Consider the following 144,179-nt stretch of genomic DNA (forward strand, 5'->3'; position numbering starts at 1 on the left):
AGTTTATCAATCAGCTGTGTTATTTGGTTTTACTGCACCAACTGAATCAGAGCAAAGGACAAAACTTCTGTTGCAGGTAAAAGTTTCACAAGCAAGTCTGGACCTTTTCCCACAGGTGAATCAAGTTCCTGTTTGCACTTGGAAGTCAAGTCATGCTCCTAAGAGTCTGACTGAAATGAAAATGTTCAGACAACAAGCATGACAACCTTCGTTTTCACTTCAGTCCTGTCCTTACCAAACAAAAATTTAAAAAGCCTGCACACAGACAATACACCATTTGTATTTGGTTTACCTCCACTAAAAAGGACAAGGGGGAACAAATTAAATAGTTACAGATATACCCAAGGGCTGCCTGGTACAAAATTAGATTTTAAATAAGGGAGAATAAACAAGTCACTTGAAAGCCTTAAATAACCTGTGATGCTATCCAGAATCAGCTGAGCTGTAGGCATCATCTGCCCCAACCATGAGTCAGCTTCAGCCAGTTCAGTGTACTTTTATGGTGTTATCATAGCCAGAAAATACAACTCAGCAGCACAAAAGAAGTTTCTGAAATACGGAACAAGTATTTGGTGGGAAGACATTCTCTACTATAATCTGGTAATGAAATTAGTGAAATAAATAAAATGCCAGCATACTTAACATTTCTGTCTCTTTATTTTTAGCTCAAACAGGGGTCTGAAATCAAGGCATAAAACAAAACGCAAAACACGTGCTCTTAAGGCCAAACAATTTGAAACTCTTTGTGAACTGTTCCTTCTGCACAGCAATTCTCCATCTGTGCAAAGAAGCACTATGGCAATATGGATTCAGTAAACAGGGAATGCTTCCAGCTGTTTGCGTCCCTCCCCCTCCCAGTATGCATAACATCCTGGCTGATAGAACTTTCATTTGTGTTTAAACATGATAAGACTGATTTATATTAGAGGAATGTTTCTGATCAATCATTTGTGCTGAATAGTCAGTGACTAAGTGGAAATGCTTCACTGAGAGCACTGCTGATTAAGAACTGAGTAAGAAGTTTATAAAACTTCAGGACATGGCCAACAGTCTCTAATCTGCTTAGTAGACAGCACGTAACTTCCTGTAACCACCTATACTGGGCACATACACATCTCTTCCAGCAATCAGAAGAGCCCCACTGTTCGTAATTATGAAACATAAAAGGTAGGGAGGGTTTGTAATGCTTAACTTTGAAAAGTTAGCTGCCAAGTACAAACCGATTATTACAGTCAATGTAGAGAGATATGAGACTTTTCAGGCACTTATCTTCAGGCAGCATGAATCACTCAGTCCACTGAGTATTGTATCAGCCTGGAAACTAATCAGCTGCCTTTGGCTGAGATATATACCCACCGAAAGTTTGGTGCCGTCTGCTTGTGGGATGGATCATCGGCTGATGTTCTTTGTCAACCTGTCAATAGCTATGGGTCCAGTGCAGCTATGGAAGCCAGCAAAGGCGAAGATCTGCTCCTAGATCTTTGCCAAGTTTACAATCCAGTGGCCTGAGTACAAAAGATCTGCTCTTGAGAACTCCTTGCAGAATAGTTTTATAGTGCACAAATAAATATTTACACCAGTAAAACATTTCTCCTTTGATATTTGAAAAATAATAAAAGAAACTGATTGAATTTAAAATAAAGTGTTAGTCTTTTATGATGCTTTCATAAAGACAAGTTTAAACAGAGGAGTATAGGGAAAAAAGGTTACACTGTATTTTTTAAAAGATCTGTGTTGCCAGTAACGTCAGAAGATGTTAAAATTATCAAAATGGATATGTTTCAAAGCTAGTTTAAGATCTACTATTAATCATGGCTTTTAAACTTATTATGTTGGATCTGCTTAGACAATGAAATTACATAGGCCAATTTTAATTTAGGCTCACATGTTATCTCAGTGCGATAGCAGCTGAGAGAATTATTTAAATTGCATAGCATCTTCTTATAGTTTTACAGCTTTTTATAATGTTAGCATTGCAGTATTTTATTTTGAGGCACGAGGAAATTTATTAATGCCACCTCAGCAACATCCCCGTAAACCTACAATACTAATGTGTAAGTATTACTGCCTTCAGTCAAGGCCAAATTTCTTTTATAATCCCCTTTTATCTATTATACAGCTTTGCTATATTTATGCATCAGGCTGAAGGCATCTAAGAAAATCATCTTCCCGAAGTTGTATGTTTTCCTTTGGAGAGCATAAATGGACCTGCCATTTCCAACAGTGATACAAAAAATGAAAGTAAAGTAATTCCTGCAACCTCCTACCCTTGGGGCAAAGGCCTTTGGGCCATTAGAGGTATCCTTGGCCAGCTAGTAAATCAGACTAGTTTATGAGACTGGACTACATATATTCACATATATTTGATAGAAACTTACCAGCATTTCACATTTTCCAAAACTTTGTCTATAGCAAGCAAACTCCAATCTGGAAAGGCAGCACCTGGGCAGAGTTTTCTTGGAACCTGCAGGTCCATCTTCAGAGGTCATTGTGTGACTCAACTGCTCTCAAAACCCAATTTTCCTGAAAGGGAATCAGCAACATACCAGTGTAGCTAGAATGCATAAGCATGAAGGCGTAGGTACCACTGGTGAAAGAGACAGCTCAGAGCCCACACCATGGACCAGAACAAGGGGACTATTCAAAGCAGGTGAGGAAATCTGGGGGGGGTGTCACAAGTTAAAATGGGGAAGTGGAAAAGGAAGGGCAGGGTAAGACGGAAGATGGATGATACAGGGAACAAGTTTTTCTGTGATACAAGTACTAGCTGAGCAAAGAGAATTCAGATTCACATTTACTAGTTTGAAGACAATATAATTTTAGCTAAACCTCAGCTACAGGAGAAAGGCAATGCCACATATTCAAGTATGTGGTTACAGAAAATACCACAGATCCTGTGTGAACTGAGAGACAAAAGGCTGAAAGCCAAATGCCTTTCCAGCACTTGAGCAATGGGACATGCAGCATGGCCTACATGTTCGTTATCCTCATAGTAACTTTAAAATAGTTTTTTAACACAAACTAGACCAATAAATTCACCTCCTTGCTATTTACCACCTTGTTCTTTTTGAGCTTTTCTAAAAATTGCTTGTGAATCTTTCCATTATATATTAGGTCACTGCTAACTATATTTTCATTTTCATTTCTTGCTGGTTCATTACACCTAGATGAAATCAGAATGGAACTTTGTAGCAGTTATAATGTTGGTTGAGGCCAGAATAGCTTACTGCCAAGAATACTAGTGAACTACAATACTTCTTACTGTAGTTTCACACCTAGGATTTAATTAATGCTGTATTTCATTTAAGAGTCTACACCTGCAGACTGAGAAACCAAAATCTTCTCTTGATGTGTCCTGTGAGTTATACAGTTTACTGTTGCAAAATACCACAATCATTAGCAGAGTCGTAAAGAAAGAAGATAAAAGGGGTGAATAGCACAACAGAAAGTTGTAATTGCTTTGTATTAGCCTCTGCTTAGATGACAAGGCACTGGGATAAATCAATACTTGGTCAAAACTGCTATTAACATCCAGCTGTAACATCTTAAGAATAAGAAAATTTATGATACTTGTGCTAGAGAGTTAATATATAGGGATCATTGAGATTCTGCAAGCAAGAGATTTGGCTGTAAATCACTGGCATCTTCATCCAAACATCATGACTATCAAAAGCATTTTAGATATGTGTCTAGGAAATAGAAATAAAACTAAAAAAGAGTCAGTGAAACTATTTATTTGAAGAAACAAAATCATGAGAGCAAGTCCAGATGTGTAGGAATGGGGAAGATAAATTGAGGGGTTCTGAACAAGCTCAATATAAGACTCTTTTCTACTTGACAGAAATAGTATTATAAAAATATTATGTTCTGCCTTTTTTGCCATTGTTTTTTATTAGAACAGCCAATCGCCTTATACAGAAGTGATTCTATTTGCCCAAATCTCCTTTTTCAGAGGTACCATTTCTATTTATTTCCCCCAGACTTTATTTGCCCAAATCTCCTTTTTCAGAGGTACCATTTCTATTTATTTCCCCCAGACTTTATTTGTCCTGTTTCATGCCTTCTAGTCTTGTGCAAAATATGCTGGTTTCCACATAGCTCCTCTTTCCCCTATATACCAACGAACATAAAATCTGTCCTTACTCCTGCTCTCACAACACAGACTCTCACTGCTAGTAGGTTGTTCCCCTCTCCTACTTTTTCTGCAGCAGATGACATCAAAATCTGCCTTTCTCATTCCTAGCCCTCCTCTCCTCTATAAAAGTCTAAATTTCAGTAATTTCATGCAGTAATAACTACTGCATTGAGCCTAAAATGTTGCGGCATGCCCCTCATGGCAAAACTAAGGCAGAAAACTCTGCGAAGGGAAGCTCTCAGAACAGCCCCCACCCCGTCCCGCACACTTCTTTTGGGGGGTGTGAAATTCATTTTTTCCCAAATGAACATGAGCTGCTCATCTAAGTAGTGGGAATCCCCTGAGAAGGAGTGAATGGAATATGTAGGCACGTGATCTCTGAGCCTCACAGAATAAAACAGCACATGGTAAGAATTAACTAACTGCTGAATCTCAGAAAGTTATTGTACATTCAGAATTATCATCCTTTGGGGATATTTCTAATCTCCCATAGGCATCTTTTCTTGGGTAATTAAACATTACAGTATCTTCAAGCCTGAAGTTTTAAAATCAAGGTGTCTAGAAAACATGCTTTAGTTCAAGCAACATAAGTAGCTGATGCAGAAGTTCTCTGCTCTGTGTTATCGTGATCATAAGTGTTTCCTTTGAACATAAAACTCAAAGACATTATGCTCCTCACTTAACTCCTGCTCACTTCCCTACTTTGGAACACAGGAAGAACCTGTGCTTCATGACTAAGGATGAGAAAGGATTCTTGCCTTGCTTACTTGTCAAGAGTCAAGTAAGTCAAAATATCTTATAGATATTTTGAGAGTCAAAATATCTTATAGAATTTCTGTATAAAACAAATGATCTTCACAATGACATAGGAGTCCCACAGAACAGCTTTGGAAAAAATACAACCATGTGACAAACAGGAAGGGATGTGTATGCCAGCGGCAGCAGGGAAAACATGGGACTGTAACAGCAACAACTTAGCTTATCCAAACAGATGCACAGAATGAGGAGAGGGCAGCTTTTCAGGTGAAGTAAATGCAGAAAAAGAGCCAGAGGAAGACCAAGGGAGCACAAGGCACAGCACAGCTGTAACATAATTTGCCCTTTCGCCCCCCCACCCTAACAGCCTGCTCCGTTCCTGTGCAATGGATGGCATGGGCCAGTCCCACCAGAGGGGCCATGTCCTCTGGCTGACCTCTCCTTTCTCCTTGCCTGACAACAAACGGGGACAAGCTGCTTTTTAAACACCAGAAAGCTAAAGGAAGGGCTTGGTGGACTCTGACCTTTTTAGGATCATGCTAGATACAGGACTGTTGATTGAACAAAGCAGAGCTCTAAGCATAATGATTGCAGCTAAGTGCTGAATGTTGCTACCGTGAACAGGATGCAAGCCTAGCAAGTCATTCAGTGTCTTACAGGCAGACAATCTTGCAGAGCAAACCTTTGCCCGCAGACTACAATCTACCGCAATGTTCCAGCTGGACGTATCTGTGACTCACTTCACTTGCCAGCAAAGTGTGCGGCATGAGAACCTCACTTCACATAAACGTGGTAAACGTACCACTCCATATAACTGGCACATTGTACGTGGCTGACAAGCTGCCAGGTTTGCTCACTGCCTGCCTCCAGAGAAGTGTTCCTCATTGTGAGGAGACAAATAGAGGCTGTTATCAAAAGCAATTACCACAACTGTTTAGCACCATCGCTTCCTGTACTGACCCTATCTCCTAATAATACTTTCTGTATTAATGTTGTGTCCATGTCTAACATCTCCTTCATTCTCTATACTGGAAGGCACAGCCTAGTGATGACAAGCTGCCAGTGAGGCCTGACCACTTGCTGTGCCCCTCAGTGACTGCACAGTTGGTGCTGGAATAAAACAGCAGAGGCAGCTGCTGCTGCTCTGCTGTGACAGCAGACCAGGAGAGCCCGGTGCTCCCAAAGCCAGCATAGCCCAGGTGGCTGCAGCCTGGTGTGTTCCCAGGAGACCCACCTTCTGTTTCCAGCTCCATTGCCATCCTTGGGAAAATGACATTGGCTTTCTGTTTTCTCTCCCACCCTTTATCTGTCTTTTGTATTTAGATTATTGTTTTTCACCTCAGGTTTATGACTTGGTTTTCTTTAGTTTGCAAAGAAAAACTAACTCAGGTAGGGCAGGAGCATTTTGAAGAGGCAGAGAAAGAAAAGAAGAGGGCAAGAAAGAGAAATAAACTGCTCTCTGTTACAAAGCATGTTGGGAAAAAGCAGTACATATAAATTAACACTCCCCGAAGCAGAGGTGGGAGAGACATCTGGTACTGTATGAAGAAGTAAAGGGGAAAACACTTGTGTTAGTGGGCAGTGAGATGACAAAGCTGCCCAGTGGGGTGCTTTGATGGGAGGCATTTGGGCGTTAATGTGCAAACCATGGCACCCCTCGCTGTAGCTCCAGCTGCAAAGTATCTCTCTTTAAACTCCTTGCAAGCTTCAGGAGTGGAGTAGGAGCTGGTGGGAACAGGGTAATAGTCCTCCCTCAGTGTGGGCTGAAGTAATTCAGAGCTCAGTGGCTTAGCAGCAACAGGGAAACCGCAGCCAAGGAAATACCCTCATAACTGGGTAGGAGCTGCTGCTGCAGCTTCTCCTGCTTTGCAGGAGGCTATGGTCCCCAAGGCACACAAGTGACCGCTCACCCTGAAGGTTGGCAGCCCAGCACAAGGAGGAATCACAGCATGGTTGCCTGGCACGAGGATGCTCACCCCCAGCCCTCCGTGCAGCTGAGCATCCCTGATTTACAACACAATCAGCCTCTGCACATGTGCAACACTGGACACTCCAAAACCTGTTTTGGGATTCCTGGGTGCTTCTGTAAAAGTTATAATAAAACCTGCATCCATAAGGCAAGCTGTAGTTGCAGACTGATTTCTCCACAACACAAGCTGGTCATGCTGATAATATATATTTCTATGTATAAAATGGCTCACTGACAATAGGTCAAAGACTCTCAGCTTACTACCTACACACCACCGGTAGTAATCCACCAACCATTTATCTTACATGATACTGGGGCCTTCTTTTGCCAATGGCTTAGATTAAAAGATAACTAGACAGAACAAAAATACATTCTTCAATGGGCTTTTAAAGGAAAACTCTAGTAGGTATAAAAGATAATCACATGTAATCATATCAGCTTTACCTACTAAGTAACATAATTTGCCAAATATAATGTAAATACTTTGAAAGCAATAACTAAAATACTAAATGCTTATTTTTCTGATTACTTGTGTGAATTTTTCAATGATATGATACACAAATAATCATAAGCCAAAGTATTTTACTGTTTCTTCCATCTGCAGACATCACTTAGCTGGCTGTCCTGTGACAGTACATTTTAGAGCACAGAAATACACTTCTTACATTGTCCACAGAAAATGAACATATGTTACACATAAAACAAAAGGCATCACTACCAAATTACAGTCCTTATTGTTTTCTAAATATAACCTGAATATTAAACACATTAAAAAATCAGGGAAAATGGCGTGCTAATTCAATGTAATTAAGCCAATTAAACAAAATTAAGCTAAACTAACTGAAGTATTACAATTCTGATATTTTCCAATTCCTATATGGGTTTGACACATGCAAGTACTTGGAGAAAGGAGAGTTGAAAACTTATATCAAAACCTGTAACAAAGAGCCACAATCTCTCAAAATCACAGAAAAAAAAGCAATCATTAACACAGCAGCAAATCCAGCAGTATCAAACAAATCAGTCTATATACCAAGTGAATATATATCATGCACACTCCTGTCTCCAGTGTGTCAACATTTTCTCACCTATTTTCTGCAAGATGTAAGGATGTGGATTTCCAGAAGTGGTACCCAAGCCTAAAAGTGACCCACACACTTCCTAGCTACCCACTAAAGCCATGAAAATGTGTATTTTCTTGAGCCTTTCCATGCAAAAATGTTCACTCACTCTCCCAGATGTCATGTTAACTGCAATATGGAGACACTACATTAAATATTTTGACATCATCTGCAATTGTGTCTGCTGGCTCAGACATCTCCAGCACTTTTTTCTGACATTTTTAGTACTACAGAAGTGTTTGAAAATAACAAATGGCATTCATACACATCTGTGCTCTCCAAAGGAGTCCAGAAAGCAGCCAAATAATTCAGTGATTTTTTTCAGCCTTTTAGGAGACTTTTTCCTGCCAATTTCCTACTGCACACCACAGCCCGCCACTGGCAACCTGACATATGAATGTCTGAACTGAGCATTGGCTAATGCTTGAAGCACCAGTTTGTTAAGCAGTTTTATTTACTCCTTGTAGCCCCATCAGTCTGAGGGACATTTTTGCCACCGCTTGTTTGCCGTACACCATAGTGGACTTCTGCTCACCATTTGCGTATTCTGACAAAATGTGCTTTTTTCGTCTACAATAAGGAAGCAGAGAAGAATACCTTGGCTAAAAGTCATTTTTCTCCCCCAGTACTTAAAATTTCTTACTTTTTTGGCAGATCACTACCCATCCAGCATTTGCTTTTATTTTGCATGGCATATTTTTATAGCGTTTTAAAACACTGGGTTTATGGCAGTATCATATACTAATTTACCTGTAGAAACATATGGTCTCTGGATTCCTCTGGATTGTCAAAGGTATTTCTCTTCCACTTTATTTAAGCAGTACTTGGTTTTGATGAAGCTGCTTGGAGCAGCAGCCTATCATTTCAATCTAATTTTCCAACACCACTAAAACAGTTTTACAATGACAGTTGTACCAGCATTAAAAGCTTCTGCTAATGCAGCTATGTTAATAGACTACATCCTGAACAGCTGCACTGCCCGAACAGAACACGGGGTTGAATCACAGGCTGTGCTCTAGTAAGGCAGAAACAGCATTCATTTCTTAAGTGCAGCTAGAAACAAGACTGCAGAAAAGCATTAAAATGATCAGTTTGCAGCACCGCTCATTTAGTCAATTACCACAGAACCAGAACTGACACCAGCTTACAGAAAGGTGAGCTGAGAGCCCATAGCTTGTGTTTTCCATCACTCCATACCTCCAAGTGTTGCATGCCTATTTTGTTTTAATTATATTTTATTTATCAGTAGATCCTCCAAGCACCTACTCTCACGAGCTCTTAGAAACGCTAAGGGCATGTGCCAAACAGCAGCAGGTTCTGGCCAAGGGACTTGGGGAGTTCCACTTAGCTTGGACAGTGCACCAGCGTCACGCCCAGCTCATCCATCACTTACTGCCTTCACCGCGTTTGGAAACAGCTGCCAGCAAGACGGACGAGCAGTGCCCCCCCCCTTCCCCAGCCAGCCCTCTGCCCACACGCGTGTCCGCGGGCACCGACGGGGCGAGCCGGGAGGAACCAGGCAGCGAAGGGAGCAGGGGAAGAAAGGCGCACCCCTGATAAAGAAGCTCTGGGGTCCAGCAGCCTTCCGACGCCGCAGCGAAGACGGAAGCGCCACCAGCCGCGGAGCAGCCCCGTCCCCGCGGCCCGTCCGGGGGACTGCGGGGCGGGGGACGGGCAGCCGGGTGCTAATAAACCCCACCAAATAAGGCGCTGGCAGCCGCCACAGAGGGATGTGGGGGGTAAGCGGGGAGCGGGCCCCGCCTCGGGCCGGGAGAGCCCTGCCCGCCTACCCTGCCCCGCTGCTGCTGCTGCTGCTGCCGCCGCGGCGGCGGAGACCGCCTCCCCACCCCCGGGCTTGACGGCAGCGGGGAGGAATGTGTTTCCGGGGCGGGGAAAGCGCGGCGGAGCGCGGACCTTCCCCTCCCCCGCCGCGCCGGGCTCCCCCTCAGCAGCAAGGAGGCGAGGCGGCGGCGGGCAGCCGGACGGGGAGCGAGAAGCGAGGCCGGCCGTCCCGCCGTGCCGTGCTGCGCGCAGCCCAGCCCGCTCCCGGGGCGCCAGTCAGCCAGGCGGGCCGGGGCCGGAGTGCGCCCCCTGCCAGGAACCGGCCGCGCCGCGGACATGGCCGAGGTAGCGGGAGGACGGGGCGGGGGTTGGAGCTGGTCGGTAGCGGGCTGAGCGGTGCCCGCCCGGCCCGGGGCGCCGGTATCTGGGCGGGCTCCGGCGGGTGGTGCGGGGCAGAGGGCGGCGAGCGTGGCTTCCCGCCGCCCGCTCTCTCTCCTTCCCTCTCTCCCGCGCGGGGAGCCGCTGGCAGCACCCGGGAGGAGCCGTCGCCACGGGGCGCGGGTCCCTCGGCGCCCGTCCCGGGCGGAGGATGGGGCGTCTCTCCGCCCGCCGTGCCCGCCCCGGCGCCGGGAAGGTGTGCTAGTGCGGGGTCAGCGCTGCGGGCGGGCGGGAAGGTGTCGGGCCCAGCCTGCGGCTTCCTGTGGCGGCGGGACGGCGGCCTCGGGCCTCCCGTGCCGGCGGGGGCCAGCAAGGCCTTTGTCCGCCCGGGGCCCAGCCCTGCCCTGCGCGGGCAGCGCCCGCGGCCGGGCCGCTCCGACCCTTCCCTGGCTGCGAAGGCGGGAGCCTGTGCCAGTGCCCCGCTCGCAGCTGCCCTGTGCCGTCCGCGGCCGCCCGCCGGGGTGCCCCCGGAAGGGGCAGCACTAGGCTCGGTAAAGTTTCGGGCAGCTGCCCCGGGAAGGCGGGCGTCCGCTCACCGCCCGGTCCGACGGCGGCAGAGGAGAGGGAGATGCTTGCCTTCCGCGGGAAGCAGAGAAGTTTCAGGGATGGGATCGTAAGGAGTGAGCCAGTGTAGGAACTTGAGTATCTAGGGTTTTTGACCTGCACATGTCTGCTAAAAGTAACTATTCATAGCGGGGTGCGTGCACTGTTGGAATGACGGCGTGATTGTAGTGCCGCGTTTTGACTGCTCGATGCGTTCAGTCTGTGCGGTTTTTGCTCGAAGCTGGCCCTGAGCCTCTAAAGCTTACTATAAGCTTGTGTCGAGGTGGACGTGGGAATGCGAGGCCTCTGTATGTGGTCTGTTTCACATGGAGATTTCTAAAATAACTGGCATCAGTAGAACACGGTATTACTATCTTCCTATAGCGATGGTTGGAAGGAAACATGGAGCGATAGGAAATTCTTTCTGACTCACTGTTTAGCCCATGTCAGATGTCTTTATCTTATGGAATAAGTGTCTGACTGCCTGTTAGACTCATTAGGTAGTCTCTGTGACTATTTTTCTGTATGGGAAAAAGTTGAACAGTGGTTTTGGTTCCTTCTGCGTTTGTCCTTGGAATAATACAACAGTCCATTCATGCCACCACATGCGCACATACCCATTGGGTGAAAATGTGTTTTCTGTTGATTTCTGGTAGATTTGCCATTGGTGCTACAGTCCTGCTCATGCCAAGACACACAAACCTTCAGGAGTAAAGATTGTCTCCATTCAGATCATTGGAACTGCTCATGGCTAATGCTCTGTGTGTGCTGAAGTGTTGAAATGGAGCAGGACTTTATGTATGTGAGAACAGGTTTAGATAATCTGCATTCCTGACACAACTATTTGTTAGGTGATGGTGGTATTGTGAGAAAAAGCAGTTTTTATTATGAAATGAGATTATTTGGTAGCAGCTTTTTTTTCTTTTTAGAAGTATTATGCTACTAGAAAGACGTAAATGAGACTAAAATGAACAAGGCTCTAAAAGTAGCGAAGACATTTGTTGTTCACATACATCCCGGTGATGAAACTGATGATTCATTCTCCTGTCACAAAAAATGTTACCTGGCTCTGGCAAATGATTAAGTAGCATTTTGCAAGCCTGCCTAAGGCTATATTTATAAGGGTTGCAAAAACAGTGAGCCATTGGCAATAGGCAGGCAAGACGAGGCAAGTTTAGGATGGGAACACCTTCAACTTTTGTCCTTTTCAAAGGTGTTTTAGCTGAAAAGTGCAAACCTGACAGGCATGCAGAAATCCTACCTTAATCAAAGTTGGAGCTGGTAAATGCTGTATCTCTTTGCCAGCCACATGATAAATGAACCAGACTTATTTCAAAATGAAATGTCAGCAGTTAAACCTGGTATTCTTTGTGTGCGGGGCCAGGGAGTTCATTCTGCTCTGTACATTCGGTCATCCAGTCTACATCGTATCCCTACTTATGTCTACCCTTGTGAAAGACTGATTCAGAGGGATGCGAGTTTCTCTAGAATGTGCGTGCATTTCTGATGTGAGGGCAGAATTTTGGTGTTTCGTCTTGTGTTTTAAGTGACTCAAGTGGTTAATCTTCTACCACTTCCTTTGGGAAGTGATTCCCACAGCTGAAAACAAACTGTCCGGAAACTTTTCCTGCTGTTCTTTCTTCCTGTTTCATGATTTCATTCCTCTGCTCTTAACCATCCTCCCTATACCTCTCTTAGGGTAGCTCTTCTGTGGTGCAGTTTTGAAAAGAGCTTGCTCTAGCGAGCGGCTCAGGAAGTAGGTAACATGGGTAGCAGAAAGGCAGGCTTGGGGAGAGCGATGCAAACATGGGGAGGACATGTGTTCTCCCTTGCTCTGAATATAATTCCCTTGCCACCACTGGTATGACTGCTCTTCAGTTGTTTGTAAATAGTTGTCATGCCTACTTTTCCACCCAGTCTTGATTTAGTTGAGTGATGTGATGCACACTTAGCTGGTGGTTCTTCCAGCCCTCTGACCAGCATGCCACAGGCTGTCCATGGCTCTTGGTGATATGGCCTTCAGAAACAGTTCTGACTGCAGTTGTGCAGGGCTACTGTTAAACAGGCTGTCGAAGTACCTCCTCTTGATGGGACCCTTTCTGTAAGCCATCATCAAAGGTTGTAGTTCTGGAACGGGCTCCATCCCTTCTCCCTTTCCTTATTGTGGACAGACATGCAGAGTTCCTGCTGTTTCTCACCTGCCTGTGGCTGGGGGCTTGGGCTTCCTCAGTGCAGACCTGCCTGTGATGCGTGGTGCAGCCTTCACTTATGTCACCATTGCATGTAGGAAGTGAATATGTGAGCTGTGCTGCCGTCTGTTCTCTGTTAGTTGCACCCACTGCATGGCGTGTTGAGTGGTTTTTGAGGGGGGGAAGAGTGGAGGCTGGATGGGGCTTTGCTGGCAGTTGGGATATCTGACATCCTCTTCCTCCCCGTTCCTTTGCAAATACAGTTTGTACCCCTTGCATTTGAGAGAGGCTATTATCATCAGTGAGACATGGCAAAACTGAAGTTAACAGGCAGGGATTGTCTTAATCCATATTAACTGTGGCAAGCTAGCTAGCTTTAAGATTGCTCATGCCTCCTCACATGGCACTTGGGAGAGATATTAGTTAGATCCAGAAAAGGGGGAATCCAGGCTCGGCAGTAGCTGAGCCTATTCTGCCCTTATTTGCTTTTCTAGGACTTCAAGTAATTTATATTATCCAACTCTTTTTTTTCTTTTTTTGGGATGGCCAGTCCACTTGGCATCCTTTTAATTCTTAGGAGCTGCAGTCAGCCCTCTGAGAGGGAATCCTTGTTGGGAGTGACTTTTCTTTTTTAAGCTTCTCGGGATCTATTGGTGGAGCTTGTATAAAGCAATTACATAAATTAAATAATTCTTAAAAATGTAATATGTAGTTAGATTTGTTAAAAATATCATTAAAAAGTACTTGCCAGCATGTGTGCTGTTCTCCTATGACTAGATTTTTAAGTCATCAGCTATATTCTGTGTCCTTTAGAAAATATGCTGTCTCTCAGAAGCAGAAAACTTGGAGCAAAGTCCATGTTTTCCTATCTCCTCTTGTCTTTATACTGCCTATCCTACAAATTGTTCCCACGTGCTCAACTTGCCATGCTTTGAAGGTACTTACTGTTGGTAGCGTTCTCATTAGCAGCTTTCGCGCTGCTGGTTAGATGACTCGAGATTTTTCAGGCTTCAGTTCTGGTGTGTGTGTGCGCAGGGTTTTGGGGTTTTTTATACCAACACATGTATCTCAAAGCTTTACAGGAAAATGAGTTTTTGGGAGAATTAGGTGTTATTTCTGAAGGCGATGTTTGCTTGTTTTTCAAGAGGGAGTGTGACAGAGTCTGACAGATGAACAAATTCTGTGGCTCTGTCTCCTGGACAGACACTGGCAATATCTCTGTCTGATTTAAGGTTCTTTTTGTCTCAATTGAAATTTGTTGGTTAGTTCTGGTACTGGATAACATCATCTATGGTGGCCGATGCCATCTCCTTTTTCCTGTGTAGTTCTTCCTCACTCTGTGCTGCTCTGTTCTGCTGTGTATTCTGTTTCCAGCTTTCTGAAAGGGGTGATGTTACTTGCCATGCAGTAACCGCAGTGGACCACAACATTGACGGGTATCTTGTCAGTTGTTGTGGTTACGGAGCCTCTCGGGTGGCCTACAAAGTCAGTTTTGTGTTTACCCACAAAAGGGAAGACAAATTCTGCTGCTGCTTTCTTTTTTTCCTTTTTTCCCTAATTTGACCTGCATAGGCACGGCCTGGTAACCTAAACTGTTAAAACTGTGTGTCAGGATAAATTTGTGATGAGTCCTTTCACTAAGCTTTCTTTTCTCCCACCATGTGGATGAGTAATTTAAGTACCAGTTGCAAGTACATACAACTTCATCGTAAGAAGTTGTCATGTGCTTTAGATGTGTTCTTAACAGGCAGTATGAGCTTCTATCCCAATTTAAGATGTGTGTGGGCTTGCCAAAGAGCTTCTATTGGGAATGACATGTAGACAAAATGAAAATTCTGACTTCAGTGTGACATTCTGCATTCACAGAGCACCTTATTATATATCACTAAATAGCACAGCTTTCTCATTCAGTTCTAAGGGTGCTCTCTTTAGCAGAATGTTGCTATTAAACATCCTGTATTTTTGTAATGACCTCCTTCTCTTTTCTTTTCTTAGACTCATTAGGGTGGTTAATACACTTGCTATGCTATTGTACTCTCCTATTAGCAGATTGAAGATGTTTACAGAGATGGTAAAGTTGCTAATTTAGTATAAAATTTGCACGTAACCAAGCACATGGTAGGGAAAGCAGCCTGATGATAGTAGAATTTAATGTTTTCTTTGGGGAAAGGTAGTAGGATTCCTAGCTGACCTGTAATCCTCTTTGGGGTGTCACTGAGTAAAGACTGTTCAATATATGAGTGTTTTTTGTTTATATCTTTCTCAATTTCTCTTTACAATCAGCTGCAAAAATGGTTATGAAACATGATTTCTGTCTTAAAAGCACTTTCATGTGCTTGCTTTCTTTTCCAGCAGCAGTAAAAATATTGTTAGTATTCTTGTGGTTTTCATTAGAGAGGGAAGCTTTGAGTAACAAAATTGAAGCTGGAATCTTAACTTTGTTACAGCTAGTAAGAGCGAGAAGATATTGGTGTCTTCTTACCATCCTTTTAATTCTTTTCCTTCTCCCACAGAGAAACATCTTGTGTAGCTTTGATAAATTAATGCAGTTCTCATGTTCTGCCAACAAGTCATTAGTTTTCTGTTTATAGTAGTTTTCTCTGACTTTCTAATTTGTAAGACCATGTTTAAGTGCAGATTCTTCTTAAAATGCTCATGAACTATAACACGCAATATCTAATGCCGGTATTTTATATACACACACACATACCCCACACACCCCCCAAAGATCAACATAATATTTGCTGTTCATTTATTTCTGATTCATGGTTTATACAAGATCACTAATGGTTAACTTAGTCCCAGTTTTTACTTAGCTTAGTTTTAACTTCTGCTTTTGGTACATTCTAGTGTATAAGCAGGAAGAAGAGCCGTTGTTTATATGGATTCTTATTGTATAAAACTATAATTTTTGGTGTAGTATAATTAACTACATGTGAATACTTAATGTATTTAGTTAATTATATGTTATGGCTATTTACAAATAAATTTTTAACCTCTAGAGCTGTGCAAGTAGATGCACTTTTGATGTGGAAGCTGAAGAGAAAAAGTGAAAGCTTTCTTCTTTTCTTGAGCTTTGTGGTAGAATGAAAAGCAATAATTATATATTGGGCTGAACTGAAACACTGAACTTAGCCTCATGCGAAGATGACTGATTTGTGGTTATTTAAAGGAGTAGGAAAATAATTGTATTAGAAAGAGTCAGTATTTCAGTTAAGAAATGGTGATACTGTGAGTCAAAGGTAATATCTTGGATATTAGTGCATTCTTTGTCCCTGAGATCCATGTTTTGGAAAACATGGATTGGGCTATCTGGTTTGGCATAACCTTGACCTAGAAGTAAGTATTGAGCTAAGGATGTGGGGCCATTCCTTTCTGCAAAGGAAAAAAAGAGGAAGGTTGAAGCATCGAGGGTTGAAAAAAAGCTGTCATTCTAGGGTTTGTTAATTTTCTTTGGTGAAATTGTAGTTCAGTGTGTCTTAACACAGTGCTAACCTCAGGCAATGGCACCAAGAGTCCTGTCTGTGTCTTGCGCAGCTAGCTACTCTGTGAAACTGTTTGATCTGTCCTCATCTGCTCTGTATCTTTGTAGGCTGGCAGGACCCTTGGGGAGTGATCTACCAGTGTTCTTGTGCTGCCGTAAAGCAGAGGGTCACAGGATGCTCTCCCAGTGAGTTGTGGGGTAACCTGAGTGTTAGGAGTTTATTGGGCACTGTAGGAGGTCATTTGAAGGACCTGGCATTCTAGTAGCTTGACCAGTATCCTCTGCAGATTCAGTTGCTCAAGTATTAAATTAGGCAACATCCAAGCTCTGTCTAGACCCTCAGCTGTCTGGCTTTCCAGATCTTAGGTAAAAGAGTTTTGTGTGAAGATGAATACAGCTAAAAGGAAAGCCTGTTTCTGAAGTGGAGATCTTTTGGATGTTAAACAAAAAGCGCTCTCCTGGGGGTCAAAAGATGACACATTTTAGTAGTTGATTAGCGTTAAATTTTGCATTGAGGCGACTTCTCATATTATTAGCACATCTTTGCTAGCTGAGCGGGTCAAGTCTTGGTGCTTGTCCAGTCAGCAAGTGAAATGCTCCCTCTTCTGATAATAAAAAGGAGAAATGAGGCAATCCGCTATCATCATCCACAAGATTGACTAGGATAAGCAAGGTCGATTATGTGCTGCCAGTGTGTTCTGGCTGGGGTTTTTTCTCATTACACTGATGCTTTATTTTCTCGTGTATTAAGAAATTAGTTTTGGTGGGCAGAGGATAAAGTCAATAATTACCTTCTCTGAGGTTCATTTTGTGTTTTTTGCATGGTTGTATTTAGTGTATATTAATGTGTTCACTTTCTGGTATTAACTAAAGATTGTCCTAATGCTGAAAGGCATACTATAGCTCATCTGCATAAAATAAAAGGCTTGACAGTTTCTGAAAGGTCAATTTGCTGCTTTTGTGTCAGAGTAGATTAAAAATCTGTCTTTTGGTTTTGCATGAACGTAACCTGTGTGCATTTTCAAAAAGTCTCTAACTAACATTTTGGGAGATAACATTTATTCTTTGCTTTTACTGTACAGCTCAAAATAGGGAATAATTTTTTGTGGTGTTTTTATAACTTCTATGCAAATACCGATCTGTATGAGAAATTAGGGTACAAGAATTTCAGTGTAATTTTTCCTGGGTGTGGACTTGAGTGTAAAAAAGGAAACAGCAAATTTCCTTTTTTTCAGAAGAACATGCTATACTTATTGGCTATAGGCTGTTTAAAAGGCATCATAAAATTGATAAACAGTATTTTTTTGCTATGTATGTGTTACTTCCCTCTACTACAGATGTTGTTTACATAACTTTTCAAAGGCTAGACCAAAATGTTACATAGCCATGTTGTTGATATCACTAGTTTCAGTGAAAAACTCAACTTTAGCATTAAAGAGTAACTATAGTGTGCAAGATTGCTGCCAGCGTTTTTATCATTGCCAGCTGACCAATCTGGAGAGTGTTTAGATAGTAATAAAAGAGCTTGCACAGATATTGGCTCTTTTTGATGCTTAATTCACAATGCAATTTCGCTTTCTAAATGAATGATGTCTGTATTTAATATAATTAACATTTGCTTGTAGCTGGAAGCAATTTTAATACTATGTGTCTGCAGAATTAAGAAGAAAAAAAGAGCTCACTCACTAGCGGTAACTCAAAACTCCACAGCAGGCAAGTGGTTTTCAAATCTACCTGAATTTCATACTATGTAAAATGTTCCGGTGGCCCTGGAACCATGAATTCAAATAAAAATGTGTTTTATTTTTGTAGGAACATGACTCTGCAGTCATTTATACCAATGTATAAGGTATACAATGTAAGATCTTAACTGCCCCTCCTGCCTGTGGCTGTGCAGTCTGGCCGTTCTCCTTGCATCAGGAGTGGAAGTCATAAGGCTGTACAGTAAGTCATTGAAGTAGCTGATCTGGTTGAAAAATAGCTTTGCAAAAAAATTACTTTCACAAGTAGGTCAGTCATTTCAACTGGGTGACCACATTTTACTAGCGACATGCTTCATACCAAGGGGAGAAATAGGAAAAAGTGCAGCTCATAGCGAGAGGAGCACAGGACTGTGGTAATCCAGAGATAAGCTGGCATAAACTGCTGTGGGACCTCACAGCATCTACTTGTGCATGCTTCAGTGCTCTTCTGATTTGAGTAATCCATTTTAAGATTGCTACATCAGGTGAGAAATAACTCAGCAAGGAGTTACTGCTTAGCTTGTTCCACTGTCTCAGTTAAGAGGTGAAAGTATCGTCCACAGTTGGCACCAGATAGATGAAGGGTGCAAAGTGGGGAATTTTAGGGCCCTGAGTAGTTGAGCTGACTCTGTTCAGTGGTGGCAAACTGGTAGATCTGCTTGGCTACTTTGAGAAACCTTATCTTTTATTATCTTTTGCAGTCCTTGCAGAAGCAGCCTGTGGACTCCAGGCTTAAAATCCTCCTGTGGAAAGCAGCAGATGTGTAATAGGCAGGTTGTTGTTCAGGCAAGGACTGCTTTTTTATCATGTACTTCAATGGGTCTGTTGTTTAAAAAAAAAAAAATATATATTTTCAAGGTTGAAGTAGCCTTTTTTTCCTGAGATGGGTGAACTTTTTGCAAGTGCTCAAACTTCAGGATTAAAACTTCAGGATGAAGTCCACTGTTTGATCACTGTGTGCTCATGTCTAGCCATGTATCACAGCCATTGAATTAATAATGATCTTTAAAATATACATATACACAAAATATATGTAACATACATGTATCGAATTAAATATATATTAAAAAATCTCATAGATAGATACAGGTTCATAAAGCTGTTTGTAGTTCTGTGGGATGACCAGTCTTTTATTATTGCTGGATGTTCATTTTCCTGACCACTTAGCTAATGTTGAAAGTCTGTTGAGATGGGAGTTGTTAAGCAGTACAAGTCTCATGCTAAATTGTGTTGCAATAATGAATCTTTTAAAAGAAACTTGCAATTAAATATGTGGATACTGTCTGTAAACATTAATCTATGTATTTGCCATTCAAATCCTAAATTAAAATTCCCTTCCCTCAACTGCCCAAAAATGGACACAATTAAACAAAAACCAAATGAAAAACTTTCAGTTTTATTCTTTGCCTGTCTTAATGTTTTTTACTAACTGATTTATTAGAATAACCTATTGGAAAAAATAAAATCAGACAAGTTCCTTGGCTTGGCTGGCTGTGTTACAGAGCATTTGTAAGCAATTCACCTGAGGCTGGCAGAGAAGGCAGGAGGCCTGTGGCAGCCTGGATTTAGGCTGGTCTACAGCACTGAAAGAGCCTGGTGTAATTTCGGAGGTCCATCAGTCTGAGCGCCACCTGCCACTTTGTAGAAGTTGTTTCCTCAGCACTCCTCTGTCTGCCTGGAGGTCTGGTTCAGTTTGATGAGGCTTAGAGAAAGTGGGTTTTGATGTGGAGGGAAAAGGGATAACTCAAGCTACCGCTCTGCCAGCCCGGCAAGCAGAGCTGGCTTGGTGCGGTGTGGTGTGTGTGGGAGATCCATGAGCGCAAGCAGAGGGGCAGAGGTTGCTTTTTTGGAGGTGGGGATGCTGCAGCACTGCCGTTACTTTCAGCAGCAGTTAGTTTTCGACTTGGTTTTGGTTGCTGAAACCATACCCTGGGCGTTAATGATAGCTGCTGGTGGGTGAGCAGTGCCACGTAAAGACAGCGTTTCCGCTGAGTTTGCCCTTTGTGGTGTGCCAGCTTCTGGCTTCCTGCAGTACCTGCAGCAATAGCCAGCAAGACATTTGCAACTGTTTTCTCTTAAAGAAATAGGTGAGCGAGACACTATATTAACTGAAATTCTCTGCTTTTTACTTACAAATGCACGTCTCTCTTCTGCTTTTCCTTTAAAAGGAAAGCTTGGATTGAAGTAAGTTTAGCCAGACGTTGTGACGGATGTTACTAAGGCAGTACAGCCTTAGAGGCATCAGTTACAGTCAGCTGTATAAAAGCTATATTTATAAGTTTAGTTAAACTTTTAGTTTCCCCGTGTGGATGAATGTGAGGTTTAGGTTGCACAAAATTAAATACTCCCTTTATGGGAGTAGTAAGTGGTGCAGAGTGTGTGGGGAATGTAATACTACCACAAGGAACAAACACCCATGTTTTCTACTAGAATGGCTTAAATCATTACATGGCATTCCTAATTGTAGTCATGTAATTGTAATCTGTCTGAGATGAAAATGCTAAACTTAGCCAACCAGTCTTGTAGACTAGCAAGACTCATATAAATAAGCTAAATATTCAGTTCACACTCTCCCTGGCCAAAAAAAGTTGTCTCATTTAAGCAAGAGGAAAAATTAAACTACTATGGCAAAAATGATTGATGGGTCTAAAAACATTTGAAAAGTGATGAAACAACAGATTTATCTTCCCCCCCCCCCCCCCCCCCGTTTTAATCACAATTGTAGAAAGAGGTCCTTGTAATAATGAAAACCCTGAAATATTTATTATGGAAAAATGCCTTCTGAAAACAGTGAGATTGGGTACAGTGAGAATTCTTACAAATTCATGGAAACAGTGTGTTTTGAATCATCAAGGCTGTGATGGATTTGAACTGCTGGAAACTTCTGTTGGCAAGAGTATAGAAAAATGGGTATGTTTGACATAAACACTTTCAGGAAGGAAAATTAAGTATTTGGGTTCTTAATACCTGTACGTCCTCAAGAGGAAGCTTTCAAGGTGTGCATGTATAGAAGCTGCTGTAGATACAGAAAATAGCAGTTTCAACCACAGTATTGTTACCCGTGGGCTTGGTGTGTTAGCCTTAGAGAGGTGCTATCTTTGTGGTGTGCTTGTATGTTAGCCTGAGAGTGGTGCTGTCTTTGTGGTCTCCTTGTCTGTTAGCATAAGCAGCATATTAATAGGCTTTATTAGCTTGTCCTTGCTTAAAATTCAAGGAGCTTCATAATGTCCTTGTAGGAATCCCAGCTTTCTGTGGGCAGGATGCACTGCCATGGTATTTCCTAGCAAGAGACAGGAGTGCAGATGTGTGGTGATGTGCTGTTCTGCTTTCTTATTCTGTACTTCAGTAAGCACAATAGTTTGAGAGGTGCAGAGTAGTAACAAGTAGTTACAAACTGGCTTTCCAGAAAAAGATGCAGATATTTTAGTTGAAAATAGGTATAAGACATAGGTAATAAACAGGAAAAGCATATTGCTGGTGTTTTAATTAGACTTAGCTGCAGGCCTCTGCCTGCTCTGCTTGAGAATATGCAGAGTTTTATTTCTCTCCTACTCCAATGTTGAATATTAAGCACAATACATCTGTTTGTTAATCTAGTTTTCCAAAATACACTAGTCAGTTTACCCTATAAATTGCAGTCTGTGGATAATTGCCTGGTAAAAAGTACCTAAATAAACCTGTGTGGAAAAAATAATATTCTCATGAGAAAGAGCACCTCACTTGGCTTTTAAATAGTTTCCTGTACGTGGTGATCATACACAGGTTGTTTGTTTGCATGAGCTGTGTGTAAGTACTACTTACCTTTCAAGAATCAAGATGCTTTCCAAAGCAACTCCTAAACTGTGGAATCTTGGCTTCAAATTGGGATTCAACAGGTCAAGAAAGCATTGTACAAATAGTCTCTTTGTCCATGTTGTGACCCAGCTAGGGACAAAGATTGTTAGTACAGCAAAGTAGTGTTCTTATTGGTGGTGTGGTAGTGGTAAGGAGGTCTAGTGATGAACTACAAACCTGTTCATGGCAGTGTGTACATATGCTAGTTGAAAAATGGTCCCTCCTTCAAAAGTGGTGCTGACTAACCAGTGTTAGCTCTGCCTGCACCGCAGTGCTCTTTGAAAGGCATTAGAAAAAAGAGATCAAGGTTGCACTTGGATTTTGCTGACTTGACAGCTGAAAGCTCTTTGTCAGTGGCAGCATCTTCTGTTATCCGTGAGCATCTTTTCTCATTCTTTTACTTTCTGTCACCATCACCAACATGAAATCTGAACTTGTGTGACTTAAATAGAAGTATGTTATAACGAAACAAATTGAGTGGGCTTTAGCAACACTGGTATTCTTTGTAGTTTACTATGCAACTTGGTTTTGCTGGTGGTGAATATTAATTTAGGTTTGCAGCCTGTTGCAGGAGTTTGCTTGTCATTGCGTGAAATTATCAATCGATGTTCCTAACGAAAATGTGTACAGAAACACAGTGCCATGAAATAAAACACGGTATGTAACCTATCCTGCCTAAATAAGTTTGCTATGTTCCATGGAAGTCTAAATGCAGTAAGTGTCTCCTTGCTTACCAGAAGCTCCCTGGCTACCTTTAGTTGCTTGTTGGAAGGTAAGTATTCATTAACTTCAAGTCCATATAGTTCAGACTGGTCAGGTGTGCAACTAGAGAGGGATTTCAGCTCAGTGTGCACTACTCAGAGTGGCCATGCATGATACACAAAGCTTGCAGTTGAGGCTCTCTTCTGGGTCTGAGTGTGAATATAAATCTGTTTCCCTTCACTTTCCTACAGGTTAGGGCATTCAATGGAAAAGAAATAAAGCTCACACTCTGAATCATGGTCCAAAGACTCTTTGCTTTTATCCACTGACAACATGCTGTAAAATCTGCATATATATTACAGGGAACAGGATCTGGAACTCCGCTTAACATCTTTCTTCTACCTCCCGCCATCTGTGCACCACCTTGTTTTCTGTCTCCATGCTTTTTCATTCTTGATTGCATAGCAGCTTTGGTTTAATGAGAGCGGTGCTCTTACTAGTATATCCTGTAGGATGATAGTGCATTCCCAGGAAATGTGAATTCAAACCCTTTGGGGCTGAGGAGGGCCTGGAGCCCAGTTATCATACTTCCTGATACGCCTCAGTGCTGTAAAATATCTGGGAACTGAGGTGCGAACTGTATCATAATGGGATCTACCACATTTTATCTTTCTCGAGGTGAAGAGATATCAAATATCAGAAAATTTTATCGTCTACAGTTGTTCTGAAATTGGTACCTCTTTTCTTCTGATTATAGAGGAAATGTATGTGTTCTCTAAAGAAAAATGTCCTTCCCCACCCCTTTCCCATCAGCCAGGCACCTAACTTGGGTGGATTAGTTTCCACTCAGTAATTCAAATAAAGACCAGAAAATACTTTGAAGAAAAATACCTAATTGCTTTTCATTACACTATTTAAAATTGTCGGTAAGTTGAGGGCTCCTGTGAAATCCAGGAACAAGTATTAATAAATTCTCTATAAAAGGAATAATATGGTCAAACCATGTGAGTGCTTGTGAAGTTAGCTGTTCTGTCTTGAAGCAGCTGCATTGTGTATAAACTAACAAACCCCCGTACTCTGGGGACATAGGCCGATACCATGAACAGCCTTCCAGATCTGCTCTCATGGGCTGTGGCCTCAGCCTCCTGGTACTTTCAGATGAACGTTTTCATGTATTTAGCTAAAAAGGCAGTGTGATGCAGGTGCCCGTGCTGGGTTTTCAGTAGCGGTTTCAGACCCACAACTCTATTTTAGAACCTAACGCTTATTGATTATTTTTTTCCCATTGAATCCAGTCCTTTTTGGTGAATTTTAAGCAACTTGATCTGTTGAGAAACTTTTTAAATGTATGAGTATGAATAAACTATGGGTAGTAACGTGGTATAACTGAGAGTCTTAGCAAACCAGTTGTGTTACTGTTTATGTTTGTCTACTTCCCTGTGGTTCTGGCATGCAGAAATCCGCTTCCTGTACGTTTTAAGTCATTGTAATTAAAATTTAAGTCCTAATTGGTTTATTATATATTATTTTAACTTACGATGCCCTACTTAAACAGTGGTTATGGAAGTGCTTATCATGAGTATTTGGTGACTATGCTTGTTTTAGTCCCTTAACTTACAGAAGATAACTGGCAGAGAAATGAAGTCTGATGTGGAACGCTGCCGATTCTTTTATCCTGTAGCATCACAGTAGCTGAAGTGGTTATGCTTTAAAGCTTTTTCAGGATGCAGTTTGAGTAAGCAGTCTCGATGTGATGAGTTTTTTGTGTAAAGCTGTTTCAGTGCTAAAGAATTTGTTACTTTGCACGTTAATCTGGGTTAATATCCCATTCTTTCCATATTACTGCAAGCAGTTCAAAACCTGCTCCATTAACATCTGTAAAGTTGCCAGGGAGTGAAAGAACATTGTGGTCTTGATGAGCCATGCTGTTGGTAGGCTCGTAGATAGGCTGTTGAAGACAGGCTTACTTCTAGCATTTCCATGTGGATCAGGTGTTGCAAAGTCCTGCTCTTGAGACTGCGCTTACATTGTCCATCTTGACTGGTCCATCAAGTTCACTTCCCCTGCATGGGGATATTCCATTAGCTAATTGCAGGTGGTGCATGGCCGAGAGCTGGGCCTCTCTGTGAAGGGCAGCCATCACAGGGCTGGTCCACATCCAGGGTACAAACGGTTTTGTGCAGGGTGAGTTAGGGTTTTAGTTCTTTGTTTAAAATGTCTTGCTTTTTGACTATCAGTGTTTACCCCAAATCTTCACTTCCATGAAGAAGAATGCATCATGTAGTTTCTTGATCTGGTCGTCCTGGAATTTACTGTGCAAGCAGTGCATTCCAGCTATAATTAAGTATTGCAGTAACATTTACATTAATTAAATGAGATAGCTGTGAAGGTCACAAATGAAGAATTACCTATTTAAGATTTGTTGGAAAATTTGCACTACAAACTTGGAAACTTTAATCAAAAGTAACTCCTTCATGTGAAACACTAACTTCGTACCCGTGCCTTTCTTTGCAAAATACTTCGGTCAAGGCAGAACAGCAAGATACCATTTTACTTCTTTCTTTTATAGTGAATTCCTGCTTTGCAGTGAATTGTTGTAGAAGCAGATATGCTTAGAGTCGTTGCATGTCCAGGAAAATTTGGGTCTATAATTAATGATGTTTGTTGTAGGAGTTCTGGCCATCAGTAGTTAGAGAGGTGTGGGTCCTTGCTTAGAAGTCTGTAATGCCTGTGTAATTGCTCTCCCATGTCACTGGGGTTGTTTTGTCCCTTCCAGTTAAGAAAATGGCTGTGTCCTTTTTTTTCTTTTCCTTTCTCTTCTCTCCAGAAATGTGGATGGAGTCCTCCTGTCAGCCCATAAAATTCATGCTGAAAAGTGTGGCCCTCAGCTAAAGCCAGTAAACCTTCTGGAGTGAGGGAAAAAGGAACTTTTTTAGCAGAGTAGCCATCAGGTCCTGAAACAGGCGTCTCCAGAGACTATTTAATTCTGCTTATTTTAGAAACATGTCTCTTCCTGCTCTTTCTATAAGCAGAGTCTTGATGACTGGGGGTGGGGTTGACTCTGTGACCAGTGCAGTCCAGCATACAGCCATGGACAGTGGCCGAACAGCAGTGTCCTTTGCCTTTTTTTCCCCTCAGTTCTCTTCTCCATCCCCATCTCACCACCTTCACCATGCCAGCACAAGCATTTTTGGACCCAGACAGCTGAAATTAGCCACTTTCTTTGTTGGATTAGTGTTTCAGCCAGATCTTTTCCTTGCTCTGGTGCTACTCAGTGGCTGCACTAGCTAGCACTGCTCGGAAAGGAAAGCAGTAAGAAGAATCAACCAGGAGGTTGATTAAAGAGGATGAATAATCAACAAGAAGGATGAGGCAGTTCTCTTCGGTGACATTCCATCCTTAAGCTGGATGAAAGGGGCTGTAAATGTAATCTCAGTTCTAGGAGGGATCAATTCCATACAGCATTTCTGAATTGAGCTTCGAACATGTGAAAACGCAGCTGATGCAAAGAGGTGTCAGTCTGCAGGAAACTCAAACGCTGCTCCAAAAGTGTGAGTTGCTTATTCTTTCTGGGTTTATAAGTGAGTGGCGTGTGGGGCTGTGAAGTAAGTAGGCTGTTGGGTTATTGCCTCAAAAAGGTAAAGGTGGCTTCTGCACAACTCCTCAACTCCCTCCTGCATATTTAAACATTTCCCCTGTGGCATGAAGCATGGTTCTGTATTTCAATGGAAAGCTTCGCAGGAAGGCACACTTCAGTATGCAGTAGGGGCAGATGCCTTGTAGTGCTTTCTTTTGCTTGGCGTTGGCTTGGTGGATGCTGGAGTACTGGGTCACATGAGTTGCTGCTTGGCTGAGTGGAATAACACAGCAATGGCCTAGTGGCTCATTTTTAATGTTGTCTTAACATAGGTGTAAACTATGAATTGCATCAGGTGGGGTGAAGTGTTGAGCTGAAGAGTGGCGAGAGGAGAGCAGGATAGCCGCTGATACTTCCTTTCAAAGGAATTGATGTTCCTGTAACTCTCACCCTTTTTTCTTGATCCCATTTGCCCAGTTAATTTTCTGCAGCGATCGTATTGGTGTACTAATAAATCAATTTAAAAAGCTGCCAATGCTTCAGTTCTGTGGAGTAGTAAACATAATTTGTAAATATCTTGATGATTAGCAGAATACAAAGGTGCTAAGTATTTAATTTGCAAATACAAAATTAATCTCACTATAGAGAAATAATCCTTCTTTTATCCTGTTGTCACTTAATGAGGCTTTAATTTCAAATTATAGAAGCTCCAGAGATTTCCATCAAAGCTGGTTTTATAAAGAAAAAAATCTCTTCAAGCATTGCTCTTTGTAGAGACAGCAAAAAAATAAAACCTTGGAAAGCAACGAGTCCAAACATTTGAGGTTGTGTTCGTGTTTGTCTTCCTAAAATATTTAACAAAAATAGAGTACGGCTCACAAATGTGCAGAAATAATTTTAAAATCAGTTTTCCAACAGCACACCATTTGCAGCCTTTGAAAAAGGATCCAACTGGTGATATCGTTAAAGACATTTCAGTTCTTGGCAAGCTTGCTTTTTGTAAGCTTTCAGCTGCCTTTTTCTTTGGGGGGAAATCACTTTTTCAAGGACTCTGGGATATTTTTCAAGGATTTAATTAAAGGGGGAGAACAAGTATAATAGAAAATATGTAAACGTTGCACAAAAAAATCATTTATTTCTTGTAACAATGGGTTCTTTTCTGTTCCAGTCATCTGTGGTTGCATACTGTTCAGTTCCAGCTCCATCAAGGGTTTCCAAAGGCTTCCTTTGGCTGTCTAGTGTAGTTAGGCGTTATTTGTTTTGATTTATTCCCTTAACAGCAGAATCTACAGAGGGCAATCCACAGTCCTAACCAGTGACTTGCAGGAGAATGTGTCTGACACTGTTGGCACCAGGCTGCTGCAGCGGCTCAGAGGCGGCTGAGGCTGCGCATCACTTTGCTTGCGCTAACCGTCAGAGTCAAACCCAAATTAGCAAATCTGTACCTGGGTTTTTCCAACGCTCAGCAGATGGAAAAGCCATTAGGCACTGGAGGTAAAGGAAGCGCACTCACGTGTGTTGGGGGGCTGGCCCTGTGCTGGGAGAGGCGCTGGCTCAGCCTTATATGGAAGAGGACATTTTCCTTGTTAACTTTATGGGGAATCTGTGCCCAGAGCTGCGTTCATCATGCAGATGCATTTCCACAGGAACATTTCTCTTCCAAATGGTCTTAATCATAGTTTTAGCACTGTGTCACATCTTTGCTGACTTATATAAATAAGTCTGCATGGGCTTGCTGCGCATCTGCTGCTAGTCTGCCCTAAAAAGGTGAACTGTTTATAATTTTCTCGTTTTGGCTAACAGAAAAGATGATTCTAAACTGATGCCTGCAGCTTAGTTTTTTTCTTACTGAAGAGCCCACCCCGTTCTGGGCTGTACTTTAAAGCAAAACTGCTTCTTGAGTAACAAAATATCCTTTCATTTGAGGGAAGTAAGGCTTGCTAAACCCAGAACATACCTACCATGAAAACAGAAAGAAGGGAACCTTAAAGTTGAGCAGCCTGGTAAGGCTTTCTCTTCCCAACTCCTAGCCTGACAGATGTGCTCCTACACCATGTAGCCACTGTCTTTCTCTAACCTTGATTCAGTCCCTTCATCTATCTTACACCTACTTGTGTTTGTTGGGTCTTGGTTGCCTTCTGATTCAGGTTCATGTTTATACAGGTTTGATCCAAGTGATTGCTTATAGGGGAGACTTCATGAAAGAGAGTTTTTGTGAATGAAGGACTGATTACCTCTGCAGAAATGGGCAGAGGGAAAAAATCAAGTAAGTTATGTGCAATAAGTAATGCTCAAAAGTTAAGTAAGGTATAATTCACTGTTCTTTTTTTAATCGGTAATTTGTTATGTGGGTATGCATAACATCTAGCAAAGTCATTCAATGACAAGTCTCTTAATTCTCCAATGTCTAAACACCCCACTTCCCTCTGGCTACAGTATCCACTGAGGAGTAGGCCAGAATGATTTGTTGGAAATATATGAACCATCTAATACTGTTGTTGGATACAGTTTGTTAGCAAAGGGTTGGCCTCTGTTTGAAACCTTCTCCACCAGATTTTAGAGCAGCTATCCTTTCTCCGTTAGGTCTGGCTGGATGTGCAAAGTAACAATTATCAATGCCACTAAATCAGGGAAAACCAAAGCTCAACTGCTTTCCTACTTAAAGTATTGCTCACTTTGCTGATGATTTATATGCATAATAGTACATCTTCTAGAGAATGTCAGGTTCATTTTAAAAGACTTTGCCAAATTTGCTTTTCCTTGTTCTATTGCAATATATTTTATAGAACAAAAAGGTATTAAGAATATTGATGTTTCCAGGATGACTGGAAAGGCTTTAATTCACAATAACACTTTAGGATGACCAAGAAAAGTGGCAGCCACAGTCCAAGTTCTCAGAATTCTTATAATGAATAAAAGAGAAATGGAATTTAAAATAGTACCATAAATTCAAAGACGTGACAGCTCTCCCTGGCCAACTACCTGCTATAAAAGTAGAATAAAATTTAGGAAAAAATGGTCTATTTGAAACCAATTTTTAGAATGTACAAGTTAGTCCAGAGGAGGGCCATGAAGATGATCAGAGGGCTGGTGCACCTCTCCTATGAAGACAGGCTGAGGGAGTTGGGGTTGTTCAGCCTGGAGAAGAGAAGGCTTTGGGGAGACCTTAGAGCAGCTTCAGTACCTAAAAAGGGCCTACAGGAAACCTGTGGAGGAATTATTTGTAAGGACTTGTAGGGATAGGACAAGGGGGGATGGCTTTAAACTGAAAGAAGGTAGATTTAGATTAGATATAACGAAGAAATTCTCACTATGAGGGTGGTGAGACACAAACAGGTTGCCCAGAGAAGCTGTGGCTGCCCCATCCCTGGCAGTGTTCAAGGCCAAGTTGGATGGGGCTTTGAGCAACCTGGTCTAGTGGAAGGTGTCCCTGCCCGTGGCAGGGGGGTTGGAACTAGATGAGCTTTGAGGTCCCTTCCAACTCAAGCTATTCTGTGAGTGTTCAGAGAAGTAATCCTAGCTCTGTAGTAATTAGGGAAAATTATAGTAACCCTAAGTCATAGTTCATAAACATTCAAATTTTGTCCTGTAAAGCATATAGATAATATAGCTCGTATGTATTTATTTTTTTCTACCAGGCTTTCATTAAGATTTATAGCCCTGAACAAAGGGTAGAGTGTTGGGTTTTTTCTTTAATAAGGATGGTACCCATTAATTCTCTGTTGTCCACAGAATTAGAAAAGGGGCTGAGTTTATATCAAGGATGCTTTATGTTGCATACTGTAAGAAGAAAGTTCTAGTTTGGAGTTGTCTTGGTTTCAGTTTTAACAGTTAATTTTTATTTTTTATTTTTCATAGTAGCTGAGTTACCGGCTGGGTTTAAACCATATCAGGAGTGTAAGATGTGCAAAGTTAGGCTGTCAAATGCCCTTTGAAGATTCCAAATAAAATACTTTTGGAAGGGCCTTGACGTTTATCTTGAAACAGAGACTTGAACAGAGAAGCTCCATTTCCTTCTTGTATTTCTGTGGTATCTTTGTTTAGAAGTGTCTCTCTGATAACATTCAGAGCATAAATTTTTTTTTTATAAGATGTTAGCAGATTGGTTTGGGTTCTTTCCTTTCCCATCCCCCAACCGAATAGTGTTTTCAGACTTCTCGTTGCTTGCTGGTTTATACAATGCCTTAACAAGATTTCAAAATAATTTTTTGAAGCTACCCTGTTTGATGTCTTTTAACTACAGTTTATCCACAAACATGGCTGTATTGGAGCAAAGCTGTCCAGCTGAGACAACTACGTTCATTTGATTTGCATCTGCTCCATGTTCCTTGTCTCCTCTGAAACACAGTGGTCTTCTGCTTTTGTATTTCAGACTAATCTAAAATTGCTCACGTGGGCTGGCGTCCTCTGTTGCTTGATATGGAATGGATTTGCTCAGCAAGGTAAGTCACTTGATTTCATTGCAGTAGTTTCACATTGCTTTAAAACTATATGTATTTAGCAGTTATTTATGTAGATAAATATGTCATTGTTAGATGAGTGCTAATGGCTATGTCAGCCATATCTCGTGTTAATAACCTGTTTGTAGTTAGAACTTAGTTTCAAAAAACCAGAATGGAACGAACTAAAATTCTGTTGTTGTTGGCACCTTTTTATAAATGGAGTGACTGATTTGTGTTCTTTGCTAGGTGGGAGTGACTGCATAAAAGCTAATGCAAAATCATGTGGTGAATGTATACAAGCAGGACCAAACTGTGGTTGGTGTAAAAAAACAGTAAGTGTTGCAAAATTCCTTGTATGGTTTGTTTCTTCCCCTTGGCTTCAGATTTTAGTAAATACTTGAAATGTATGGAAATGTTTATTTTCATTAGTAATAGTTTCCTGTAAGTCTTCAATTTGATACTTAAAAGTTCAGATACTGTGATTTCCCTGATGTCCTGATTTGAGTATGATTGGTTTTCACAATGTGTTTACTTCTCCTTTTGTAAACCTTAAGTGTATACAGACCCTACAGGCTGTCTCGCAGCTATTTAAAATCATTCCAGCATGGAATCTGTCTGGGTATGCTTAGTTATATTCTGCCACTGATATTAGAGTAAGAGGTAATTTTAGACAGACATAGGTGGAGTAGGGGAAGAGACTGAAGGTTTTCTTTTATAAAAGAAAGATGTTCAAATTTTATTTTTCTGTTGTTGGTAGACTGGGGGTATAGGAGGTTGGTTTGGGTTTGCTTCAGTCTGAAACAAAAAGAGTGCTTTCCTATGTAATTAAAAATCAAATTCAGGAAATACAGAATGTAAGACAATCTTAAATTGTGTGATTTAGCCTATATATACTGAAGTGTCTTCTTCAGGCTAGAAACAGTAGAAAATTATTTCTACAGGTGGTCTTTAGTTTGTTACTGAAAACTGAGAAATTTTCTTATTTCTTGCTAGAAGATGATAATGTATATTTAACTCCATATGGTACCTATTTACTGTCCCCCAAACCAGCTTATAAACTTCAGACATTTAATTAAGCAGACTAACTTTAAAATTTGGCCTTGAGCTATCGGATTCATTGTAGGTCCTAGTCATCAAGAATTGACAAGCTTTAAAGATATATTTATTTGTATACATATTTTTGAGGGGTGGGAATCAGAATTGCCAAGTTTCTCAATCAGAAGCCTTATTTATATTTGAGATTAGAGGGGGTTTTTTTTAGATTTGAGGTAATGGTAGTTTGTTGTTCAGTACAAAGTTACATGTTGATTTTGCTCATGTATGTTACTTTTGGATTCAATTTCCCCCAAATAAGAGTTGTCTGTCTTTCCCCTGCTCTGTCAGCATATTGCCATTATTTTGTTGTGAAGTACCAAGGTATACTTACATAATCTTTAATAAAGTCTTTCAAAAAAAAAGAAGGTTAAAAGGGAGGGTAGTTGCCAAGTAGGCTGTACATGTAGGTTCCCTCTATGGATTACTACCTGCAGATGAAAGCTTTTTCCACCTGCTATCACTTTTAGAGTAGCTGATTTAAAAGGATGTCCTGGTTCTGTCAGGGGTGATGTTGCGCATTTTGTTTCTTTCATCTTGCTTACACAGTTAAGTATAAATAGATGAAAACTCCTGGACTAAGTAGTAGTCACTGATGTGTTTAGTATAATTTGAATATATTTCAGGACTGTGTGTTTTATTAATGAACTTAAAAAAAAAAAGGAAGAAGAAATGGAGTTGTTGTAAGAAGTGTTACTGTGCATAGTGTGTAACAAATAGCAGGTAGCTGTAAACTTGATCCTTTTTGCCTGTGTTTTTTAGGACTTTTTGCAAGAAGGAGAGCCAACGTCTGCCCGATGTGATGACTTGGCAGCACTAAAGAGTAAAGGCTGTCCCATGGAAGATATAGAAAATCCCAGAGGTAGCAAACAGGTGCTTGAAGATAGAGAAGTAACAAATCGTAAGATAGGTGCTGCAGAGAAGCTGAAACCAGAAGCTATTACACAGATCCAGCCACAAAAATTAGTACTGAAACTAAGAGTCGGTAAGGAAAATTTCATTCTAGTGTTCGGATGATTTTTCCGTCACCACCACATCTGTGATTTTTGTTTTGAATGTGTAACCTTTTTGTTACAGAAGCTACTGTTGTTTAGATAACCTGAGTGATAGCACAGCCATTCAGGTCAGCCCCAGGTGTTTAGGTTCTCCAAATACTGTTTCATTTTTATGAAAGGTTAGATATTATCACTTCTTTCCCAATAGAACTTAGGAGAAAATAGATACAGAATGGATTGAATATATGTCAGAAAGGTAAAATTTTGTTCTCCGTATTTTGTAGTTGATTTTCTACAGTGCGGCTTCTTAGAATGAAAGTAGAGGAGTGAGCAAAAACTTAGAGCATTTCCTTTTCATTGAAGTACTACTGTTGCCTAAAGCATGCGTGCCCGAAATGAATGGTTTTGTAGTTATGCAGGCTTTTTGGATTGCTATTTAAAATACTTTCCAAAGGCTAAAGATGTGGACACAAGACTACAGTAAAGAGAACAAAGTAGCTGTGTACCATTTCCAGCCCCTAAAGAGAACTTTATTTCATTCAAGTTGGGGAGAAGGGTGGAACAGGGCTAGTAGCTCATGCAGTACTTGAGCATAATGGAGATTGTCCTTAAGGAGAGTTCCTAGGTACTGCAGAAATATTGAACAGCTACGTTGTTTATACCTGGAATAAGAGCCTGTAGTCAGGGTCAGCTGCTTGGTGGTGATTGCCTTAATAAGTGTAAGATCATTTGAAGAAGTTTAGCATTATCAGGAGAGGAAAGGAAAAGACAGGAAAGTTACTTGGCAATTTTGGTATTGCCCCTATTTATTTCTAATGTGACCTTTTCAGCTTCAAAACAAATCACTGTTCCTCTGTTCATACAAAAGTCTCTTCATCAGAACATATGAGGGACCTGGGCAACCAGAGCCTAATTACTCAAACGATTATTACTGTTTTTAAGCACTTTTCTTATACCATGTTTCTTGGTGAGGGACTGTGTGCTTGAAGAGGGGGATATTTGCTTTCTGTTCAGGCTCTTTTAAACAGTAGCTAAGGAAAATTTAAAGCTTTTAAGTTTTGGTTGTTGGAGATTTTTTTTGTTCGGGTTTTTTTTTTCCTTTTTGCATGTGTTTGTGTGAAAATAGTGTTGCATAGCTGCATGATCCATATGCTGTTCACTTTGCCTGTCTAATGGTTTCCCCAGTTTGCTAATTTTGCTCATACTAAGCAAATGCTTGATAATTATTAAGCAAACTTCAGCAGCAGTAACGTCACCATTTAACGTCAGTGACTGAGGGGAGTGGAGGACAAAATTTCTAATTCTATTCCTTATTTCATATATAATTAGGAAAAAGAATACTTTTCTGTTGGGGGTGGGGTGTAATTTTCTGCACTGTCTTTCAACATCAGAGTGAAACTACATACTTCTGTTGGCAAAACTCAGGATCTAGGCTTACAAGTGCAACAAATAGTAACTTGCCATCTCACTGCCATTTCTATGCTTTCAACCTATATTTGATGCCAAGTAACTGGAAATATTCCATCCAGAACTGATTTTTCTTTTATAAGCCTATTTAGATGGGGGGGGGGAGGGGGAGGAAGGTTGTTGGTTTGATTGGGTTTTATTTTGGTTTTGAAATAAACATGAGAAGTTTTGGAGTCATCTTGGATGCAAATAGATACTGAAAATTTATGCTATCAGATCCTATTGGAACCTTGTTAAAAGTATTGCAAGTGTGAAGGCTTGAAATTGCAGCGACTACGAGAAGCTTGATTTTTTTGGCAGGCTAGTATTTTCTGTGGGGAGATAAAATACCTTGGAAATGTGAAGTTGGACATGTGAAAGAAATGCTTCTTGAATTTACTCTTTTTATCATTATTAAGCATTTCCGTTAACAGGAGAAAAAAAAAATCACTTGCCTCTTGTTCAAAGCCTCTACTGATATTTCAAAGCCTTTCCTTAAAAAAGCATTTTTTTTGCCTGTGCAGACGTGGAATTTTTAATGATTTTATTTTTGCTTGATCTCTGAAACAGGGGAACCCCAAACATTTTCATTAAAATTCAAGAGAGCTGAAGACTACCCCATCGACCTTTATTATCTTATGGACCTCTCCTATTCTATGAAAGATGATTTAGAGAATGTGAAAAGTCTTGGAACGGCTCTGATGTTAGAAATGGAAAAAATAACCTCAGACTTCCGAATTGGTAAGAAAGATTTGTCTATTCTAATAAAAAAAAAAAAAAAGAATACTAAGGAAATCAAATTTCCTTCCTGATGTTTTTCACATGATTACATACGAAGAGTAACTTTTTTTAAGTTTTCAGTATTATGGCAGGTATTTCTAATACATAGAACCTGTTGAGGAACATAAGAGTACTTGGTGTGGATGCCAAAAGTGGAACGTAAACCATTATGAGAACTATTTCTGACACCAGTTCAACTACAATGCATTTGCATTCTGTTATGTCGTAATATAAATAAGAGACTTCCATTCTTCAGCTTACAGGGTTCTTATTGTTCTGTCTTAGGCTTTGGCTCTTTTGTGGAGAAAACTGTGATGCCGTATATAAGTACAACACCAGCCAAACTCAGAAATCCTTGTACAGGTGACCAGAACTGTACAAGTCCATTTAGCTATAAAAATGTGCTCAGCCTTACCAGTGAAGGAAATAAATTCAATGAACTTGTAGGTAAACAGCACATTTCTGGGAATTTAGATTCTCCTGAAGGTGGATTTGATGCAATAATGCAGGTTGCAGTTTGTGGGGTAAGTGTGTATTGGTTTTCTTTACTGCTTTATTAGATTAAATTGTTTGAATATAGCCACAGCATTCTATAGTGATGTTTAAACATGTCATCTCATGCCAGCAAGGCAAGAGAGACTAGGCAGACTGCATGGATTTGTTTTCTGTGGAGACCTCTAGTGATTGAATGAAACCAGGAAGTACAATGCCGATTAGAGGTCATGTTCATAGCAGATAGCTGCGTTCCAAAGTACAAAGTTTTTAAAGTTTGCTGTAGAAGAAGAGTCAAGTTCTGCTCAAAAGTGTATGAAATCCTGAGTAAGCAACTATTCTCAAATTATTTCAAAGCTTTATCTGCTGCTCGTAGTTGTTGTTTCAGAATAGTTTGGTGGAAGCTGGAGAGGGACTTTAACAAGGGAATGTAGTTGATAGGACAAGGGGGAATGGCTTTAAACTGAAAGAAGGAAGATTTAGATTAGATATTAAGAAGAAATTTTTCACTGTGAGGGCAGTGAGACACTGGCACAGGTTGCCCAGAGGAGCTGTGGCTGCCCTATCCTGGCAGTGTTCAAGGTCAGGTTGGATGGGGCTTGGAGCAACCTGGTCTAGTGGAAGGTGTCCCTGCCCATGGCAGGGGGTTTGGAACAAGATGATCTTTAAGGTCCCTTCCATCCCAAACCATTCTGTGAGTTTGTGAGTGTCCATCCTCTTTGCTCGGGCTTTGTGGTAGTGACATAGAAGGGGACTTTACATTAAAGAGCTGGACTGACGTGCCCTATTTCTACAACCCTATTGCTCTTTAGATACTCTAGTGAGAACTGAACAGACCAAAGTACATCTCAGAATATTTCTTGCCTTTGGAGAAAAACTTGCAGCAGGTGTTTTGGAGCAGACATTTAATTAAATCCAAGTGTTTTTAAGGTTTGAATGGATTACATGATTTCCAGGGTAACCACTTTTGCAGTGTGGCTTTTCCTAAGTCTGCCTACATTTGCATGCATTTATCTCTCAAGTGTTGGTCTTCAATGCTGTAAATTGGTGCAGAATACCAAAAATCCATTTGTTTGTTTCCCAAGGAACAAATTGGCTGGAGAAATGTTACAAGACTACTAGTGTTTTCCACGGATGCTGGATTTCACTTTGCAGGAGATGGTAAACTTGGTGGAATTGTTTTACCAAATGATGGGAAATGTCATCTGGAAAATAATATGTATACAATGAGCCACTATTATGTAAGTCTTCGCATCATCTTCTAGGAAATTAATATTTTGTGATACGTAAGCTCAGAAAAACCTCGTTAGGTCATCTCATATAGTTTCAGACTGCTACATCTTGTGAACTTTACCCATTTACCTCTGTATTATATCAAGGGACCTCAGCTTAACTGAAGCCAATGGGCAAGAATTAATTCAGTCTTAATTGGAAATTTTCAAGAAATGGCAACTTTCACACTATGATTTGTGTTGTTGGTTCTTAACCTTTTTAATAATTAATAATCCTGCATGTCCACTGGCAAAGTGCAGTGGCTCTGTCCCATTATTTTATTGTTTTGCAAGTCTGTGTGTTCAGAAGTACTACTGTAAAATAGAGAGCTCCTTGGCCAGCTCTTTTTAAGATTGCTTGAAATCTTATGATGCAAAGTTTATGGTAAAAGTATGCTTAACAACCTTGCCTTAATGGTTTATTGATAGGTAGATCAGACAAAAGGTGAAAGGAAAAATATTTACTGGATGGGGCAAACACAATAAGCTTTGCCAAGTTAGTTTGTTCATAAATTCTTAGAGTTAAGTGGATATTGGTCAGTATAAACCTGAAATTAGTTCAGGTTTATTTCATCTTTTGCAATGTTTCTTAAAGAAAAGGTGGTAGTTTTCCTAAGTCATGGAAAACTACAAAAGGTAGTTTTCTGAGAACATTGAGATTAAGGATTTAACCTGGAGACTTTAAATGGCAGGGAACATGATAATATTACTGTGAAAAAACGCCTTTCTTCAGAAGGCATATATGGAATCTTTTCAATGAATGTTTGGTTTTGAAGGTTGTTTTGAAGGTTGTTTTGTTTTAGAATTGTGACATAAGCTGGCTAGTTAGAACTCTTATGTATGTTTGTAAAGGTGTTTATGGTGTCAGAGTCTTTCTGATTGTTTTCTAGCAAAGTGTCCCAAATTTGAATTCCATTTTATGCTTGATTTTTGTAGGATTATCCCTCTATCGCTCATCTGGTACAGAAGCTTAGTGAGAACAATATTCAGACAATCTTTGCTGTTACTGAAGAGTTTCAGGCAGTTTATAAGGTAAAGATAAACAACACATAATTCTGGCCTCTGTACTTTTTTTCCATCAAACACTCAGACTGACTCAGATTTGCTCTGAAATAATTAAAATTGTTTAATTTGAAATTAAATTAATTATGAAAGTTAGTGATTGTGGAAGTAGGATTTTGCTATTCATGTTTTTACTATTAAGCCTTTCTTACTTGTTCAAATCGATACTGACAGCATGTGTAATTTCCAAGGAGAAAGTATCCTTCCTCCTTACCCCTCTTTATACTTCATAGGTAGGAGGGAGTGGAGAACATCTTTGCAGTGTTAATTTTTGTGAACATTTTTACAGCAAAATAGCTGAGGGGGGTGTGGACACTGAATTAAGAGACATACTCATGAAAGAACGTATTTTGTCCTTTGTGGTCTATTTATATCCTGATGTTTAAAATTAACTAAACTGCTGGATGTGATTGTGAAATAGGAAATGACTGGGTAAAGGAGCTGCATATTTTTCCTTGCTTTAACCTAAGAAGGTGGTTTGTGGTTTTTTTGTTTGTTTTTCTTCTGCTTTTTTAAACTTTATTTACATTGTAAGTTTTTTTTCTTCTTCATTAGAAACCATCTTTTATCTGCTTGTCTTTAATGCACTAGAAGTGTGGTGCTTCTCTAAGATCTTGAAGATGTACAAGTTGACCACATACAATATAAGAGAAGGTCTTAGTATTCTCTTACCAAATTTACCGTGAAAATGCAAAGGAGAAGAAAAGGCTGGATGTTTTTTTATATTAGTGTTGTGTATAACCTCAAAAATCATGATAAGCACTGGCAAAACCATGGCCTTGTCTTTTTGAAGTACTTGATCTTGACTAGTTAATCCACTCAAGCATTATAGCACTATACAGATATTTATAGTACAGATTTTACATTGTTCCTTAGTAAGACTGTCATTTTCCTTCTACTTTTATAAATATTGAAAGGAATTGAAAAATCTGATACCAAAGTCAGCAGTGGGAACATTGTCTTCAAACTCCAGCAATGTGATTCAGCTGATCATTGATGCATACAATGTAAGTTCCGATTTTATTTGGGTTGTATTAATCTTCCCACTTCTAAGTTGTTATATGAGGTTTTTAAGGCAGATACTCCAAGGTGGATTTTATTTTTTTCTACAAAATAGTTTACTAAACTATTAATACATCACTATTGCAGTAAAACCACTTTAGACTTTCAGACACTGTGGCAGTAAGAGGTTAGGTGGCTAGAAAGATACACTCTTAATGCCACTTAAAACAATGTTACAAATTAAAAGTTATCATCCATGTTTTCCCTTCTAAAAAATAAAAACCACACAAAACCCTACACTGTCTCTTCAGCACCTTCAGTTTTTGCCTGCCTTCCACATGGAGGAGAAAAGGGCCATTTTCCAACCCCTTGGCCCCAGAATGTCTACATCAACCTCAGGGACTCTTGGGTTTAGCCCCAAAATATTTTCTTCGTAGCTATGTTGTTTGCCCCTTGTACTCTAAAGGAGAAAAGGGGCTTATTTACACAAGTGCCTCCAGTGTCTGTGGAGACCTGCCTCGACCCTGCGTAACAAGGCTCAGTCATGAGAAGGGCTCTATGTGACTATGGGCAGCCCTGGGCTGGTGTTTCTTGGCATGTTGGAATGTGCACAATTCCAGCGTGCCTGTGGGATTTGCTCTTAGACTGTGCATAGCTGTATGTCTTTTCTTGAGGAGAATGCTTACATGATTCAGTTCAAAGTTAGCTAATAACTATTGGTTTAGTCCCTTTCTTCAGAGGTTATCCTGGAAAACACAAAGCTACCAAAAGGAGTGACAATCAGTTATAAGTCTTTCTGCAAGAATGGAGTGAATGACACACAAGAAGACGGAAGGAAATGTTCTAACATTTCAATTGGAGATGAGGTAACTTAAACTATATGTGCTGCTACTCAAATATGTAAAATTCATTTAAAGTGTCCAACGCTCACTTGGGGTTTTTTTAATGATACAGAGAAAATTCCTTTTATTAATGTGGCACTCCATTTATTTTTCTTTGCAGGTTAAATTTGAGATTAATGTAACAGCTAATGAATGCCCAAAGAAAGGACAAAATGAAACTATTAAAATTAAACCACTGGGATTCACTGAAGAAGTGGAAATTAATCTCCAGTTCATCTGTGAATGTCAGTGTCAAAGTGAAGGAGAACCTAATAGTCCAGCCTGCCATGAAGGAAATGGAACATTTGAATGTGGCGCCTGCAGGTAAATAGATGGTTTTGTTTCTTTTTGCAAAAGAGAAATATGAGCAAGACCTCTGTTCCTTCAATTGGGGGTTACTTGGTTTTACTAATTTATTTTTGTGAAAGCACAAAAATTACTGCTAGACACCTGTTTTTCTAGGCTATTTTTACATACTGCCTTATGTCTGCAAATAATCCCTATGCTGGAATTCATAGGATTTTGATCATTAGATTGACAGCATCGTACAAGTCAGAATTTCAATTTGGCCTTGAGTTAGTACTTTAAGGATATAGGTTTTACTGCTTTTTCTGTTTCTTCATTTAATTTTGAGTTCCATGTAATACGGCGAAATTATGGATTTAAGGGACAACACGAATGCGAACACTTTGTGATATTTTTGCAAGTATTCATACTGATCTAATTATATCCTCCTAATGTGAGGTCTGGTGATATTAAGAAATCCAAAGGCTTCCTAGTTTTTTGGTAGGAGTTCCTACCCACATTGGCACCAATTGTTTCATAGCAGGAAAGAATAAAAAGTCATAAAAAAAACACTTTTTGTTTTGAATGACATCCGAATCTCTTCTCCTTGGTTTTATTTCTAACCTTTTAAGGTCCTGTTACAAAATCTCTTCTAATTGCATATATCTATAAATCTTTCACTATATATATAGATTTTATATAAATACATTATCTTTTAGTATATTTATATTAATATATTTTATACTTATGCTTTGAAATGTCCTTTATTGCCCATCACAAGGATTAGATTACACATGTATTCCTTATTACACAATCTTAAATTAAGTAAAATTATCTCTGTAATTACACACAATGAAAGCAGAGCAAAATCTTAGCGTTTCAGTGAAGACTGGTTGAAGATCAACCTAGTAAGTCAAGGTTTAAGCCTCCCCACCACTCCCCCAAGAAACCTACAGCAAAAATGAACTGTTTCCTCTTGGAAACCCTTAAGACGAGAATGATAAGAGCAGAATGGAATTAAGATCTCTAGGAAAACAAGATCAGGACTTTAAAAAACAGTATTGGTTCCTGCTCAGTGAACTGTAACCGAAATAAAGTGTAGCTTTCTCATTCCTCATGGTTTAATATATGACTTACTAGAAATAAAGCAAAAGATACTGACTTCACTCTTCGAGGACTTCTGGTGTAGGATGGACTAGTATCTGGCTGGTGAAGGTTAATGCAGTGTTTGAAAGACTAAGGTATGGCCTCCACACTGCTTAGTATTCTGTAAGTTGGGGAATAAGCCACTTTGTATCCAGTATTTATGGGCCGTTGCTCCATTTTTGCAGTCAGTTTTTTATGTTCCCCTAAGAGAGAATAGATTTTTCTCTTTGTGTAGAAAGACTATTAAACTTGGTATCTCTGTCACTGGTGTCCCCATGGTTTCATGTCAGGGAGAACGGACCTGTGGGTAAGAACAGCCTTTTGCTTTTGCAACAGTAGCAGTTTCCTGACAACGGTTGTCTCGGATGTCCCAGAATAGTTTGTCCATCACTGCTGGGAACAAGAACAACCTCCATTTGTTCATCAATACTGTAACATTGATAATGAGAAGTGCTGATGCCTGAAGATCTCTGCTCAGCAGCTCTGCACATCATCTACTGTCCTGCCTAATTGCTGTTCAGGGGAAATCTTCTCGTTGAAAGGTGACAGCAGCTACAGTGAACAGTCACTGTCGCTTAAAAATAATTCCTGTTCTGTCACAGGGTTAATAGTGGTTATGTGACAATTTAGATAGAGGTGGTGACACATAGTTTCTTATCTGGAACAAGTAATCAGTACAGGAGCAACTTAGTCCAGTTTGCTCCAGGAGGTTCAAGAATGGCTATGTAGCTGTCAGCTGGAAATCTCATTTGAAGTTTAACTTGAAACGTCCCTTGAGAGAATAGCCACTTCTACTCCTGTTCTTTGTGCTATTTTTGCAGTATTTCTATTGTTTGACTTTAAAGTTTACATTTTCAGTTGTGTTTTTACCTTGCAGATGTAATGAAGGACGTATTGGAAGACTATGTGAATGTAGTACAGATGAAGTAAATAGTGAGGATATGGATGCTTACTGCAGGAGAGAGAACAGTACAGAAATATGCAGTAACAATGGAGAATGCATTTGTGGACAATGTGTATGCAAGAAAAGAGAAAACACCAATGAAGTCTATTCTGGCAAATACTGTGAATGTGATAACTTCAACTGTGATCGATCAAATGGTTTGATTTGTGGAGGTGAGAAACTACTTCAGAGTTTCTGCAGGCAAAACTCACCAGCAGTTTACAAGCCTGTCAACTCTGCCCTGCAGAGTGGTTATACTTAGCTTAAAGATCATAGCCACTTCATAGCAGAGATGAGAATATTCACAGGTTTAGTGATTGAAAACACTATTAATAAAACAGCTCTCTGTGATCATGAACATATGGTGTGTTAATATACATTTCACCTTCCTTGAATCACAGCTCCAGGAAGGATGTAAAGTGAACTTGACTTCTGCTGTGTATTACTGAATTACCTTCAGGTATTATAGTAAAGAATGCTGAGACAACTGTCCTGAGATTATAATGCTGTGCTGTCTCAGTGTAACCACTGCGTCGATAAAAAGAGATAATGACCTCAGCTTACTTGTAATAGTGAGTGCTTGACTCAGTGCTTGACAGGATACCAGTGAGATGCTGTCTTGAGACTATTCTGGAAGGTAAGTGAAGAATAAAAGTGCAAGATCCAGAAAAAAAACCCTTGAAGTGCTTGGAACAAGACTCTGATGGCAGTTAATTGCCAAAATCAAAACCAGTTTAGAAAGCCCTTTGGCAGCCAGCGTCTTAAATTATTTTGCTGCATGTATTTTTGTCCTAAAACATTCCTAGGCACATGGAAGTACGTGCTAGGAGTGTAACTACTACCTCAATTTTTATTGTGATACAAAAATAAAACAGAGAAGTCACTAAACTTTAGCTGCATTATGAGAACACCTCAATTGTCTGATTTGCTCAGAATACAGTATTACTCACCTGCTCCACAAAGGATAGGAGCCATGGTGGTGGTGTTCCAAAATATATGGTAACAAATAAGTATTGACAAACACTTTATTCTCTATGGAGAAAGAGAGATGTAGCCAAAGATCTTTCCATTTTATCTGAAAAACCTTTCTGGATATTCAGATACCTTGATTTCTATGTAGGGAGGGTAAGGAGCATAAAGTTTGGTAGGGTGAGGTCAGAAGTACAGCAGCTGAATGGTGGTGTTCTAGGGAGCCAGAGGTGTTTTCTGTGTTGTGAAGTCTAAGTTAGTGTATTCCTCATCTTTCTAGGTTTTGCTTTATAAATTTGCATAGTGATAGATAAGAAGAGAGAGGTAATCATCTATATATATATATATATATATATATATATAAAACTGTGAACCGAAGCAGTGTTGTAATGCTCTCCACCCAGGAGATAGGGCCATCACATTATACTGGTCTTGATCAGCTTTCCCTGGTCTTGTTATTTTGTTTATGGAAGGAAATAGTAAGTGTAGGAGAATGGAAAAAGGGGAGAAATGCCTGTAAGTAGTTTTTCAAGGAGCTGAAATTTCTTTCGTAGCTCTTAATTCATTAGTACCTTTATTATCTCTCCATCAGGGTTTTCTTTTCCCTGTGTCTCTCCTGAGATGGTGAACACTTATTTCTTACTGTCACAAATGTTATGTTTTATATTAGACTTCATTTCACTGAAGTATCTTTTCAATGCACAGGAAACGGTATCTGCAAATGCAGAGTGTGTGAGTGCTTCCCCAACTTCACTGGCAGCGCATGCGATTGTTCTTTGGACACTGCACCGTGTATGGCATCAAATGGGCAGATTTGCAATGGAAGAGGAACCTGCGAATGTGGCACCTGTAACTGTACAGATCCCAAATTCCAAGGCCCCACATGTGAAATGTGTCAAACTTGCCTTGGAGTCTGTGCAGAGCACAAGTAAGTACTGAGAAAACCAAGTCACAGCCTCTGTGCATTTGAGTCTGTGATATTTACACGTGCACAATTTTTAAAATGAGGCTTTTTATACCATGCTTTATTCTACCCTGAAGTGTAGGGATATTGGATCATGTGGTCTCTTTAGGTAGTAAAAGTTGTTTGGTGAGAATCAATAATTACAAACAAAATATTATTAATACAGTATTTTGATTGCTTCCAGGTAGGCTAATTATTCTTAAATTCTTTCCCTGCCATATTTGGTTAGGCATAGAAAAGTGTACATTGTGTTAAATCAGTTTTAACCATTCAGATCGTTTTGGGCAGGTTACAGCTTTTCCCTATTTCCTGTCTGATTATCCACAGCTAAGTTTCTGCAGAGCTGGAAGGAACGTATGTCTATAACGTGACAAACTGTAAAGTCCCATCATCTTGACCTTTTGAAATTAATGTAACAAAAGTATACGTGCACTGTGCAATTTCCAGAACAGTTAAAACTTCGTCTAAGATTTTAGCTTAAAACTTTCATTCTGAAATACTATTGAAAAAGTCATCGACAGTGCTGACAAAAGTTAAATCTAGATTTGTGTGGGCCAGTGACATTTGCACCCTGCCTTTGGAAATCCAGGTTTTTAGAAACCAAGCATTTTCTGCACAGAAATTTTGGAATAAGTTTCTGTTCAGTGGCTGGGCTGATTTCTGGCTTTGTGCAGCTGACTTTAAGGTTTTCTCATGGCACAGTCCTTTTCAGTATAAAAATCCTGCTAAGTCTGCTCTTTTCAATGAGTTATTCAGAGTGATATCCTACTGTGTAAAGCTTGTCACTCAGTGTGCTCTTTTTAACCAGTCTGTGTCTCAGGTACTGTTTCACTATAAATATTCTGTTCCTACACTGCCTTCTCTGAGAGTATTCATTTTCCCGGTGGAAGTGTCTGAAAAAGTTTTAACCTTGCTTCCTTTTAGAGATGTAGGTATTTTTTTTCCTGTCCTTGAAGCTGATGGATCATCCAGAGAAAGAGAAATTTATTAAAGGGGGCTTATGTACCTTGCTATTACAAGGTACATAAATGTTCTGGCTGGTAAAGAGCCCGTCTTGCCTTATTTTTTCCTGACCTTTATGGCGTAAGTGTTGGATTTCTTTTTTTCCACATTTTCTCCTTTATGTTTCTTCAGAATAAATGCTAGAACTCTTTCATGAATATATTAAAAAACATTGCTTCTGATTTGTACTTTCCACAGGGACTGCGTTCAATGCAGAGCTTTCGATAAGGGAGAAAAGAAGGAAACATGTTCTCAGGAATGCATGCATTTCAACATGACACGGGTGGAAAGTCGAGACAAGTTGCCACAGCCCGGACAACCCGATCCATTGTCTCATTGCAAAGAGAAAGATGTTGACGACTGCTGGTTCTACTTCACATACTCTGTCAACTCGAATGGTGAAGCCAATGTCCACGTGGTAGAGACCCCAGGTATGAGCGTGATGTTGCCTGCTATCCCCTTGCCTTTGTTGTTAATTCATGCAGTTGTGTACTATACAGTAGCATTGCTTGTCTTGTGCGAGTGAGGTGCATTCAGAAACAGGCGCCTGTTCCCTGAGTGAGAGCTGTGGATGTCTGGAACTTGAGTGGCTTTAGAAGAACACAAGTCTCTCCAGATCTAGATTTTTCAAACCTTTAGGCTGACAGAAACAGGCTTTGTTTTCTAAAAACAAAAAGTCAATCAGATATGTATATTTGTTAAAGCATTTCATGTTTCCACTTGATGAACTTTGCAGGCTTATTTTATCTGTCCTATGGCAAGTCCTGGATGTCTGAATTGTGATTTTTTTTATATTTTTTTGACCAGGCTTGTGCTACAGATTAGAAGCAATGATATCTGTGGGGTTTTGTTGCTTTTTTTCTTAATGATATGGGACCAGTCTTACACACAAAAACCCCACCTTGCAAACTGCTTAAATTATTCATACTGGAAACCTTTGTTTTTCCTTAACTGAGGTACCTTCAGGAATAGATCTGAAAAGCCTTTTGCATGGTTAATCCTTAATAGTCAACTGCTCTTGATTTTGCTCAAGCTTCTGATACAAAAAGAGGCCAAATACATAGCTCAGTCAATGATTTACCATTTATTTACCAAGAGTAGTATTAGTTTGAATTACCGGATGTTACATCTAACAGTGCAAAAATTCTGGTTTTGTACATTAGCATTGTGTGATTCCCCTGATTTTTAAAAGCCTGATACAAAATACAAATCTTACTTGTGTGTTGAAAGATTTAGTGCTGTGTTCTACTCAAGGAATTTTCAGAATTGATCATTGGGGTGATCATCACTTAATGCAGATCAGTGGCTCTTGGAAATAAATACCACTTCAGAATGTTTTAAATTCCCGAAAAATGTAGTCCAAAGTATGGAGAAGGATCATGAGCCTTGTCTTTTAGGACAAGTCAACACATGTCCTATGCTTTTGGAGCCTGACTTTTTCTTCATGGATAAACCTGTGTTGCCTTGATTAAAAGCTGAATCAAGCCTTCATGCACCAGGAGGGACCTGAATTTTATGCCAGATGAGTGCTGAAGGAACAAACTCTGTTCGGTAGAGCTGTGTTCAATGGAGCAGACGTTTGTTCCTTAGTGGTTCCCAAAAAATTCCTGTCATGTCCCTTCCCACTTCACTCACTCCTGCAGAGGCAGCTACCAAAATTAGGAGTCTGCAGTTTGGGGGCAAGCAGCGTTCCTATTGACAGCACAGGAGCTGCATTTATTTGCTTCTGACTCCTTCGTCTGTGCATTGAGCTCTGCAAAAGCCCTTGTTCAGTTTGTGATTTAATAAGAGTTTTATATTAATAAGAAGGGTTGGATTTTATTTTGGAGGATTATTATTTTTATGTCAGTCACCTTAAGTCGTTTTGCATCTATATTACTCTTTTTCAAACACAATTCACTTATTTGAAAGTACATTATATTTTTATCCAAAGAATCTGTGCCCCTTTTTTTAATTTTATTTTGACACAGATCAGTTCCCAAGATGAGGAAATACCCTTTAAAAAAAAAAACAAACCTGTCTCAGAAACAGTTACTACTTATCTCTAGATATTGCCTACTAACAATAGCAGCCATCTGAGGTAAAATGGGGAACACCCTTTCTCTGCAACACTGTTGATAAAAGATGTGGGGACTGTTTTGCTAATCTGCATTTGTATTCCAGGTGGTTTATCCCTCCAGCATCATCTTTGACTTGGAGCGCTTGCATGTTTAAAATACAATTGCTAGTTATTTTACTCTAATACTCTAGATGAATCGCTTAAGGAGTTAACAATGTGTAGGGTTCATCATTAGAACATGAATTGTTTTATTGTTAAGGTTAAACACAAATTGAAAGGATAGAAATAAGCTGGAATGTTACAGGACGTACACATGTCAAAAATTCCATTATTTGAAAGGAAAATAGCATTGGCGTATATCTGATATCCAAAATACTGGCTTCAGTACAAAATGAAACTTTAAATGCATCTGTATATGCATTACCTTTACCATCTTGTACAATCATGCTTCCTTCACTTTGTTCCCTAGAATGCCCCAGCGGCCCTGACATCATTCCCATAGTGGCTGGTGTGGTTGCAGGAATTGTTCTTATTGGACTTGCATTATTATTGATTTGGAAACTACTAATGATCATTCATGACAGAAGAGAATTTGCTAAATTTGAAAAGGAGAAGATGAATGCCAAGTGGGATACGGTAAGTCAGGAGGCTTTTATCGGTATAAAAGCTGCAGTAGTTGAGGAAGAATAGAAGATTTTTGTCATGTGCCTTAATGTTTCAGATTGTATTCCTGCTTTTTGGCTTGTGGAGGAACAGAACTATCCTCATCTTAGGCTTTAAAACATGTGTGTTACCACTGGGGGTGGGAGGAAGCAACCCTCTTTGAGAAGTACCTCTTGGGTTAGAAAAGTGAGTAGTAACTTCAGTTAAAATAAAATTTCAGAGAGAAAATGTGCTGGTGACAGAATAGTTGAGCTTTGCAGTTCTACCGCACTTAACAACATATTATTAAAATGTTTAATAGAAGATGAGTCACTTCTGTATTAAGCGAAGATTTTACACTTATGAAAATACTTACACAGGTTTAGTTGAGAGAATTCAATAACTAGTCACAAAATTGTGGCTGGAATTGGTTTGTTGAAATCTTCCCAGCCCCTTATCAACTAGAAAACTCTGCAAGAGAACCAGGCCTCTGGGCTATAGGCTTCCATAGGCTGTGGGGTCGGTACCTCTGGGAAACCTTAGGAATCTGCTAATCAAAACCCCTTCACTACACCTATGTAGAAGTCAACACCCACATGTGCTTGATGAGAGAATAGTTAAAAAAAAAAATAGACCTCCTAGAAAGCCTTTCATTTTTATTTAAGGAAATTAATTCTATGGTGGTAAAAAAATACTAACTTTATGTATAGCATGATTTTTTCACTGATAGTTGAGACTGTTACTTTTCCTTTTTTTCTGTTGAATTATTCGACATTGACCATTTCTTTTACTTCAGCAAGAAAATCCAATATACAAGAGCCCTATTAACAATTTCAAGAATCCAAACTATGGACGTAAAGCTGGTCTCTAAGTCTCAGTTTGTATCTTCTTTCATTTTCTTTCTCTTTTTCCCTTTGCATGTTGCTTCAAACTTGCTGTGTGTCACAGTCAGTGAGTTTCAGTGTGATTCAGACCCAGTCACAGTTTGAGTCTTGCTCAGTTCATCTGCTGCTGCTTTGAGTCTGGGGTTCTAAAGAATGCAGCCTGAGAATTTTTAACTTGTTTGGACAGCAAGATTGCTTACTTACTAATACCACCACTACTGGCGTGAACTATTCTACAAGTGATTATCTTTTTTGGTGGCTAAAAGTGTGGATATATATAAAAGAACAGCTGTTAGGATTGAAGAAGCTCTTTAGATTGTGGAGGGACACAGCATTCAGGGGAGGGGTTGTCTTATATTTCCTCAAATCAGCAGTCAGTTTGCTTAAAGTTGATACATTTGCAAAGCTAGTTTAGATACTCTTAAGACATTCCAGACTATAAGTATCACTGGGTTTATTAGAATAACTCTGGGAACGTTCAAAGTAGCCTTACAGATTTTTCATTTTGACTGCTTTGGCTTATTAGTACGGAACTAGCTGTATTTCAAGTGTAAAATGCATATATTCTTCTGATTCTATAATTTTTACTGATTTTATTTTTAAATATGCATCTTATTTTTCCCAACTTTATTTCTATTGAAACTGGCATTATCAGTGTCCTTGTAGCCCAACCAGCTTGGGGATCTCCATAGAAAAAAACATTGAGAGAAGGAAATATTCTTGTCCCCTATAGATGCATTTCCCCCAGTTTCTTCCTCATAAACTTTGCCTGAACACCTCATTTCTGTTTGAAATGCTGATTTCAGTTCTCTTCACACCCAACCTGCAAGGAGGAACAGCAGTATCCAGAAGAGCAAGTCAGTAAACCAGAAGGGATGGATGGATGCCTTCTGTAGGGTTTGAAGTTGCACTTTCTGAAAGACTTTAGGTGCTCTCCTTCCCTGGGAACTGCTGGGGAAGGAATGAGAAAGGGAGGATGAGGTGGGGAGTGGATGTCAGAAGAGTGCTGAGAGATAAGAAGTACAGAGAACAGAGTAGAGGGAGGGGAATGTAGAAGTTGGGAAGGCAGCACATCCCTTTAAACATGCAAAGGCTTTTTTCAGGAGCCAGTGGAAGGGAAGAATTTGTATCTCTAATTTTATTCTCTCTGCTGCCTCCCTTTTTCAAAATCAAAATATTTTGTAAAGGTAAAATGAAGGCAGAAAGCAGGAATTATGAGTATTTAAGCTCTTATCTGTTCTTACTGTGACAACAATTCCAAATACTTTGTCCAGCATTCTGAGCCCTTCCTTGATGGAATATACTTTCCTTTTCTCTTTGCAATCATTTGATTTCCCAGTGTGTCCAGAATTGATTGTAAAAATGTTCACTTTGCTTGCCACACCAACCACATTCACCTCATTTCCATTTTTCTTCTCGGAGTTGATTATTCGGGCGAGGAAATGGAGTTCTTATTCCTGTCTAACATTTCACATAATCCATCTGGTTAAGGCTCTTGTTACCTTCTCTTCTGCTATTCATTTAGCTGCATACTTTTTGTTGCATGCAGGATGAGCATCTAACAAACCATATGGTGTGTAACTCCCATTCTGTGCTCTCATTCTCTGCCTCATGACTTTCAGTATCTATTGTCCATAGTGCTGCCATTTTCTCCTCAAATTGTACTTGTAGAAAGCTTTCCTCTTGTGTAACTGGAGGGATTAACTTTGCATTTTTGTTTTGCTGTGAAGTTTAAAAGTATGGAAGCGTGGGTTTTTAAACACGACTTTATCATTTTTGGTATTCAGAGAAATACCAGAACTCTGGGGAGAGCGGGAGGTGGGTTTAGCTTTATTGGCCACCGAAAAGGAGATTGGTATTTACAGAATAGGTGACCCACAGGAAGTAAAGAAAATCCTCCTTTTCCCTATAACTAAGGTTTTCTGGGGTCTTTAGATTGAAGTATCTTTTCATTTACGTGAAGAACAAGTTGTCTTGTATTGCCAAGGCAAGAAAGTCATCTGAAATCCCATTACAAGGCAGTGACACTGCAGTAGGTTCCCTCCAGCTGTATATACATGCACAATAAAATGAACCTGTGCAGTTTGTATGACACTTCCCCTCTTCCACAGTGGTCAACACACCCAACACACAGTGTCTTCCACACTGAACCAAACACGTGGGCTTGGTTACTTCAGTGAGTCAACTGCAGCACCAGGAAGCTTGTCAGGGTCCAGGAGTCCAAATATCTCATTAGTCATGCTCCAAAGGAGCCTATACGAAAGATGGGGGGAGACTTTTTAGCAGGGCCTGTTGCAATAGGATGGGGAGTGATGGTCTTAAACTAAAAGAGGGGAGATTCAGGCTGGGCGTGAGGAAAAAATTCTGTACACTGAGGGTGGTGAAACACTGGCACAGGTTCCCCAGAGAGGTGGTGGATGCACCACCCCTGGAGACATTCAAGGACAGGCTGTATGTAGTTCTGGGCAATCTGATCTAGTTGAAGATGTCCCTGCTCATTGCAGGGGCTTGGACTAGGTGAGCTTTGAAGGTCCCTTCCAGCACAAACTATTCTATGATTCTATTCTATGATTTTGTAAGTGACTTGTCGCCACAGTATCCTTGCAGTTGATGCTCAAGCCAGTTAGGCTGAATCAAGTTCCATTTGTCCTTGGCCTGCAATGTAGCTACTGTCCCTAGTGTCTTTTCGCTGCTGTCAGGCCTTGCTGCCTTCACTGCCTGTCTGGTTTAGATTTGTGCCGTTAAAAGAGCATGTACTTAATAGCAGCCTGGCTCCTTCCCTCCGCTCTTCCAGTCGTGGTAGCAGACGCCCTCTGTCGTCTGTATTGCCCTTAACCTTGGCTTTGCTTCGTCCTCTGATGCAACTGCCGTATTTATGGGTGGACAGATGGCTCGTTTTATATTACTGTAAAATAATGATTGATATTAGTGAGAGCTGAAAATAGTAAGAACCAGCCCTTGAACAATGTATGTGATGAGTTTAAATATTCTAGAGTATAGTTTCTTGCAGTGGCTTAGGATTTAAACCCACGATAAAGGTAGCTTAAGTGACTGTTGAAACAGTAAGTCCATGGAGAAAAAAAGGAATAAGAAGGTTAATCAAATATCCTAAATAATAAGTTAATCTTCATGCAACACTAGACTGAACTGTTACCTTTTGAACACGCCAGTCTAGTTGAAAATGAATACTGTTGCAAAAACAGTTCTTTATTTTCTGTTGAAGGTACTTTAAAAAAATGCCTCCATCTTTATTTTAATGTATTTTGCTCAATCTTGTATATAGTTACTGTTTGATTTTTATTTTGGTTTAAGTGTGCATGGTGTTTTCATCTATAGGGGCATGTAGCATTTTCCCTAACTTTGCATGCTTAAACCAATGCATTCTCTGCAGGGGCATAAAGGAAACAGGTTTGTTTAAAAACAGCAGTATTTGTCTAAGATGGCAAGTTTGGAATACCATGTTTTAGTGGCCAGTTAAAAATCTGGAATGCTGCTAATCTCAGAGTTTATACCATGTGCCAGCTGTGAGGGCCCTAGGTGAGGCGAGACTCCTGTTGGACTAGTGGACGTTTATTTACTACTCCCCTGCTAGTTTTAATGATAAGCTATCTACAGAAGACCTCTGAAGGCCAGGGCTGAGGCACAGCGATGGAGTGTGGCTGGGAAAGCCAGGGCCATCGCTGCCCATCCAGCAGAAGATCTCAGGGAAGGAAATGCAAGTCCCTTGGGTGCCTGTGCTGCAGTTACAGGCAGTAGAGCCTCAAGAGCCATTCAGGGATCAAACGTAAGGTTGGGTGAAGCTGAAGAGTTCTCTGTGTGGTGACTAAATCTCTGTTATTTGTAATGAGAACTGAGACACTCAATTGCTGTGGGGAGACGCCTTGTTCAGTGACCTAAATCCCACTGTGCTCTTCTGAGTTCTTAAGAACCTGAAGTGCAAGTACATGGGAAGTACAGGATTTCAATTCTTTGTAAATAGGGCTTAGGCTAAATAAAGAGCATGTAAATTTCAAATTCTGATTTCTTTTGAAATAGCATGATCGTAAAAAAAAAAAAATACAGTGTTATCCTGCAGTTTGCATTTTAAAGCTGATTACAAGCACAAATTAATTGTGTGAGCAACACCCTGCAAATTTCCAAGTTTTAGCCGTAACCTTTTCACCGATTCCTACACCATCTGATAGACATTATCTCTCCTTTACAAACTGGAAAATGTAAACATACACCTCCCTGTATGTACATGCCGGGGGTAGCCTGTTTCGTGAAATGTTCAAAGTTAAAAGCACAGTGTAACAAGAATTACATAATGCCTCACCTTTGAAAAGCTGTGCAGTACCTCCTGGCCTGCGGATGAGACGGCTTATTGAGCTTATGTACTTGGTCTGCATCACAGATTTAACTGATTCATATTTTTAAGAATTCTCCATTAAAACTTGTGAGGAAACAAACAGTGTACATTTCCAAGAACTTTGAGGTATATTGAGATGCTTCAGTTACTTCAGATCAAATCCCTCATTCCTGGATGTTTTTCCAGTTTCACTTACATCTTACTATTGCAAAGCTATTTATTAAAAATACTGGCGGGAGTAATTTTGCATTGATTACTTTGGCAGAGGACTAGCCACAGCACTGCATTCCCACGATTTAAAAAATAAATCTTAATTTCTCATCTCTTTCTGAACCAGTAGCTGATACAATTTTGATGAACAGAGAATCCTGGCTTCCATTGTCCAGCAATCCAGGTTCTGGCTGGGCTCTGTTGGTCTAGGCAGGATTGGATGTGCCTCATTGCTCTCTGCATGCAGAGAAGCTGGCTTGAAGGAGAAACACCCTTGGTCTGTGAAAGGAACCCTGGCAGAAAGGCAGTTCACCACCTAAATGGTCTTCCTTAGCAGCAGCTACTGTTGTTGGGGTAGACCAGTTACTTGCCACATACCAGGTCTTGCTAACAGAAGGCAGCGAACTTCCCAGGAGTTGTGATATGAACATTTCACACCTAGCTGGTTTCTTGCTTGCCTTGTCGCCTCTTGGCACATCCTGTGGTATTCCCAGTTGATTTTCCAAGTTTATGACCCTGAGAAAACAGACACACACACCTGGTGTTTGTGTGTCTAGCAGGAGGATTTCCTTTAATTGACTCCAGGAAAAATTGGTTTAACCTGAAATATTTTAAATGCTGTGTGATTTAATACAGTAGAATTTAACTAATATAGTCATATAGGCCATCTCAGATTGAGGGGAACTTGAGAGGGAGAGAGATTCCCTTACTGCTGCTGAAGGCCACATTCAGTTCTGGCCGGAACTGCACTCAGGCACTGCACTGCATTCCCACAGGAATTATTTCTATACGCACAGAAGAGTTTTGTGCTGGTGAACAACATTTGTTTAGGTTAATGTTCAGGTGGTGGTAAGAGCAGAGTATTGCAGGTCCTGGCTGTGTGGGTGCAGTCCTGGCGGTAGTCCTTTCTCCTGCTGAGATTTATCTCTTAATTTTGAGTCCAAGCTCTTCATCTTCAGTGTGCAAGGATGCCATAAATGGAGTAAGATTTACTGAAGTAAAAGGAAACCTGGGAACAAAGGAAGCTTAAAATAAGATTTATTTAGAGGTTTTCAAATCCCAGCAAGAGAGATGGAAGCAGTTGTTATGTAGGCATTTCTTGTATCAGTAGGAATAATGTTTTTATTTACAGCATTTGCATCAGTACAGAAGCTTTTGTTTTATCTGTGCATTTTGTACATACGGGGATTGGGGGACCTGCAGGAATAAAAGGAGAATGACGAGTACTGAATGTTCAATGTAAATATTGAATGTGTATTATAAAAATACTACAAGCCTTTCCACTTTGTTTCTAGAATTAAATTATGATACAAGATAAGCAATTTAAATGTTTACTGTAGCAGAATGTGGTCTGTGGTCAGCCGTGGTTTCAAACAATGCTGTTTACAGTTCTGTTCTTCTTTAAAAATACCATGGTGGGTTGCAGGCCCCTGAGGTGACCGCAGGAGGTTGTGAAGGAAATCTGTGGTGTGAACTGAACAGGATTGTGCCCTAACCCTTTGCCTTGTTAGCTGAGCATGCCTTTGTTCAAGTTGCTAGAGGGAAAACTAGTTTGACTTAAGCTGTCTGTGTGTACAAACAAAACATTAATGGGTAATTTCTTATGCTAATTGTAGGCTAATTTTTACACTTCTTGCAAACATGGTCTCTTTTTTTTGTCTCTTTAAATGTTAATATAAATATTTTTCTTTTTCTAGGGTGAAAATCCTATTTACAAGAGTGCAGTGACGACTGTGGTCAATCCTAAATACGAGGGAAAATGAACACTGCTTGTGTAACTTCACAACACTGTATGCAGCATAGCAATTTTTGTAGTCACAGTAAGATAGATTTAGGGCAAACTGCAGTGATTTTACTAATTCATTACATATAGGTTTGTTTTCCTGTGTGAAAATGTACCATATGTAATTTTTTAATTTTTGTTTTATTTTTTTGCAAATAAAAGTAATCGGTGCCGGAGGTCTGACTCAAAAGAAAAAACTTGAGACTGTGTAGCCTGGTCAGCTGAGGTCACGTGGTGCCTTTTTCAGCCTTTCCCACTCCCATGCTGCGAATCCAGGTCCTCTGCAGGGTGCGATACTGCTGTGGCATGCCTGGGAGGGAAATGGTGAAAGCAATCGGCGTGAGGGCTCTGCCTAGCCATTTAGTATTAAACTTTTTAGCTTTACAGGGAAATCAGGGCTTGAGTTTGCAGATACAATTAAACTCATGTAGCATGGAGCTGGTGGTTAATTGGTCTTCTACTTGCTAGACGTGATTAAGTATATGGTAAGTTGAGTAAGTTGGAAGTGAGCAGTGTAAAAGACTGAAAAGCGTGTGCATATCTATTTTTAATGTGTAAGTAAGTTGCTTATTGCCAGGTTAGGTTTAAAATGAAAGGGTTGAGAAGAATGTTAAGGTGGAAAAAATAGCTTTAAAACATGTGCCATTACTGAAAAAGTTGCTGATTGGTAACTTGCTTGGTTTTTCTTTGTAAATTCAAGCCCTGGGTGGCAGTATCATGAAGTACCTTACCAAGACATCCTCAAAACACCTAAGGGCCTTACTTGATACTGTGTCTTTATTCTGTCATGGTTCCTTGGTTTAAAGCCTGGTGCTTTGTCACCCTTCTAATCTTTTTAACGCATTTGGTTGCAATTCTTTTTGTAATATTTTTGTATCACACCAGCTTTTATTTTTTTCCTTTTTTGTGAGCAGTCTTAGCTGTAAATTTGCCTTTACCCTGTAGCTAAGATTGCGTAGTTTGTCATGTGACGAGTCACACAGCATCCTTGACATGTGCCATGTATATTTGCCTCTGACCATTCAAACTGCATCATAGTCATATTCTTGTTTTAAGTGCCTTTTTATTTTAACAGATGTTCACTTTTTACAGTGCTATTACTGAAGTTATTTATTAAATAAAAGTACCTTAAAATACTTAAAATGTCGTCTCTTTCTCTTGCAGAAGTTGGTACTGTTCAAAAAACCAAGGGCTGGATGCGTTTGGGCAAGAGGTCATGAACATTGTAATAATACCAAACAGGTCCTTTAGATCAAATCTGAGGAGAGTGAAGCAGAAGGGATCTTGGGTAACAAATGTTAGCTGCTGTACGAAGTGCGCAGAGGCCGGGTTGTGGCACAGTGCCCCGCATTACCTATGGTGGCCATTGATGTAAAGCCTCAAGCTTCCACTTGAATGTGCGCTGGGGAAGTTTGGTAGTTTGGTAACTGTTCTGGTAAATGGGTATTTGGTTAATACTGTTTCACAACACGCAACTGAGAAAGAGTACTGCATTTTGTAGGAAAAGCAAGTCTTCCAAAATTTTTTAAGGATATAAGGTACGAGATAGCTTATCAAAACCACTTTGTAATTAAATATATTCCTAAAGTATATTCATGGAATCTGTATGATTCTTTTTTTTTTCAAACTGTTGGTACTTCAGGTTATCCTGAGAAGCTGTGGGAATCTGTTCAAAAAGTCCTTTTTAACATCCATCTGAGGGCAGCAGGAGCCTGGTCTCCATGAAATAGGAGGGGTCATTGATGGAGAGGCTGAGGATTGTGGGGCGTCTGTCTCCATCTCTTTGCAGGGGGAGCAGCTGGAGACAAGAGGATCCAAGGAGCAGTTACGAAGCAGTCTTGGTTGTCTGAGGCCAGTTACTGAAGGGATCCAGGGTGGGGTGGCCATATGTTGGTGTGTTCAAGGTGGGGTGGCAGCAGTGGGGATCCAGGGGCAGCTGTGGGACAGGCTGTCAGCCTGGCATGGCAGTGATGGGCACTGCAGACGTGTCTGTATTTCCCACTAGCACATGAGCCTTCATTCTGACCAGCTGGAAAGGTGAAGAGGAGGAGACTGTTGGTCCTGTTCAGATTTCCGTGAGTGCTGTTCTCTGTGATGCTGTGTGTGTCCTGTACACGTTGTGTGTGTCTGCACATGCTTACCGGGAGCACGTACTTGAGCTCACTACAGGTTGGACCTGGGGACATGAAGCTGCTGCAGTCTCGCTTCTCTTGGGCTTCCAGATTTGGCATCAGGTACATTTTCTGATGTTCTGTACAGATGAACAAACTCAGAGCTGGGAAGAAGCTGTGCAGTAACTTAGCCTGCTGTCCTTTCTAACAAAGTCCACAGCACTGCTCTGAATTAGTTCCTGCATCATGAATGCTCACTCTTGTATTGCCTTCCCAAGTAGGGGAACCAAAACAAGCTTGAGAATGCCATGTAACCTGACCACAAAGTAGGAAACCTTGGGGGCTGCACCTGTGTGTACAACTCGTGTTGTCTGTTCCTCTTGATGCTGACGTTATGGAATTGTGACTTGACTGTGGCCATGATGGATGAGATCTTAGTTGGGGCACTTGAATACTTACCTCCCTTCTTATCGCTTTGCTCACTTCTCCAACAACACTGAGGATTTTCGATTGCTCATTAAGAAAAGGTGCAGAAATTTCTTCTAACCATGTTCTGTATTACTTGGCTATGAAAACCCTTATTTGGAGACATGCCAGCTTAAACAGAAGGGATAATTTCTGACCTTTATGGTTGTTGGTTTTCAGTATTCTAGAAAGATTAATCCCACATCCCTCTCTCAGAGTGTATCAAAGTCCCTTTCAGATCTGGGGGTTTTTTTACCTCTTAGTCTTTCCCATACTGAACAGAACACTGGAATCCTGAACTAGCCAGAATTCATGTCACACAGGTAGCACGATGCTGACTTTAGGACCCCTGATCCCTACACAGCATTACCAGTTCTGCCTAAATCAAGCAAATTTTTAACTATATGTGAGTTAACCTTGTTCCATCCACTCATTTATATGTTACATGTTCTGCAGTTTCCTTAATGAGTCTGGTTTCAAAATGCTTTTGTGGATTGGTAGACAACTTTTACACAGAGATGTTCCTAAAGGCTCTGGATTCAAGTAGCCCGTTCAGGAGAGCTTTTTTTAAACCCTTGTTTAAACTGGGTTTCCAGTAGCCACTTCCAGCCAGATGGAAGCTGCTTAATATCTCCAAGTGAACAGTTGCTTAAATGAGAAAGAACAGCTGCCATCCTACGGTATCAGATTCAAGATACTATAAGTGTCACAGAACATATGATTTGCTGTAAAGCAGGACTGGATGCTCTACCTAAGAGAGATGGTGTAGCTCAAATACAATAAAATTTAAGTGCTGGAAAATAGAAGCAGTTGTGAATCCTCGTTGCCTTATAAGTAATGACCTCAGCTACTTCCCCTGGATTCTGCAAGTTGGTGAAGCAATGAATACTAAAATACCAACAACAAATGCATAGACTCAAAAGACTGGGGTCTGGCACGAGCCAGACACAAGATTCCAGTAGTATATCTCTTTCGAAAGAGTTGCAGTTAACACAACTGTAGTCTAGCTATCCCTAATCCGTCAATTTCTCTGTCTCCTATCTAGTAATTGAAGAGCTAAGCTAGAATTGCTTTATAGTGGTTGTTAATAAAATAAAGTTTCTTATCCCGGATTGAAACAGAAACAGCAAAAATCCAAGTCAGCTAAAGAAAATCTCCCTCACATAGTTTATCAAGCAACATCCATGAACTACGTCTGCCACAGTATGTTGAGCTTCTCGCCTTAACCTGCCCCTGGGCTGCTTGAAGACTAGTCTAGAGCTAGTCTAGAGCCAAGAGCTGTCAGACAAACTGAAATGGTCTCTTAGCACAGTCTTGAGCACCAGTGTGTGAGGAAATCTACACTGATAAATATATACTTCCCCTGGGATTCTGATGTTTTTCTTTCCTTTTCTGCACAATTGCCCTGCTCTACAATATGACCATATTTTCTTTTCCATCACAAATACAAATTCATTCTCAGAGCACAAAATGTGAACAGGGAGGGGGGAGATAAACTTTTTAAGGTAAAAGTCTCTTATTTACTAAAGCTTTGGTATTGATCAATTAGAAGTGGTGAAAGAGTTTGCTCTCTAGCCACAAAGTTGTACTATTTAGAGGGTATTTTTCCAAGCACTTCTGTTTTTCTTTCTGAAGAATTAGAAGTGCTGCCAAAGCAGTTACCTAGCAGAAGGAAAATATTTATAAGCAACTGTGAATACAAGTACCAGAACACAGAGTGCTGCGAAGTAATTCAAGGGAATGTTCCTTAAGGAGAATACATACATTAACCTGCATCTCATTAAAATATATAAAAAGCAGCTAGGAAAAAACACTGTAGGATATAATTTGAAATAACTTGAGAATATTTTGGTTAAACATTAATTTTAAATGTTGAAGGACGGGGTTTTTTTTAATAACATTAACAGTAGGCTGTTAGCTTCTTAAATACAGAGAAATAAAAAAAGAAGTCTTGAATACTGCCAGTGGAAAATGATCAGAAATGTTGTATTTGTTTGTTCTTCACAGGATAGCTATATGAACTGTCCCACCTTGTTTTAACACTGCGTTACACAAAACTTAAATAAAACAAGTATTTTTTTATCCACAATAGCTTTAAAAGTACTATATTGTCAATTCTCTGCTACATGAAATTTCAAGCTCTTGGTTCCACGCCTAATTTTACATACACCATTAGGATTGCCAAAGCAGATTTCGATACACGCTTAAAATTTAATTTGACTTTCAAGTGATGTAAATAGTAAGACTTCCATTGTTAATGTCTTGCATTGCAAACTACTGAATATTGTTTACATATGTGTTGGGTTTTTGGGATTTTTTTGCTATTTGAAAGTTCCAAGCTGCATCTTCTTACCAAGATGCTGGTTACCAGTTAAAGATGTCTCACTGTGAAGAATGAGCCAGCGCTGCAGATGAAAATGTGGATTATTCTTCATACGTACTAGATACTTCAGCTTAGCCACTAACACATCTACAGACCAAAGCCTGCTTTTTCCTTTGCTCTCTGCTTCCTGAGGACATGATGTACCGAAGCAGAGGATGGAGCTCGTTCAGGCACGGCTGACAGCGAGGTGTGCTGGCCAGTGTTTGTAGCAGGGTGAATGTCAGGAAGCAAAGTTTCAGAGCAAGGAATGAATGCGTGTGATGAGGAGAATGCCTGAGGTATGGAAGTGGTGCACAGAGAAAGGGTAGGCAGGGGAAGGAGGAGCCAGGGCATGTATGAAAGAAAGGGAAATCCACCTGTTTTCCTTAAGTCACCCACACTCCTCCAGCTACATGTTTGCTTTCATATCCTTTTACAGTTATTTGCTTTGTAATTACCAATGAATCTGTCTGTGATTAAATGGCATCTTGTCACATTCTCAACTTTTTGCAAGCTCTTCAGATTTTCTTCCAATTCAGCAATCGAAATTTCTCCTTCCCTCATGAGTTCATGATGAGTTCTCCTGTAGAAGGTGGATGATTTTGGTGTATAGCTCAGAAAAATATTACAGAACAGCTCTTTAAAATGAAAACTAAGATACAGAACATGGAAAAGAAATGTTTGGTTTTCCTCAATAATACTATCATGGCAACACAGAACAGTCAATATAGATTAATCAAACCATTGTAGTTCATTAGATAAAGTATGTGCTGCAAAAAACCCTGGAAATTATCAAACTACTTTTTTATCTATTATTGTATTTACATTTTATGTCAGCACAGGGCCAAGAAAAGTAAAAAAAGAAAAATAAGTCTGTGTCTGAAGCCTCAGATTTTGTTCTAGGAATATTTCCTAACCAAATCACAGCCCTAAGAATAATCAATCACACAGTCAGGGGTTTTTTTCTGAATAAGAAGTATAGACTCAGGATCAATGCCTATTTCAGAGTCCTGTATAAAAAGAAAGGCATCAAAATCCAGTAATTCAGATCAAATGCATCTATTCTTCTAAAGAAGTGATATAGTCTAAGCAGCAAGATGAGGTGAGGGGTAGAGTTCCTGGGGTTTTTTTAATAAGGTTGCTGTCATAGCATCATAGGTGCATCAGAAACTCTGAAAGGATGATAACTGATAGGATAGTATAATTGCAAGACTGATAAAAGTCAAACCATCTACTACAGAAATGCCTAATTTCAAGAAAGGAAAGTATAAAAAATAAAGGAGAAGCTATAAACATGTTTGGAGGGAGGCACCAAATTATTCTTGGGCACCATAGAGCCTGTTCAAGAAAGACTTAGAAAGATCAGACAAACAGAAGAAGGACTGAATAAACAGTCAGTAAAAGAAGCTGATCAAAGTAAGATGTCCTTGAAAAAGATGAATTGCATTTAAATGAAGAAAATAGAACAGAAAGTTAAACATTAAAAGTATGCTAAAGAGGATTTAGCGCCTCATGGAAGGCATAAAAACTAATAAATACATTGGAACAAGAAACCTGAAACTGAGATATAAGAAGAACAGCTGGAATAGAGAACCAGAATATGTAAACTCATTCTTTGCATCTATATTTACTGTGGAGGAGTTTCATGAGCTAGCCAACCTCAAATCCCCATCTGGGGCAAATACCGGAGAAATTATTCAAACTGAAGTGTCAAAATCTTCTAGAGATAAATCAACAAAAGGAATTGCAGCAAACTGCCAAGAGCCAATGTTAATCATTTAAGAAGGCTTAAGGAACTCAAGGACGAGTGCCAATCTCATTGCCATATGAATGGAAAAAGGCTAACATACATAGTCTCAATTTTTAAGAGGCTTTCTTGGAGTTAAAAAATAAACCACAGAAGAGTTACCAAATGTTTTGGACACATGGGTAAGTAGATCACATCATGGAAGAATCAACATGGGCTGAAGGAAGTCATATCTCACAAATCTAGACTTCTTTGAGGGAGTCAGTAACATGCAGACAAAGAGAGAGAATTTCATATAACTGGAGTTCCAAAGCTTTTCAACAATGCTTTTCACCAAAGACCCTTAAAGAAACCTCCAGGGAATGTGAGAAAAGTCTTATAGATTGCTATTAAAGACAGAAGATAGAAAATACAGCATAGGAATTAATTATCAGTTTTCTAATTTGAGAGCTGCTATTGACAGAGTCTCCAACCTGCTGGCAGTGCTCCTCATAATGCAGTCCAGAACCAATGAAGTCCTTCTCTGTAGAGCTGCTTTCCAGATGGTTGGACCCTAGTGTGTGCTGGTGCATGGGGTTATTCCTCCTTACGTGCAGGTCTTGGCACTTCCCTTCCTTGAATGTCATGGGGTTCCTCTCTGCCCAATTCCCAGTCTGTCCAGATCCCTTTGAATTTCAGCACAACCACACGGTGTACCAGCCACTCCTCCCAGTTTTGCATCGGCTGCAAACTTGCTGAGGGTGCACTCTGACCCTTCATCCAGGTCATTATAGAAGATGTTAAACTGTAAAGGGCCTGATACCAGACCCTGAGATATAGCACTGGTGACTGGCCTCCAACTAGATCGCAACCGTTTCAGCCCAGCTGTACAGCCAGCTTTCAACCCACCTCACTGTCCGCTTGTCTAACATATACTTCACCACCTTGTCTACAATGATGATATGGGAAAAAGTGTCAAAAGCCTTACTAAAGTCAAGGTAACATCCACTGCTCTCCCCTCAGAAAATCATTCATACATTTAAATGAAGGAAAATGGTAAAAATCAATTGTACCTGTACATATTTACTGACAATATCTGAACTACCTGCAGTCTACTCAGGAAATAAGGTACAGAGCATCAGCTTGATGTTCAGCAACAGTCAATAAAACATCTAGAATAACTAGGGATTACTAGAAAAAGAGTAAAAAGCAAAACAGAAAAACTTGTCAAAATTTAAAAAAAGGAGTGATGTGGCTAAATCTTGAGTACTGCTTCAGTCTCAGCTTTCTCAGCAAAGATACAATAAAACTATAAAAGATACTGAGGAAGATGCCAAATTTTAGAGTTGCATTCCAGTCTATACAGGGAATGATTAAATACAAAGGGATTTTCAGCCTGGAAAAGACAGCTAAATGAAGATACCATAGTGACCTGTCATGAGAGGCAATGGAGAAGGTGAATAGGGGAAGACCAAAGAGTTATCAGACAAAGATAATTCCAAGCTCAGAATAAACATAAAGTACCTCTTCCCATAACCCATAATTAAGCTGTAAAATACTCTGACATACTGTGGATGCTATGGATTTAAAATGAATAGAGAAATTCACCAAAGGAGAATTCATCAAGGGATATTAGCTACAGAGCATAACAAATGGGGCTTAGTTTGAAATTGGAGAATATTCTGGAAAGAATTATACACTGTTCTCTACACATGTGCTTATGAACACAGATGGAGAGAGAGCACTGGATTATATGAACTTTTAACCTGATCCAGGAAGGTTAGAAACCTTTATGTTCTTTAGTGTCCACCATTCATGCCACAAATTGGCTAGTTGCAAGGGCCTGTTGCAGACCTTTCCAGTTTGATTCCAAGCTAGCAAACAAAAGCTTTCTTCTGTTACCTTCTGCATTTTCTTTTCTATCTCAAGAAAAATACTTTTTAGCAATAATTAGCTGTAAATCACATTTAATGTTTTAAAATCTGATTCAAAAGAAATAATTGATTTATTTCAGCAAGGTTGTCTGGCCTGCTACTTTGTGTCACAGTAATGGGTACATCAAAACCTCATCTCACCCAGAAGACGAAGCAACAAATTTATTTCAAGACTCTCCACTGATGTAAAACTAGACCACTTTTCCATAAATCTCTCAAAAAAGCAACAGGAAATCAGTGCATGTCAAGAGATCTGGGAGCTGTTGCAGAAGAGATGCCTGGCAGAAAGAGACACCTCACTTCAGTCTAATACATGAGAAAAAAGTATGCTGGCACTTAGCAGTACATGCCTAGGAAGACACCACCAGTCTGCTCCTTCGTATTTATGTTCTTTCACATGGTGCATTAATTTTATTACGGAACAGAAAATCTAGCCATTTGGATGTAGTTTATAGAGTCTGGAATTTTCAAAACCACCTATAACTTGGAAGCAACCAAATGCATCCACTTTTCTATAAGAACTGGTGTTTTAGTGCGAATCAGTTTATCCCCCAAACCAAAACGTGATCATTCTGTGCTCCCGTTTGAAGCAGTACCTACCAACTGCAAATAAAAAGTATTAGCAATAAAATTTTATGTCAGCTATTGCCTTTCACTGGCACTTTAGTGGCATCTTCATCCACACAGGTTCCAGAGCACTAAGCCCTCCCTGGGTGTGGGCAAGTATAATACAGTTCAGTGGTTCAAGTACACCAGTGAATAACAGAGTTTTATTGGATTCCATTTCTGGTTGAAACTGGGTCACTGTGCAGTCAGAAACCTAGAAATCTTTTGGGCAGCTGAAAAGTGGGAAGGCGTGATACTCTGTAACAAGGTCATTTAACAATTTCAGCTCTTGCTGAACTGCTCTCTTTGACTTGGGCACCTCAGTTCTTTATGAAACATCCTATCTTAAGTGCCAAAGTAGGCAAGGTCTGACCTTTGCACATTCAATCTCCTGTGTAACACTGGTCATCATATTTTGTTCAATTAACTCCTTTTTAGATAGAAAATTAAGACGAAAATAACCTATTTTCATTTTACATTAGTAAGGAACACATCACAAAGCTGACAAGCATTCATCTGGAATACATTTGACAGGACAGTTAATTCCATATTTATCTAATTTGTTAATAAAAATGTCTTTCTGAAAAACTCTAGTGACTTGCAGATCTCAGCTATTCTAACTGCTGTTAATAAATAGAGTAACTTCGACACTGCCCAAAAAAGTTGGTTTGCATCTTATCTGCCATAAACCAATAAGTCACATCAGTTATGCTTCCTTTCCTTTGTTTTCTATTAATATTGCCCTGCTAAATGACTCTATCCAATATTAAGCTGATATTGTCCCATATATCCTTTTAAAACACTAGCACAGCAGTAACTCCATTACAGCTTTCTGGAAATTTTCCACTGTTTCAAGAACAACTATAAATTAATATTAACTGTCCAAACAGCTCCTGATCAGCTCATTTATTCAGTACCTTTATGAGACAGTCTTCAGCTCCCAAATACGTAATCAGCTAATGCAGACTGGAACACTACCTATACCCTTGTAGTACAAAATTTTCGGCCTCAAAAGTTTAATGATTCTTTTCCATGTTCTGAAATATCCCATCAGTTCCCTTAGTATTTAATAAAACCCGAAAATCTGACAGAAATTAGTACAAAAAAACCCTTTCTGAACAAGTTTTTCCTGCTCTGAGAAAGTTTTTCAAAGTTTAAATAATTTCCAGAGATATTCTCAGAATTTATAGTCTATCAACAATTTTATACCAAAATAGTTTCTTATTGCTACAACATTTTATCATTAAATTTTCATATTAAGTGTATATATTAAAATTTCACTAGCCACATAACAATGGCAGATAGCTATTAAGAGTTGTAGTGAGATATAAAACATATTCTAGCTGACACTTTAAACCATAACACCGTTTTTCAGAGGCTTGTAAAACCAAGATAGCTGCAGCTGAACAGAGTAGATGAATACACCCTGTAAGAAGTGGTTCTGAAGCTGCAGAATACAAGGGTATAACAGAGCAATGGCTACAGCAAAAGAAAAAAACAACAAAGGAGAAGTTACATAAGTTAGCTCTGCCTTTTGTGCTTTAGAGCATAGGTCTTCAAGGAACTTGGCTGCAACATCACAAAATCATATTTTAAAACTTACTGAAAACTTTCAGGCAAACTCAAGTGTTAAAATTACTTAAATATATATTTATATCCCAAACTATATTTTTCAGTTCAATTAATTAAGTACTGAATTGGGAAGAAGCAGATGGAGATATCTGTCAAACAAGAATTTACAATCTCCTGATTTGTTTGCCTATCTTGATAGGGCAGAATACTCATAAGGCTAATTATCTTTCATAGAGTATGCATCAGTTCAGAACATTTGTTCATGTTTCTTTATGACTAAGAAATAGCATCATCTAACATATTCCAAATCAGGCAAAAATTATAACAATACATATTTTCAGTTTAAAAAAAATATATATGTAAGTGTTCATTACATGACTGTCTATCAAAGCCAGAATTTTTACTGTCCGTACGTACAGATGAATGTACACATAGGGTCTCACCCTGTGACCCATGTACGCTTAACTGATCTGCTACGTAAGTCTCCTTTTGCTGTAGGTCTTCCAATTTTGCTTCCAGACTTTTAGCCAAAATCCTTTTTAGCTCATATCCTTTCCTGTCTATAGAAAATGACATGTATGCTATTCAATTTAAAGTTTTACAAGTTCTTGTAACAGATTTTAATTAAAGCTACAGTGTTTATTGTTGAGAAGTTGCCTTTGCATTCTCATAGTAAATAAAATATACTAAATATTATGCACAGTAATTACTCCAAGTTGTTTTAAAAATGCTTAAATTGAAGAATGAAAACATTCTATAAACTGTTATGTACTGTCACATAAGATATAATGCAAATATGTAACAGACTCTCTCTGCACAGTTTAAAGAATAAAACCAAGTAATTCCTGCCTGCTGAAACTTATAGCTTTTTATTAACATTTTCCAATTCTAGTGACAATCTAGTATTGCAGACATAGATCAGAAGTATATTTTTATGCAGATTCAACTGCATAAAGTTATGCTCCTAAGTTATGAGTCATTTAAAATGTATTTGCTTTCAAAATATCTAAGTAGCACTCAGTCAACCTTAAACACCACTCCCTGGTGTCAGAACTTTAATCAGTGACCATTTTCACCTATGTGAAAATAGACAGTCCCTTCAACTTATTTTTTTTACAGAAGTCTCAGGCAAAAGAATTCTAAACATGAAGATTTGCTAAAATAATTTCCATGTTTACAAAAAGCCAGCCCTGTACTCTTACTCCTGGAAGATATGAATGTCTCTGTGATCCAACTCTATGGATACACAAAACTGCCAGTGAATAAATAACATGGTATCAGACTTCAGCTGTGTACTTACCATTTGTGCTGCCTGTTTGGCTTGCTGCCAGAGGCAGTGTTTCCTGCCAGTCTTCCAGATTTGATTTCACAATTGCAAGAAGCCTTCTCTGGTTTGGCAACTCATTTAGTTTGTTATCTGCAGTAGGTGCGAAATATCAGTAATTAGCTGGAAAACTGAATTTATATATTTCTTTTAAAAACTGAATAATATCAGATGGATCCCAAGCTAAAAATTTACTTTATATTGGAAATAATATCCATGATAAAACAAATTATTAGCCTATACCGTGAGTAATGTTTAAAATAAATTTCTAAACCTTGAAAAGAAACCATTGTCATTTGCTCACATTTAAATAATACCAAAATTCAAAAGTGCATAGGGAATGAAAAACAATGGCTTTTTTATTATCTTAACCCTGACCTCCTGAAAGTGTTATATTTCACATTTAAGTCCTTCAAAATGAAGATCATCTTCTTGTTTGTATCACAATGTAACTGTGATTCTCATTCCAGCCTCTGGATCATAGTATCTTATTTTCCCGTTCTACACATTACAATAACAAGGACAAATTATGGTCAGACACAGGACTTTCCTGACCTTTATTAAACCAATCAGAAAGTTCTCATTAACTGCAGTGGAGTCAACCATAAGTCATTAAATAGCATGACGCACCTCAGGCAACCCATTCCCCCCTCCTAGGGGCTCAGCCACCTGTGGTCAAGGACAACTCTGGTATGATGCAGCTTGGTAACCCAGGGAGAAGACTGCTCTGAAAACAGCTGTGTGAGAGTAAGTTGTGAGAAGAGGGTCTCTTCTCCCTGGCTGAGGAGCTGTGTGAGCTCTCAGGCCCTTTCCTGGCCATGTCCTCACTCATCTGAACCTGCTGACTTGGATTTCATGGCTTGACTTTTGACTTGCTTTGTCATTATAGATTTGCCTTACAACCCCTGAAAGGTTGGCTGAACCTGGTTGCTGTCACCAGCCCTGATTCTGATCCTGACATGCTGACTTGACTTCAGATTCTCATTATTTTGGACTTACCTTGTGATCTGGACTGTTAGGTGATCCTAGCTACCATAACTAGACCAACTCTGCTTGCCTTGCCCAGGCGCTGCAGGATTGTGCCCTTGCAAGTGAAGATACTGCTCCCAACCATTTTGCTTTAATCGTCATCTCCCAGATGGTCTTCCCTTGTGGAGCAGCCTACCCTTGCTGTTCCCTGACATACATAATCTCACTGCCCTTCATCTCCCATCTCTCTTTTCTTTCTCTTCTGACTTCTTCCTATTTTTGAAGCCATTGATCATTTATGCCTTCTTGGCATTTTACACCCACTAGTCTTGAAGATAATTTTTTTTGCTCCAGTTATTTTCAAGACTGTTCTTTTAGTTCATCTTTTTATGAGTCTTTTTCCCCACTCTCTCATTATTCCCCAGGGCAGTGTCTATAGCCTTTTGCTCATCTTACATTATGTTCTCTCTCTAAGCAATTTCATCAGCTGACACATCTTGAGTTATCATCTCCATGCTGATGACTAACAAATCAAGATCAGCATCATTAATTGTTCTTCTAGTAATCCATCTGTCCTTCTCTCAAATTATGTCATTTCAAGGTTTTACCAGTTTTAACTAAACTTGTGAAAACTAGCTACTATCTTTCTGTTAAAAAACTTGCCATATCTTTACTTTCCAAAACTTTCTGGATAACTCAGGTGTGTAATCTCAGGATACTTTCAAAGTTTACCCTCTCATTGCTCTTAATTAAAAAAAAAAAAAAAAAACAAAAAAACCAACACAAACCACATGCCATTTTGGGATCCTGCTCTACTCAATATCCTCTTTCTCCATTTTTCCAAACAGAAGTGGCCTGCTTTTATTCCTTATAAAATGTTATAAAAACCCTTATGAAAACCATCTCAGTTTGTTCGTGTAACACCCTCACCTCAACACTGTCACATCTGAATTCTTCCACCATCTCTCTGGTTCTCTTAGATAGCAAATTTCCATTTTTCAGTGCTGCTTTTAAATGTCCATGTCACATATAAATCTACATCTCAATCAATTAATTAATTAGGTAAACTCTACCTAATTACCAAGTTGAAATATCTGAGCTAGTTTTAAATTAGCTGGGTATTGATAGAAGTCAATTAGCACTAGTGAAACACCAGCAACAGCAGTACTGAGCTTCTTGGCAGGATATGCCAATATGCTCATGCATAACTTTATGCATTTGTGGATAAATATTCTTCCTGTTCTTCTGTATAGCTCTACAGTTCTCTCATAACATTTCATTAAGCTTTATGCTTATTTATACTTTGTACATTCTGCCAGTATTCCCAGTCTTGTTTAATATGTTTGACAGTCTGTCATCTATATATCAAATAATGCAAAGTCTTTTAGCCTATTTGCATTTAAATTCCTCTTAAAATAATTCTACTTTTCATGATGTCTCCAGTACCTTTCACTAGTGACTGTTTCCTCATCTTGAGAATGGGAGTTGCTAGAGCAGTAACACTTCTTTAATAAGTGCATATGAGGTGTTAAGAGTAAATTAAACAGGGACCTCATTAATAGAATACAGATCTCTACATTTATTCTGCATTTACCAGTACTTCTGTCTATTTCATTAGCTTCAAAAGCTTCTTCGTCTTTCAGATCTCCTATGCCTGATGACAGCTTAGCAAGCATGCTGCGCAAAAGCTCGACTGTTTTCTCCATAAAGATAAAAGCTACTCAGAAAGATGTTCAATAGAGAAAAAATCTAAACAGTGTCTAATGTTTTTCCTCTAGAAATGGGCACACAGTATTTTCTAAATAGAGTGAAGTAAACTTTCTGTAACTCTTAAAATTAGTCTTTATTGCATTTCCTTTTGCAGGCATGTGCATTCCATGCAGTTTCATTCAATGAAGATGACAAGGTATGTACCAGTCCAGACACAGGCATTTTGGCCCATTTTGGAAAGCACATACATAGCACAGATGCAGGTAGCTTCATCCCCACATGAAGATTTCAGGTTTTGCTGTAAAATATCTTTACCCCATCCTTTATTATATCACCTTTATTAGCCACTTTATAGAGACAGACGAGGAACTGGCATGCACTAAAGATTTTATGGAGTTGCTTAACTTCTGGTGACAGTTGGGAAAAAACCCCAACAAACAAGATGAAAAAGAAAAAAAGCACTTCACTGAGGGCAAACTGTCAACATCTTTGGAAATGTTTAATGTTCTCTTACCAGCTTCCTACACAATTAGATTCCCACTTACCAGTTTTCAGACCAGCTTTTGCTGGCGAAGGTGTTAATGCTTGTTGCATTTTACTCACTTGACTTATTAACGGAAGTTTTTTGCCATTTAATAGAAGTTTTATCTCATTGGGAATGTGACAAAAGCAAAACGTTACTTTAGGAAAATATATAGGCCTTAATCTAGGACGCAGAAACAAAGTAATCTATTTTACTTTATAACTGTGGTCTACTATGCTCTACATTTAATACTATGACCTTTTTGGGCTATAATAGCTTATATATAAGTACATAATACACTACAGCCTTTTATAATTTATATTAAAGCCACTGCATACTCTCCTGTTAATGTAATGAAGCTTTAAAATAGCCAGTATAAAACACATTCAGCCTTATGTTTATTGTTAATCTAAAGATCAAAAAAGGATTAATACTTATCATATATCTGTTGCTACATATGTACCTAAACCCAAGCCTGTAAGTCTTACTACTTGGTAACAAATTTACTTGCAAGATGAGAACATGTATCCAACCATGCAAAGGTATCATGAAGACATGAGAATCATTATCTCTTTCTACAGAAGCAAAACCAGAAGGCTCAGGGGACAGGGATGAAAAAGTTTACAAAAGGTTAAGAAGTAAATTAATTGCCAATATGGAAATACCAGCACAGCATCTGAACAAGGTCCTTTTCTGTCTAAAAAGACTGTAAACACCCATGGACAAACTCCAGTTCTCCTGGCTAAATATCAAACAAGATGATTTCATTAATTTGTAGAATTAAAAAAAAAATGTGCTTATGTTGCCGTACTTTGGAGCACGTAAACAACAAGCACGTAAGGCTGAGAGTCATTTCAGGAGTTGTATTAGAAACCTTAGCAGAATCAGGTGTGTCCTTCTTCTTATGATAGCCATGCAAGTTCCAGTATTTATCAATTAAGGAGACATGATCTAGTCATTCAAGAAAGACTGCCACAGAAAAAGTGGTGCTGGCAGCTGATAGTTTAAAAAAAAAATTATTCTTTAATATTTGTAAAATTACAAGATATATATTATCTTTGTGTGGGGTCTCCGAAGGTATGTATTTTGAATTGCTGAACTATGGGAACAGTGCTGGACAAAGAAGAGATCTCTCACACAGCAGTGCTGTAGTGTTGGAGAGACTGCATCATATTCCCATGTACAAAGAAAAACAGATACAACAGGTTTGCTGCAGATTGCTGCTGCTGCCATAAAACCATTTAGAATCATTCATCATTTCCACATGGCTAGCAACCATCAAAGTATTTTATTTCAAAATATGTTATTGATTATATTTTAACACTTTTATGGTATATTTTATATATTCCAATTTCTGTGGAAATTGGTAGGTTTTTACCTCCTTACCTCATGAAATTGTTGTAGACTGCTCTCAAATCAAAATACTGTAATGTAAACATAACACTCAAAAATACATTCCACTACAATCTGTGTGCTGCTGTCATGTAGAAGAACTGATGAAGTCTAAGATAGAAAATCTTTTCATACAATAGTCCCCAAAAGTCAAACACACTGTGTCCAACTGCTGTACATTGATTTATGAAATGCTTATCTGCTTCACTACAGTTTAAAGAAGAAAAACTCATTAATATATTCAAACACGGGAACTAAGAGTAGCCAAGAGCCAGTGGATTATTTTGGCAACAGAGGAAGCACTTTGTTTCACCTTTTTATCTTGACTCAGTTCCTTTATGTTTGTATTTTCACGCTCAAGACAATGAGAAATATTAAAGTGAAACACTTTACAATGCTGGTGATTTCACAAAACTGAAAAAAGAATAGGGCAGGTAGGAAAACTAAAGAATCCCTTCTTCTGTAATCAATTTCTCCAGGTTTAAACAGCTGCAGTTCAGGTTACCAGACAGTTTTCTCACTGAATGAAGCCATGCTAAGTGTCAATTGCTAACAGGTACAGAACACTGACACAGCAATACTGTAGTAATAAACAATTATTAAATTCACCTATCCAGTGTATAAGAGAATTGAATAAACTCTGCCCCTCATTTGTGTCTGTTTCTTCTGACATATTTTACTACTATATTAGGTTCACAAAAGATTGGAACTGACAAAACAAGATATAAATTTGCAGGTACTATGGTGATCAACAAATAAGTACCTCAAAATTTAAAGTTACTTCTTCTGAACATCATCTATTGCTAACTGGGCAGAGGTTCGCTGATATATTTTATTTGGTATTAAAACTGATTTCAAAAGTTTCTAGCATACCACACTCCTGGGCAGTATTCCCTCCAGCACACCACAGTCCACTGCCCTCTCAGTTGTACTACTGCAATAATTTATATGGCTGCAGTCTGAAATTATCTATATTTTTTTTAAAGTCTGCTGGTTCTGCTTTTTAGTACTGCACTGAACTCTGACTAGTCTCCAAGGCACACTGAAAACCCTAGCTTCTAGCGCCTTCAGATTAAAAAACACCCGCAACATACATCTATCCTGAAGTAGCTGGACTCAACGAAGTAATTTGATCAGGTTTTCCTCTACTGAGTTTCTATTTGCTGCAAAACAAAGGCAGTTATCATGGTTGACTTTTAGAATTTTAGAAATGTATGACTCTTCTTTGGAAAATGACAAGCACAAACATGCCATTCCATTCCGTCCCATCCTCCTTCAAAAGCACTTTTGCAAGAATATGAAGGAAACCTGCCTGGAAGCTGGATGAGTCTACATGACTGAAATACAAGGCTTTTTATTCAGACAGAGAGGAAAGAAATAAAACAGCCGCTGAATGCTGACATATCTCAGAACAATCATTAGAGATGCTGTAAATTATACTGACATAACATACTTTTGCAGCAGAACCTAAAGTACCACCTATTGAGTTACTGGCAAAATCACTACCTCTTTGTACAACAGATTCCATCTGCAGCAAGTGGATAATAATGTTTATCCATCTTTATAAATAATTTTAATAACTTGATATTAAAATTATTGTATGAATCAGTCCTGTGAAAGCCAAAGAACTGGAGTGCAGATGCAGCAATTTTCTCTTGTTTTTCTGAGTATAGTTGGGATGAATTTTTTTGTATGTTTAACAACTTGGTTAATAATTGTTCTTGATGTTTTAAGGGGAAATGTGATAAAGACAAGAGAAACAATCAGGTCTACTCTCAGTATAAATATATTTTTTTTTTAGCATTATGGAACAGTTTGGAAAGAAATAGTGTTTTTAAACTAGAGTATTGTCCAAAATGAAGCTATGCTGCTAATTAAAGAGCCAGTAAGACCATGGCCATAGTCACTTATAGTATCTTGGTACTTTCTTTATCATTCACAGCGAGGAATAAACTGTGGTCCCTGGGCCAGCTGAGACAAATCCACTTAAGCCTAGAATCCTTCAGAGCACACTGGCTGCGTTCATACTTCCCAGGAAAGCTCTTCACACACGTAAATACACATCACATTCACCATTCATTTGCCTCATGTGCAACATATGAATGTGCCAGTAGTCTTAATGCAAAAGGTTTGTGCCTGACTGTTGCTCGCTTGTGAGTACATTCTAGTTCATCACCCATTATGTGTGGGCCAGACTAGTCCTCCAGAAATGGCCATCTAAGCCATTACTACATGGACAGTTAAAGACACCCTGGAAGAACGGCATCCCTGGAAGAACTAGTGCTACTAAACCTGCAGGAATAGAAAGAGATACTTATTTATCAGTGTTCCAGCACTCTGAGTTTCTGGCATCAGGCTGACTCATGAATGCTATGGTATGCTTCCTTCTGTTCAGAAAAGGTTTTGAGTCTCAGAAGAATAGTACCTCCTTGCCAACATTATAGTGCACTATATCTCAAATGACCCAGCAGCAAGTGTAATCTGGATAGAGAGAATACTTGCACACAGAGAAGGAAAACCCCATGGAGCTTCCATAGTCCTTAACTTAGACCAGCAGGCAGCTTTCTGGGGTTAGCTGATGATTCCCAAACCAGCACAATGTCCAAATCTGCATTCATTAGCAACACCAGTTAGGTTTGGGCCACTTCTCAGTGTGTCAAATGCAGAGAGACAGTCAGATTGAGACCTCCCTAGTCTGATTCATGCCTCCCACTGAGAAGCATGCTCACAGTTCATTCGGATCCTGAATTTCCCCAGGGTCAGGATTAACCTGGAATTAAACGACAGGCAAGTAGAAAGATCACCAAGGATAAACAGGTAAACAGGATGCAAGTGTGGAACACTTCAGTCTGCCTCACCTTATACAGGAGAATGCAAGCTAACTTTCAGAGTTGGTCTCCTGTGCTCCTCCTCCAGCTCAGGATTAGTTCTGCCCAACAAACAACTGACAGGTCTCCAAGGATAATGAATATGCTTAAAACTGATATTGCAATTTTTAATTACAATTCTTGAAAAATAAATCTTAACCGTAAATGGAATTGGATTTTCCATCAATTTATCCTGCTTTAATAAACAAACCAACCAACCAACAAAAAGACAAAAAACCCCCCCACAAACATACATGTAAACAAAAAGGAACGCACAAAACCTCCAGTTTTCTGTTTACTCTCGCTGCTGTTGGCCTTTGCTGGGTTTTACCAGATAACAATGATGTTGGCTCCTCATCAGTATGTTTAGAAGAATACTGCTTGTTTGCAAGCTCAGGATAAGTTTCAAGTCTCAGAGTCTTTTCAATTATAAGAATTAATTCCTCAGGTTTATCCAACTTTCCTTACTCCTGAATGTGATCTTTTTCTTTTAACTTCTTAGCTGAAGCCCCATGAGTGTTACACTTCTTTCTCTCTGTAATTTTTTTTTTTCATAGTTTAGCATCCTTTTTTTGAGATGGTGCTGCAACTTCTCCAGTTTCTTCCATTTCTGCAGGACTTTTCCTTTTGTTTATTGCTTGTGTCCCTTGATTCACTACTGTCAATTTCTGTATTAATTCATCAGCTTCAGTAATGGACTTGGACTGTGCAGTCTTCTCTGTTGCCTTCAATTTAAGGTTATTTTTTGGCCTTTCTTAGCTATCTATATTTTCAGCATTGTCAGACATATCAATATGATCCTCTTCTGCATTTTTGTAACTAATGCGTGTGTCCTGAACAACTTGTTTCTTGAATATGAATAGATTTTGCAAGTTTGTAAGTTACTTGTTAACATTTGCAGCTTCCTATTACAGCATCTATTGTTAACACATTTGCACTAAAATGATGTTACTATTTGGGTTCACTTCAGTGCGTTTAAATACTTCCTTAAGCCCTTTTCAACTGAAGCGTGTTCTCAAATACTTTAAATTTTAAAACCCATGTAAGTTTCAAGTCAAATATACGTTTAAATATCTGTAGCACAGCTACAGCAAAGCACATTTAAATATGAAAGTAACATATAACAAGTGGCTAAACCATTATTTAAAGCTTTTGAAATAGCAATGAATTGAAGATAGAAGAGTTAAATTAAGCTTTGGTAAGAAATTACTGGGAAATTTCCCCAAGAGTTTAAAGTTCACCATATTTTAAGTCAAAACTTGTTTAACATATTGAAATGTAACACCTTCCCTAAAAAGAATTACACAAGTTACAAAATGGGAGTTTAAAAGAAAAGCTAGGAAAGATAATATTCCAGTAGATATATAATTTTGCAATTGTTTTTAAATGTGTATATTGTTAAATTTACAGCACTTGGTACAGAGGACACAGCCTGGTCAAACTTCCATTTCCTGATTTTTTTAAGCTGCTATATTTTAGCATTCCACCAATGTTTTCAGTATATAGAAGGCATGTTTCAATGTTCTAGTAGGCCTCCACTAGAAAACACACCTACATTTAATCATATAAGTTAACTTTCAAGTCTTCCTATAAAATCAATGGAAAGAGATATGTCTGATACATATTCTTACAGCTAGCTGGCACATTTTTAATCTGAATTGTAAGGGATTTGTGCTGGAAACAGTGTTGATAATTATGGGATGTTTTCATTACCACTGAGCAGTGCTTACACAGGGTCAAGACCTTTTCTGCTTAGTTGCCAGCTGGAGTTAAACCATGACAACTCCAATTGTTTTAATAGGTATTAATAATACAATCAGAAGTCAGTAAAAGCAATACTGCATCAGAGAAGCTTCTGGAGCGTTTCGATGGCTTCTTGGGCAGTATCTGATCCAGAACTGAGAAGACAATAAGCTCAGATCTGTACAATGCTTTTTGTTTGGGATGCCCAGCAGGGAATATATCCTGGGTATGGATGATATGACAACCACAGGAGCAGCCACCAACCTTTCAGCGATTTCCTTCCCAAGTCTCCTGGTCTGAGAATCCCACACCCATTTTGTAATTTGCTTGCAGGAACCACATTGCCCAAATGTCTGTACAGCACTAAGAGCCCCAAAGCTCTCCATGATGGGCATGATGGAGTCTATTACATTACCTGTGTAACAGTTAATGGTTATTGCTGAGAAAGTTTGTCCAGCTGTAAAGACAGCACCCGTAGGCCAGCAGGACCCCGCCTGCTAGAGGAAGGCGGGTGAGAAGGGGAGGCGGTCGAGCCTCCGGTACTACCCGCAGCCCTGGCGAGCCTCCCGGAACACAGCTGCTGGGTTCGAAGCCGAGGGCGCGCCTCCTGCCCGCCGCTGCGCCCGGCTGTGGGCGGGGCGGGAGGGGGTGAGCGCCGCCCTCCCCTCACAGCCGCCCGCCGGTGGTTTGAATCGGTGCGAGCCGCTGCCATTCCCCAACGGCCGCCGATTGAGGCGGGAGCTGGGGCCCGCGCCGCAGCCCGGCATCGTCTGTCGGGTGCGACGGCTAAAGGGACAGTGTCACTGCAGAAACCAAAATGCTAATGTTTTAATTAAATTAGGACCTACAAGTGAACCTGAAAAAGGGATTTCCTTACTGGAGGATGTGCCCATTTATTTAGTAAAACAAACCAGCTTTTAACAAAGCAGAGCTGAAGTAATGGTATCTGATGTGTGCTGTGCTGCATGTTCAGTTTGTGTGGTGTCACAAAATACAGGTCACCCAGGCGTTATGGTGTAGTATTAATCAGGCATTTAGCAGCACGCATGTATTAACACGGCAGCAGGACCCTGGGTGCTTCAGATATTCCCAGCTGGGGCCAGTCAATTAAGAAATTGTAGGGTAATGTAGGATGTCAAAAAGTTACTAAGCAATTTAAAGTTCTTGTTACTGGAGCTTCAGGCTTTAATTAAAATAATCAGTGACCAAAGTGCAACTATGTGTCGCTTCTAACATAAATGCTATCAGTTTTCACACGGACAACAGGCAGTGCCTTAATATTGCATATAAACAAGAACTAGAAGTGGTCCTCTCAGGCAGGGGACAGGGGAATATCTTTCTCATCCTTGAGAAAAAGGAGGAGTTTTTTAATACATAGGGCTTAATAAACACATAAAACCTGAGAGGGAATTCTGTTTTGAAACATGGAGAAAAGGAAGGGTACGAAGCACACAAAGGAACTTCTGAAACGGAAAACTCTCTGATTAAAACCAACCTGCTTAAATACAATATAAATTCATGGTGAAGCTTAAGATGCAACAACATACTGCAATAAATTTATTAACTGAAATTTGAAATAGCACCCCTTGCCATGCACATACCATTTTCCTTAAGAGTGCTCAGCTCCAGGGAGAAACAAATCATCCCTGAATAAACAAACAGAAATCCCATCCCTCTCATAATGTCCATAATAAATAGAGTAACATTTACATTAATGAATTGGGTAAAGCAAGAGCAAATAAGAGTAGCTAATGATTTTAAAATACAAAAATATGTAACATCTGTAACTGCATATTTGTTTTAATCATTCTCTTTTCATTATCCTATATCTTTACTAAGACACAAATAATGTAACCAGGCAAACAGATTAATGTGATAACTCACTTAAAAAAAGGTAGTTGCTGAACTGCTTGTAAAAACACATGGACTAGATATGCGTATTTCGTAATCAATACAATGAGAAGCATAGTCCTGAGCAGATTACTAGACTAGAGTATAACACAAGTTTTGAACCTGCATATAAACTGTACTTAAATAATTACTGTTGCATGGTCAAGTACTTGCTGGTTAGGAAATGCCCTAGCTAGTTTGCACATATAACTTAAATTCCTGCTTCTTTGTGCATTACATGTTTTAAGGTCTAATGGAAAAAATCATATGTTATCATGTATCTGAAACATCTTCGCTTTACATGATGGGAAACTCTAAACTAGTAGCTATTCATAATTTCATTCAGATTGTTGATATACATTACACAACTTTCAAATCATGCTTTGGAAATGTATTATTGCCTTATGGTTTTTTTCCTCTTTCTTTACATCAGAGGTCACTGCTGTGAGTACTTCACAAGCATTATTAATTCATGCATTTTCAGAGACACTTTGTACGATGGATGAGGTGAAGGCGGAATTTTATACATGAGTCTAAAGAGAGCAAAGCCAGTAGTGTCAACCTATTTTGAAAGTCCAAAGTGAGCTTCGATTTTTCCATTTTTAGCACTTTATGTGTTCAGATCAGGGTTCAAACTGACTTTACCTACACATATGAGTCACAAGTTCCACTACGCATTATGACATTTCCAAATTGTACCTTCCACTACTTTTCCAAATTTTATTGGAGTAACTAGGCCAAGATCATACAAAAAGACAGAAATTCAAATACGGGGGGATTATGCAGCTGCCTGAATCCTTTCTTCTCCTCATTCACTGCACAGCTTACATATTCTGAAAACAAATGATCTGGAATATCAGAGACAACTTCATTCCCTGAGGATAATGTTTCATGCACTGAAGGCACTGAAGGAAGCAGGGATCTTGCAGAAAAAGTACTAAGTGACCACCTAATTAAGGCGCATACTCCATCACACTTGCAAAAGTTCTCCAAATGTGACACACACAACCCTTTCTTGCAACATTGGCGTGCCTTTAAAATTGGGCCTTGTGTGTTTTTTCTTCTGCTTTAATATGAATATAACTTTTAAAACAAATTAAAAAAAAAAAAATTAAAAAAATAAAAAGGAGGAACATACACATGCTCTCTCTGCCCTGCCTCTCCAGACATTTAATCGTGTGGAAATACATTTACCCCACACAGGTTTTGAGCAATACTGGACCATTCAGACTGGCAGCACAGGCTGCCTGGTAACTCGTTGCTGCCTTCAACACAGAGAAATCAGAAGAGAGGTTACATACCTTCGTGTTGTTGCCAAAGCTATTTGATGATGGCAGATGCACACGTTGACTCCAAGAATTACGGATTAATTCCAGGTTCTCAGAGGAGTTTCTCCTTCCTTAGCCATTCTACTTTTGTTTTCTCCTCCTAATCAAGTTCTCTTTGTCTTCTTTAATATGCAGCTGTCCAGGAGACTTGTACTCCAGTCAGACCGCACCTGCAAGTTCTCCACGTTAGTGGTTGAACAAGGAAAACCTCAGACATTACCCACAGTCTTAGTTTTAGCACCACAGTAACTTTCAGTACCATAACCGAAATGTTAGATGTTCTGCTGAGCTCCGGAGTCCTCAAGCTAAGCTACCTCTTCGTTAGCCAGCAGGGGGGCAGAGCTACAGCTGTAAGGATCCCATGACTGCTCTACCTACCAGATGCAGCAGAATAAGAGTCTAATTGATATATAAGAGCTGTGTGACAGTGGAGATCTCTGCATATAGATACAATCTTTCTAAAAATTATTAACCAGACACTATTTGCATGTAAAAGTGAGAACAATAAAATTGGATAGTTTATAGTAAGAGAAATATATTAGTATTTACTTAACAGATGGGAATTGTTTTTCTGGGGCTTATTTGGCTGAAATTTGATGACAGTCATAAAAATAGCAAATTCACATCACTAGTATCAGAGAGGTTCTGCTGCCAAATTCAAAGTCCCTGCTCCAAAATGTGATAGTTCTAAAATCTCATAAGGACTACCGAGACGATCCTGGGAACTCTAAACCCCTAAGACTGAACTCCATACTGGGGAAACTACTGGTAGAAACAATTGGTAGAAACTAGTACAGATATAAAACTGAAGGACAGATGGATAAATCTGGTATACCTGGGGAGGAGTCACCATCACTTCTGTAAGTGTGAAATAATGCACACTGGGAAAATAAAATGCAATTGCGTATATAAAAAAATGGATTCTAAGTTGCTATTAGTTCCTCCTCCCTCTCCTGAAAAAAATGAGGTTATTGTGGTTAGTTCTCCAAAGAGAACTAACACTTAGTGCTAAGTAAATAATGTTACAAACAGTTAGAATATGAAAATAAAAATAAGCAGAAGGTAATAAGCAAAGAAAACTTAAAAATCAGAAGAAAACATCATTGCCCTGCTGTATGCATGGATGGTATGCCCGTATCTTGACTACTACACCTACCTCGGGCAATCCTACCTCAGAAAGAATAAAAATTAGAGAAGGTACAGAGAAAGGTGACAAAGATAACAAGAGGCATTGAACTGCTTCACTTCAAGTCAAGAACTTGGTTTTAGTTTCCCCCAAAATACAACAGAATCCTTCTTATACAACAGATACAGTAAAGGTACAGAATTAAGAGTGATTGGAGAATGTGAGTTGGAAATTATGTCATTTATAAAATGAAAGAAAGAGGGCGCTACTTTAGAAAATCAGCCATTTACAAATGAAGTCAAACTAGAAATCATTTCTATTACAGAAACTAAAAACATAAATGGCTTTTAAAAATACCGCATAAATTCATGGAGTGTATGTCCATTGGTAGCTAATGAGCAGTGTGAACCAGATGCAGAAACAAGCTGCAGAAACAAGCTGAAGAAACCCCTAAGTCACCACCTGTCAGAAACTAAGCATGTATACCAATGCAAGGATCACTCTGTACTTGACCTGTTTCCTATATGCCTCCCCAGGTATCTGCTGTCATTAGCAGCAGCAGCCTGCTGCTGCTGGCTAATTTCATTTCACTCGCTGGCTGTTCTCACTTTCTTACATTACTAAGTGACACTAGCACAGCAAGCCTATGCCAGATAAACAAGCAAAAGCATTCACCGATCTGCATGTGTCCTAGATTCCTATGCTTTTTTCAGTTTCCACTAATTGTATATTTGGCATCTTTGCACCCTGAAGAAAATATTTCACTAATACCATGAAAAGTCTCCTTTTCCCAACCACCCAGAACTACTGATTTATGGATGTGCCTTGTTCTCCAACATGTGTTTAAATTCTAATTTATTGTTCTATGTTATGTAAGATTATATTTAGCTGCAAATGTATTATTTAAAATATTAGCTTTGTCAGAAAATATGTTTTACTTCTTAAAGGAGTGCAACTGGGCTTCTCGCAGATTTTTCCAATTCTACGAATGGGGTGAAGTGCATATGGGAAAACATTCATTTTATGCAAACCTTTTGGTAGCTCAGAATATGATCCTTATTAGGCAAATAAACTGGTGGTGTGGTGGTGGAGCCAGAAAAATATGTCTCTCCCAAACTGTTGGCACTTTCTTAAAAATAACAATATAAGTAATAAAACCCTAAACTTCTGAAAGTATTGGAATGGCAGAAGCTGAGTCTCCACCATAGAACTTCTTTGTGCATTTACTTTTTTTTTACATTTTCTTCAGTGGGGTTAATATGGTGCCTCTCTATGTATTATGAAATACATAAGTGTAAAAAATTAATTTCCTCATGAAACCTGCTACAAAGCCCTCTGAGAACTTTAAGAGGAGAGCTGTAGGGAGGGAGAGGAATTCTGGACCTGACTATAATGGAGATGAGCTGAAGTAAAGGGAATAAAAAGACTATAATGAGTAAATGTTCCTAAGATTTCCAGTCCTTTGACTAGTAAAACTTCATTTAAGAAAGCAAACTCTTTACTTACAGGCTTTTAAAATCATGTGATTCTTCTTCTGGTTTTTATTTAAGTCCAGGAGCATTCTTGCTACGAAACTTGCATATGTTCTTTTATTTCTTCCTTTCTTACCTAGATGTTAAGCTATTAATACTGTAGTAATAAAGTCCATTTGATTTTACGTTGGCTCAATAGTTTCCAAAGTCTATTTGGTGTGTTGGTTGATAAATGAGGAAATTCAGTGAAGTGTGAGTAGGTTAACTAGTGATTGATTGGATGATATCCAGTAAGTAATGAGAAAAATGTGTTAACAGTGGGGAGAACTTTTGGCTCAGAGAAGTAAATGAGACTTCAAGCAAGTAAACCCAGCTAAGCTGCTTTTTTTCATTGTGACAGAAACATCTATAACTATCCTGTCTGACAAATGTTTTAAGTCTACCTGAAATAAAGGTCTGTGCTAAAGCTTTATAAAAAGCAGCCAAGAAGAGCATGTGGGAACTCAGCTCTATCTTGTGTAAAATAATTGAACTCAACTCAGTTGCAAGTCCATAGTGCTTGTGAAGCACTTTGCATAAAGGTATTGCCAGTCTTTATAAAGTACTTCCATGTTATATGAACTACCTTAGTTCATAGTTCACTTTAATACCTTACAGCAAGTATGAAAAGATACAAATGACGGTGAAGCAACCTAATATTTTTGTGCACAGCTTCGTAATCATTATTTCTTCATGTCTAAACAAAAACTGCTGCATCTCTACTTGCATCAATTCGTGTAACTTGTTGGCTGACAGCAGACGGTAAAGCCATACTGCTATTCTCACAGTCCTTCTAACCACAGAGATGTTATCACTCTGTCCATAAGTGTTCTGGCATTAGTTCTAGATATTCCATGTGGGAAATACACCGAAGGTACTTCACTGTTTTTTAACATTTCGTTTTCAAATCAAGTAACCATATTATGCACCTGGGTACCATCATCCACTTCTACACTGCTACAAGGCTCTATATGAAAGTTTTCTTTATCATTCCCATTTGAAACAGTGCTACTATGTGCTGCTAAGTACTGGAGAGTGGCCATCAGAACTCGCATTAGAGTCTGAGAGGATGAGAAAGCTCCCTAGTCTAGTTACCACTCAGTGTAAGGATTAAAGGAACCACAGTGGAAATAGGGATGTGGAACAGAAGTTTCAAAGCTGCTACCCATAATCAATATGCTTGGTTCACACATAGAATCATAGAATCATAGAATCACAGAATGGTTTGGGTTGGAAAGGACCTTAAGACCATCTAGTTCCAACCCCTCTGCCATGGGCAGGGACACCACACACTAAGCCATGTTGCCCAAGGTTCTGTCCAACCTGGCCTTGAACACTGCCAGGGATGGAGCATTTACCACTTCTTTGAGGAACCTGTTCCAGTGCCTCACCACCCTCACAGTAAAGAACTTCTTCCTTATATCTAAACTGAACTTCCCCTGTTTTAGTTTAAACCCATTCCCCCTTGTCCTATTGTGATAGTCCTTGATGAAGAGTCCCTCTCCAGCATCTCAGTAGGCCCCCTTCAGATACTGGAAGGCTGCTATGAGGTTTCCATACAGCCTTCTGTTCTCCAGGCTCAACAGCCCCAACTTTCTCAGCCTGTCTTCATACGGGAGCTGCTCCAGCCCTCTTATCATCCTCGTGGCCCTCCTCTGGACTTGATCCTCGTTCTTATGTTGAGAACATCAGAAGAGATATCAAAAAGAGTTCATACCAGATACTACCCTACTATCTAGAGCCAGTCCTTGGCAATGTGAAACCACATGTAGAACTGTATAACGTCTAAGAAAGTTATTAGGCAAAAAAATAGTCTAAAACCTATGTAATGCCTTACTTATCATTCAAAAAGAATCATTGGGTTAAATGCAAAGGTTACTGAGATATGCTTCAGTAGAAATTCTCCAGTTAGATTCTTGAGATTGTTTTGTACATTTGTGCGTGCCTGCACACATGGAAGAATTTTTAGCTTATTTTTGCCAGGGCTATTGATTTAAAGAATCTGCAGCAGAATGAACGGAAATATAGTGTGGTATCCATTTCCAGGGCTGTGTTTCAATCTGACCAAGACTTACTCGAAGACTTCTTAAAACAAAATAAAACACAAAAACTGGCGCTGCAAAATACCTTTTATTTTGATTTTTGTATTAATGTTTTGGAAGCTGCTGTTCCTGGGCCTTTCCTTAGATTGCCAGCCAGCACTGTTCCTCACTTCTTTCATTTGAGTTGAACAAAAAACTTTATAAGGCTTATTTTGGTATGTGGTTTTTCTTTCCATTAAACCTAGTAGTTACAAAGCAAATTTTGTCCCTTAGAAAAACTAATTTTTGTTCAAGTTTTGGTGCAGCTCTGAAAATAACAGCACTTAAAGGAGTTATAAGACTTGGCCTTTTAAACAACAAGCTCAGAGGAAACCTACAACATGCAAAATAATAGAAGTTCCAAACTAAATTAAAATTCAGTTCTTTCTGAGCTGCTCTCAGAGCAAGCCTCAGGTTGAAGGGGGATATAACTGCTAAGGCCCAATTCAGGCAAAGGACTAAGTTAAAGCAGCTTCAGGGCTGCTCTAGCTGTTTGATGAAGGTTGCTATTATGTTGCTGTGCCATCTAGGGATCACGGGAACGCGATACCCAGGGGCATGCTCCAACAAATTCAGGGCCTGGAAAATCATGGTTCTATTTTGTATGAGCCCGAACTACTTTTACTTCAAGGATTACTCTGAAGAGCAGTCACATCTGCTTTTCTTCCTCCTACTCTTGCTTTACACAAAGAAGGAGATGGGCCAAGACTGGCCCAAAAATGTGTTGTCAATTTAGGCCATTAGTCATTAGTGACTGTTTGCAAGCTGTAATCTCTGCACTGAAGAACAAATGAGAATAATTCAGAGTTAAGCTGAAATAGGACGCTATTTATTTCCTGCTCCGTAATTAAAGTTCTGAACATAACATTATCCTACACTTTAGGTCTGCTGATCTGCCAAATACAGGTTTAAAATTCTAGTAGGCTGTGAGTCTTTCCAACAGAAGAAAGAGACAAAAAGGTGAGGCATAGTATTGCAAATGGTAAGAAACAGAAAACTCTTGTGGGCAAAGAACAGAAGACACACAGTGCCTGAGGAGTGTGGACAAGAAGAACAATGAAGGTCATGACAGGAAAAGTAAACTAAGGAGTCATGCAAAAGACTAAAAGAATGGCAAAGCTTCATACAAGAGCATGCAGGGCACACAGATGCCCCAAGAAGGACTAAGAACACAAAGAGAACCTGGCTGGCAACAGAAGGATGTGAGGCACTGTTGGAGAGATAAGGGACATCTGCATCACCTGATGGATAACAAATGGAGGAATAAGTACCAAAGAGCATGGGTGCATTTGGCACGGAAAAACGCCTGGAGCTGGACACAGTACTCCAGATGCAGCCTGCCAAGCACTGAGTAGAGTGGGATGGTCACACCTCTGCCTTTGCCAGTAATGTCCCTGTAGATGCAGCCAAGGATCCGATTTGCCTTTCTTGCTGCAGTGGCGAGCTGCTGACTTATGTCAAGTTAGGCTAGACAGGCCTGTCATGGAGCAGAAAAAAGAATTAGAAGTATATCATAGCCTAGAAGTACACTGAACAGTGAAGGACAGCTGTTGCCTAATGCTAACTTGGTGAAAATGTTAAATCACTGGCCAGTTCCTTGTTGATGGGGCATGCTAGGCCCTCAATCACTGAAGAGACAGGCTGCAGATAGACTCTTACAGGTTTGCCTGGCCAAAACAGAAGTAGTCAGCTGCATGACCTTCTCATGGTATATATTTCAGATATGCTCACGTTTCATCTATAAAAGATGTATTTGCAGTGAGGACCTAATTACATTTTATGTTTCAATATTTTTAGTTCAAGAGCTGAATGACAAAAGTAGGAATGTTTTCAACACAAGGGCCTTCAGTTCATAATGAACATGTACTAGAATAGACGTTTTTTACTGACAGCAATAACTTGTCATTTGCTCTCCTTAAAAAATCTAATCATAAAGCAGCAAATACAGCTGCAAATGACTTTTAAACTATAGATGATTGAGATTAAAACAAAATTTTTCAAACTGAACTACTAGCTCTTCCAGGTTTCAATGGTATTCAATTGCAACTAATTAACCTCTGTTTTCAGAAAATAGATATTCTTAAAAAAAATACACATTTTTATTCTCAAAAATTAATTGATTGTAAATTGATTGTAAATAATTTTAGAGAAAGTTGCATCAAGAGAAATGTTAGTGGCAATTTGTAAGGTAAAAGCTAAAGTTCTATCATCACAAAAGAAATTCCATGCTAGTTTTAAAAATTAAGAGGAACCTGAGATGAAATAAGCAAGTATATAAATAAATAATATATTCATAAACTGTTAAGTTCCCCTTTCTTCTATCTGTGGAGTGATAAGATACATATGTTAAACTGGCCTATGTGGGTATGGCAAAACTAAAGGCTTTTTTCTGCCTTATATCAGACTGTGAAGCACGTTATAAGGTTTAATGATCAATGTTACAAGTGTAGCTCACCACTTGCAGATGTGCCATTCACAAATCACTGTGGAACATTTGCACAAAGATTTTTGTGTAACAGCCTTAGCCTTGGATGCTGTGCATTTTGTCCATCATTGCTCAGACCAGAATGGCTGTGGCAACGCTTCTTGAAAATTTACTGCGTAAGTAAAGGTGCTGTGATCCAGCTGGCAATATATGTACTGGATCTAGCCTGTACAGTATTTCCTTTTGATCTGATATTTTTAATTTGTGGAAACAACAGAGCATTTTTTTTCACAGAAGAGAAAGGCTTTTCTTGCTCCCTGCTAAGAAATGCTGCAACCATCAGGTCCTTATGAGTGTAAACAGCAGGGCAAGGAGCACATTTCTTACTGTACATGAGCAGCATGGGAATGAATGTTACTATTGATTCTGCAGCACACACAGGGAGGGCAGAACTGGGACCAACATAAGGTGCACAAAGCATTACATGAAAAGGCTGCGCTCCTGCCACATGGTATGTTTACTAATACAGACTTTCTCTTGGGGATTGATTACATTTATAATCAACAAGCTAATTGTTTGGTCAGCTTAGTCTTCAGAGGTTTTTCTAGCATTAAGAAAAAGACTAACAGCAATCACATTGTTTAAACTTAAAAATAGTGAAACTGCCAATAAATATATACTGTAAGTCAGAATCTCTAGAAAATTGACAAGGATGTGAAAAAGCAAAGAATATTTCATCAGCAAAATTAGGGATACAAGAAGGATTTTAAGAAAAATTAGGTAAAAAATAGGTCATTAGTAACGTATTTCTCCCTGAGTGGTTTGAAATATTACAGCTGATAATAATGCAGAAGAACAGATATGTCAAAGAGGCAATTTCATATTTGAGAATATGATGAATGATGTAATAATACCAGAGGACGTATATGAGCTACTTTGTTTTCCAACAGCAATCAATAATGGTATGAAAAAGCAGCCACTGTATTCTGTTATCTTAAGATAATTAATGCCTTATCGTGTGCATCCTGAATTTCAGATGAGCTGACCAATTAACCCATTGAGCTTGCTGACCAGAGTTTCTGCTGCCCAACTCTAGTTACTCAGTGAAAGGTACCCAAATTGAAATAGTGCTATCTATAAAACAGCTAAGCTTAATAAGAAACAAGAAGAAACGAAAGCTTTTATGTCTGAAGTTCATAGTCTTGCTGAATCTGGAATTGTAAAGGACTTTGGTTCAGTCACCTCAGACCTACATATCCTCAAAGCTGTGTGCAACTGTAGGCTTTTCTTAAATTCCCCTTGCTACACTCTTCCTATGCTCATCAGGCTTTTGCTGACTAAACTGGCTTCCATTCAGTATGTCACCAGCATCAGAACATTTCAAAAAAGAAAACTGAATTGTGGTAGCATTGCCTCTGCCATACAGATGGTGCATTTGTTTGCAGCAGCAGTAAAAATGAACACCATGAGTGACTCTGAACAGTTCTGAGATGTTTTCAACAGTGGCCCCTTATTCTGAATGACAAATGTGAGTTCAGAAAAGAACCGATAAAATCTGCTGAACACATAAACCAGTCAACAAGCAAGTCAGCGGAACACAGATGGGCTGCAGCCATTAGTCACCTTATCTGAATCCATGGCATTTCTGCTGAAATTTCCTAGGTATAATAAACCATATGAGAAAATGGTCTCCAATAGTAGCTTGTCTAACAAAATCCATAAGGGAGCCCCTTAATTGTCAGAAGATGAAAATCAGAGAAAACAGCAGAATGTATTTAATGAAGCAGAAGCGTCAATTGCATGTTCCCTTGTTTTGGCACAACACGCTGTAAACAATTCCACAGCAGTGGCAACAGGTGTATCTTACAGTCTGGGAACAAAGCTCGCACAAGAACCACTATGGACATAGAAGAGGAATGCAAGCAAGTGAAAAAGGTGCTTTAACAGTTGCTTCTGCTTACAAACATCCCAGTGAATGTTTTTTCAGCATCAATTTTAATACAAGGGTGAGGATCCAGTGCTTGAATTCAAAAGCACCTAATAACCTCCCACCTGAAATTCCAAGACCTGGACCAAAGCTGATGTGATTCTCTTTCAAGTATCAGCAGGTGACAGGGAAAGTATGCAGAACAATCCCAATCAAGCAATTGCCAAGGTTAAAAGAAAGGTTTCAGAGTGAGTGTTTTTTTCCCTCCCAGATATCCTTTTCCTGCGTTTGTTCTGAAATCACAGCCAGTATTTCCCCATCAGTTTCAACCAATTAAATATAGACAACTGAAAGACCAGATTTGTTAAAAGACATCTGTGCCAACATGGTGTGGCTACAGTGTATACTGCCATGTAGGATTTTTCATCTGGACATAGGTTTAATTCGGAAAGGCAGGCACATTTTGATTCCTACAACAACTCAACAGAAGATACTTTCCAAAACTCATGAAGATTATTAATGCACAAAATTATGTAGGTTATGAGCTGACCAATCTGTACAGTGGATCTGAGTAGATACTTTCAGATTGTCATAGGATACAACAGAAATAACAGAGTGGGGGGAAAGTTATCCTCAGAGATGTGTGGCATACCTTGGCGACAAACAGTAAGAGATGTTTTGGAGTTTTATTTGTGTTTCTTCTTTTCAGAAGACTCCCATGAATTTTTGTAATTAATTGCTTTTCCACCTATATCAACTTGGCTCTATTTCCACAATTTTTGCCACTGAACATCATCCTAAACCATTTGAACTGTCACTGGCAGGACTTCTGATATGAAAAGGATGAATGACATACCAACCTGTGACAATACTGTAATTTAAATCTACTTGGTCTAATCAGAAAGTATTTGAATATGAAGTCTCAGCACAAGGAAGGAAATGCAGCAGTGCAACTTCAGTGTCTGAAACAAAGAAAAACACTGCTTGAAGTAAGATTAATGAGAAAAGAAATCCTTGCTGAAGCTCACAGTACTGCAGAGTTTAAATGAGAGGAAAATAGTAGTGAATGGATTAGTGGTAAAAGGCAACTCGGATCAACTTATTAAGGTGGGCACAAGTACAAGAGTGTGTCTATCTCTGCGCAGGTGAAAGCAAAGTTCCAAGAGCAATGTTACATCCTATTGACAGAAGAAGCGAGAGGGCATGAACCAAAAAGGGCTTACTGCAAAGGGTATAAATTAATGAACAGGGGTACCTGCAATGCTAATGCAGCAAGAAAGCAGATGAAATTTTGGGATATGCAGAAAAAATATCAGGAGTTACCTTCCTTCAGTATGTGGCAAGTAGTATGACTGTTGTTGGCATATTGCAGCTCTTTCTGATGTCCATGATTCGTGGAGCATGAAGATTGCTGATAAACTGGAGAAGCACTATGGTCACATAACAACCGTAACAAAGAGTAACATTCTGTGAGTCTTACATGCGCAAACAAAACCAGAACTTGGATAGAGAGATGGAAAAAGGAGGTTTAGTAAGTTACAAAGCCTGTGATTTAAAATTAAATTTCAAGCGAACCAAGTAATTACTGTAACAATTCAGTGAAGATTGTGGTGGATTTTTTTTTATCATTATACATTTTCAGTCAAGACTGAATGCTTTTTATAAATATCTGACCTGGGTCAAACAAGAATTAAGCTAGGGAAGGCTATGTCCTCCTTTATAATGCAGTCAGACATCAATGATCCATTATTAGGCTGTAATTTACAAATTTTCCAAATTACAGTAAATCAGTTTTTTAGATTCTTCCAGAGCAATTATGCAGCTATGTGAACATTATCTATTGCATCAAAATGCAAAATATTTATGCATTTGGTGATCTTTCAACTGAAAAACATTCAATGCCATTTGTATGAAAAGAAAACAAATGATCATTTACATACCACTTGCAAAAGCACTTTGATATCCTTCAGCTATTGCTATGTATCTAATGATTTACTGACTAAACAAGACTGATAATTCAGTTCCTAAAGACATCAAGAAAAGATTGTCAAAAGAAGATCAATGTGATGTGTTTATTACAAGTGTAGAGACAGAGACCTACTTGGAAAATTATGGCAGTAAAGTTAAATCTTTATGGGCAAGATAAAAATTAATGAAAATGAAAGATAAAGAATAATAAAAGCAATTATACTGCAAGCAGAATGTAAAAAATGGTTTCACTAATTTGAGTGAGAAGACGTTATTTGAATGCTATCAGGTTTTAGCCACTTCTTTGTGCTACTCTAAATCCTAAAATACAGTTTGTTTCTTTGCTCCCATACACATATTCTATTTCCCTATTTTTGAGTAAAATCTCAAAATGAACATTCACACCAAGCATTGGATGAAGCTTTAAAAATGGGTGGTGGTGCTCTTTGGAGTTATTCTGCACAATAAAACATTTGGGGAAGTTTGACATCAAATCAAGTGAGGGTTGTTCCTAAAGCATGAGAACATATTGTTCAGCTTTTCTTGGAACACTTACTCAGATAAAAAAAGCCACACTGTTCATTTCAATCGCTATTTCAGTTCTCAACGTTTAGCACTTGATAAACACTGTTTTCAGTTAAAGATGATGATGAGATCAAACACGATAGACAATGACCTTGGCTTAAACAGTTACCACACATCAGCTCATCTACAGAACTAGTTAGCTTTCAATCAGGAGGACATGTATGATATTCAGTTTAGTTTAGCCTGCAACAAAAGAATCCAGACAAATTCTTTCACATTTCTCACACGTAATATTTCTGCAGACATTCACCAAGGCCTACCTCACTTGAAGTTATTTACTTTTCAGTATTTAGCCTCAAGTTATAACATGACCTGCCAACATACTTCAGAGCTTGTCACATTGTTGTTGTAGTAAATACAATCTTATCTAGGGCATTTCATGCAAAAGAATTATAAAGAATTTGTAAATATGCGCCTGCTACTACTGTAAGACCAGTACTAAATGTGGGAAAGAAAGACGAAAAGTTTAAAAACCTACAGCAACATAACATAACAAAGAATGTACTGAGAGAGGCATGAGCCTACAGACCATATTCCTCCTCCAGAGCATGGTTTGCACTCCCAGACATAGCTATGCCCGAAACAAGAGCACATGGCCCTTTCTGACTCCTCAATTATGCAGATGAGGGCCCTGTCAGACCTGTGCTAGTTTAAGGCAGTTAGTGATGAACATTTAATCCATGGGACACTGCGGGGAGATGAAGGCTTCTCAGACAATGCGTGTCAGGAGGAGAAACCTTCCCAGTGTGCATGGTCATTTTGGTCCCAACCCTTCTGTGTGTTTATCTGCTTGTGTTAACAAGTTTGAGGCGATCCTTTAGTAAGCAGGTGTTCATATAATAAACACTACCACCTGGAGCAATGCTTATGAATTCACTACACACAAGTTTGGGGGGAAATACAGATAATCAGCACGTAGTCCTCATACTAATGGTTAAGAATGCTTTTATTGCTACAAATATCATGCTACATCTCTTCAGGCCCACGTAATTTGAACTCCTGTGTATCTCTTTTTTCTAGGGCTTGTTAACTGCTAGCAGGCCTGGTTTGTGATTTTTCCATGTCACCATGCCTTTTGGATCCTTTCATTGCCTCTCCTATATCAAACATAAACTTTGCACCTGTATTTTCAATGCTCTTGTAGCCTACCTCCCCCCTTGTCTATTTTCATAGAATGATAGAATCGTTTAGGTTGGAAAAGACCTTTAAGATCACTGAGCCAAACCGTTAACTGAGCACTGCCAAGTCCACCATGAAGCCATGTCCCTATTTTCTGTCATTATAAAAAAAATAATGCCAATTTGATTAGACTTCCGTAATTCATCTGCTGTTTTTCCAAATGAACATCTTTGTGCTTTCTTCCATGCTGCCCTTCTTTCTAGAAAAGTTTTCTTTCAACAGCCACAAAGACAATTAATTTTCTTTGCCAAATCCCACTTATGTCTTCTTCTATGCCATGATGTGTACACAGAAACAAGAGTTAGGCTGATGCTGTGTTGCAGACTGTGCCTTCGCAGCCGATCAATACAGTCTCATTGTTTCCCTCATCTGTCTGTAGCCATCTGCTGTCTTTTGTCTTATACTTTTGAGCTCTTCAGGGCAGGAATTATCTTTTTGTCCTATATTTCTATACAGCATATCATCATATTCATAGTCAAGGATTAAGGCTGCTAGATAGTGTGATAATACAAACAAGTGATAATACAAGACAAATGATAATAATGGCAAAATATTCTCTAAGTTCTTTGCAGATACTTTTTTGAAATCTAAGATGGAGAAATATGAGGTTGATCAGGAAAACCATCACCAATTTCACTGCTTTTTCAGTGCTTCTGAAAAAAGGTTTAGAATAGCAGTGGATGGGAATATTAATGCAAGTCTTTTAATACAGTGCTGGATCAGGCTCAGCAGGTCTGACAGCCTGTCTCCATTGTAACTCCTACTACAGGCGGTAAAAGGACTCTCACGGGGAATGAATCAGGCCCTAAGGAGCCCATGAGGCTGTGTGCAAGTGGAGCTGTGCTATTGCTGGGTGAGACCGGGGGCTCAGACAGAGGACCATATATTGACGTTTTTATTATCATCTCTAGTTTAAATACGCCATCTTTTCCTACTTATTTTCATTTTAAGATGAATGGCAAGAAAGTTAAAGGGTCGCAACACTATACAGGATCATAATAAGAGAAAATCTAAGGTTATTTCCATAGAAATCCTAATTCAGGAAGATCCTTGTGAACCACAAATGAGAAAATACAAGTATTACAAAAGGCGTATTTATATGCAGGAGGCCTAAATTCCTGTTACCACTGAGCTTCCTCATTGCAGTGTCCTCTCTGCGTCTACACGCTCCTTTACGAGTCTGTAGGATGTCGAGGCGGGGGGTAATTTTATCTGGCACTGAGCATGGGCAGCGTTAGAATTTGCCCGTCTTCTCTCAGCACAGCTCCAGCAGGGACTACCTGACTCAGCTCACAAACTACAGCCACAGCATCGAATTTCCCAACCCACTTAATTTGAAAGCCTGCCAAGATAGGTGAAAGACCTTATAAATATGTAAAGCAGGAAGTTCAAATTACAGAGTGATGTAAATTCCCAGTGATTGATGCCCTTTTAAAAACAATAAAAATCCTCGAGAAAGGACAAGGTTGGTGAACGTGCCCCGCTCCCCGTGCTGGCTGGTGGAGTTCGGACGATGCGTTGTACTTTTCGTGCGGATTTTATTTTGGATTTCTACCACTTCCTGGAGGCCAGGGGGAGGCACAGTGGGAGGAACCAAAAAACTCGGTGCCACAGCCATTTTGTTTGTGGGCAGCATGGTAGAATTCTGTCAGTCAGTATAAGGAGGGGTTTTTAAAACAGTATTTATGGAAAAACTATTCCTGCCATAACGGATGTATCTGTTGAATTTAGTGTTAATTTAGTTCTTTCGTAAGGTAGGTATTTATATTTGTATGTAAATCGAGTATTTGTTGGGATTCAAGCCTCCCCACTTTCCAGGAATCGTGGATTTTGTTTCAGGCATGACTGGCTTTTTCAGATGCTGCGAGGTTGCCGAACTACGGCAGGGCCGGGGCGCTGCCGCGAGGCGCCCCGACGCCACGGGGAGAGGCCGAGGGATGCGCTGACCGGCAGAAACTTGCTTCGGGGTTGGGAGGGGGGCTCGGGCGGGGAAAGGGACGGAGGGAGAGAGGAAGGGACGGAGGGAAAACGACAAAGTCTCGGAATTATTTTCTCCAGCTGGCTTTCTTTATTAATTCTCCGGAGGCGGTTGCTCGCACCGGAGGGAGGGATGAGGCGGGGGGGCTGCGTGGAGTGAGCCGTAGTTTTGCAGTGTCACCGAAAACCAGCGCTAGACTTTGGTCCTGTGCGTTTCAAAGGCGGTGTAAAATGGCACACTGCATTTTTCCAGGCGGCGGTAGCGGCGGCGGGAGGGGGGGGGGGAGCGCAGGAGGTGGGGAAGGGGGGGGGGGGCGGGGGCAGCGGGGCCGCTGCCCGCCGAGCCCATCGAGCCGCCGCCGGCCCCGGCAAAGTTGTGACCCCGGCGGCCCCGGGCTCCGGCCCCGGCATCGCCCGCGGAGCCGCGGGGAAGCCGCCTCCTTCCCCACCCGGCGATCCGGGCGGGCGGGGGGCGGGGAGGGAAATAGAAAAGGGGAGGTGGGGGCTGAAGAAAAGTCTCACTTTTCGCATTTGCGAAATATTTTAAGGATGTTCGGGGAGCCTTTTGCAGCATGGAGGTGGTTGGTGGCAGGAGAGCGAGTACGTGGTCCATATTGTTACAGTCGTTTCGTCAGGACTGCCCTCTCCGAAGGTAAGTTTGTGGTTTTAAGCGAAAATATTCGTTGCTGCGGGTTTTTTTGGCGTGTGGTGGTGCCGTGGAGGGGGTTTGGTTGTGGGGATGAACAAAACGCAGCCTTGTATTTTCCTTAGATTTGAGCCCGTGTGTTTCCCACCCAACGGTGTCTCCTTAATACCCACAATTACCGAAGTCAGTTTTGTTTCCTCTTTAAAATTTTATACACGCGAAGCTTAGCAGCAATTTAAGTTCCATTTCAGAGTGTAAGAACTCGGATATTTTCCACATGGACTTAGGTTTGGGTTTGGTTTTTTTTTAAGGTTCTAGCTTTTTGTTTGGGGGGGTTTCTCTACCTACTAATGAGCGGATCCAGGACCAAATATGTGACTGTCTTTATAAATATAACGCGCCTCTAATATATAAAGAATAATTTTATGTTGATGCTGTATGGTCTGGTCGTGGCTAAAAGAGTTTACAATGCCATTTGTGATGGCTCTTGATGGATTACTTTGGTCTAAAGTACGGGGGGGAAAACTGCCTGCCCTTGGTATGGTGAAGGTGGAGACTGACAGAACGGGGTTTATATTAAGTTATGGTTCTTGCTAAACAGTGACCTTCTTATTTACAAATTAGCGCTCTTGTGGCAATTAGCTTAAAGCATTAGTTATATAAAGGTTTTTATTTCGCCTCACTTCATTTAGATGTCTTGGAAGGGGGGGTGTTGGGGGGGAGGGAATGAATGGTTTGTTTGTTTGTTCTTTTTCCTGCAAGAAGGCACATTTGGGAGACATTTTGCAATTTTTGGCATTTTTCTTGGCATTTTGTTCCATTTTTTTCAGGCGGTGGGAGATCTTTTTTTGTTTTGCATCGGGCTGCGCTGGTGGCGCTGTGGCGCCCGCGCCAGCCCCTGGCCCTGGCTCGGGGAGGGGGGAGCTGGGGGGGGGGAAGGTGGGGCACGGTTTGATCTATTGTATCTTTTCCTTTTCTCTGGATCAAAAGTAACCGCAGATTAGTTAGAAAGACGATTAAATTGTATCTGTGAAATAATTGTAGTGTTGCGAGAACTATGGGCCGGAACAGGCATGACCTCACCCTCTCGCTGGTTTGTGTAATGAAGCGGATTGCTAATTTATCCCCCCCCCAGTCCTGTACCTAGAGACCAGTTTCCTTCAGAAATGAGATTTTTCGGCCCCACCCCCAAACTGATTTTTTTACAGTGGCTGCAAGATGAAAGGTTTTAAAATGATTTTTGCATACAATATGGAAGGCTTTGGTACTCATTTCTTGTGCAACTAGTCCATTGTTCGCGTGTTGCGAACTTAAGGGTTATATTCACCCTTGGCTATTAAACCTTCAGGTCCCTCTTGCTTGTGTGGTTGCATATGCAGATTTCTTGTTGAGGTCTGTAGGAGTTTGGATGGTGTGTGAAGGTGGGGTTGTAAAGAAGGGAAAACCTAACGTAATCCTTCGGATTGTAACAGGATTCACCTGAGGTGGGTGGGCTTTTTCTTTCCTGTTGCTAAGTGGAGCAAGCATTTTGCATATATTTATAAATAGATATGTATTAATGTGTGCTGTTTTCTTTTGTTACAACCTACAGATCACCTCGGTTCTGAGTGCAATGTTTTAGAAGGCTTTCTGCTAACATCCATATTGGGTGTTTAAGAAAACAGGAGTGATTAATGTTCTAAGAAGATGGGTGGGAAGACATATGCTCTGATCATAGGCTTGCCTATATTAGAAAACTCAACAGGTTCAGGAATAAATTTAACATTAAATTTCATACATTTTTAAGGAATCAATGTGCCTATTATCTTTGATATGAAGCTGACAATTTTGAGACCTTTGCATCTATTTTACGTTTCAATGTCTTCATTATTTTCAAAGAACAAATTTGACAAATACTAGACAGTTTGAGACAGTCTCTAAACTTCTCATGAGCATTTGAATCTTCCAAAATGCATTTAGATTTTGTTTTAAAGGAAGCTTGCTCATCAGATTATTCAGTTTTATGGAAGCCAATTCACAACTTCAAGTAGGTCTCTGCAATGGTAGGTTTTTTTCTTAGGAAGGTAAAATTTAGTTCTGTATGTATCTTGTAACCTTCTTCCAGTAAAAGATGTCTATACCCAAGAGAGCAATCATCTTTTATCATCTCTCCTCTGTCAGACAAGATCTGCTTCTACGAAGTCTTGGATGGAGCAGAGTCCTGTTGGCCTAGGACAGTGCCATATAACCATCACATCTTCAGTGTCCTGGTACAGCTCTTAGGTCTTGAGGACAAGTATCAAGATACAGACCCTCTTAGAAAGTGTGAATTTTGGACACCTTCCATCTCCAAGACCTGATCACTAGGTCACAAGCATTTTGGGTTATGGCAATGGAAGTAGGGCCAATTGCTGTTGAATCTATTACAATGATAATAAATCTTAGAGAAACAGTGGGTTATTTACATCAAAGTAATTCTGATGCAACTTCCATTTTCTTCTTTACATCGTGTAAACCAATGTCAGGTTTGCTCACCCACGGGCAGAAGTACTGAGCAAATGATAAATACTGAAGGTAATTTCATGCTTCTCCTCCTGTTGCCATCCTGGCCTAGAAAGTGATGATTTCTAGTGACTGCAGCCTGTGCACATAGGCTGTGAATGAACCGATTGCTAGTGATCTTGCTGCCCAGAGTCAGCTTCTAGCTCAGGGAAGTCAGCAAGAACATGAATGCTGAATAGAAGCTTGCTTCACACTTGCTCTTCTTTCTCCCATTCAGTTGGGGCTACTTTTTAACATTGGTTAAGGTTTTGCAGCTTTGATGCTGCATTTGATGAAAGTGTGTGTTCTCACTCCTACCAAGAAGTCATAAGGTGAGAGAAGTGCTGATGATTTGCGATTCAGTGGTTTCCTCACTTCTTTCCTCCTTCCTTTTTGAGCTATCGTTGAACAAGAAATAGTTCCCAGCAGATGTGTTGCTAGTAAGGAACAAGAATTTATTAGATTTAGCATCCTCTCAAAGCTAAATACCAACTAATTTACCTCCTGCATCTTTGGCAGAAATGCCTGGAAGTGTCATTACTAGAGGTACCTCTGTCTTGATTATGTGTTTTCCCCACCCTGCTCCCTTGTGAAATACCTGTTTGTAGAATAACAGGACCTAAAATAGAGGAGATTTGTTTTTTAATTTATTTTTCTTTTATGGATTTCTTAATTTTGTCTCCTGTATATCCCTTCCTTTCTAAGATGGCAAAGCTAAAGCATTTTTCTCCTAATACAGTTTCCCTTTTACCTAGAAACTATATAGGCTCCCTACTCCTTTCAAAGATATTTGTCTCTACTGGCTTAAAACTATTTGAAGTATAGCATCCTACCGTAAACCAAATAATCTTTCCCAAGATCTTAACTCATCCTGAGTGACAAAATGTTCTGTGTGCCTTCATGACATTACTCTTATCAATATTATTAGTACTATGTACTCAAGTAAGAGGCACAGAGTAAAGATGTCTGTTCTCATGGAAATACAGATGTGTAGATCGGAGGCAGATTTAACTGGCTTCCAAAGCGAGGCAATACTAATGTGAAGACAGTTGCCCAGATGTGTGCTAGTGGTATAAAAGAACATCACTGGGGACTCAGTTGAAGTAAAAGCTATAACTCCTACTTCATTCATGTATATATCACTGTGTTCTCTATTTTCTTATGGTGATAACACACTTTGGTGGCTGGGACTCCCAGCTGCTCCCTTTTGAGGATCCTAAATTATTCACTGTTTCCTTGATTCGACACTCAGTAAGATTTCAGAGGAGGAAAGGTATTGTTATGTTTCAAACCTTGTGACATATAGTCTTGTTTCTCACCTTTCTTATTCCATGACTTTGCTACCTGTAGTATTCCACATCATACATGTCAGTATCAAGTTATAGCAATCAATAATTTTTTGAAAACCTGCTTCAAGGGTTACCCATTTCCCAGCTGTGCACAAAGGATGATGTATTTCTTGCTTGCTTCAGACTCTCATCTTCTAGAAAGCTACGTCTCTCCGCACCATTTCCAGACAGGCACTTGCATGGCTTTCCAGTGTTATGAAATAATCTGCTCTACTCCTATATACCAGAGGAAACTGCTACGGCTAGGGCACCCTTCCACCTTTTAGCATTCTTCATATATTTTCTCTTTCATCAAACAGCACAAGAAATTAATTTATGTTGTAGTAAAGAGGTCCAGTAGTAAAGAGGTTTTCTAACAGAAAACCAGTAGTTATGGATGCCAATGTCTATTGGTTTGAACACCACTAAGAATAGCATGAGCTCTAAATGCTAGGCCTTCTGCAGTCTGTGGGAATTCAAACCTGGAGCAAATGGTTTCCCTGGCCTCGCAGGTGTGTACATCTTGACTATTCATCAACACAAATAAGAGAGAGTTTTCCATGTTTGTTCAAACAGGCTAAAAACCAGTCACTTAGATCTGGCCTTTCAGCATGACAGGCATCCCTTAGGTCCTGTAACTGTTTACTAGGAAACTTGGTGCTGCCATAATCTGATGCCTAAAAGGATAATTTCTTTAAAGGGTCCTTTTACCTGACAGTTTTTCAACTGTAATTCTAGGCATAGACAGGGCATGTTACCTGGATGAACGCGTTCAGAGATTTCTTTCTTAAGAAAACTTTAAATTTAAATTAAAATTTAATTTCATGTTATAATGCAGAGCAGCTCTATTATTTCTGATAGTCTTAAAGGCGGCCAAACAAGATAGGATACCTTGATGCCTTTAGGCAATGTGATCGTTTATTCGCAGTTCAAAAAAAGAGCCACGATCAGCATCTTTTAAGGAGAAGCCATGCTATGTAACAGAGTGGGGAAAACCCTAACATCTGATAACTCCACATACACACATTCTGTTTGGCCCATATCCACTTACAATCATGTAACGAGTTCAGATTCTGTAAGGAAGTATTTTGATTTCTTTTTTTTCACCTCAGAGTCAATTTCCAAGCTAAAAATTGGGTATTACAGGAATCTGTGGGACTTGGAAGCGTCAGTCAAGCAGACTTTCAGATGAGCTGCTTTAATGCGAGAAACTATTTTCCTTCTCATCTTTTATGTTCTCCCCTGATTTATTTTTTTTTTAATTAGGTCATGTTCTTTTGAGTTAACACCCTTCTTGAGCTCCTTACAAATCAGATCAAGTTCAGCAGGCTTGGCACTGTGACCAGCACCTCGCTTGTGCACAGGCCTCTATGCTAATGACAGTGGTCTGTCAGCTTCCCTTTGACAGATCAGCTGAGTGTCAAACAACTGTAAAACCAACACATGATTTAATAAGAGAATGAAACTAGAGTATCTGTATTGGAGAGAGGTGAGGGGGTGAAAGCCTTAACTGCTTGTACCCTAAATGATTTGAGAAAACTACTTCCCACTTGGTTGTGTTTCTCAGTTTGCCCTCACAGCAGGCTTGGGAAGAACATGCCAATGATATCGCATCAGCTTGGGTTTTCTGAGCCCACCTACATTAACGACATGGAGAAAATAATCTAATATGATTTCTCTATCTTTCTTCTCAAGGCAACTTCATGTTTCCATCTAAACCAAAACACTTCGCCTCTCAACATCTGCCCAACTCCCACAAGTTTTTTGCATTCTCTAAATGTTGAAAATCTTCTGAAAATGTATTTTCTTCAGGTTAAGCCTATCAGAATTTTCCATTTTTATGCCTCTTCTATCATTTAAGAGAAAATATATATCAAACCAGTCTTACCAGATCAGTTTTGTGTTCAGATCTAGCCTCCTCTGCTGGATATACATATTCAACATTAGTTCATTAGCTTTTTGTCACTACTACAGCACTATTAATTTGAGCTTTCTGAAGTGTCTAGATAAATGTTTGGTTATAGATATGAGCATGATTAATTTGTATCCCAAAAGACAAACAATATCTTTATAACATTTTCTCATGATTAATTTAGAAGCATAAATTGAACTACAATGTGTAAAGATTTCCACATCTGAGGTTGAAAGAATTTTTGTGTTCTTGCAAACCAATAACATCAGATTTTTGAAATCCAAAAGCTGAGTTATTTGTGTTTTTTCCCTTTCTTTGGAGAAAAGTGTATATCTTAAGTAAAGATGGTATGGCTTGTATTAAGTAATCATTAACACAAACCTATTCATTTGCCCTGGAATTCAGAAGAGTTTAGTCATACTGTGTGTATGTAGGTAGTTCCCACTACGCACCTCCACTCCAATCTAAACATATGCATTAGGAAATGCCTCTTCATTCCAAGATGCAAGTATACTTCCCTGCACCAAAAGACTTTCGACACCTTCTATTTCCTATATAAGTATAAATCATTGTTTTCCTGAAATGCCTGAGGCAAGCAGATATACTCCTTTCATTCTGATTCATGAACTGCAATTTAAAGTGTTTGACAATATATAGTAGATATCAGACTATTAACTCCACATTATTTAATGTAATTCTGAAGTTCTGCAAATATTTGATCATACTATCTAGAAGCTCTGAAGCATGTGAAACAGTTTTCATAGATTGACTTGTAAGATAGAAATCCTGTCTTGGGAGTGTAAGACATTAAAATAAATGATTTGATTTAAAAACAATTTAAAATAGTAAAGTGTATGAGTTTACCCAGATTGCATTTGCTATGTATTTGTGCATACATAGAGCCATGCAAATAACAGTGTAGTAGTACACTTTAGAAAACAAATGCAGTTTTTCCCCAGTATACTCTTTTATTCTGAATTAGTGTGTGAACACTGTGGCAGCCTAAGGTTAATGTAGTGGTGTGATGGGTGGGTGTTGGTTTGTTCTTAACTTAATGGTGAGTTGAAGGATTCAGGGCAGTGTGCATCGCTGTGCCTACTGTCAGAGCTAGGTACAACCATAATTCCTAATTTCTCTACTTCTGGTTTATGTTTTCAGCCTTTCACTTTATCCTATGCCCAATCCTTTGCATTTCCAGCAAGAAGAAGATAAGATTTTTGCCCTTCTGCTGTCTCTCCTACTGGAAATATATAATCATATGATTAACTTCACTTTAAGATTCAGCAATTATTCTTGTGTTATAAACTGATGTTTGCAGAAGTCCAGGCCTAAGTAAGAGGTGGTTAGCTTGTCTGCACAGCTCAGATTTTATTTACTATAATGTTTTAGATTAACTAGCATACAATAATAAAAAATTGTGATTCTAATATTAATTTGTATTTTAGAATACAAAATGTTTTGGATAAAGGTGGGGTATTTAGTTTTTGTTTTGGTGGGTTTTGTTTGGTGTTTTTTTGTTTATATTTTTTTCTTTTTAACAAACAAAAAACAACATACCTAAAAACCCCTCCAAAACAATGAAACAGAGCGTAAAGTCAGACTTTTTTTTTTTTTTTTTTTTTAACTTTGCAGAAGGGTTATATTTTAAAACTTTGTCTGTCTTACTGCTTAATCCTAAAAGATTATTTTGTGAAATGAGTTGCTGGAGAAGATGAGTAAAGCAAGAATTCAAGGTGTGTTTAGCGTAATATTTTGGGGGAATACATATTATGGAATGATAAAGGAGAAACTCATAAATCACTTACCACTTAACCCTTACAGTTCTTAGGATAACTAGTGTGAATCTATCAAAACTTAAACAGGAAAAGCTGTCTTTCAATACAGAGGAGTCTTAACATAAGCTTTGACTTGTTATGACTGCTATATCTAACAGAATAACTGCTTTCACTATTATGTTTTCCCTATACACATAAAAACTTAAGTCACCTGGGTAAGTCATATAAAGGAACCCAGCTCTCTTCTGACTGTTCTAAAGAACTCCCACAACCCCTTTGTGCTTTCAGACATATTTTAGGCAAGAGAATGGGAAAATGGGCTCTGTCTGTATAGGTGATATTGGGACAAGTGTTGAGTCTGTACAATAATAATCCTGAGTCATTAATTCCTCTTGCAGTCTTTCTGTTCCTTCTGTGGAGGCAACTGCCTCCACTACCTTTAAGAGCTCAGCTATAGTTGCAGACATAGAAAAGTAGTAATAGCTTTTGCTGCTCCTCTCTTAGCTTTGTTTCTTCTCAGTAAGGGAATTGCTGGCTAGTGACTTTTCCTCTTCCTTTGGCTATAGCTCAGTTGCATAACACTTCTCAAGTTCAGCTTAAGTTCCCCTGAGGATGCTGGACTCTACTTTGGAATGTGAATGGCAGACAACACATTCCCCAAATAAGATTACACCATTAAATTGGCATCTAACTCCTTTCACTCATATGGAAAAATGTTGCCTGGTTCCCAGGGAAGTGATGGAATCACCATCCCTGGAAGTCTTCAGAAATCGCGTAGATAAGGTCCTTAGTGACACGGTTTAGTGGTGGTCTTGGCAGCGCTGGGATAAAGCTTGGACTTGATGATCTTAAGGGTCTTTTCCAACGTAATTGATTCTATGATTCCATATGTACTTAAAACTGTAAAACTCCACCTATACACAGTGAAATGTCATCAGCATGAAAGAGAATAAGAAACCCTCCATTTATAGACTAGTTCAGACACTGGTCTTGTAGGCAAAAGATTTTCAAATATAGCGTATGACAGTGTATTACTGTTTTGAGTGCATGTTAAATTGCATATATACTTTCATCATTTTCAAATCATTTATGCACAGGTTTTGTCATTCCAGACTCCTGTATTCTGGATCATGATGAAGGAATAGCAAACTGTAGCTAGTGAGGGAATATAACTTCTAATATGGATCTTTTCAAGTGGCTTCTCTTCTTATTTATGTAGTTGAGCATCTGATCATATTCCCACTTGGTACTTAGTTCAGCTTCATAAGCAAACGTGCTCATACAGATGAAGGGGCAGTGCAGCTACAGAGGAGAATGAATGGCAGAGCAGGAAGCAGGATGGCAGTATCTTAAACCAGTATCATTAACAAAGCAATGCATTACAAAGTGATAGGCTAAAATGAAGAATAGTTCTGTCATTTCTCAGAATGTCTTGTTAGCTATCTTGTTAGCGTTCCTTGATGCAAAACAATGCTGTCTTGTGATTTCCTGCATGTGTTTTTAAAATGTGAAACCACCCATTAATTACATGGTAATTCCTTATCCAGGTTTAATTATGGGCAACAAAGTGTTAAAACTTCCGATTTTCTTACAAGAAAGCCAACTGCTGTTTCTGTTCTGAATGTTGTGGACACAACTAGTTTTGTAATGCTGCTTTCCTAGTCATTCCTAGTAAAACACTGCTCACGAGACTAGCAATCATTGGTTTTATAGTGGAAAAATCACATGCTCATGTTTAAAATTTCCAAGCTTCTCATACTACCAGGCTGTTATATCTCAAACTTTAAAATTTTTGTAGGCAGTTTTGGAATCTAAAGGGTTCCATGTACTTACGTTCTGTTGACTGGCAAGAGAAATAGGAGATTAAATGCAGTATTATCCCACCTCATCTCTATTTGGTATTCTGCAGTGTAAATGGAAAGTGCTTACAAGAAGTAAAAAGTAACTAAAAACTTCAGCCACGCAGTACACATACTTACCTGTTCGCTAGAGAAACGAAAATTCATATCTATGTGGACATATGAGACAAATTACTTTCCCCTCATTGAGACAAGAATTGAGGAAAAGACTTACTTGGTCACTACTTCAAATTATGATTTTAGAAGAACTTCAAACAAGCTTTGTTAACTATTGCATCTCAACCATGAACACCTAAAATAACTGAATATATCATACCAGTCTTTGAGATGCCAAAGCTATGAAACACTAAACTAGCTTTTTTTAAAAAAAAAAAAAAAGCTGAAGTTATCACAAAGACATTCTACACCTATTTTGTAGTATGGTGTCTGAACTCTCAGTATGTTTGACAGTTCCATTATCTCTTTTAAAACAGACAACTGACACCAGAAAATAAGATTAAATTCAGTTCATTGATGGTTGAAATCTTCATGCCGTTAAGATGATTTCTATATGCATCTACTTACTACTGCAACGTGACATTTTATAAAATAATGAACCTCTAGTGTCATATTTGCCTACATTTATCTCATTTTAATCCAAATTCCAGGTAGCTCACTGAGATGATTTAAAAGAATACAGCTATCTGTAATGTTTAAACATAAATGAAAGATAGCTGAGAAGCAAATTTGAACAGAAGCATCGCTAGCAAATCTAAAATGGGAATATGCATACACAATCCATAATAGCTTACTACTGAACGACAGAGCCACATACATCTTTCCAAATAGAATCACAGAGTCACACGGTTCAGGTTGGAAGGGATCTTAAAGATCACCCAGTTCCAACCCCCCTGCCATGGGCAGGGACACCTTCCATTAGATCAAGTTGCTCCAAGCCTCATCCAACCTGGCCTTGAACACTGCCAGGGATGGGGCAGCCGCAGATTCTCTGGGCAACCTGTGCCGGTGTCTCACCACTCTCACAGGGAAGAACTTTCTAATACCTGCCCTTCTTCCGTTTAAAGCCATTACCCCTACATGCTATCCCTACATGCCCCTAAGAGTTGTTGGGAAAGAACGCCAAGTATGGTAACTTCATAATATGTCATTTCTTAATGCTTGATTATTGAAAGGGGGCCAGGGGGAAAGACCGATGATACTTTTTCAGTTCAAAGTAGTCAGCATTTATGGAGATAAAAGGCAAAAAAAGCAGCAAACAACAGGTCAAGAAAATTGTTATGTAAATAAATGATGAGTTAGTGAGCTCTACAATAGTAGAAGCAGGGTGTAAAATAGTCTTAGAGTGAGAAAAATTTAAAATTGCAAATATTTATGGATATGGAAGTTACCCATATAGTTTAGAGTACTCAGCATATTCCTCAGTTTATGTAAATACTGTATTATCTTCAGTAAGAACTATTTTTAAATGGTTGGCAAATGAGAAACATATTTTACCTTTAATATGTTCTACTTCTAATTGTTGTCTCCTACAGTTTTAAGTAGGTACAAGAAAAGTATTAAAGACAATGAACATACGTAAGGAGTCAAATGTACTTGGTTTCTAATCCTAGTTTGACTGTGGATGTCAGTGTGTCATTATTTTAGGGGCAGGGCAAAGAAGGAAGTTAGTTTAAAAAATCCCCACAATATAAACAAAACCAAACCAACCCTGCCTCTTCCAGTGATGCTGAAGAGCGGAATGACATCAGATGTTCACTGTTAATACTATGTACTGCTGTGGATATTTGTTTTCTCAAATAAACCGGCTTTCCCTAGAAGGAGAACAACAGAAAACTCATATATGCAATATCAGCCTATATTGTATTTTATTTCAACCTTTAGCTCCTTTATTTTATACTTGCTTTTACATAATGTACTTTATATTGGGAGATAAGCTCCCAATTGAAAAAAAAAAAAAAGTTTTAGAAATAAACCCACCATCTCCTAGAATTTTATATCTTTAAAAGTTGCATGATTCCAGAAAGTGCCAAAACTGGCAGTTTTAACCTATATGCCCTTTATGCATACGTCTTGTTATCAAGATTGCTATTAGAATGGGAGACTATTAAACCCATGTTCAGAAGACTATAAGTCATGCCTAAAGAAATTACTGAAAGTCTTTCTTTAAGAGAGGTCTTAAGCCACAAAATTAAATAAATACTAAAATTTGTAAAAACTTATCATACAGTACATAGAACTTGCAAACCAAAACAGCAAGTTAAGTTTTGGGGCTTCACAAACCTGAGTTAGATGATATCACAAGAGACCCCTATGGATAAAGTTGTTGGATCTCCATCCTTAATGTTCAGTTGGAATTTAGTATGTTGTATTCATTATATTTCAGCTACCTTACAGTTCATTAAATTTCAGTTTTTAAAATGGACACCTAGCATTTTAGTACAACAAATGAGTTTACGCTTACTGCTCCTTTATTGAAAGCTGGCAAGGAGTATTTTGGTCATTATGCAAAATATAGCAATTTTAAATTAATTGCTGTCATAGTGTAGCTCTGATGTCCACAAATGCAAAGTGAGCATTTTGGTAAATGCTGCGAAACAGCAAAACTGAAAATAGAGCTGCATATCTTAAGTGAAAGTGAAATAGAAATGTCAGTCTGTTTATGTTCTATAGTTTCTCCTGTTATCACCTTTACAGAACAGAAATTAGGGCTGATGTCACGTTGTTTTCAGATATCACACTTCATCTTACTAGCAAATTAATTTAGGTAATTTTGAGGACTAATCAGCTTCTGCTACAAAATAGTTAAATGCAATCTATTTCATTGGCAAAACATTAAAAGCTATTGAGTGCAACAGTTTCAGGCCAAAACTTTTTCCTAATGCACACTGTCCTGTTCGTATCCAAATGTTATTGCCCATTCTGCTTGTTCTGCACTTTTCCCAAGCCTGTGGTAGGGTTAGAAAGGCAAAGGTCAATCAGGGATAAGTTTAAACTTGAATATTCTTTCTTAATACTTCAGGTTATTTTCTACACTTTGCTTTTCATTCTGTGTTGTTTTTCTTTCATCATTGAAAGTGGAGAATTGTATTTAATGGCCTTATTTTTTGCTTAGCTGCCAGGTATTTCATTTTCATTTCGTGTTTTAGGTCAAAGCCAATCTATGATAGCATTTTTTGCCATCACCTTATCCGTCTACTAAGTGGATAAACTAAATTGTCCAGTATTTGTGGAAAACTCTGTAGATGTTTTATGTGCAATTTATCTTAGGATTACTATTTCTAGCTAGTGTGTGCTTTAAGCTTTAAAATTAGTGTCAAAAGCATTTTTTTAACATTTAGTTCTGATGTAACTACCAAAATACATATGCATACAATGATATTAGCTCATGCTACTCTCCTTTAGAGAGGAAAAAAATGAACAAACAAAAAAAGAGCCCAACCCCAAACCAACAAAACACCAACCTGCACTCAAAAAAGAGAAAGGTCTCATTCCCACTAGCAGCTGCCTTCCACTGCATCACCCATTTGCAACAGGGACAGAACTTCCTGTCCTTAGAGAGGTTGTGAAGCTGGATGACTTGCAGGTGAAACAGTTTGGGAGACCTATGGGGAAATCAGACATGCAAACAGTTGGCTTGAAACTGCTGTTTTCAAGCTGTTTGTATATGCTGTCAATATCTAGCAATATTTCGTCCAGTGGCTCAGTGATGTTTAAGGTCAAGGATGGTGGTACTATTATTAAAGAGGTGGTGTGATTAAAATTGGCTTTTGCTTCTATTATATCGGAGAGATCAGATTTTCAAAATTACTAAGCAATTTTTGATATTACTAAGCAAACCAAGGCTTTTCTGATGCTTTTGTTTCATTTATGTCCTACTTCTGAAATTTCTATTTCTGAGGAGTAACATGTGCTAAAGAACAAGTAATATGTGCTTACACTGACTCTTGTGTAAGCACAAAACTACAGGATTTTGCTTTATAACTGGAGGCATACTTGAATTCCAACAAAACAATTTTGTCACACTTTTGAATGAAAATCAATGTAACTTCAAGAAGGTGGATTTATTTAGGTTTTAACTATAGAGCTAGAATTACATTATGACTTATTGCAAGAACATAACATATATAAGCACATGAAGTGTTCCTTAAGTAGACAGCTCTAGTGATGGCCTGGGAGAAAGAAACGGGTTTTGACGTTTTTATGGCTGTGCTGGGCTGACCTGGGGCGGCATGTAGACATTACTGAGAGAAGAGAGGCTCTGAGTTTCCCATCCATCGCTTACAGCAGACTACTGCGTCAGTTTAATCAAATCATTGAGATATAAACGAGTTTACCTTAATGAGATTAAGGTTCAGATTAGTTCTAACCTCTGCCTGTAGTGAGCTCGCTTGAACGGGTAACTGATAACTTAAATCCAAGCAAGGGTTAAACTACTTCACGTGTCTGCACTTCGCTAGCGGACCAAGTTTCGGAAAGCCTCCGAGAAACAGGCTGGAAATGCGGTTCTGGAGGCGACCGGTTCTTACGGTGCTTCGCGTTTTCGGGGAGGTGCTCGTGTTTCTCCTTCATTTAGCACGAAGGCGATCGCGGTTCTGCGATGCAGGGAGGGAGTGAGCCCGGCGGGCAGGTGCCGCTGACGGGGCAGCGGGTACCGCCCCGCTCCCGGAGGCGCCGCAGGAAGCCCCGGGCAAGGGCCGGGGCCGCTGCCGCCCGCAGCCGCGCTCGGGCCGGGTCCCGAGGCGAGGAACAGTTTCCCCTCCCCGGGCGGCCTCGCAGCCGTCAGTCCCCCGCGGGCGCCGCTCCGGCCGTTGCTCGGGCGGCGCCCCCCGCTCTCGAGTGGAACCAGGCGGCCACGGCGGCGCTCGCCCGGTTCCGGGTAAGTTCAGCGCTCGGGGCAGATTGCCCCTCGGGGCAGGCTGCCCTTCGGTCCGCCGCCGAGCGACCGGAAAGGTCGGGGCCGGCTTTTCCCGCTTTCCCCCGCTCCTCTTCCCTCGGTTTCCCGCGGCCGGGAGGCTGTCAGGAACAGACACTGCCGCTGTTACCTCAGAGGGGCTCCCCGCCGGGGGCCGGGGTCTCGGTGTGAGCTGACCACCCGCAGCCCCTCGGGAACGCAGCGCTCCCGCCCGGCGCAGCTCGCGGGCCGCTCGCCGAGGAACAGGCTCCCCCGCCTTCTCCTGCTCCCTCCCGCCCCCAGCGCCAGACGGGGTCCCGCGGAGAGCAGCTGCGCCCCCACCCCGCCGCGAGCAGCGCCCCGCGCCCGGCGCCAGAGCCGCTCCGAGCTCTCCCGCGCTCCCGAGCCCGCGCTCCCGTGCCCGCGCTGCGCGCGCTCTCCCCCGGGCGGCGCTGTGCCCGCGCCCCTGCGCGATGCAGTGTGGGAATGGCTGTGGCGCTGGGGTTGGCTGAAAGAGGCGGCCAGTCGAGGTTTAATGTCCGCCATGTTGGCCGTGGCGTATTGAGCGGAGCCGGAGCGGCGGAGGAGAGAAGCCAGCGCCCAGCCCAGCCGCGCCAGCCGGCGCCGCCGGGCCCCGTGTCGGAGTGCGCCCCGCCCTGCCGGGGGAGCCCCGGTCCCTCCATGAGAGCGCTCGGCGGGGTCCGGCTCTCAGCTCGGAGCGCTATTGCTGTCGCCCCCCCCTCCCCAGCCGGAGCCGCCATCGCTGCCTAACATGAGCAAACTGTCGTTCCGGGCCCGGGCGCTGGACGCGTCCAAGCCGCTGCCCGTCTTCCGCTGCGAGGACCTGCCCGACTTGGCCGAATATGCCTCCATTAACCGGGCCGTGCCGCAGATGCCCACGGGCATGGAGAAGGAAGAGGAGTCGGTACGTGAGACCCCCCCCCTCCCCTCGGCCGGGTCCCTCCATCCCCCCCGCACCCGGGGCCCCCACCTTCGCCTCTGCGCAAGCACAAAATGGCCGCCATCTTCTCCCCGCTCTCCCCGCCCGCCGGGAGGGGGGGGAGGACCTGGGGAGGGAAGGCGCCGAGCCCGGCGGCCCTTACCGCCCCTGCCCCCCGCGCTCTCCGGCGGCCCCCGCTCCCCCCCCGGCCCGCGCCCCGCGGTAGCTGGCGGCCCTTTCGCCAGGCCCCGAAAGGCACAAAGGGGATCACGTGATACCGCGGGCGGCCGCCATTTTGTCTCCCTGTTTCTTGGGCCGGGCCTTGTGCGGCAGCGGCGGGGAGACGGGCCTCGGCGGCGCTGTGCCCGCTTTGCCCCACCGGGTGGCGCTGCCGAGCCGGCCGCCGCCGCAGGGGGCGCTCGGCGGCGGGTGGCGCGGGGAAGTTGTGGCGGCTAGCCGCGGGAGCGCGCGCCCGCCCCCCCGCCCGGGCTCCCCCGCGTCGGGGGCGCGGGGAGCGGTGGGTGCGGGCGGGAAGCGGGTCCCGGGGCTGAGCGGGGTGAGCTGCCCGCGGCGGCTGCTGCCGCCTGGTTGTGGTGGGCTTTGCCCGCGGCCCCGCGCACGTGGTGTGGCGGCATGCCTCCTCCTGGCGGGCCGCTCTGCTCCGCTCCGGCGGGAGCTGCGGTCCGAGTAGCGTGCGTTTGGTTTGAGGGTTTTTTGCCTATGGTCATGGGAAGTGGAAGGGTTTCTGTTTAGGTTTATTTGAAAACCCTAGAAGCGCCTAGACGGGCGTGGTGTGAGTAAAGCTGTGCTGTCCACTACGTGGAAATACGAAACCCAGTACTGAAATAGTGCTCAAAGTAAGAAAATAGGATTTTGGAGGCTAGAACCTTTCAGTTCACTGTCAGTTTTGTTGTCTCAGTGGAGAGTGAAACTTAAACCTTTTCGAACTTCAGGATCATTTAATCGTTCACTCGATACCTTCCAAGCTGGGTATAACATTCAATAGCTGTTACTGCTGAAGTGGGTTGTTATTTTCAGTGTTCGCAGATCTTTATTTCCTTAGTATGACCTTAGTTTTCCCCATTTCTGCATTGAGCACAGCACACAGAACTGTAGAAGTACGGTTATGTAAACAGGTTTTGAAATTTAGTGATACGAAGAAACATGACAGTTTCATAGCATTGAGTTTTGCTAGCTGTCAGGCTGCCATTGTCTTCCGAAGGTGACAGGCCTTGAAGTTCCTGTTTATATTTCTGTGTCTAGCAGACTTTGAGTTACTTGTGTAAAAGTCAGAATGCACATGCTTTCTTTAACTGTAGTTTTCATGGCACTGTTGCTTTAAGTTAACTGGTTCTGTGGATTTTTGAGTGATTTCTAGAGTAGTGATCTTTGCATGTTGTAGTCTCCATTCAGTAACTACTCTCTGAGAATTCCCTAGTGTAACTGCTTACCATTTTAACGTAACTCAGTATTTCCAAGTCCTGCGCAAGTTGTAAGTTGCTTTAAACATCCACTAAAATGTATATTGTGAAGTGTGTGTGGTTTTTTGGGTTTTTTTTTTTTTTTTTAATGGTTTTGCTTTGATGGTGTTTGTGAAGTGAAGGTGCTCAAAACTTTGGCATAGCATCCATTTAGCAGTAGTATTTATGCTTGAATGTGTTTCTTTTGATGCGGTAGATGTGTTCTGAATTGATACGTGTAGATTCTGAATACGAGAGCGAGCACCCCTGGTTTCCATTTGTACCAGAATGTTAAATTTTGTTGTTTGCTATGCTGCTTGCTTGTGGAGTTTATTTGTCAGTTAAAGTGAGCAAGTATGTGTGCATGCAAGCATTTATTTATGTAGAAATACCAGGTTGCTATCTTTCTTTTTTACTGTTTGCCTGGCAGTTACAAGTTTTCAGGCTAGAAAATTACATGGGGTAACCGTATAGCCTCCATAAACCCAGAGATACATGTCCTAGTTAAGGAAAAGTCGACATCGACAATGGAGAAACTTTAAACGTTAATTATAGGACTTGTTGCTGTGGTTAATGTGATGCTTTTGTTTACTACATCTAGCTTTGAGGGTTAAACTTCAGAGCTGTGGGTGTAAGTAGACACTTTACACAGTTAAAGTTTGCTCATGCCTTTGTTTTAAATATATGTGTGTACACACCCCTCCCAAGAAATTTGTTAGCCATCAGTGAACACAGGTGTCTTCCTAAATCCCTTTTGGATCTTCTTATATAAAATAGATGATATTAAACTCTTCCCCCTTCTTGTTTTTGCAAACTTGCCGAATTGCCTTCCTTCCCTCATGTTGCCCCGAAAGGTTTTCTCTTCAGTTTTATTTTGGTGTTGACACTAGAGACTCATGGTAGTTGACTAAAGCTATATCAAACCTCACAGATTTAATACCCTACTATGTTCTGTTTCCCAAACTTCATGCCATGCACGATTTAAGAAAGCTGGAAGTTGTTTCTGTTACGTAGCAGTTGAAGATTGAGTTGAGAATTTTTTCCTTAATACTTAGGAAAATAATTGATATTTTTGTATTATCTATTTCTTTACAGACAGGTGACAAAGTGTCCATAAGAATCGGGGGGGGGGGGGGGGGCGGGCAGCTTCAAGTAGTGTGAACAGACATCTGTAACTATTTTATAAATAGAATTCTAACATTGCCTTGAGTTTTGCATAAATGTAATTTTAAATGAACACATATTTGGGGTTAAGAGCTCTTCTCTTGACTAAATAACTTTCCCTAGGGAAAAATGCAATCAAAAGAGATTTAATATTCAAGCATCGAGTCAAGATATTTAAATGACTAATTAATGTTTTGATGCACAAAAAGGAATCTATTCTGTTGCCCTTTCATCTTATCTTTCTCCCATCCTGTTTTTACAAAGAGTAAATACGGAAAACAGTATATCTTCATTATTACAGCTGGAGTTGAAGTTGAGCAGTGATTTTCTTTAAGAGTCTTCTAAAGGAAAAACAGCCTTACTAAGTTGATCTGAGTTCTGAAATACGCAGTTGATAAAAGTGATAGTATCTAAGTCTTTAAAAAGAAGTGGCAATAAAGGGCTTTAAAGTGATGTTAATTCTGTTAGCAAGTAAGAGTACCTTTCTCCTTAGCAAGTCATAACTTCAGCTAGTGGTTTTGTTTGGCGGTAAAAGACTACAGTAAAAAGCTTTTTAGCACACAGACAGTGGTACTTGAAGTTATCAGCTGATCCTGTGTTCTGACAGTTGGTTTAGCTCCTGAGTTACTAGGGTAAACACATTGTGGTTGTTGCCAAATCTGTTGCTAAATCTAAGAAACTAAAAACTATCAAGAGTCATAGGCATCTCTAAAAAGAGAAAAACAAAAAAAGCTTTCAAAATATAATGACACTTCTTAGGCAACACAAAACATTCACTGTATTATCTCAAAATCGTGGTTTTGAGCAAAACGCATCCTTAGTGCTGTAATTTTGGGAACCAGATAACAGACTGCTGTTAATGATATAGTAATGCAGATTTGACTAACCAGTCCATTTAAGTTTATAGGTTCCTGAATAAAGAAATAGGTGGATTGGATTTGTTTGTTTTGTGAAGTTTCTGGGTTGGTTGGTTTGTTGTTTTGGTTTTTTTTTTTAATAGGTGTTAATTTATGTGGTCTTTTCTGTGTTTTTTTGAGAGACATGTTGCTTCAACTGGAAGTTCAGGCTCTGGAAAAGCAGAACATAGGTAACAGTTATTTGAGGTAAAATGCTTTACTGAAAAAGATAAAAGGCAGACTGAAGCTTTTTGACTGTGTTCAGTAACTTATGCTTCAGAAAGAAAGCATGGAAAGCTTTACAGGCATCCTAAATTTGATGGCTTCCAACCAAACCAAGGAAAGCTACACTTGTTTTTCCAGCATTTTTCTGAAAGGGAAAGAGACAGCACATACACCATATGTGCAGCCTCTAGATTCTCTTAGGTAAACAGAAATGTAGGTGCTTCTTAGACTTTGTAGATAATGAAATAAATATCCTTGTGGAAAATCATGAATATAGTTGTTTTGTTTGTTTTTTTCTTTAAAGAGAGGAAAAAAACCCCAAAACACAGAAAACCCCAAAACCTTCCCCACCCCCTCACCTCTATCTTCCCCCCCCCCCCAAATAAAACAACAACAAAAACAACAACAAAAAGAAATCACACACACACACACACACACAAAAAAAGAAAAAAAAACCCAAAACCCAACCAACCAAACAAAAAAAGATGCAGCCATGTGTTAGGAGCACCTCTTACCAACATTTATTTATAAAGCATATTTAAAATGTCAGGAAGTGTGAACTTTTTACCTGAAGCAGTTCCTCAATAAAGATTAGTCTGCTAGTAGATCTGATACTTTTCATTAAGCGCCCTGGTATACATCAGATAAATTAATTATCTAAATATGAAAATATGGCCATGTTGATGACATTTCTGGAGTTAATAACAGCCCTGTGGGTATGGGGATTATCATGGGCTTCAGCAGGGTTTTTTGGTTTTTTTGTGGGGTGTTTTATTTTTTTTTCCTTTTGAATGAGTGTGTTATCCTATGTAAATGCTGATGATATTACAGTCAGACTAAGGTTTGGTTGTTACATTTCCATTTAGCCTCGTGCACGTTCAAGTTTGTGTGGGTTAGATGCACATTTTTCAGCAGGTAAACTTCTGAATGCTGGTGTCTCTGTCCTTTGTGTTGAGGCAGGGCAGGGACTATCAAGCAGTGTCCTGTTTCTTTATTATATTACTCTTTACTCCCTCTTCTGACTAAGATCATGGTCTGGTGGTTTATCTTTGCCCTCATCTTACTCTGGAGTAGCAGCTTTTCTGTCCTGTCAGACTGATGCGCTATGTGGAGTTCTGTTCTAAAGGTTCAGAGTTTAGCATTTGAGCTCACTTTCTAATTTTAGTTAGTGTTGCTAGTAGCAGATAGAAGAATTAAACACAATGAGTCTGAAATTATAAGCTGTACAGCTGTTCATTCAGTTCTTACTGTTTTCCTTTGCATACATGTTACGATGTAACTGACAGGTTGCGCAGAGGGTGGAATTCAGTCTGGTTGTGCAGTTGTCATCTGTAAATACTGTCATACTCTGTTACCTGATGTTTGAGGAAACTCTTGAGATAGTTTAAAATGTGCTTTTGATCTCTTTAATTTCATAGTTGTAGTTATACTCCCTGTCCTGACTTAGGGGATGCTTAAGAAAAGTTTATTTGTTAAAATTACATTACTAGGTGTGGCTTTGGTTGTGGGGTGTTCTTTTCCCCTCTCCCCAATATCTGCATGACCTGTCAGCATTTGCAAAATGCTATAGAAGACCTGATGAAGATAACCTGATGTTCATTCAAATGCTTTGGAACACTTCAGATGTATTCTCTGATAGGATGTGTCTTAATTTAGCAAAGCACTGCTTGGTTAATTCCCCATTACCCAGCTTGGGTAGGCTCAAGGATTGCATCCTCTCCATAAAAATGCCTTGAGCACAGCTACCATAGGTAGATATGCAATACCTGCACAGAAAATAAGCCTTTCTCCTCCCAAATCCATCTTGGAGGCATTGGGAGGCTACCATATCCAGATTCTCTTGCTGCTGAAACAGCTGGTTTTACTGTATCAAGTTAAAAAGCTGGTAAGGAGTGTACAAGTAGGGACCCATATGTTGCCATATCTAAGCTGTGGTGAATTTAAAAACGTGTGACGTAAGCATGTAGCTGAGGTGTAGTGAGTCAGTGTATGAATGGTCTTGAATTACATATGTAAGTTTCACTAAAGATCCTATAGTCTTTTTGAGAAAATTGAGAGACATTTTGAGTGCCATTTCATCACAAACAGGGCCAGATTTCAACTGTAAGAAAATTCCCCTACCATGTCAAAATACTCAGGCGGTGAAAAGTGGTTGTTTTCTTTTCCTCTTCTCTCTCTGTGCCCAGCTTCCGACTATTCAGTAGTAGTGGCAGCTTACTGGATATTTCACCTTCAGTTACACCACGGCTTTCTGTTCCATTGTGTTTAGTGTTGGCAAATATTCAGTGCACCTGAGCATTCATGCGAGTTAGGAACTCCTGATGGTGAGCAGTAGCAGTAATGTTGAAAATAATGTTTTGGAAAATAGCGAGTAGAGATAGTGCTTTATGCAGGTTATAGGCTTCTCCTGGAGGTCCAAGCTCTGTTTTGAAATGATGGAGAATATGAATTAGCAAACTCGCTTTGGAAAAAAGTCAAGTCAGGACATTGGTTTTCTAGGTGGAGCATGTTCGTTTTCTAGTTTGTTTATTGTTTATACAGGTTCTGCATGTAAAAGCATTTAATTCCTCCTAAAAAAGTTGGTCCTGGAAAGTTAAGTGTAGAGCAGTCTTAAGAAATTAGTTTGATGTATGCATTGTCAAATTATTTTTAGCCTTTTCTTGACTTTCCAGTAGTCGCACGGTGAGAACCTGCTTGCCACACTCCGCTTAAATCTACTAGTGTTTTCTTTGACTAGTTCACTTTTCTTGTAGCTGTCTTAATAGTTGTGACATAATTCCATGATCATATTCATCATAAATGTATATACAGTTATTTCAGGATCAATTTGTAGAGAGTATTCAGTGTGAGTTTTTAATACCTGGAAGTTAATACTTCAAGTCTTTGTTTTAAAGGAATGTGTGTATGTCTTTAGGTGTCTGCTCTGCTAGAACAGGATACTGTAATTCACTGGCCTTAGGAGCTGTAATAAGTTACTTGTTCTTTTTCCACTTCATTTTTGTAAGAGGAAAAACTAGCGCTAATATCAAAGAATGTATCAAATGACTAATGCATCAGAGTGAAAATGCTGGCTGCTGCTTTTGAGTCTGTATATATCCTCATCCTGTTTAATGAGCCTTTATGTACGCTCTGCTGTATTGTGTATTTCTGTGTATTCAGCTGTATGTACTTTCAAGGACTAACCCTGTTCTAAGAGGATCTTTCTTGGTTAAACAAATATGTGAAGGTGAACTGTATGAATGATGCAAAGGAGGGAGTAAAAAGTTGAAAACTTCCTGGTCTGTCAGTCTCTTCAAGCACAGGTAGTTTGAGTGGGAGAGGAAGCTATCCTCTTAAGGTTTAAGTACCACTCTTAAAGATCTGTTTCCTTTATATTTAATCAGGAGTTAAGAAATTAGTGCTTTTTTTGAACTAGAAACTTTCAATAGGGTGTTTTTTTTGAAAGGATTGCTGTTTTCTGTTATAATTTGACAAGCTGTAGTCTTCAGGTTCTTCACTGATCGGATGTCCAACTCAAAGCATGGCTACTAGGAAGACACTAGCTAGTCGAAACTTGAATTCTGCATGGGCTTCTCTTTCCAGATTTTTCTTTTTAAAATTTGAGGATTTTGTGCAAGGCTGTGTTGTTACGAAAGCATAAAGATAGTGCATTAAAGACCCAGAACTTGTTTTGTAAAGGGAAGAGGGGTGCAAGCTGCTTTGCAAAGGTCTATAGATCTATAGTGAGTTTCATGCAAAATGTGTTTCTTGGCATAGGTTTGGAAACACTTCAACTTAATATTTTTTTACTCTTCTGTCTGTGCCATTGTTATTGCCCATGTTACTCTGCATACGTAGTATAATACCTTCTCTTCCAGGCATTTCCCAAAATTTAGTTATTTGAAATGTCCCATTCTCTTGTGTTTCTAAATTCTCTAGTTTTGTTCTCCTTCTTAAGTTTCTTTAAACACTGATGATAAAATTGTATTTCTGGTTTCTCCTATGTCTTTATGTTTTTGCTTTAGAAATGTGGCTTTTAACTGTGTGGTAACTAGATTCTCCCACCCCCAAACCTGTATTAGTATTTCAGCAGGAGATGTCCTGTGTGCCGTTTTGGTATTTAATTTTTCTCACTACAAGAAAATATTTCTCAAATGAATACAAGAAAAATAATTCTGAAAAGAGTGGCAGAAGATAGAAACTGACTTCAGGAAGAAGATTTTACAGTATTATGATCTGACTTACTGTTTATTACAATTTAGTAATCTAGATGTATCTCAGAGGGTGGGTTTGTTGGAAAGGTTAGGAGTAAGGCTACAAGTAAAAGCCAGCTTGAGTTTGAGCCCTGCAGATATTTTATTTTGTACAGTTACTGGAATCCCTTAAGTGCGTTTAATTGTGGGATCCTTCAGGTGCTTATGGATAAATTTAGGCACGCTCTTCTGTTTCTCAGCACTTTAACATTTATGTGTTCTTTGCCGAACATCTTGTTTGCCTTTCTCTTGCCATTTATTTTCTGGGATTTTTAGAAGAAAGAGTACACTAGCACTGCTTTCTGATGAAGATGCTGTGGTCATAAAGTAGGCCAAGTACTGTATGAGACTGTTTGAATGTTCTTCTGAGGTGTCTTATTTTGAGAAGATGCTTAGAAATTTGCTTAATGGTAGCTAAGTATTGAAAACAAATTTTGCATGTCTTGAGCTGGAACAGAAAGCAGTGAGGTTTTCTGATTATCTTCAGGGCTTTATTGGAGGAAGTTGTTGCAGTTAATGCATTATTAACCCTTATGTCTGGCCTGGTTTTCCATAGCATCTGTATTTTACTTCAGGAAAGACCTTGAGCTGGTAGATGATAGTTCTTAAATGTTGTCTTCGGGAGCTTCAGATGGCTTTTAGGTAGTTGGAGTGCAGGCTACAGAATGTCCTGGAAATAAAGACAAAACCTGAGCACTGATAAAATCTGAAGAAGCTGGAGAGGGAAGAGAATCACAGAATGGTTTGGGTTGAAAGGGACCTTAAAGATCATCTAGTTCTAACCCCCTTGTTCTGAAGCGCTTCTAGAAAGCGTAAGTTACTGAGGAAAGTGTACCACAATCTACTAGCTGTAATTTTGTAAGTGCTAACATCATGGGTATGCGCGGGACTAGTCCAGTCAGAAGATAACAGTTCCAAAGCTGTCTGGAAGTAATGGAAAAAACGTGAATGGATATTCCCATTGGTAAATGAGAGCCTATAAAAAAACCAAACCTCTAAAACCAAGTCCTCAATGTATTCATTACTGATGTATTTCAGCAGGTAAAGAAGGTCCCCGTGCATGATATAGTAACGTGATTGTTTTTAAATGTTGTATGTGGTGGTTTACCAAACTCTGCAATTTGAAAAATTGAAGTAGTGAGGTATCTGACATTCTGTTTTGGCTTGTATTAAATTATACTGTAATTTCCCTGGTATAATTTTCTGGAAAAAAAAAATTTTTGAATGTTTTCCAATGTTTGTCTTCTCATGAATAGCATTGTCCTGTCTCTCAGCAATGTACGTTTGACCTCTTTAAGCTGTGCTCAAGATAAGAAGCGCTGTTTTGAGTTACTAGAGAACGGGAAGACTAAGCAATAAGTCAGTTGGAGAGAGGAGAGTCTCCCATCCCAGACTGTTTTGCACTGTGGTCGGGAGTATATGTACAGTTCAAATCTGTGTTTATACTGGATGTTTGTCTTGGTTTTGTGGTTTATTCCCACCATTAGCAAGGAGAGTGAGTGTGCATGTATGAGTTAAGCTGTGATGTAATTTCTTTTCAGATGGTCATAGAGCTAAATACTAGCTGAGAAGTTAACTCTCTGGATAGTTTTACCGCTTTGCTGTTTCACACTACCTGAAAATGTTAGACAGTACTTACTGCTGAGGGTTTGAAGGAAGTAGACCGCCACTTTAGCAGTGTCTGCACAGGTGGAGTTGGAATTTTAGGTCCTAAACCAGCTTTTGGCAGCAGTATCATTTCCAGGGATGGAGAGGACATATCTTAGTTTGGCTTACAGTTACTGAACTGACTCTACTAGGTCAAATCTTTGTCACAATGCTGAATAGATGGAGGAAGTAGGAATACATTGTCTTGTGGATAGTTAACAGTACTTCATGGGGTAGTTCCCTTAAACTTACCAGTCAGGAAATTAATAAAACACCTATGTAAGGAAAAAGCCCTAAAATACCATGTATTTGAGACCTTCAGGTAGGTAGTTACCAGAGCAAGTGTGCTGTCAGAAATATCCAAAGATGCAAAAGAAAAAGATTAGAAAAACATTTTAGGTGTCTTCAAGCTATTATTATAAGAAGCTCTGAAGTATTAGTTTTGAAGACTTTTCTTTCTGTACTTCGTTGATGTCCTGTTGATAAACCTAAAGGAAGCGGCCTACCCACAACATTGGGGTTTAAGTATAGTACAAAGTACAATGGAGACTTTGTGTTAGCAAACTGTGGCAAGTCCTTTATCTCTGTTAGAATTTCTTGTTAGCAACACGTTTTACATTTAGCCCTGTCTTTTCTCACCTTGCATTATAATGTTCTTTTCTACTGATCAGTTACTATTTGTTCCTTTGTTTTCAGCATGGAGGGAAATGCAGGAATTGTATAGAATGATTGAACCATTTAATGTGGTAAGCAATATGAAATTGAATCTATAATTGGTAATTTCAAGGCGTAACATGTTAGGCAGCTCTGAATTCTGTTCTCTAAGAATGTATGCAGTGTCAAGTTGATGGTTTTCAAGATACAGTGTAGTAAATTTTTTTTATAAATACACTCATTAATGGTAATATAGCTGAAGTAGTCCTTTAGTAGTATACATGGCACTAGGCGGTGACGGGAAGGAGTAGGATGTCTAGTGTAAGAGCATATTTTTCTGAAGTCCTGTAAATGGGTTTCTCTGCTGATACATGGGCTATATTCTTGGACTTAGTATTTGAGAAGGGCACAAAGTAGTCTCTAAGATGTCTATTACTGCACATCAGTATATTAAAATGTATAGGCACATTGAAGTGTGGATGTTCATATCTCTATATTCCCCTGTAGCCGGGAATTGCCCATTAAGATTCAGTAACAGTCTGCAGCTGCACACGTGGTAGAGAAACACACAGCTCTGTGTCGTGACCGGCACAATGGGCTTCAACTGTTCTGCCTATGAGAGGTAGAGGAAATAACAAGAATCTGTTCCTTGAGAGATCAAGTATGATTAATCTCTGTTGTGGTTAGAGGCTTTTACTAGTGCAATAGACAAAAAGAGTGAAGGCCTAAGGAATAATGGAAAGGTGTGGAGGGTTTGTGTTGTGTTTGTTGTTGTTTGGTTTTGTGGTAGGTTTTTTTTGTTTGTTTGTTTGGTAGGTTTTGCTTTAGGGTTTTTTGGTTTGGGTTTTTTAGGTTTTGGGTTTGGTTTTTTGGGTTTATGGGGGTTTTTTTTGGTTTTTTTGGTTTGTTTTTTTTTTTATAAATGAAGGTCATAAAGTGGCTTAAATGCTGAGTAAGTGAAAGGTGTTAAAATGCCACTTCATTTGCAGAGAGGGTGGGAAAGGGAGGGAACATGGGACTGACCAACCAATCAAGCAAGCAAAAGAAAACCCAGCAAAAAGTTGTCTGGGTTAAAGCTGACAGAGTGGCCTGAAGTAACTGATGCTGTCTCCTTGTAAATAACATTCAGTAGTCTTATTTGTCCTAGTCAGACACTTAACTCACTGCATGCACAGAGAGAATAACGATGGCAGTTATAATGCATTGAGGAAATGCTAGTCCTTATAGTAAACCTTTACTATTCACTTCTCTTCTCCTTCCTTTCGTTCCCTTCGCTGCGTGACTTTACTGTTTCTCACCTGTCTTGTGCAGTGTTTATACAAGCCTTAAAACCAAGTTTGATCATAATTGCACATAAAAGGTCATGAATTTGAAATGCTAGTTTGTCTTGCGGGTTTAAGAGCAATCTAAATAAACTTGGGGATTACAAGACACCAAGAATAGCTGACCTATAAAGAATAGTGATTTGGCGCCTGACTCGCGGCCCATGTAGACTTCGTCGTTCAAAACCTATTTTTACTGATCAGGAAACGTTTAAGTCGATATTTTGTCAAAGCCTTTCAGCCTAATACAGGCTTCTACTCTAGGTAGCACCTTTATGCATTCAAATGTACCAATGTTCATTTTAAGTCCAGAAAAGTGTCTAAACATGTAGATTTGCAGACTGAAGACTGACGTCTGCAGCAGGAAATACATAGATAAGCTCATCACAGTGGTGTAGTCTTTGGAAAAATCTATTTTAAGTTATTCAGTATTGCACCTGTCACCATCACTACTGAAGAAGCATTTTTCCACCTTTGTGATGTTAGTCCTGAAATTCTCATCTGGTGTGTGTTGTAAATACAGCAGCTAAAAGGTAAATAAAGTATTGGTAGGTTTTTGTTAACATATTTTGACAAAATGTAGTTGACTAGAGCAATTCCATACTAATTGCTAGGTAGGCTTCATCTTTACTAGATGCCTTATGCAATGTAACTCTTGAGTATGTCTCTTCTAGTATTTGTACTTGGAGGGGGGGGTACTCCAGTTTTCTTAAATGTCTTAGCAGCTCTCTTCATACCTTGCTGTCTAAGTACATGACGCAGGTTCTCTTACTAAGAGTTACAAACTGCAATGCAGTCCTTCTTTCTCATAACAAAAGCTGTAATTTGGAGGAATATGAGGTGTGACTTTGATACCTTTGGCGCAGTTACTGGAGGGCAAGTTTAGGTATATGCTTTGCCAGCCTGTGCATATTTGTGCAGCTCAGGTGTGTGCTTGTCACTGTATTTGACAGTTTATTCCTCTACATAACACATGATGGAAATAAAGTATTTAAAATGCAGATACTGTGGAGTCTACAAAAATGTGCTTGTTTAACAGCTTTTAGTCATTACTATGATTCACTGTGTGCTTTTTCTACAGACTTTATTCCCGATAGCACTGAAGTCAGTAATGCTAGAAAGTTCTTCTTGTTTATTTTTGAAATAGGAAATAAGCTTAACTTAAGGTGATGCTCTAGAAGCTTCTGTAGTTTGAATTTTTAAACTGAACTGTTGTATATGAGCTCTTTATATGGAATGCACCTGTGAGTTCTTAAAGGGTGCTTAGATTGTGGTGGTTATGGCAAACTTCTTTTTACTTGTCTCATGTAAGATGCTGAGCCTTAATTTGTGAATGAACAGATTTAAAGAAATCTCAGTACTTGGTTTTCTGATAATGTTTTGGTGATTTTCTGTCCCCACATAGCTTGAATACTGTATGATATTCAGTATAAGTATCAGTCAAGTTCTGTTACTGTTTAAATGTGAATGACTGCTTGAGGTAATGAAACTATACTTTACAGAAAAGGTAGTCAAACCTGACAAGAATATTGTAAATGAAGCAATCTTAGGGAAGGTACAGCTCTTGTAGTTTTGTGTGTTGCAGAACCTGTGTAAACCCCATAGTTCATTCACTGATTTATCTTTTTTATTATTATTATTTTTTGTTCATTTGCCTTTTCCCCCCAACCAGAAATAAAGTTGCATATGTGTTGGGTGTCTCTCCAGCCTCTTTATTAACAACAGAGTTGTATAGCGCACGCTGGACTAAAAAGTTCATAGAAGAAAAAAATATCAGACTACTAAACACAAAAACTAAAATAAATTTAGCTTGCACTCCCAGCTTCTGGAACCCTGTGGCTCTGAGAGAGAACTGCTGTGGTTTTTGTGTCATTCTTACTGGTCACTATAGGGATGCCCATGGGCTTCTTTTTGAGACAGTGTCAGGCAAAGCGACACTCTGACAAAACTCACATTTGTGATGCAGTTAGTTTCCATAACTGTTTCTGTGTTCTTTGATGTTTAGTTACTAGTAATGCCTAGCATTTATGTTAGCCCAGTCAACCAGTTTTGGATGTTTGTTTAATTATTGGGTAGTTGTGCATTTTGGTGTCTAGAGTTCTGACCTTTAAGCTCCAGGTAATGTTAAGTTTTGGAGTCTTATTGCAAATTCTGAGGGAAAAAATAGTAGCTCTAGTGGTGTTCTTGAGATCTGTTTTTAATGCTTTTAATAAAAGAATCCAAATCCTGTTCTTATTTAGTCTTGTTTTCTCTTCAGAATCTTTGAGCATATGTAGATCTGGGAAGCTGTCAGTCGCTGCAGTTTGTGCAGCCTGGCCTGTGGAAGGTAATGTTTTTAAGCCTTCAGCAGACTGGTACTGGAGAAATAGAGGTGCTCCTCAGACTGTATGTTCTGGCTTTATTCCCTTGCCTGCTGCTTTTCTCTGCCTTACCTGTCTTGATTCCGTACTGTTGCGGAGTTGATTGGTGGATCGAGATTGAGATATGCCTTAACTGCAAATGAAAAGGGGTTGGTTTAATGAGGAGCATTTGAAAACCTGGCCTGAGGAACAACTGCTATGGAAGCAGTTGTAGATTTTTTTACTATTTTTTTCCCGTAGCTGACATAGAAAACTTTGAGAAAAATGTAGTATAAAATTTCACCCAACTAAGCTGACTTCTTTTTAAGTCCTGTTATATATGTAAATATAGATTTATAACTTGGCTTTAACTTCACCCAGTGCTGTGTATGATATTCTACTATGATACGTAATTGGAATAGTTGAGGCACCCTGTCTATGGTGGACCACAACCCTATGCACACCTGCATATTAGTAGTGTTCAGAAAAGTAGTGAAACAGACTAGAAACTTGGTTGCTGTGAAGTTGGGTTTACATATTACTTGTTATTCAAATGACGCTGCTTTTTTTTAATCAGTGTCCAGTAGTGTTAACAGTTCTGTTGAGTCCCTGTAACTAATAAAAATGCTGGAATCCAGGTGTACAGCTTTTGCCATCCAAAACTGAGTTGTTAAGCGGTATTGCTGACACACAGTAATGTTTAAGCAAGCAGCAGTATATTGCTGCACCTATCTTTTAGCTTGGGTACTTGATACAATTTTATTTTGAGTCAACTGATGAAGTAATCTTGAAGTTCCACTTCCATTTTCCCCATACAAGGGAGGAATAATTTTGCTATAAAGATTTCTTCAGGCTCTCCTAAATGGCTTCACAGCTGAAACCTTTGATAAGGAAAGGTTAAATTCTGAGAGCAGTTCTCATTCTGTTGTAGACTGTATCCTGAAAGCTGTATTCTTGTAAACTGTATCAAATCTTAGTTAATTTTGTGTTACAGTCCGATTTCAGTGTGGAGGTCATGCCCTGGTCGACTTAAGTAATACATTAAAAGCATCTTAATGTGTTCTTTAGAATCCTTTATTTAGGGATAATTTACTGTATTATGTATGTACTGTACAATGTTCTAATTTGTGTAATATTGTATTATATTAGGATTCAAACTATTATGTTTAATATAGATCACTGAAATAGTTTTCATGCGTTGCAGTCCCAAATTACAATAATACAGCTGGAACAGCAGGGCTGTGGGAATGAAGGGGGACTTAAGTTTGCAGTTAAGTCTGGAATCCGTGCTGCAGTCATGCGAGATGGACTGACCTGGTTTAACTGTGTTGAGATTGAAAAGAGGCAGTTCCACTGTTTCCTTAGAGCTTGCCATGGTCTTTACATCACCTGTCTGTGAACTGATTTAGCTCACAGCAGGCAACTTGCCTAAGAATAACTCCCCTCCCCTCTGTGGGTTACGAGGCTGCATAGGCTGAGGAGTTCCATGAGAGTCAAAGTGATTACAGAGGAAAAGATGGGGAATTTTTATGGCTGTTAGCAGTGCTGAGGAGGTGGGATAGCTCCTTCTGCTAGTATTAAGCTGTTAGCAATTCCTAAATAAAATATTTCAAACTGATGCTAAGTCTTGTGGTTCTGAATGCATGTACTGCACTGTTGATTTGGCAAGCAGCCGAGTCACTTTAGTCAGGCTGGTTTCAGGTAGTCTGAACAGGACCTGTGCCTGGGAAGACTGAGGTGTTAAATTCCATTTGTGAACTGTACTGTGTATTTAATGTATGTGTTAAATTCTGGAGTTTTCCTGATTCCCAGGGTTCCTAGGTTGTGTACGTTACCCCCTCTAGCGTGTTTTGAGTCTATCTCATTAATTTCTTCATCTCTGCCTATCTGTTTTCCACAGTAATTTAAAATGAGAAGCTAATAATTCTTTTTGGTCTTCTGGTAACAGGACAGCAAACCACTCTCCATTTCTTTTAGAGTTGTGATCTCTAGTATAATATTGTTAGACTTCTGGGTCAAATGTCCTGTGTGTCCTCCACCTCACAACCATCGTTGACTGAAGAAGCACAGCAGGTGAAAATTTCCTAGAAGTTGTAAGTAATTTGTTGTTGGAAGCAAGATTTTCCCAAGAAAAGGGCAGACTGCTTGCATGTTCCTATAAGCATCTGATTTGAACATGGGGGAAAAGCAGTCAGCTAGGATGCTCAAGATGGTGTGGGTGACCTCATTTCTAAGCAGTGTTCCAAATAGACTAATAATTAGGAAGGTTTCGTGATAGTCTCTTAATTGCAAAACCCACGTATTTTAAAAAGTAAATTAAATCACATTTTCACTGAGTAATTGCTGTTTAATCCTATGCTGCTATTTTAAGTTGACATTTGTAGCTGAGATCTAATTATTACAGTAATTACAGTGGAATCCTTCTTAATTGACTACTCATGAGACTGACTTCAGTTGATTAACAGAAGTGACCGCCATAGTTTTTCTCCAGGTTTGGAATATGGAAAAGCAGTTTTAGGCTATGCTAACAGCTTTCTCTACTGCATAGAATGATTCAGGGCATTGAGAGATCTTGGTAGCTTCAGAAGGGAAGGTTACAGCCATGTGGTTTGGGTGAATCTTCAGGCAGCTTAAATTTGTGAGAGGGTGTTTACCCTGTGTGCATATATACTAGTGGTCATAATAGAAAGATGGCTTACAATTGCTGTGGGAGGTGGAAGTGATCTACTGTGTTCTTACAAGACCTGTCAAGGGGAGATCAAGGAGTGTCATAATGTTGCTTTGTTGATCCACCACTTCTGTTTTGATCATGTGTGCTTGTTGTTACCAAATTTAAAGTATTGCTAACACATTACATGATATCCATGTACTTGAGGTCAAGACAGTACGCTTAGAAACACAACTGTTGTCTTGCCATTATCAAAGGTCAAATCCATAAGCTGGTATTCAGGAGTTGGGCTTTGGTATCTCAGAGTCAAGGATCAGTGTAATTCAAGGACTCATCTTGTGCCAGAATACCTGTTGAAGGCTTCTCTGCTCTTCAAGGCAGGATCACATTGCCCTCAGCATTACAACTCCAATCAGGATTGGAGCTCTTCGCCAGCAGTTGTTTGTTAAAGATGCTGTAACAAACTTGTCAGAATGTCTCTGCTGTTTTACTTGTAGTTATGTGTGACTGGATATGTATGAGAGGTAGTAAAAGGAAAAGTGTGTGTTATGTTTCAGTAATAAGTGCTTCTCTAATAAGCTGTGAGGCCTGTTGTTTAGGAAGAACTGAGCACTTTTGCTTCCAGTCATGCTAGAAGCTACCAGAGCCACTTGCTGCCCTAAAGATAAGAAAAATGCAAAAGAAATCTGGAGTGTCTGAACAGTTTACGTTATCCAAGATGGCTGCTGTGTTCTGGCTGTGTGTTCTGTACCTTTGCTTGCAGCATTCCTGACGTCTGCCTGGCCCTGGGTGAGCCCTTTCTTTTGCAATGGCAGATAACTAACCCCCAGAGAGTTCCGCAGAAACATACTTCTGATGCCTGAACTGGTTCTGGGAATGGGAGGGGAATAGTGTGAGTGAGGAATAAGGGGTGGCATAAAAAAAATTAAAAAAACTGCATGTAATTCTCTGAGATCAGTCTCCGTGATCCTTCTCATCTTGGATTTAAAATATGTCTGATTAGTAAGTTGCAGGATAACTAAGATGTGGTAACAGGAGGAGAAGGTGAAGAGAATGAGCCAGTTTGCTCATTTTATTCCTTTCTGTGCACAGATTTATTGGATTGAATCTATGGACAAATCTAATTTAGAGTGGGTTGACTGTCACTCTTGCAGAAGAGGCTACCTTCTCTGATCACGCAGGTTACTGAAATCCCCATATGGCTAGGAGACAGGATTCATACCCCAAAGCTCACTGAGCCAAGTACAAGGAGGAGGTTGGGGAGTGGTTTGCAGACAGTAGGTCACAGAAGTGCTTCAGTAGTCCCTGCCATATTTTATGTGATGGGTAGTCTGAATGGGCTTGGTGTGCAGTGGGGTCTCATGGCAACTTTGCTGTGTTGTCCTCCAGTACTCTTCCACCAGTAAATGCTGCTGATGTGAGATAACCTGGGTGTAGGAACAGTATTGTCCCAGTGAATTTAGCAACGAAAAATCTTTATCTTATAGCCTGGAATCAGGTTGTGCTTGCACCAGTTCATCACGTCTGAATGACGTATTAACAATTTCTGGTTGGTTTGGTGGTTTTTTGGTTTTGTTTTTGTTTTTTTTCCCAGTTCCTAATGTTGGGTTTTTTTTTTAATTTCATCTTAATTATAGAGTAATGTGTTTGTGTTTAAGATCAGCTGCAGTTTTGTTGAATTCTTCTTGTGTGTTTAGGGGTTTTCCCAAGAGAGTTCTGGATCACAAGTTGCCAGAAGGTAGAATGAGTATTAAAGACAGGTCTGTGAGTTTGTATGCTTGTATGTCCTCGATTCTGTCTCAGCTGTGATCTGTTTTGGTGTGACTGTTGTGAACCTAATGTTTCTTAAGGACACCAGTTTCAACAGGTGGTTGTTTTCGGTTCTGGTACGTTAAGCATTGTAGTGTGAGCTGTAAGATTGTAACTTTGGAAAGCACTTCTGTCAGACAAGGGATGGGTGTGAGAGGATTCTCCTCAGTCCTGTTGGTGTAAATCAGCAGGTCTGTGGAGAGCAATAGCTGGGCAGTGGCTTGATGTGGTTCCTACTAATGACAGAATCAATTGTGATGTCCTTTTTTATAGTTCTTGTATTTTGGAGGCAAAGATGTGATTATGATGTGCACAGGCTTGTGAATTTGGAGAATTTCTGCTCTGATCTACATAGTGGACTTAAGAGTTGGCTGTTTTGGTCATGTCCATAAATGAATGTGCCTTAATTATTTCTTTTAAGAGCTCTGGAATAATTTGGATAAATTATTTAAAGAAACACGCAGTCACATTGCAAACCAGTAGATTGTTTCTTTAATCCTTAAGAAGATGCACTCATTGCTACTGCACTAATATATTTTTTTTTTCTTTTTTTAGTTGACTTTCTAAAACAGTAACATGCATTCTGTCCCTTTTGTTTGTTCAGCTGTTAATGACAGGGTCATGTCACTTCGTCTTTTAATGCATTGTGTTGTGGTTATATTGCTTTGAATTTCGTCTCTAAGGTGTGCTGCAGAGTAAATGTTTTGTCACAGGAATCTTTGTTGTTCTGTCAGTGCCAGTTTTCTTTGAGAAACCATAGGAATCTAACAGTCATGTTGCCAAAAAACAACTTACCAAGAGTTACCAGAATGTGAAAGAAGGCAAACGCTGCCAGCTTCCAGTTGCCATGCTTCTGCTTGTCTACACTGCAGGCAAGAGTGCCTGCTTGTAGTCAGGTTGAACCACAATTACAGTATCCTTTATTTTGTGTCCTAATTATTGTCATTCAGGTTTTTTAAATGTAGCGTGCTAGAAATGAAGCAAGTATGCAACTACTAAACTCATTCTGAAGAATTACACTCATGTCCTTGCGTTATAATTTGAGAGGTGCTGTTGCCTCCCAGAGCAGAACAGAAGTTCCAGTTCCTTCAGGCTGCAGTGAGAGCTGCTCTGCTGTGTTCCTGCTTGCCAACTTGCTTTAGATTACCTAAATTACCTATTACCGTGCACACTCTTTGTTTTGGAGTCTGTATGGTAATATTGATGCAATAAGAGTTGGATACAAGGGACAAAATTGGTATCGTAAAATCAAGAGAAAGGAATACTACAGAATAAAGAATGGTGTCTGTACGTAATTTTCCTTAGATCCAAGTACATCCTGCCCTGCTACATTCTGGGTACTTAGAAGAAGGGTTGCTCTTCTGGTGGGCTTTTCCTGTAGACTAATTAGAAGAAAATTTCTAAAAGAAGAAGGTGGTTGTTGAGCTTTTGCTTGTTTAAACAAGGAGCAGGGTAAATGATAAGTGTTGGAATTCTAACTGTCCAGGTATTTTTCTGGACAGGAATATAGTGGGATGAATAGGTGCTGTTTCATGTTACTAGCTGTGTGTTTCAAAAATGATGAAGCTGCTTTTTCCCTCACGCACTTTCTGTCTCTGGGCTGAGTGGTCCTGTTGCATCCCTCGGGCTCTGGGATTGTCTGACCACATAATGAGCCAGTGCAGGAAGCTAACCTGATGGAAAATTAACTGGGTGGGGGAAGAGCAAGAAGAGTTTTAGGTTTTGAATGAAGTCTTTGAGTAGCTTTAAGCACAAATTTAGTGCAGGGTGGGATGAGAATATTCTGTAAGTGTTTGTAGTAAATCTTCTTGATTGTATTTGGTACTGAGATAGTTGAAATGTTTATCTGCCATAGCTTTTCTTCAGTCTTAATTTTTTTTTTCTCCCCTTGGTGTTCATTTTAAAAATATTTTTTGGCTTTTCTTTAATTTAGTGATGCAGCTTAAGTCGGTTAAATGGCTACCAAAGGGAATCATCTTTGTCTCTTCCTTTCCCCACTGCTTCCCCCCCACCTGCTCCAGCAGTTCAGGGACCTAATTTGTCAGAAGATTAGTTGTTCCTAATTGTTTTCAGGGGAAGCAGGAGAGAGATGGCTTTCTGTAGGTTTGGTTCCCTAAGCTGTCATCATAGGTCCGGTCTGGCATGAGGCAGAGGTAACACGGTGCACAAGACTGTGTCTTGTAGAGGTAGCTGTTAGATGAGTTTCCTTCTAACAAGACAAATTATAGCATTTGAGCTTGACTAACCCACCTAACATTCATGCTAGGAATATAAAGAAACAGGGAAATAATTTCACAGCAATTTGAGAACTTCTGAGAGGCAGATGGTGTTCCAGAGAATGGGAAAAGGCACTGCAATGTGCTGCTTAAAAAAAAAACATAACCCCCCATCCCAAAAAAACAAATCCCAGCCCAGACCCCCATGACAGCCTGTTGAAAAGGTGGGAGCTAAAGGGTTACAAATAAGCTATCTTAACGCAGTTCCTGGAGGAATATGGACAATTAAATTATTTGGCCCCAGTAAGCACCTGAAAGATTCTTATTTTTTGTGAACAACTAATACGAGTTTTTCAAGAACAAACCCTGGTTAATCCAGTCTTACTGTGGCTGGCAAGGGGCCTGGTGCATAGTTGCATCTTGACCTTTAAAAAAATGCTTTTTGATACTGCTCTGATATGCAGTGAATGGAAACGGTATTATAGAAACCGCTGTATAGTGGAAATATGTCTGATCGGAATGTCTGGATTGATGAACACTCAAAGTTAAAAGATGTGTTAAACTTCTGCGAGGTCTCTCTTTGAATGCCTGTTGGTGTTTTCAGGAGTGACTTGGGCTACAGCATCTACATGTTAAATCAAGATAACATGAAAGGCAGCCAGCATGTTTGATTAGGATTTGGAATTAAAACTGACAAACTGAGGAAACCACTGCATTTTTTTAACAGAAAGCTTCAGTTAAATGAGGTGCTGCATTTGGGAGGGAGTGATCAGCTGTGTAATCACAGCAAAGAATGACTGCAGAATAGAAACTGTAAGCTGCAGCAGGTTAGTTAATGGTAGGTGTTTAATGTGCTTTCATGTTAAAAGTTACCAGTTGCACCTGATTATATGTATTATCAGGTGAGAGAAGTGCAGAGCTACCAGCTGAGACGTTGGGGGCAAAGTTGCTGTTGCTGATTTGTCCAAATAAGTGAGAACTTGGTGCATGGGGGTGTAAAGGGGAGGTGACCTTGTCTGCTTATTTTTGTTTATTTAGTGGCATGTCTCTTGTGATGAATTGAAACAGATAGGAACAGCAGATTAGTTTAGCTGTTTCAGTGGATGAACTTTTATCCAGTTGCTTTCACGGTATGTGGGTCATGGAATCATAGAGTGGTTTGGGTTGGAAAGGACCTTAAGATCATCTGGTTCCAGCCCCCTGCCGCGGGCAGGGGCGCCTCGCACTAGTCCAGGTTATTGAACGCTGCCAGGGATGGGGCATTCACAACTTCCTTGGGCGACTTGTTCCAGTGCCTCACCACCCTCACAGTAAAGAACTTCTTCCTTATGTTTAACCTGAATCTCCCCTGTTTAAATTTGAAACTTAACTACTAAAACTCCCAGCTCAAGTACTGAGTATTTTTGTAATTGGGTTGAGAGTCAGGCAATACTATGATTTGTGCTTCTGTTTCAACAACATTGTGAAAATTCCTTTAAGTATTTGTTACTGAAGCCTTTTAGGAAGTCAGTATGGAGTACTGGTATTAACTAGCAGTGCCCATTTCCATATCAGAAGTGGATCACAGACATTGAAGTCTTAATTTCGTGTCTGACCCTCTCCCCTGAAACAAAACATTTTCTTGTGTTTAAAAACACAAGCTGGGATAAATGTGCCAGGAATCCTTTATATGATTATAAAAATAGTAAGCCTTTGCTGTTATTCGAAAGACGTTGGTTATTACCATGTCTTTGACATAGAATCCTACTATACTATATGAAAATTAAGCTTAATTCCCCGTTCTGCAGCAGTTGGAGCTGTTGTGACAAAATCCTGAAGAATTGTGACTGTTCATACAAATGCCAGGTGTCTGGCAGCAGTGCTTCACTAAAAGGCAGAAAAGACATTATTTTGTACCATACCGAAAAAAGAATTCTATCGGTCACATCTCCTAGGTGACACATGTGTCTGCACTTAACAAATGCTAGAGGATCAAAATCAGTACAGTGATTTTTACTCGTGACTGTATGATATGTCATGTTCTCAGGAGTAGTCTCTTTTCATGAAGAGACTTTTTAACAGGGGTCAGATGTGAAAAAAATATCTGCAGCTTGTTTGAAGGTGAAGATAGACTAGAATCCTGTGAATCCTTGCAGCAGTTACACCTTGGAACAGGTCTTAGATTGAGGCTGCGCTAGCTCTGGAGTTTACAACAAACCCTATTTTGTAGTTGTTATTTTAAGTTTAGATGGAAGATGTTAATTGCCTTTATTGTACTGAAGAGGGAGTAAATTGATGTCAGACAAAGATACCATCAGATCATATGGATGAACGCTGATACCTTTTACTTCAATATTAAAACCAATTACCCTGCCACTATTTTGCTGCTGTTCCTTGAATATTTCAGTAATGTGGTTTATAGCAGCTCTGTGGTAGCTGTATTGGCACAACTGATGCAGCACTGCTTTACTGAGCACCTAGAAAGGAACAGTTTAGAAACTTAAGAAACCAGCTTTGGTACTAGAGAAAAAGTACTGTGTTACATTGTCAGTAAACCATTTATATACATGCGCGCATCTTGCCATGTTGAGTTTTTGTTGGTAGTGCTGCGGATACTACTTACTGCCTTGACAGCACCACAGGAAGAATGGAATGCATTTGAATAGTAGCGTTAGAAAATTATTAGAATTCGTAATGTTACTGATGTTACTCAGGTTGTAGTAACAGATATAAACGTAATTTATTTTCGAGCTTGAAAAACAGTTGCATATTTCTGAAGGTTAATTATTCTCACCCTCATGACTTATAGTTTAATAATAAATTGACAGATAAAGAGCGAGAAAAGGAGGATAATGGAAAGCATTGCAATAAATGAGAATGTCTTTAGAAATCATCCTCTATCTGGGTAAAAATAGTAGTTTCTCTTCTAAATAGATGATAGCAGGCCTCCTTTCTGGTTTTCTGACATCACTGCCAATAAATGGCTGTAGCAAATATAGAATAATACCAGAGTAAATATCTGTCTGCAGCTATTTGTTATAATCTGTATGTGTAATCAATCATAAGTGTCTCTCCAGAAATACGTAAAGATGGATTTATGTGAGCCAAGAACATGCAACTTGACTTACTAAGTTTAGTAACTGAAGTGTTGTGTGTGTTTGTGTAAGAGGGAGAGCTCCACCTACTGGAAAAATGTTCCGGTTTATGGAGCGTATTTCGAGTGAAGGTTGCGATATCGATTTCTTAGGTCTGGTCTCAGATTTGGAATGGGAGCACTTGCAAATAAATGGACTTCCTTCAACTTTAAAAGGTCTGTGCTCTGAAAATATTTTCTCCTATTTTCATCTTGACTTTTTTTGTTTATAGGAACATCATCTCCAGCGGGCTATCTCAGCACAACAAGTATATGGAGAGAAGAGGGATAACATGGTTATACCAGTTCCGGAAGCAGAAAGTAATATTGCATACTATGAATCTATATATCCTGGAGAATTTAAAATGCCAAAGCAGCTGATTCACATACAGCGTAAGTAAAGTAATTTATTCATTGAAATCTGCACCCAGAACTTTATCTTGCTAGTGTTAGTTCAAAAGATGAGTCTTAAATGTCTATTGAGCTCACATCGACTCACTTCTGAGGATTTATTTTTTCCAATACATAAAGGAATAATGTACTTCTTGCTGAAAAGGTACATTTAGTTCTTGATCAAGAGGTAGACAGATGTCCTTCTTGATTCTTTATGTTAATACTTCGCATTTCACAATCTCAAAGGCCTGTTTCTGTTAGTAGTGACAGCTTGCAGAGAAATTTAGGTTCATTAGGAAGGGCAGACAAAAATTTACTTGAAGAGGAGAACATATAATACATAGTTAAGAAACAGAGTACTTGTCCCCTGAAGCTTAACCAGGATATAATGACAGTAGAGTGGATTGGGAAGCCAAGCAAAAATGGCAGCAGTAGTAGCATTTGCCTCTGCCTGCATGGAAGTATTCTACATCTAAAAGTAGATAGGTTTTGATACCACTGTTGACTTGCAGATGTGCTCGGATTTTGTTTTTGTTGGGAGATAGCAGCTATTCTGTATGGATGTGACCCTTCATGTGAACACCACATTACTTCATGTACTTTTTGAAAACATTTAAAAAATGTAATCTCTTGCAGAATTCTGTTTTGCGTTGTAATTTGTAGAATTTAAAACATAGTATCTGTGTCATTTAAACAGATCTCGTGCCTTATTAACTTTGGTTAAAGGTTAGACTTCTACATCAGTTTGAGCATCAGTGATAGCTTAAAGTATTAGAATTGTGGAAAAGTTTGGGTTGAAAGGGACCTTTAAAGGTCATCTGGTCTGACCCCCCTGCCCTATCTTCCAGTGTATCAGGTAGGCTAGAGCATGTTGCTGTGCTTCTAAGCAAATGAAGAGACTAATACTAGTAGTCTTCCATGCTGATATTAAGGTTACACTTTTTCATTCTTCTTTTTCTTGTCTAGTGGTTTAACAGCTGAAATGGTGATTTTTCAGCTGCATTGTATTCTACAATGTATTCATTGTACTTTTGAAGTGTGTTTGGACTGAAGTCTGAAGTGTTGATAATACAATATATATGCAGCATTGAAAATTTTGACCAGTCTAAAAGTTTCTTACTGAAAGCAGTGAGGTTTGACCAGCAGCAAGCTTTCGTTAGCAATGTATAGTCAAATAGATAACCAGCCTCTACTCCTGATTTTTAATGGTGTGGGGTTTGGGTTTTTTTTTGTTTTGGTTGGTTTATTTGGGTTGTTTTTGTTTTGTTTTCTCCAAGAAGAAACTAGATATAGCTTCAAAGTAGCATTACTACAACATTCAAACAAATAATTTTGGGTTTGTCTTCAGAATAATCTGGTGTGTACTCCAAACACTGCTATTAGAACATTTCTATAGTAAAACTAACTTTCACTGTGGTGTTTAGCTTTTAGTTTGGATGCTGAGCAGCCGGATTATGACTTGGATTCAGAAGATGAGATCTTTGTCAACAAGTTGAAGAAAAGAATGGACATCTCTGCTTTGCAGTTTGAGGAGATGATAGACAGACTAGAAAAGGGCAGCGGTCAGCAGGTACAGTGGTACTTTGAATACAAAGAATTTGAAATACATGCTCTATGTATTGCTATATCAAAGTGACATGCTGGGTTTTACATTTAGCCAGTCAGCCTGCAAGAGGCCAAGCTGTTGCTGAAGGAAGATGATGAATTGATCAGAGAAGTCTATGAGTACTGGATTAAAAAGAGGAAAAACTGTCGAGGTCCCTCTCTTATACCAGCAGTGAAACAAGAAAAGCGAGATGGTTCCAGCACAAATGACCCTTATGTTGCTTTTAGAAGACGAACAGAAAAGATGCAGACACGAAAAGTAAGTAAATCTATTCCTCCCTCTGCTTTCTTTCTCTTCTTTTCCTGTCTCTTGAAAAGTAGCTTATATAAAGAAACAATTCCGCTATGTAGTATAAAGCAGTAAAAGTTGGGATGTTCTTTTGTTTTAATTTGCAAGGGGAAAAGCATAAAAGAAACTACTTGAGGGCAGCTGTTGAACAAAAGTTTATATGCATTATTTTTTCACTAAATCTGCTAAACCTACTTAGAGCATTGGTAGGCTGTAGCTCATTGATAACATACACATGCTTCTCTTTTTAGCATGTATTTTTTCTTGTAATATATAAATATTTAGAACTTTAACAATATTATTTAAATGATGTGGGGAAACGTATACACTATGTATCTACAGAATCGAAAAAATGATGAAGCATCTTATGAGAAGATGCTTAAGCTGCGTCGAGATCTGAGTCGTGCAGTAACCATCCTGGAGATGATAAAGAGGAGGGAAAAAAGCAAGAGAGAGTTGCTACATTTAACACTGGAAATTATGGAAAAGAGGTAATGTTACTGAAAATTTGCTGCAGAAAGCTTTGGGGAAACTACTTCGTATATGGATTCCCACAAATGCTTAGAATAGTGAGAGGTTTTTAGAAGTATTTACTCTTTCACATTTACAGGAAAAGCATATTTTAGTATACGGTTATAGAGGGGGGGGAAAAAACCCCAAAAAAACGTCAGGAAGTTGCTTATTATGGCAAAGTGACCCAACACACGCATCTACATTGTTTTGTTACATGTGTACGTATATTCAAGTGAATGTATATAGCCTATCTATTATACAGGAAAAGAGCTCTTAGTTTCAGGTAAATTCAGTTGCAAATTTGTGTTAAATACGTAGATTAAGGAAATCCCAGCTAATTTTAAGGTCATTTCCAATCATTACCATTCTCCTGTTGCTTCATTATCCTCACTCTTTTTTATCAAAGCTTTATCTAATACCCTCTTGAGGAAAACAAGCAAGCATTTCATACAGTATAAAATGTTGCTCTGTGAGTCATCTCCAACTAGCACTTCTCTTGACATCCTGTTTGTCAGCTGTGCTAAGACCAAATGCTCTGCTCTGTCAGCTGTCACTTTCCTGGTCAAGTGGGGATCACATTTGCAATGTGAAGTTGTTCTTTAGGTTGATACTTAGAATCTCAATAGGCTTCAGTATCCATGTTTGAAAACAAATGTTATGAGTCAGTATCTTAAAGTTCTAAAACTCATTTAAATGTCTGGCAGCTTAGGGAGACAAGTTGAATGTCTCTATGGGCAGTTTTTTCAAGCAGTGACTATTTTCAGTAGAAATAGAGAGGGGAGAATCTCAAAGATTTTCCAGTAGCTTTTTCAAGAAGAGAAGCTGTTGAATAGAGGAAAGACTCTTATGCCCTCCTCAGAATGGAAAACTGCACTTCAACTCAGCACTTTCCACAGGACTTGAAATGCAGTATATTTCATGGGTCTGCTTGTTGTGAAAATATTCCATAATACAAAAGAGAGAGGATTCATAAATAAGGCACTCTGCCTCACTGTATAAAATCTTTTGGGTGATAAATGTATGTTTTAACATACATTTAACTAACACTTGTTAGTACTGTCCCCAAGTGAGGGGATTGGGAAACCATTTCCTGTTCTTTCCTTCTGGTTTCTGCTTCTCTCCTTTACAGTATTGTATTTTGGTGATGTTTTACAGACTTTACAGGGAATTATCATTTTAATTTATTTGTCAGTATTAGTTATTGCAATGAAGTTTCCATGTTCCTAGTCCTGTTTTCTGCAATAATACTTACTATACTTCTTACTGTTGTCCTGGATGCAGTACCCCAAGATGCAAGTATTAGTCTGTGTTCTCTGTTGTGCACTTCTTTAACAGACATACATTGTAAATGTTCCAACAAATAAAAAATATTTCTGATTTCAGGTATAATTTGGGTGACTACAGTGGAGAGATCATGTCTGAGGTCATGGCACAGCGGCAGGCGATTAAACCTACCTATGCTATTCCCATCATTCCTGTGACTAACAGCAGTCCTTTTAAACACCAAGAAGCTATGGAACTGAAAGAATATAAAGTTAAAGTGAGTAATGTCAGTAACCGAGTTTCTGGTTCATGCTGTTACTATGCAAGATACAATATTTTTAGGATGGGAGGAGGGGAAAGCTTCTTGAGACTGGAAACAGATTAGCAAAGCTGCAGTTGGAATAAAATGCTTTATTCTGTTTGAGTTGTGAGGATAACATACGGACTACTGCCAGAAATAAAGGAAGTATAGACCAACTACAAACAAAAGGATACATGCAATTGTATTCTTATTCTGGGGGATAGGAGTGTTTTTCTCCAATACTGTCCATAAAGTTAGGCTATCCTGAACAAAACTGTATTTATTACCTAAATATTGGACAAAGATAGGACTAATAAGGTAAAACCCATATCTTGTTCTAAATTATGCAATTACTTTAATCTGGATGGTTGTTTTGTGGAGGTTTGTTGGTTGGTTTGGTTTTTGTTTTGTTTTGGGTTTTTTTAAATATGATCCGCTGATATTCCCAGCATGCTGTATCTCTTTTGTTTGGCTTTATATTTAAGTAAAGTATCAAATAATCCTGCTTAAGTTAGATAGCTGACCAGCACTTTTTTTTCCTACAGGCTTTAATTTTGTGTCATACAAAGCATAGCTACAGTGCCAACAACTGAGCATATTAAATAGGTCAGGTAACACAGGAGAAATGCTGAGGTATAAGAAGTCTTTGTTTAAAATTCAGGTTATAACTGAAGAATGTCCAAAGGCTGCTCTGCATCTGACAAGGTGGCTTGAATCAGTGAATACTTCTGTTGATAGCAGAGCATTGTAACTGAGGTGGCTGGAGTGTACTTATCTATTAGTGATGTTGGGTCAATGCAGTGTCTTGCAGGTTGAAAAAAATCTGTTTCATGGAAACTTGGGAAATGCACTGAAACTTGACTTTGCATAGTATGGGAAAAGAGAAGTCTAACTTCTGTTTTTGTCTTTAAAGCATTGTTTGGTACTTAGTAATTCCTTAACACTGCATTAATGCCTAGCAATTTAAAATGTTAGTGAATAAAAATGGTGCCTCATGCAGATCATTATATATATTTTGGTATACTTCTTCAAAATAGTGCTGTTACCTTAACTGCTAGTGTTTTATCTAACATGGATTGAGCAAACAGTGCTTGATTTCACCTTGTCTGTTAAATGTTTCAATTACTGGAAATGAAATACAAATACTCATGAAACAACCGAGTTTCATGATGATTGAGTGGTGAGGCACTGGCACAGGTTGCCCAGAGAAGTTGTGGGTACCCCATCCCTGGCAGTGTTCAAGGCCAGGTTAGACAGGGCTTTGAGCAAACCTGGTCTAGTGGGAGGTGTCCCTGCCCATTGGAGGGGGCTTGGAACTAGATGATCTTCAAAGTCCCTTCCAACCCAAACCATTCTATGTTTCTGTGACTGCATATTTTGCTATCAAAATGATATGCATTCACTTTTTAGCTTCCTTACATAGGAGTTTTCTTAAACTCCTATTTTAATCTTATTTGCTTGTGTGTGTAATTTTATGCTGCTTTTTACTTTCTTGCAGCAGGATAAACCTGATGTTATTAGACCCAAAAGAAAGTATGAGAAGAAGCCAAAAGTCTTACCTTCATCTGCTGCTGCTACTCCTCAACAGACAAGTCCTGCTGCACTGCCAGTCTTTAATGCTAAAGATTTGAATCAGTATGATTTTCCTAGCTCAGATGAAGAACCTCTCTCCCAGGTAGGACCTCTAGAGTTCTATGCTATTCTTAAGGTCAGAATAGAAGTAAAAGTCATCAATTTACTAGTTTACATACACACTTCATTGTCTCTTCAAAGGTTTTGTCTGGCTCTTCGGAGGCTGAGGAAGAAAATGATCCCGATGGTCCTTTTGCCTTCCGTCGGAAAGCAGGCTGTCAGTACTATGCTGTAAGTAAAAATTCCTTACGTAGCATAAGACAGAGCATCATTGTGGGGAAAATACCTTGTGTTTAATTGTTACAAATTATTTTAAGCCTCATTTAGACCAACCTGGCAACTGGCCATGGAGTAGCCCTAAAGAGGGAAGATTAGGAGATGTGCGTTACAGATACTGCTTAACCACCCTCACCGTACCCCAGAGGTGTATTGGGTTTGCACGAAGACGGGTCGGCCGTGGTGGAAGGTAAGTGCTGCATTATTGTTGCTTTTTTAAAAAAATAAAAGAAAAAAAATTGGACATAAACAGCAAAGTTTAAAAAACCCAAATCCCTCAAGAATGGAGACATCAGAGAAATTGACTTTTTAAATGCTACCATTTGATACAAGTTTCCTTAGCTGGTTAATGTCTCCATTTTTATTTTGCAGTAGTGGGAACTGCTTTAATCCTGTTTACTTAAATGGTTCTAAGGTTTCTTATTGCTAGCACTCCCCAGGTTTTGAAGTGAAAATACATACGTGTTTTCAGTTGTGATTGGCAGTTTGTGTTTAAACGATTTGCATAAATGTCTTCAAATAGTAGTATTTAAAAATAGCAAACCCCAACTCTTTCAAAAAATGCTTTTCTGACTTTGGACCTTATTTGGTGATTTGGCAGTTGTAGAGGAGAATTTTGGGAGGAATGCTTGCAAGTGACAATAACTGATAAATTTCAAACATTGTCAAAAATACCAAAGAATTAAGGACTTCGTTCAGATATTTTGCTTCTAGGCATCATTATTGAAAACAATTTATAAATTGTTCAGTGTATAAGTGCTGTTTCTTAAATATTGTATGATGTCTTTAAGAAAATGGTCCATTTATATTAAATGTTAATTAAAAAAAAGTAAGGATGTGATTTGGCTTTCAGGTTAATGTTTAGCACCTCCTCATATATTAGCAAGTCTGGCGTATCAGCAAAATCAGAATGGGACCTGGAAGTCCTTAATGGGGTTTTGCAAGGGGATTTGGAAATTAATGTATGACATCCCCACTGCACTGGGATGGTTGTAGGTATACTCGGTACACGTGGGAGTAAGGCTTTTGAACTGAAGTTCCTTAAGCACTTATAGTTTATTCTGGGTTTTGTTTTTTCTTTGCATTGTGGAACTCTTATCTTCCAGCCTGATTTTTTTTTTTTTTAAGAGAGTGTTCTTGCAGTGTCTCAATATATACATGATAATGTACATCCGCTGCTCAAACAGTAAAAGCTAGAATATACATGTGAAGAGAAATCTCATGTTCTACTCACTGTAAAATAATAATGCATTGTGTCTGGTTGGGGTGCTTGTTCTAGAACAGTTTTATGTAGTTTCTTCTATCCCTGTGTCATCTGCAAGCACACATGGCGAAGTGGTGACTTCCTTCGTATTTTCTTGCCACTGTGTAATTCTGTGTTGTTTTCCTGGTTTTAGGGTGCTACTAGACAGAGCGCATTCGGACTACGATAATACATTTCATCAGCTGGATTTGGAAATGTTTTCCTCATCACAACACTCTTCAATCAGTCAATTTGCCAATACCTCAGAAACAAATACCTCGGACAAATCTTTCTCAAAAGACCTCAGTCAGATACTAGTCAATATCAAATCATGTAGATGGCGGCATTTTAGGCCTCGGACACCATCCCTACATGACAGTGACAATGACGAACTCTCCTGTAAGAAATTATACAGGGGTATAAATCGAACAGGCACAGCACAACCCGGGACCCAGACATGCAGTACCTCTATACAAAGTAAAAGTAGCAGTGGTTCAGCACATTTTGGTACGTTCATTTTGACAAACTTGCTTCTAGAAATTTTAAACTTGGCTCAGAAAATGCAGAGTATCACTAGGTCATCCATACTCTACATTGTAGTCTATTTTGATAACAGCCCATCTTCACTTTTATCTCTATTTGCTACATAGAGTGTTTATTTGTATTTGTTGCTAGCAGTAGTGTACTACATTTCAGACTTATGCAAATGCTACCTTGGTGTGTAATTATTATTTTAGAAATACGAAGGTTTGGAAACCACTGTTGTGTAGGGTTTAAGTTGACTCTGAAGATCTGAATTTTTAACATTAAAAATATGTTGATTTAAATGTTGATGTAAATACTACGTTCCAAATTTTTTATAGTACAAGGTGTGGTGGTGGGAAATATTTAGTTAAAATGCTTCCGTTTAAAATCCCGGCATGTTACAAATTCTTCTTTGAACTTACCTGAAATTAAATGCCATTTCCCATCTGAAAAATACCCAGCCCACCCCCACTGATGCATCTGCTCATGCTTGGTAAAACTCTCAGACTAATCACCTCTACATCTTGTCAGCAAGTGGCAGATTACATCTTACAGAACCTGAATTACACAATTGAGGACCCGACTATTGAGTAAACTTGATGTGGTGTTAATTGTTTTTTAATTGGAATACTATTGAATGGCATCACTCTTACATTGGGTTATTCACTCTGGAAGACTGGTATTTACATAGCTAGATGTAAACTTGAATTTTGATCAGAGGGTAGATGGAAAACCTGGATAATGTTGGAGTGGGGTGGGTGTTTTGGAGATTTGCTCAACCCAAGAGTGTTACTCTGGTATCAAATGACTTCAGTTGTGTTTTCCAATATATCTTGCACCTTTTCTCCCTACACCACCTGTTGGGTTTTTTCTGCAGATTCTTCCTCTTTGCATTTTTAGACTTAGTGGGCAGCTTTGTTCTGCTGCTTTATTTCATGCTTCCTCTCTGTGCTGTCTTAGAGTAGGTCCTTATCCTCATCCCCAGTTCTTTTCTCTTTTATGACTCTTCTTGCTGGAAATGTGTTAGGGATAAAACTGAAGGCTCTTTTAGTTTGTGATCTAAGTACGACATTTAAATTCTGCCCCTCTAGTGTTTCAAATCAACCAAGTTCAGAACTGAATGAGGGCAGCCTCTGCCTAGTGACCAGTCTGAACTCTGACGAAATGGTAGAGTAAGGTTACTACTGTGAAAACAAAACTAATGCGATGAATAGCTTACATATGCACTATAAAGTATTAAGGAGCAATTAGTGACATCTGAAAATCACATAGACTTGAAAAATTGGCTGAGTTTAAAGTACATGTCTGTGTGTGTATATAATAAACACACACATCCCCTATAGAGTCTTTTTTCCTAAAATAGGTGATTAAGATATTTATCTTCATCACGCAATTATTATTTATGGTGATGAGTTCTGTAGAAGGTTTTAACTGTGTGATTGTATTTTGAATCCTGTGGCAAGGTAATACATAGTTGTAAGTACCTAGCATATTGTATTCACTTGTGCTTGGAATTCTATGCAGATGGTTTCTTAAAGTTAATATTCCAAGCTTTTCCAAATTTAAATGTCATGCAGTTTAGATTCATATATAGATGCAAATATAAGTATGTCTGAATACATAAATATACTTCAAATTAGTTATGACTAATTACCATTTGTTATTACCATAACCAAGTAGATTGTACTTGCATAATTATTTGTAATCTTAATTGGGATTCTTGTGGCATTGGGGGTGTATATAAGTATGTGTATATGAGTATGTGTATATGTGGTGTAATGATGACTGTCTGTTTAGGTGTTTGAAAGGAGCATCTTGGTGCTGTTTTGTTTTCTGGTGTTCTCCTTTCACTTTCTTAAAGGATTCTTTAAGATACATTGACTACACAGATTACAAGTGTGTTTGTCTCATACGTATGAGTTTGACTTCTTCAAAGGTGCATGTCAGTTGGGGCTGCAGCAGCTGAGTAATGTTGTCTTGCTGTCTGTAGCAAACACTGTAAAGGCCATCAGGTGTGTAATGCGTACTGAAGTTTTTCTAATAGTTACTACAGATTTACAACCCTGTGTGGTGTCCCAGTTCCTTTTTCTTAGCTGTCTTTAAAGCTGAGAGTTTGTAGGTGTGGATTTTTAGGTTAGCTTCTCTTTGCCTTTTAAGGTTTTGAGGTGGCAGTAGGTCTTCTTACCAGAAAATAGTTATTAATGCATCGCTGTTTTTAAAAAATCCTTTTATCTTCTCACTGCTTCTGTGAGT

The 144,179-nt window shown here is 39.5% G+C and overlaps 2 protein-coding genes across 10 annotated transcripts in view; both read left to right on the forward strand.

Moving 5' to 3' along the window:
* Positions 1-9,861: 9,861 nt before the first annotated feature.
* Positions 9,862-56,266, forward strand: ITGB1 (integrin subunit beta 1). Its single transcript, XM_030504063.1, has 16 exons — positions 9,862-10,108; positions 30,645-30,714; positions 30,961-31,046; positions 32,569-32,791; positions 34,818-34,988; positions 35,313-35,551; positions 36,605-36,760; positions 37,727-37,822; positions 38,770-38,859; positions 39,580-39,720; positions 39,857-40,059; positions 42,044-42,282; positions 43,784-44,006; positions 45,243-45,475; positions 47,573-47,739; positions 54,885-56,266. The coding sequence occupies exons 1-16, from the start codon at positions 10,100-10,102 to the stop codon at positions 54,948-54,950; spliced, it is 2,412 nt and encodes an 803-aa protein (XP_030359923.1). The 5' UTR covers positions 9,862-10,099; the 3' UTR covers positions 54,951-56,266.
* Positions 56,267-93,906: 37,640 nt separating this feature from the next.
* Positions 93,907-144,179, forward strand: part of EPC1 (enhancer of polycomb homolog 1) — a 63,837-nt gene continuing 13,564 nt past the window's right edge. For 6 of the 9 annotated variants that reach the window (XM_030504095.1, XM_030504075.1, XM_030504104.1 and 3 more), the window contains exons 1-10: positions 109,652-110,127; positions 134,120-134,279; positions 135,704-135,849; positions 135,937-136,143; positions 136,516-136,664; positions 138,070-138,226; positions 139,749-139,925; positions 140,024-140,113; positions 140,200-140,348; positions 141,556-141,908. In XM_030504095.1, coding sequence (XP_030359955.1) covers positions 109,975-110,127; positions 134,120-134,279; positions 135,704-135,849; positions 135,937-136,143; positions 136,516-136,664; positions 138,070-138,226; positions 139,749-139,925; positions 140,024-140,113; positions 140,200-140,348; positions 141,556-141,908 — 1,741 coding nt within the window. In that variant the 5' untranslated portion in view covers positions 109,652-109,974. Of the gene's footprint in view, positions 94,049-94,587; positions 94,924-109,651; positions 110,128-110,712; positions 110,736-134,119; positions 134,280-135,703; positions 135,850-135,936; positions 136,144-136,515; positions 136,665-138,069; positions 138,227-139,748; positions 139,926-140,023; positions 140,114-140,199; positions 140,349-141,555; positions 141,909-144,179 lie in introns of those variants that run through there. The other 3 variants (XM_030504122.1, XM_030504133.1, XM_030504141.1) reach the window with 3 other exon arrangements.

Source organism: Strigops habroptila, chromosome 1 (assembly GCF_004027225.2).
Source record: "Strigops habroptila isolate Jane chromosome 1, bStrHab1.2.pri, whole genome shotgun sequence".
Classification (NCBI taxonomy): domain Eukaryota; kingdom Metazoa; phylum Chordata; class Aves; order Psittaciformes; family Psittacidae; genus Strigops; species Strigops habroptila.

Coding starts and splice junctions, on each gene's coding strand:
- ITGB1 (XM_030504063.1), top strand. Junction 31,047..32,568: donor GTGGTTGGTGTAAAAAAACA/GTAAGTGTTGCA, acceptor TGTGTTTTTTAG/GACTTTTTGCAAGAAGGAGA. Junction 45,476..47,572: donor CCACGTGGTAGAGACCCCAG/GTATGAGCGTGA, acceptor TTTGTTCCCTAG/AATGCCCCAGCGGCCCTGAC.